Consider the following 142,262-nt stretch of genomic DNA (forward strand, 5'->3'; position numbering starts at 1 on the left):
CAATATAGTAAATGGCTGCAGTATGGGTGTGGAGGTTCTTAAAGAGAGAGACAGAAGTATTGAGATGGAAAGCACAACTTATTAAAAGCAGAAAGGGGAAAAGAGGATTGGGGAGGACAAAAATACACCCAGGAGTCAAGTAAAACTATTAAGACAGACAGTGTTGTCAGATACTCAGAGGCTCAGGGTCTATGGAAAAAGAAAGTGAACTAGTAGCAAAGCAAAATCAGGCTCTGTGGACAGAAAAGGAAAAGGTGGAAAAAGGGGATAAAGAGAAACAGCCTGATGCAGCAGCAGCAGCAGTGGAGGAATAACAACATGCTGCAATAGAGGCTTTAACTTAAAGCTTCAAGATTTAGGTGAAAGGGATCTATGGACAGAAATTGAATATAAAATATTCTCAGTGATGTTTTCACAAGTGTGTTTCATCTAAATTGTACAATAGTTGTTTTCTTTACACTAGAATGGGCCCTTTATATTTTAATACTTTATATTTACATTGGGAGCAGGACCTCTCTACGAAGGCTGCCATGTTTTTTTTACAGTCGTCAAACTGCACAAACTAAACACCTTTTGAGTTTTTATGACAACTGAAGGCTGCCACAGGTTTTCTTTCATGTCTGGAAAAGGAGGGTGAGCCGAGGGGTATTCAGCTGCAACATGTAACTTCACCACTAGATGTCACTTAAATTCTACACACTGAACCTTTAAAGAATAATGGAAAGAAATATGATGAAATGTTTAATCTTAAGTCACGTGCATGAGAAAGGAGAGAGGAGAGAGGAGAGGAAAAGGAAAAGGGGAGGTTTGTGTACTGTGCGTGTTGTAATAGTAGCAAAATGGAAAATAAGCAGATGGATGACACAACAGAAACCCGAGTGGACACAGATGGCAGAGGAAAAATGCTGAATTACTAGTTTACGAGAAACCACTCATCAGGATTACGGTCTTGAGCAATAACATGGGGATGAGGGAATGAAGAATCAAGTCAATAAATAGGAAAAATAAAGCAAGAACAAAATGTACTGATGTGGCCATGCAACCAGTTTACTACACAGTGCATCAGTGATTTGGCATAAAATGGGGCCTGTATGGTTTGTGATTAAAACAATAATAAAATTGTATAACAGCTTCATTCAGCTGTTTGCAGACTGCAAGTGCAACAGGTTCAACCTTAAGAAAGCAACAGAGTATTTCAGGTGTATTATTTGACTGTGGTGTTTTTGTCATTTAATCAATTTTTATTGTTTGCTGGTCTTCTGCCTCTGCATTATTAAACAAAGCATAAAACCTGTATTTAAAGCCACCTCTAGTCTTCATGACAGAAAAAAACGAGTCAACATTAAACCATTTCCTCAGTGTTTTGAAATAGCGAAGATAGTTTTGGATATAGAGTGATAGGCCAGGTGCAGAGATTATTCTAACATCCTAAAGATCAACGTCCCCTCGTGATCTAGTAGAGATGAATTCCATTTACAATATCTGCTTCAGTATCACAACCATTTCCTGCAGCCCCACAGTCTGGAGTGTTGCACTGAGGTGCACAGGCAAACACAGCGTTAAAAAACAAAAGTGTAGGGGAAGCCAGAACACGTTGTGATGCTGAGGAGGTGCTTGGAGCCACAGAGTGAGACAGACAAAAAACATTTTTTTAAAGATACCAGTGAGCCGACAGTGTGTGTGTGTGTGTGTGTGTGTGTGTGTGTGTGTGTGTGTGTGTGTGTGTGTGTGTGTGTGTGTGTGTGTGTGTGTGTGTGTGTGTGTGTGTGTGTGTGTGTGTGTGTGTGTGTGTGTGTGTGGTGGGGGGAAAAAAAGAAAAGATGTGATAATATTACAGCGACAGAGAGGGAGAGATGTGACAGGCTGCAAGAGCTGAAGATAGATGCAAGATGCAGGAGTGAGAAGCTGGGCAGTCAGGGGCGGATTCAACAGCTCCCTGCACCTCCAGGGCCTCTCCGCCGCCTGCACGCTTCCTGGGTTGCTGATGTGGCCGGCGTTGGTTGATCCATTGATCCGGTTAAAAGTCATTAGGTGGCCAGAAGGTCAGCCAGCCGTCTCTGACCCGCCGTTAATCACTCGCTAATTGACGGGAAATGACTCCGATTTAGTTTCCCCTCCACGCTTATAGAGGGGCCCCGCTGCCAGATATGAGCCGCGCTCCACTCATCTCATTAGGCATGTTAACTGCATGTAAATAGCTGCGAGTCAGCCTCAGACAAACGAGCGGTGGCGAGCCCAAAGATTAGAGCCCCACCAGAGATAAGTTGTTGTTGTTGTTGTTGTTGTGGGAGAATCAGAATAAGGGCAGTCGCGCAGACAATTTGCAGCTTGTGAATACTCAAATTTCCCATCATTGATATTCAAATCGAGCTTTTGCATAGAATTTGTTGCTGCACAAACATTGTTATTAAAGCAGAGGGGGGGCGACTGGGATGTTTACTGCCTTTTACTTCAAAAGGCTTCTTTCCCTCCAGAAATAGTGATGACCCTTTACTGTTCTTTATCGTGTATTACAATGCACCATGTTGGAGTTACATCAACCCACCATTTGCATCTTCTTTTTTAAATTTGTTTTTTTAAAAGCAGCTTAACGTGGGAGCCGTGGAAATGTCACCGAGACGAGACGGAGATCTTTTTTTTTTTTTTTGCACTTTAAATACGTCCCGGGTGTATTCACAGATAAATAAGCAGCGTGTTTCAGGGTGGTTTCATCAAACACCTCTGCAGTTACTGCCTCCTGCCACATTACACCTCTCCCCGGCAGGCTCCACAGTATTGTGTCCGTGGATGATAACGTTCAGCAGATGAGCTGCATTACACGATCCGGAATACGACAGGGGCTCCTCTCCTCTGAAATGCCACAAGGTGCCCACCGCTGTGCCACTGAGAGAGGCCTGGATTGGAGGAGGGGGGGCTGCAGATGCAATGTGGTAAATAGATAGCGACCACGGATACTTGGACGCTCAGAGGTAATAAAGACTGTGACCTTTACAGTGGACGGACTGTCACTTCTGGTTTGGGTCCTGGACGCCGCGGCCTGAGACTATACGTGCTCCCACCTGAGCCCGGCTTCTTCCACGGGAAACGCACACACACACACGCACAAACACAGAGATGCACAGATATATGGATCCGCTCCTCTGTTACAGGCGCACACAGTCACTTCTGAGCAGGGAGCGCAGCCTAATCAGGAGGCGATGACAGAGCAGACAGATTCACAGCAGCCTCCCTCGGCCGTCACACCGCTGTCACAACGGAGAGCCGCTCCTGTCCACCTTGATACGTCAGGCAGCTCCTGCATGTGATCGTGTGAAGCGCAGGGGCCTCGAGAAAAACTCTCACTACAGAGTAAAAACATGAAAAAGCACCAAAACCACGACAACAGCGCGAGTCTCGGGTTTGCAAAGTTTCCACTGGGATATATTTTATATTTGGAACATCTATCATGAATAAACCACAGTGAATTAATGGGGAGGAACAATAACAAGCTGTCAGCGTGCCGCTCACACCCTGTATGTAGCGATGCTGTTCACTGGCTTCTGCCCTGAAATGAAGCCAGTGTTTACCCGTTATGACTCTTCACTTTCATCGAGCCTCACCTCGTCCTTTAGAAGGATCTGGAGCAGGGGTTCTTCAACGTGCTTCAGGCCAAGGACCCCCAAACTGGTGGAGCGATGGAGCAGGGACCCCCTACTATATATAGTGTATAACATTGTGTTTTATATTAAACTGGGCCTAGTGCCATGTATAAACATAGCTACCCTGTTATTGTGCATTCAATACTAAGCTATTCAAATATTACACAGGTTCATATATTCATGTTTTTAATTTAAACATGTGCAAGGTACAGGGTGGCCATGCCACTGCCATTTATAAACATACATCTTGCATACAACACTGGGCTATTCAAATAATTCACAGATTCATGTTTTTATTTTAAACATACATGTAGAAGGGACAGTGAATCCTCAAGCCATCTGTGGATGGCACACATACTCCCACATTAGTGAAGATGTCTGACCCTGATGAGTAGCACACAACTTATCTAACCTTGGACGGATGGAGGTTGTCAGGCAGAGGGTCATATCAGCCTCACAATATGTTGGATGCATGTTAATGTGTATTTAAAGACATTTAAATTTGTTGGAAAAAAAAATTTAAATTAAAAAAATATAAAAAATTGTCTAATCAACCAAAAATTGCACGGACCCCCTGTTGAAGACCTCTGATCTGGAGGATCATGACATTTTTTGAGGAGAGGGCAAAAAATCGGTGAGTAAGCTCCACCATCAATTCTGTCCAGTATAAAGATCTCTGTGGCAAATTGGAAACATTAAACCAATTACTCTAATGAACTGATTTGGTTCCTTTGCACTCTTCAGCTCTCTGCTAAAAGAAAAAAGGACCTCATCATTTTGCCTTGTGAGCGTTGTAATATTGTGATTTATTCCAGAGGCACTGAAGACAGCACAAGTAAAACAAATCACTCTGAGAGCTTTCTGGCTCATACACAACAGAGTCATTATTAATGGCCTTCATTTCCTCCTCGGCTCCACTGTCACTGATGAGCATTGATCACCGTTATCTCGGCACAACAAGTTTTTATTTTCAGTGTAGCAGACACGCGCACTCTTGTTCATTTCTACTATCTTTTAAGATATATCTTCACCTTTTATATCTCATATGGTTTAATGGGGAAGAAGGCTGAGGATTTTGAATTTTCCACAGTGGTACTCAGATGCATATTAAAGGCATCAGTGGCCAAACACAAATTATTAAAATTTTTAGCAACAGTCTGCCTCAAATTGCCTCTTCCAGCATGAAATAGAAAACAGCAGTGCCAGTGACTTTGGTGAAAAACGCAGTGACACGGAGAACGTCTGACAGGGAACACCCTGTTCTCTCTGGCTGGTCTAATGATCCCCACCCAGTGGAGAGGCCCGCACAGTGCAGTGCAACAGCTCATTGAGCCACACCGCTGATAGGTCTATTTCCCCCATACATTCACAGGAAGAATATTCAGCCAAAGCTGCAAGATAATAAAGAGGAAATCTAAAATCATCTCAGAAAATTCTAGGGGAAATGTATTGTGAAATATTTCTTTGATTATTTTTCTCCTTCAATTGCAACAGATGCTTACAGAATCTGTAATTCAGGTGCGGTCGGTAGGAAATTGCATCTGTGCTTTGTACATGGCTGGGGGGGGCAACAATGACCTGGCCTGGCCAATGTACTGTAAAACCAGGGCTTAGTGTGGGGTCTGAAATCCCTGCATGACAGCACTGTAATTTCATTTATCATGCCTCGGCACACACTAAATCAGACATGGACGCTCCCCATTCTGCAACTGGTATGCAGGTTGTCAGTGGGGGTTGAGGGTTGGAGGTGGGGGGGAGGGTCAGAGACGCAGCAGCGGTGGGGTTGTGATTTCCAGTGTTGTAGTGGCTCCTCAAGTGGAACAAATTCATCACGCAGGGGCAGGTAGAAGAAGAGGAGTACACAGGGGAGGAGTGAGAGGAGAAGAGGCAACGACAGGTGCAAACTGCAGCCATGCGAGGGGTTTAGTTGGGGGGGGGCAGAACAAACACGTGTTCTTTAACCGAGTGCTGCTGCTACTCTGAAACACAAAGGAATTAACCTCAAATCCCTGGAGATATTCAAGATTTTTGGAGTGTTACAGAGTGTGAGCAGTTCTCTAGTCCCACATTGAGTCCAGTAAACTTTGAATTCAAGTTTGTCACCAAGAAGAACAGGAGCATCTTTTACTTTTTTCACATGGTGTTTTTAATCATACAGTATGAGAACATACTGTTATTCAAACCACAAAATAGGTAGGACCTTATAAGGTTGGAAAGTTGACAGTGTTTTTTTGTATAAGAGATTATTCCTCTCCAGGTCAATTTATAGGACTACAACGATACCAGGAACCAGTTGCACCAGCACTTCTGAAGTCTTTTTTACTTTCTAAATAATTACCGATAAGTGTTCTATTTTAGCATTTCTAAATGAAAATGGCCTTCACCACACAAACGAGACCGTTTGTCTGTCAACAGGATTTGAAAAACTACCCAAGGGATTTCTATGAAACTTGGTGGAGGGATGTGACCTTGGCCAGAAAAGAACCCATTTATTTTTGGTGTTGAGGAAGATCCGAGATTACTCCATTGAACATTTGCGTATTTTTTTTGCTCAGGGTATAATTCATGGATCTTGATGAAGGCACAATTAGGGGACTTATATTATATCAGCGTGACCAATTTGGAGCAGTCTGATTGAATTTAAGGGGACTGTTGGCCCTTGGCGGAGGTATGCTGTTCTACTGAGGTTCAATCTAGTAATCAAATACTTTACAAATTGAAACTGCCAGGTAAATGCATGTTTTACATTTCACGATTTATAACACAATCTAAAATTATAAAATGTATTTGAATAATCAAATATGAGGTAACCTAGCTAGCCTGATGAATCCGTTCCTATAGGTTTCAAAGTAAGGCGTGCCAGGACACTTTAATATCAATTTATCATGAGTAGTTCCTGCTGCAACATGAAACGTCAAATACCTCTGAAAAAAAACAAAAAAAAACAAAACCCTCAGAGGACTGTACGATGACAAGAAATCACTTGGTGGTCTCTGTCGTCTTTGGCCCATCAGCACTGAAAAAGCAGCAGAGGGACACTAGGTGTTGGGACATAATCAAAAGGTACAGAGATTTGATTGAGAGTGGAGGGGAGACCGGGTCAGTGGCAGCATAAAAAAATGACAGCACTGCTGCACTGAGCTCCCAATATGATCCCCTAAACAACTACCCCCCCGACTTCAGGCGGTGCATCAGGAACGTGCTCCGGGACGGCGTCAGTCATTACACAAAAGCTTCACAGTGCCTAAGTGATTTTGTCACGAGTGACAGTTTGTCTGATTCACTGCCAGGATCAGTGTGAGCATGAGGTGTGGGATTGATTTCACTTGTCACAGCATCACTGATAAACTGCCAATAGTATTACCAAACAGAATTTTTTTTTTTTTTTTGCAGTATTTTGGTGGTTTAATTCAGAAGTGACATATTTAGTTTGGATGTAATGAATTCACTGCAGGTAAAACACTGTTAAAAGAGACAATGGACGCAATTTTATGCATTTATTCATGTAGTTATTCCACTCCGATTCAAAGGCTCAAGGCTGGGTCAGCGATTTAATAGCCAAAAATACTCTAGAATTTATGGTTAATGTTCTTTTTTTTTTATCTCCTTCAGGTTTTCTCTTCATTTTTTTGTACCATCCTTCCTTAAAAATGCCACAAAACTTTGAAAAGTGCATTTTTGTGAATATCTCAAACTCCTCAAGTTGTCCATATACCCCCCATAAAAAGGTTCCCCGTCGTCAAGGCTTATGAGGTCACAAATTAGCAACAAGAAACCACCAATATTTTTCCCCAAAGGTTTTATAACCATCCTGTTCAAACAACATTATCTTTTTTCTTTTTACACAACCAGAGAACAAAAAAGATTAAACATAACAAACTCCCAAACCTTTTGTACAGAGAAATCAAACTAAATGAAGAAAACGTCTCTTATATTAGTCCATTATTATCCTCTGAATCCACTCTTGCATTTTGCCATTATCATGAGGCTCTGTGTGTTGTACGCAATGTCAATCGGTTCATTTCACTCGCTGGTTTTATCTGTTTTATATGGAATAGAAACCAGTAAGTCTAGGCCATTCAACAAGTAATCCAGTAATGTCTATGATAGTGTGTGTGTGTGTTTCAAAGGTTATCAGTGTGAATGTGTCAGGAGTAGGCAAATCTAAATCAACTGTCTGTTTGCATGTCTGAGTTTGTTAAGAGTCTCATAGTTTAAGCCAGTCCGAATCCCTCGGAGCATTCCTGAATGGCCAACAGCAGCATATGTCTCAGCTTCTCGTAGCTCTCATAGGCTGGGAGGTCCAGCTGGTTAAAGCTGGAGAAAGAGAAAGGTCAAAAAGAAAATTAAGTTACACCTTCACAATATCGTTCATTTCAGGATGAATAAGATTATTGATTATTATTCTTATCATTGTATTGATAGGTGTGTACCAGGTATGAGCAGATGGCAGGCGGTCAGTGGAGCGATCGTCACGGTGAATCTGGAACTTCTGGATGCCGTTCATGCCCTCCAGAGCAGCAAAACCCTGGAGGGGAACCTTGGAGGTACCAGTGACAAACTGTAGGAACTTAGCCCGGTCCGCCTGGTCAAAGGAACGCAAGGCCCTCCAGAACCACTGGATCTAAAGTTGTAAATAAAGGAATGCATGAGTTATAAATTTGTTCTTATACAGTTTTATCAATTGTTTTTTCTGTAGGATTGACAGTTAAAGGCTAGAAGCTGGAAGACATGAGCAATAACACCTAAATAAAAACAGCTTTACTTGATTTCAAACAATATGAAGATAACTGTCATAAGACGTGGACATAATCATACTCAGTTTCTCACAACATTTAGATGTGGCTTTTCATTTCCATAATAAATGTTTGTGCAAAACTATTCCATACCTGGATGGAGCTGGACTGGTATTTGTGATATTCAGTGTTGGCCTTCAGGTCATCAATGTCAATAGTGGGTAGGCCAGAGATGAGCAGCTCCAGCTCCTGCTCGGTGAAGATGGAGATCAGCCTCTTGGGGATGATCTCGTAGAATCCCTCGAGGAAGGCTGCCAGCTGCTTGCGGATTGCACCTAGAAAACAAGGGTTTAGAATTCACTCAGGGATCTTTCTGTAATACTGAAGATAGGCATGCAACCAACTGTTTTTAATTGAATTTGATGGCAATTCTTTTTCAATTAAGCTGCTGAAAATGTAATACTTTACTGAATAATGTTTTTGAGCAGCAGCTGGAGGGTGTTGGTTATGATAAATCAGCCATCTTACAGACAGAAGCACCACTGGATGGCTGCTGAATATTGATCAGTGCAACATTTAACAGGGCTGCCACCTAGTGCTTTATATGTGCATCTCTGGGAATATCTGCCCTGAACATTTAAGATGACATCTGTACATTTCAAGATATAGATGATTCCATCTGCACTGACTGTTTTCATTACAAATACAATTGTGTATTAACAATAGAGCCTTGCTCCTTGTAGGAAATAATAGATTTGGTGAGTCTTACCTGTCATCTTCATCTGGCAGACCAGGTGCACATACTCTTTTTTGTTTTCCTCTGTGACCAGGATATTGGCTCCATTTGGCTTGAGGTCTCTCACTTCACACACGCCGAACTCCTGGACCTTCACACAGAGAGCAGATGGAAACTTTCAGTGTCACACATCTTACAGAATTTCAGCTTCACATTTTACTGCCAGTTTTTTAATGTCATCCGACACTTTTAGCACAAATTTTACGAGATCATAAAGCATGTGGGAACCAAGCCCTTGAGGCCCAACCACAATTTCAACAGTTAAGAATGACAATCAATTTTCTACTTTAAGTTGATTGGAACATTTAGAGAACAGACACCAACCTCTGTGCTGAACGTCAGCTCATAGCCCAGTGTGGACACATCATTCTCCAGCAAGTAGACCAAACCCTGGAAGAATGGATAGTCCTCACTCTCCATGTCTGTGTACCTGGAAGACCACAGAAATACATTTAGTAACATAGTCAATAGAAAGATATATAGCTTACCAATCATTCAGTATAGTGCTAATCATGGCTTGGTTTGTTGGAAGTTTTGGTGTAGCTGAAACATGTCTTGAACAACTCGGTACTTGACTGTGACTGACAGTAGCTCAAATACCTGACACTCTTGCCCAGGATGTGCTTGTAGAAGCTGCGGGTGAAGTAGCACTCCAATAACCGGTTATCATAGACTGCCTTAGCCACCACACGACCCACGAACTTGAAGTAGCTGAGATGGTTGTGGTTGCAGTGAGATGATGGGTTGATGGTGTATGTGACACGGTCGCCTGGTGAAGTGCGGAACAGGGCGTACATGGGGTTGAACATCTCCCGAGAGATGATCATGTACCATTCCCTCAGCAGGCCACCAGCATCCTGACCCTCCTCTCCTTCAAACACGATGTACCTGTAGCGAAAAGTGAGCAGAGTATTACTCATGTTGAGTGGTTCAGAACTGAGAGGCCCTGCAGGTGGAAAAAGGGGTAATGGCCTTACAGTCGGTTTTTCATGTCCTCAGGGCTCTTGCGATGCAGCTCCCTGTAGGAATCCTCAAACACGTGATCTCTCCTCACATGCACTGCCATGTCCTCCTTCCTCAGGCCTTCATCCAGACGCTCTAACTCCTGGCGGAAGTACCTGCAGATATGGTTAGAAACACCAGAGGGTCAGTAATTTGAAGAGGCTATTAGACAGTGTAGGACAGAAGTGCAAAACAATCCCCCTTACTTTCTCTTCACATCAAAGTCCAGGATTCGAATGTAGTCAACCAATACTGCAAAGGGCCCATCAGCCAGGTGAGTGGTGGACTGGCGCAGGATCTGGTTAAGAACTGTGCGGTGAGTTTCTAAAAAGGAAGAACAACAAGTCTTGTTATACAGTATACTACAAATGCAAACAAAGCTTCATCATTCGCATTAGTGAAGTTGCTCAGGCTCACCGGCAAATCGAAGGAACTTCTGGGTGTCTGGTGGCAGGTTGGATGAGATATGCATGGAGGATGGTTCCCTTGAAAAGAATGGGTCCAGGGATGAAGGTGTGGCAGGTGTAAGCGGGGCTGGTGACAGCGGAAGAGGCTCATCTTTAATGTGAGAGAGCTGACTCTCCCGGGTGTCCCTCACTGGAGGTTTACTCTCTCGCTCAGTGGCGTGCACTAGGAAGAATGCCTCTACAGCAGGCTGGAGAACTGAGGAAACAAAGAAAATTTTCTTTAGGGGAACATATCACGAGCTTCATCTGACATCAATACAATGTAAATCGCACATAGCATAGAGAAATGCGTTCCACCTACCCAGTACAGCATGCTGGTCATGGGACTCCTCCAGCTCTTTCAGGCACTCCCCAAGCATGTCCCATAGCTCATCCAGCAAAAGCTGCTCACTGAGCAGAGGGAGTTCTGGAAGTCTCTCCTCACTCTCTGACGTGCTGTTTCCTTCTTCATCTAGAAAATTAATTTACAATACACACTGAATTAGATCATCACTGTATTAAATGAGAATTGTGCTCAGTGGATGCTGGAGGCATTTACTGAAGAAAACACAAATCACCAGGTGTTTAAATAGTCTTTAGCAGTGTGAACAGTTTGTAATCATACCCAGAGGCGCAGGGTCCTGATCTAGTGGAGAGGGCTGGTCCACATCCATAGGAGAGTCGTCTCTCTGGGCTGCCTGGGCTTCTGACATTGACTGCACCTCAGACTACAGAAAATAATTCAGAAAGGAGCAGATAGAGCAGTGACAGAGGATGAACAACAGGGAGAAAAAACACAGAAGAATTAACAGAGTTCTTTCCACAGTAGTCAATTATGGCCGATAATGCCATGCAAAATGTCACTTTCATGATCCACTACAAAAGGTGCAGGGATTGGACCAAGTAGGGAAGGAGGAGGGGCCAAAAGCGTGAAGCCATGTCAGCCAACAAACACATCAGTGAAACGAAAACCGTTTGAAGCAGGCAGGACATTTACAAACAGATAATTTCAACAGTCGAAAATGTTGTTTAAAAGACACTGGCATATGATGCAGTGGATCTCTGACACATCTGTCCAGTTGAGATAACGTTCACCAGGGCAGAAGTGTAGACACTGTCACTATGAATACACCATTTGAGAAGGGCTCTTGGATGAGTGCACAATGCATTAGTTTATCAAAAAATTCAATGCAATACAATATCAAATGTTAACTACAGCTATTTTTGCAAAATAGTACAGATGTACACGGTAAGTAATGGCTTAGCTCATGAATGTTAAAAATGTACAAAGCCCATAGAGGCAAAAAACTAATTAGATATGTTGCATGTCAGTAGCTTTTAGCCATTTCATAGCATTAAACCTTGATGACCACCACAGTAATTCTGTGATGGGTATACTATGAAGACAATGTTCTTTTTCTGTTGTCCACATTGTCTCCTAAAATAAGTGTGTGCAGTGTGTAAGTAGGAGTATGCCTGCTGTCAGTGTAGCCATGCTAACCGTGGCAGCAGCAGCCGTGCCAGCAGGGGGAGCAGCACCAGTGGGAGCATGGGGGGCTGCCACTGAGGATCCGGCGGCGACAACGGTTGCAGAGGCAGAGGAGGCGGTGGGTAAGGGGGCCTGTTGGAGGCGGCGTGCCCGCTGACCCTCTCTCACCATCTGGATGATGGCATCAGCTTCAGCCTCGAGCTGACGCACAGCAGCCTGGATGCTGCTGGCTGAGCCCAAACTGGTGGAGCCTGGACATTCAGAGAGGGAGGAGAGGGTTTATATCACTCTGTAGATCTTCAGGATAATGGATGTATGCATCAAGAATACTGTAACAACATCTTACCTAATCGCCCTGTCTGTTTGGCTTTCTTGTTGGCACGGCGGGTGTCCTCACGGAGCTGGATAATGACCTGCAGCACTCGCAAGAAAAACTTCTGTGTCGACGTCTTGGAGGTCAGTGAGCTCATACAGGGAAGCTGTAGTTCTCGTCCCCCAAGTGTGCGTTTCTGTGCAGCCACAATGACTACACTCTCCGAACCGTCAAACCTGTGCCCAAGCCAACAAACGCATACGAGGTAAAGGAAATTGTAGTTTTGGGACACTTCATGTAAAAACAGACACTGTCATTATATAATGCAGTATTACTTCGGGAAATCAAAATAGTTCAAATAGAGTCAGTCTGCTAGTCCCTTTTGAAAGCCCAGTGACTGTGAGTTGTGTGTTTGACAACCTAGTGTCACTGGGCAACCAGGGTCATAACTAGCTAACCTGCTTGTCATCTTGCCCTTGAGCCGGCCCGAGAGTGAGGAATCTTCAGGCGGGGCATCTGGGGAGTGTGAATCAGCTTGCGCCCGCCTCTGCTGCTCCAAGTTGTACTCTCTTAGTTCAGCCAGCAATGTGCCTGAGAGAGCGAGAGCGAGAGAAAATGTTCAAATGAACATGTAAAGAAAACTGTATTCGCTTGAATTGGGGGATGATAACTAGCATCAGTGTAGTCTCACAGCACTAACCGATCTGTTTGCATAGAGTGTATCCAAGGTGTCTAGCTCCACTGAGCAGCAGTCTGAGTACAGTGTCTCTGGTGGTACCGTCTCCTCTTGAAAGCTGCAGCAGAATGTTAGCTGCATCCTCCAGACCCTCCTCTGAACATGAGTGAGATGTCAACACCTTGTAAGGAGAAGGGAAAGAGTATTAACAAAAACAGAGGAGGGTGTAACAGAAACAGATCAATTGGCCTCTGTTGAAAACAGTAAATGATTGTTAACATTGTGTTATGAATGTTTATCATGAGAAATTAGCTTTTTGTGTCTGAGACAAAAGGTCTCTGAAGACTGTCAATAAAATTTATACTGGATCACTATTGGACTCTATCATCTGTCTAGCTAGTAAAACAGACTTGTGGCCACTCCAAGGTCAAGGCTTAAAATATTTCTGTTGTTGCGCCTCAAGTCTGAACAACTTCCCAAAGTCTCAGAATTGCCACATTAGTTTTTATGTTTTAAAAAGCAACTTCAAGCCCATTTGTTCTCTGATGGCTTCCCTTTGTATTTTCCTCATGGGTTCAACATTTAATTCTACTTGTTTTTAATATAGCTGAAAGTTGGTTTGTACAACTAACCAGACGGACTGGTCTTTGATTAATGGATGTCACAGTCCAGTCCAAATACTCAGTCCACCCATACAAGTAACGGTGACAAACGTGGACACAATTCATGCCATTCCTGCTCTGCTCATAGTTCCATGAGCAGTAATGGAAATTCACACACATTTCATGACAGCATGGCAGAAACAGTTTTCAACTTTTCCATACCTCCACAGAGAGTTGAAGCTGTTTCTCTGTGAGTCCACTGGAGGCCATCTTGTTGTCACTCTCTGAACTGGTAAGCGTGCTCCTCTGTTTCCCTATTTTTGAACCCCCCAAAACTGTACATCATTATCTACTAAAATCAATTTTACAATGTAATGTTTAAATGAACAGATGACATCGTATTTTGGAATAAATCAACATTACCTGTAGAGGTTGTTCCAGTGGATGTGGGTATACAGATTGTTGTAGAGGATGTTTGGGAGGCTGTTACACTCCCTGAGGATGTACCCTGGGCTGAAGCTCCCACAGAAGCCCCTGGGCCTGCCACAATGGGCTGGGTAGAGCCCACAGATACAGATACAGTGCCCTGTGTTGTGACTGGGGCCGTGGCTCCTAAGTTGGTTGCCACATGGGAAGCCTGTGGGGCGGGGTGTCCAGCGGGCACCTCCGTGGCCTTATTGTCAGGCAGGGCAATGGATATGAGGGAGAGCAGGCGTAGCAGCTTTTCAGTGAGCAAGGAGCTGCGTCTGATCACTGGGTGAGACAGCATGTTCATCAGCTGGCCTAGAGGGGACGTCTCCAAGCTGAACTGGGCCCCCTCAGCCTCTGCACTGCCCCCCAGAGGCACTGTCTTCATAGAGGCCTTGCCCTTGCGGCTGACATTCATGTTGTCCAGCTTGACCAGCAGGTCCCAAAAATCAGTGGAAATGCCCAGGGACTGGGGATTAATAGCAGAGGAGCCAAAGGAGTTCTGTGTGTTGGAGACATTAGAGCCGGGGTTGCTTTGAGACTGCGACCCTGACCTGGAGTTCCCACCTCCACCCAGTCCCCCGGAGGAGCCCAGACAAAGACGTGAGTCCAGGTCAGAAGACGATGCTGACAGATCCTTACACCGCTGCTGGGTGAAGTGGCTGGGGAACACCTGCAGGGGGTACACAGGAAACCAACTTAATCAACTTAGTTAACTATTAGAATTGAATATGTAATAAATTATGTGTCAGAGGTGGATGAAAAAAGCTGGACCGTCACCTTAGCTAGCTGGATAAGTGTGTCCAACACGTGTCGACAGACCACCGGAGCAGCTTGTGGGTGGATGTGAACAGTGGAGCCTCCACCTGCTGCACACGTGACACCTGCAGCAGCACCTGAAAGTCCTCCCAGTGTTCCAGATGCTGCAGAGGCCCCACCTGAGTGACGGTCAGCATGTTTCCTACCCGATACTCGCTGAATCTGGAAAATGTTTGTCCTGCAGCCCAAAGCTGCGTCCATAGAAACAGAGAGCCAGGAAAGCTGGTTGGAGCTGCGAGACTCCACCCTGTTCAGTAACTCTAAGGAGGAGGATGAGGATGATGAAGAAGAGGAGGAAGAGGAGAGGGAGGACGTAGCGGAACCCTTTGCTCCACAGCCTCCCTGGATGCTCCTTTTGCCACGAGAGTCCTCGAGACGCGAGGTCTCCACACACACCTCACTTTCGCTGCTGCGTTGGAGGATGGATAACAGGCTGCGAATGACCCACCCACGTGTCTGAGAGTGGTAGCAGAGATTCCTGAGCACACGGTGCAGACGGCTGGTGTTAAGCTTCGGTTCATCCACAAAAAGCAAAACCAGCAGGCAGGACAAGGCCTCGTGGTCCAGCAGCAACCGACCGCGCAGACGCAACAAGGAGTCTACGCTAGAACTGGAAGGTCTGAGGAAACAAAACCAACACATTCAGATTATCATCTATCAATAATGGTTTATCAAGAACATCTAGAGAAAAAAAAGACGTTTCTTAAGTTTCTAATGCCTACATTTAGTTAGTTTGTTGGGGATCAAACAAAAAATGTGAAAAGCATTTGGATTCTCAAGTGATGAACATCTTCTCTCACCTGTGGTTAGTTCCTCCCCCCATCTGAAATGTGGCTCCTCTCTGCACAGCCAGCCGGGTGTACTGGACGCCACGATTGCTCCCTAACCTACTTGTGAAGGCTGGTGAGCGCAAGATGGCTGATAGGGCTGAAGAAGAGCTATGACCAAACAGCCTCTCATGCATCAGTTGCCTCTGACGTGCCTCTTGCTCCCTACGCAACGCTGCGGCTTCAGCAGCAATATCTGGGGGCATCACAGCCAACACGCTGTCCTCCATATCCTCCAGGACACTACGTCGGAGCTCTGAAGGCAGCGTTTGGATGAAGGTGACTGGATCCAAAGGAGTGTCTCCCTGTGTAGGCTGCTGGGCTAGCTCCCTGCGCTGCTGCTCTGCCCGTTGCTGAGCAAGAACCTAAGATGACCAATGGCATGTTTAATAACAGAACTGCATATCTGAGACTTTTTGAATTATTTTTTATTATCTTTTTGTCCAGCTTGTAGATTTGAAGTTAAGCCTTTAGTCTACTGTGATCTTTCATTATTTCTGAGAAGTGTATCTCACCTCTTCCTGGATGGCAGGTGGCAAGGCCGCCAGGAATTCAGGGCTGACTTCTGTAACCCCTGGTCCTCCCAGTACAGGTGGAGTAGAGGAAGGCAGGCTGGTGGCAACAGGAGGACGGGAGGGTGGTCTGATCCCAAGCTGATTTTGCAGCACCTCTCGGCGGATGTCCTCAGGAAGAGCTGCCAGGAAAGAGGGATCCACACCTTCTGGCAGACTGATGCCTGCCAAGGTAAAAACATCACACATTATGAGATGTCATATTGCTAAAAAATGTAATGAATATAATAAGGGTAGCAATTAATTTTACCTGCAAGTGGGTCCTCCTCTTCATTGCTGGTTGATGGGAGGGGCTCTTCCTGAATGGCCTGAGACTGGCTGTCAGCACTGTCACTCCTGGGCATCATTTCCCCAGGGGATGACACAGAAGTGGAGCTGTAAACATAAAAGAAAAAAAGATTAGCAGTCAGCAAAAGTGTGTGCAATGAAATATTTATGATTATGATTTACACAGTGTTAATGTGCTTACAATCCAGAGGGAAGATTTAACTAAACCATATCATTGTATTATTTTGGTTAAAGGACTAAGTTTTCTTAAAACCATTCAAAAGGGATACAAAAATGTATTTGATGCACAGACTGAAAACAAACTAAAACTGGGCAAAAAGGAAAGTGGATTTTTCCCCAGCTGGAAAAATGAATTTTTACTTTATTTAATTTGTTTTGCATCAGACTAAAGCATGTTCTGCATGTGCTGGCAAAGATAGGGGGTAAGAATCACTACCTGTAACCTTTATTGTTATCTAAGAGATAAAAAGAAAACATGGCATTGATTTTAATGTGCCTTGGGTGAGAAATCATACTACAAACTACTCACCCAGTCTCTGCATCTGTCTGCCTGTCAGTCAGTCCACTCTCCCCACTACCAGAAAGCTCCTGAGAGAGCTGGGTGGACTGGGCAGGGATGGGAGCAGCTTCTTCCTGAGTGGCAGAGGCAGGGCTGCTGGTATCCATGGGAGACCCTTCCAGTTGTGACACACCCACTACTGCAGGCTCTGAGGTCTCCACGATGTCTGGACTTAGGGAGGCTGAGAAAAAGACAATAAAATCATTAAGGGGAAGCGTTAGGAAATAATAACACTAAATGCACTGTAGTAAAGTTCCATGGGTCACTGATTTTTTTTTCAGTGCTCAGAACTTTTTTAGGACAGATCTAGCTTTGACCAAGATCAACAACATTGTTTATATTACAGATGCTTGTCCTCACTGTTGGCCAGTCTGTATAAAGAGAGTTTTCAAAGTTAATCTACCTTCCCTGCCTTCATCCAACGCTCCTCCTCCACCGACTCTCTCACCGATTGTGGGTGCTGGGGACATTTCCATCTGAGATGCCTCCGCTTCACTGTTTGGTCTGTCAGCTGCCGCCAAGGGTGGAAGGCCGGCCCCTGCTAGAGCAGCCAGTGAGCTGGCATGCGACTCAGCCAATAGCAGGTCAGCAATTGGCTGGTGGACCTGCTGACTAATCGCAGTCTCCAAGGAGACTAGAGCCTGCTCATGAGGAGCAGGTGTTGTGGGGGTGACCTCTCCAGATGGGGGAGCAGTGAGGAAACCTTCTGAGACCCTGGGTGGGTCCAGACATGACACTGTGCCACCCTGAGCCTGCTCACCCTCTGTAAGATCCATAGAGAAAACTTGTGTGAAAACAGAAGTACAGTTTTTATACTTTCATGAACTAAAGATTACTGGTTTATAGATTTTCATTCAGAAAATTATGCTAAATAATTGTTGCAAGTGAGTAGCTTTTTTCAGAGGTTATTAATGGCTACTAATATTGAATGTTTAACTGGGCCCTTAAATATTTAACAATTATGAAAACATTTTCACGATGCAAGATAGTAACCAATTGTTAACAGAGCAGAACATTATCTTCACAGAAGGCAATAGCCACTGCTGAGGAAGGCAGTAAGTTGTATAGTTATCTCCTGAACGGGGTGCACAATCCTGATCCCCAACAACAACACAACTTACTACCTCACCACAGCACAGCCAAGTGTAGAATAACAATTACGTACAAGATACATACAAAGCAACGTTGTACACCTGAGATACAATGTCAATATGTGCAGTTGGGTACTTAAGACAGCACTGTAAATTAGATACGAGTTTGATAAATACACACAAGTTTTTTACAAGTTAGTAGGAGTGGATTTCCTTTGTAGCAGATGAAGATGCCGAGCTGGTATGGCGTTGCTATAAGAAAGACAGTAGACTGTATAGTTATCTCCCAGATCTGGTGTGATCCTAAAACTATACAAACTACTACCTCATCCCACAGCACGCTTTGGTGTTAACTTGCCTCCGGGTGCTCATCACTGTGATGTGTCCATTTTAGACAGGCTGGATAATTTGAACATCAAGAAAGATTATACATATATATAAATATTTTTTTTTACAAATGTCAGTACCTGCAGTGTTGTCTGCACCATTAATTGTCCCCAATCCAGAACCCTACAGACAAAAACAAGACCAGACATTAGCAAATAAACTGACCTCAAAGTTGTATGTCTAAAATGTAAATAGAGTCAGATTCCCAGTCAGCAAATGTATTATTTACTAACCTGCAGGCTCTGTTCCCTGGCCTGTTCTGCTCCAGAGGCCCTCCTCTCATTTTGCTTCGACTCCTCTTCCTCCGCCAGCTGCCTCCTCCTCTTTTCTCTACGCTCTTCCAGTTCCTCATCACGCAGACTCTCTAGATGCTGCAGGATAGGCACCTTCACAACTGAAAGCAAACACAGACGTTAGAACTCATCCTTGGCTTGTGCTGTAAATTAAAAAGGTCTGGCTACATCTGTAGGGAAACCCCTGCAATACTGTAGCACATTATAATGATATTTAGTCAAATTCATCTTTACTGAGCTTCTGGTCTTCAACAAACCTACCTGCGACACAGTCGTGCATACTCTCAGCATCGAGCACTTTACACTCATCTGTCCATCTAGTTAAGGCAGTGGGAATACTAGAGAGGGTGCCTAGAGACAAAGAAAAAAAATGGTTACAAATTCGAGCAAATACTTAACACCAAGACCATTGTAATAGGTCAACCTCACCTGCTTGTCCCCCAGTACTACTTTGCTCATGGAAAAAATCATCCAACAACTCATCATCAGAGCGAGCAATGATGTGCACGTCTTCATTTCCAACCAAAAGGCGGGCACGGCCGCGAGACTGCAGAGGCAGAGAGCTGGACAACTGTAAAATGTCTGCTGCAGCACTGGGACCCAACAATCTAAAGAAGGGAGTAGAAGACGAACAGATATTTTTAATAGTAATATTGCTCAAAGCAGATGTTGCAAGACATATTGTTTAACAAAGCCACCAAAATAACATGCTTTCACCTTTGCAAAATGAGTGGTGGGTTGGGCTGGCGATTGCCAGGGTAGTGGACATGGATAGTATGTCCACTGTTGGCAGTGAGCTGGCGGAGTGTCCGCTGACTGCGACCCATGCCCTGAGCTAGGCGGCTGCTTGTGCCTGCCACGCCTAGGGTGAGGGAACCGTGGTCAGCATGGCGCACCATCAGTGGGTGGGAGCTAGGGATGTTCCCTGGGGAAGGAGGGATGTCAGCTGATGGAAAACAGAAAACAGTAGGCAGACATTAGGGGGGCAGAGCCACTTACTATCTGACAGACCTTTTTCAACAGCAGAGATTTTGCCTCGTTAAGCACATGTGTGATTGATAACATTAAAAACAATGGTAATTCATTTAGGTGAGCTAGTTCCAGGGTGGTGTTGGTATTGTGCATGCTGGCTCACCATGCCGGTGAGCCAGTGTGGCTTACTGCAACACTTGCAGCAACTGAGCAATTATTAACAGATTTTCCACTCTGCTCTGACAAGTCAGAATGTCTGCTGTCAAAAAGGCATTTTGTGGTGTGAACCAGACTTAATATAAAAGTATGATGGAATTTTTTTATTGATTCAAATTGAGTTTGTGGGTGAATAATGAATTACAATTCATTTGACATTAGTAATTGTTGGTTCTAAATGATGCTGCATACCGTTGTTGGAGAACATGTTGTCGAACTCTATGATGAGGTCATCGTCTCTGTCAAATCTTTCAAAGCGGATGTGAGGTGCGGCATTGATGTCAGGGAAGTCCTCGTCCAACTCCATCTCTGAACCTTCATCGTCATCATCCTCGTCTCCTTCCTCATCATCCTTGAGAGGGAGAGTAGCAGTAATATCGTCAGTTTTAAGGATGAGCAAGAATTACAAATTGTTTACTTAACCTCAATGCATTAAGTCATACCTGATCCTCCTCCTCCTCCTCTTCTTCCTCCTCCTCCTCATCCTGACTGTCTTCATCATCATTGCTGCCGCTAGAATCTTCCTCCTGAGTGTGTTCCTCATCCTCGGGTTCCAGGATGTTCATAGAGTCTGATGGAAGAGAGAACCACACAGTTGTTAAAGTATATACAGTATATTGAGAAGCTGTCAGTCCCAGTCAAGTCAAATCTTATGTAAGTATAATTATGTAATAATCGGTAAAGCATTACAACCCCCTCAGTCCTTAGATCCTTGAATCTAAGAAAAAAAAACTCTTTAATGGAAAAAAGACAAACAACTGTGCAGTTGTTTGTCTTTAACGTTGTGATGTTTTGATGTCTTACCTTCCCGGTTTGCCTGAAGAGTGGATGCCTGGCTAATATTTGAAGGGGCCTCATCCATCAAAACATCCTCTTGCGATTCATCTTCACCGCTTCGTCCCACTGTTTGACAGAAAAGATGACAATTGTTACACTGTTGAACTACTATTCTTTTTTAACTGTTTAACCATATTAATTGGTCAAAAATGGTTCTGGTTAGTTTACAGTTTATTTAACTCTTCATTATGAACATCCATGATTGTACTTAAATTGTGTTTTTTGTATCAAGCACCTATACCACAGAGGATTTGTGGTTTTGAACCTAACTATTCTAACTTTTTCCATACCATCTAGCTCATCTATAGGTGACTTACCTATAATAGTGCTGTTGACAGTGCCAGCATCTCTTTCCAGCAGCTCATCAATCAGGTCCACCAACTCATTCTCTACCTAAAAGCACAGGGAATGATGCAAAAATACCGTTGGTCATATTTGCTATTATGTTATGGCCAGTAATTACAGAGGTTAAAGATGAAGTGATGTGGTGAGATACAATGAGTATTGTGTGTAATTAAATGTCAATCACCTGCATAGCCTGTGTGCTGAGAACCTCTGGCTGACCAGCGATTACTACAGTGTCTCCCTCCGTCTCTCCATCCATCAGGTCGGTGTCTGTTCCCTGCACCCTGTGGTTGCCCTCTGCTGGCTCTGCCTCACCAGACTCTCCTGGAATACATGTCACACATCAGCAAGACACATTTGCAATGCCTGGATCTAGAGTCTTGAAATACCTCATCTGACTCAATACCTTGGTCCTGAGTGTTGCTGTTGCTGTCCCTGGCAGTGCCCACAGTATCATGTTCAGTCTTGTTCTTGCTGGAGCCTCCTTTGCCCCCAAACAGACTACTGGGCTGGTTCACAATACGGGACAGAGTCTCCAGAGGCTTCAGGGCAGCATTCACTGTGTTGGCCATGTTGGGACTGAATGATATAGAGGAAGAATGTCGAGTCATTTTATACTGATTTTATGTCACAATATAATTTTGGCAAAGCCAACATGATTATGAAACCGAACTACTAAGCCCTCAAGATCAATTGTCATTTTTGCGATGTCTGGCTTAATACATTTCAAAATGGTGATTTGGGAAAGCCAGGGTTAAGAGGCGTGCCATGATGACCTAATCACAGATTAAATTGTGGTATAGAGTCTTTTTCTGAGCGGTTCCACATTTTGTTTATCTCATATACCTGCTGGTGATATGTTACACTGTCCTGCCAATGGTGATACACAACCCTACTGATTTACAGGTGATAATACTATGATAAGATATGCAGTAATGCACCAACAGGCAAGAAGAAAACTATATACTAGTTAACATGGATGGATCATTAGGACATGCACCATAGGGGCCCGTTTAACTTCTTAATCCACAGATCATTTTTTGTAATGCAAGGGCCCCCAGTCTAGTAATTTTATTTAAATGAATATGGTGTAATCATACCTGGACAAATCCAAGCTGTGAGGCACACGGGCTAAGTCGTTAACCAGTCCTTTCTTAAGGAAAAGCCTTATGATGTTGTTCATGCCGTTGTGTTGCGTCTTGGCTGCTGCTGTGCTATAGAAGCTGGATGTGGATGGGCATGATTCCATGATGGTGCTGATGATGCACATCACTGCCTGAAGCCTGTGAAAAAGATGGGGGCAGGTCCGACAGTGAGTGTGGGTTTGTTCACATCGATGGAAATTATTAATCAATCATGGCTTATATTATCAATATGAGGTTGCTTGAAATATTTTTATGTCGTTTACCTGGCGTGTTTTTCAGCGCCTTCTGCCATGGCTAGTGCTCGACTTAGGGCCGCCTTCACCTCATTGACAAGGGCTACCTGGGCATCAGTGCCTGTGCCGGCAGCTGCCAGGCTGGCAAGGAAGAGACGTGCCAGGGCTGGGGTGTCCTTGTCTTCTGAATTCTGGGTGTGGGGCAGCAAGTGGTCCAGTACAAACGCTAGAACACTGCAATCCTGTTAGGATGTAGGGTGGTGAATAAGGGTTAAGATTAAACATAAATTAATGCAATAAAATAGAGATGTGAATGGTTGACAAGATTTTAACTACCCACCTCCTTAATAAGTTCAGACTGTCCAGCAGTGTAGCAGTAGGAGGCAATTAATGTGGCGATGCCAACATAGGAGCGCACCAGTTCAGCCAGCAGTCTGAGGATGGTGGAGGTTGGCATCAGAGGCTTACTTGCCTTTACCTTGGCTGCTTTACCCTCATCTGAGCTTGTGCCTTTCTCTCCCTCCTGTTCCTTCTTCTCCTCCCGCATCTCTTCTGGTGTGGAGGCTGAGAAACAGAATGATAGAGTACACATATCATGTACAGTTCAAATAACAATATGGGGGACGGTCTTGCATTAAAGATAACCCAAATTAAGCAATACTTTAAAATGTATTTTACACATGGTGTGGAGCACATTTTAACTGTTTATTTAGGGCTGAAAATACAAAACTTTAACCATGAATAAAACAGAGCAATATTATGCAGTTTGCTTTGGCACTTTCATCTAATCATTTAATTATTATGTTGGCGAGCTAAAACAGTTGAATTAGCAGAACAACTATTTACTGACAGAGCTCGTCTGCTACACTGTTAACATACACTTTTACCATTCCATATACTGCTTTGCCATAAATGACACTAAGAAAGCTATCAGACTGACAGCTAATCAAACAGTATTAGGAGAGGTAAGAGTATCATACAAGTGCGGTTACTTTAAACTTGCATTGTATTTAAAAAAAACTTTTAGTCTCACCTTCTCCTTGTGGTGTGCCAGACTGAGAAGACTCAGCGACAGCTCCATCAGCAGCAAACACTTGAGTCTGTGACAAAGAGACACGGCTCTATTATTCAATGAGATAATACAAGTCATGTTTTAATATGCAAGATTAACTGGACTACATGTCATTGAGACTCACATTGATATGGAAAGCAGACTGGGAGTCGAAGTCGCTACCCTGCCGGGTGAGTCGGTATTGCTGGTAAACGTCATCTCCAACATCCTGCAATATCTGGCACAGGTCTTGACCACCAGGCACAACTGCTGCACGTTCTTCTGGACGCTCCGCTGTGCCACACACAAAAGCAAACACTTAGCTGGAATGTTCAAATGCCTACTTACATTAAAATTACATATACACTTATCAAATCGGTAGTTGTCAGGATCTTGTTAGCATTCCTTACGTTCTTCGGGCGCGTGGTAGGCAGCCAGAGCATTAAGCATATCATAGATGACCTCCTTGATAGTGTCAGGAATAGCAGGTAAGGGGGAGAGTTTCAGAGGAGTGGTCTTCACCAGCTGCACTGCATTGGGCCCCTTAATTCGAAGGTTCTCAAACTCATCATCAGACGCTGTAGAGAAGAATGCAGTATGTGTTTATAGGCGTTGAAATATCGACACACAATTTAAGAGCTAAATAAATCAGTTGAACCCATTTAAAGTATGACTAAATGTTACAGCTAGCGCCTATTAGCTTGCATACTCACCAGTGCCAGCTCCACGTGGTGCAGGCAGAGCAATGCGGACACAATTGCTGGCGGTTTCAGCAAAGCATTCAGGGTTACGGCAGGCAGCCGGGCCCAGGACGCGAAGAATGTAATTGATTTCTCTGGAACCAAGGCTGCCTGAAACCACACCTGAGGTGGTACTGCCTGCTCCACTGGTCACAGCTGATCTCACAACCTATGCAACAGTGTTGAGGAAGTGTTTTTGTTATTCAACCACTTAAAGCTATTATTCAGAAAATGCCATATTCAGCAAAAACAAATTGCTGATAAAATATTACCAGAAAGCATCTTTAAATACTGAAAAAGTGTGATTAGACTAACCTTTTCCATGGTGTGCCGCAGTGTGGCTGGATCTTCAATGATGTGTCTGAACAGCAGAGTAACGAGTGGGGTGAAGCCATTGAAGCCGGAGCTCTGCGTCAGCCCCAGAATCATCCGCGTGCTCTTTAACTCAGCAAACATCATAGCATAGTGATGATTGCGTGTCAGGCGCAAACACAGGCGCAGTGTGGCGTGGAGGGTGTCTGGGTCCACAGGAACACTAATCATACTGACACAGGCCCGAATAAGAATGGTGGTCATGTCTTCACTCAGGCCTTGTACAACAATATCTGTGCTCTGAGCGTGATCAGACTCTGGGGCAGGTGAGGGACCTGAGGTGGTCTCCTTCACTTGGCTGGAATCATCCTTTGGAGCACTCATCTCCACTGCTGCCCCTGAGTCTAGGTCAGTCTGAGTTTCCTCTGCTTTGCTCTTGTCTGCCTCTTCTCTCTCAGAGTCTGTAATGCTACCAGACTTGGCAGGCTTGGGTATGCGTGGCACTCTCTGGACAGTCAACATCACTGGCCTCCTGTTACCGGTCTCCTCGTTTACCTGTCAAAGGTGTGGAATTATTCATAGCAACTAAAAAATCTCTACTAAAGACAATCAACCATGAAATTAAGCTATTTTTAAAAGTTCTCTATTCTTTGTATTCTCTGGCAGTTGAGAAAGATGATTGTGTTTGTATATACCTGCACCATGGTGTTGAATTGCACAGTGTATCTACGGCGTCCAGCTGTGAAGCGGACACTGCTTTCCCCAGCCCTCCATGCTGAGTCGATGGTACTGTTGTTTGATGCACTGTAACTGCACCAACGGCCAGAGCGATCATCAAACCATCGCCAGTTATTTCCATTGGGCTGGAGATACTAAAAGGTTGAGAGAATTTGAATTTTGTACAAAGAGTTGCATGAGATAACACCTTACAATGACTTAATTTCAGTGAAATATCATATGTGCCACTAAGTACCAACTTACAAAACATATGACAGACTTATTTACTCTATCGCTAAGTAGTTGTCTATGCTTGTAACTAGGTCTAAATATTTAGTATAATACTATAGTATAATACTCTGCAACTTAGTACCTTGTTCATTTGTTCTCTGCGCTTTGAAGAGACTGCCATCTTCTCATAGAAGTCAATGATCAACAGTACTGGGGTGATCCACCTGCAAAAAAGGACATGTTAATACATAACACAAAAATTGGATCTCTAATGATGAGATGAGAACAAGAGAAGATTGGTGTGTTGGGTGAAACTCACTTTGGTGTCTGGATGTCTTTCTGTTCTTTAGCAGCCTGCAGACAGGGCTGCACAACCTCAAGCAGCTTAATCAGCAAATCAAGAATCCCACTGTTCTCCACCACTTTGGCACCCAACAGCTTCAGTTCCTTTCAAGACATAAAACAAATGATAAATAGTGGTTTGTAGATGAACAATGACATAAAATGATTTCATCCTCTAAGAATGACATTACAAGGCTCTAACTTTCTATGGGTGTGTTTCTGTTACCTCAAAGAGCAACGTGAGCAGCAGAATTCGTGTTGCAAGCTTGGACGCCTGGGGCAGTGTGGCCATCTGTCTAGTCCACTCAGACACTGTCTTTGTGTCACTGGTTGTCAGAGGCTCAGCCGCCTTGATCAGCACGTCTGCTGCCTCCCACACCTACACACAACATGAATGCAATTAGACTGGTACAAACAAATTGAAATCAAGATAAGATCAGGTATTTAATTTGAACATTAACTCTTAAATAACTTAATTACAAATACAGACAAATATTAATTGTACGCTGAATGCAAATCTGCATGTTTTACTAGATATTTAAGCTAAGCATGAGTTGTGTGATTGACCAGTGCCTTGCTGAACGAAAAAGAATTAAATGAAACACGTTCAAAAGCCCAACAACTCATTCTCTCTAGATATATATAGTACGATCCAAATAGCAAAAATGATTTTAACATGCATTCATCCTCTCACCTGGTGAACAACCTGACCAAGGATGAGATCTCTGTATTCTGCGCCACTCCTCTTGATGGCAGTCATCAGCAGGTCACAGAGTCTGTAGACTGTGTCAGGCAGCTCATCCAGAAGATGGAAGCAGCCAGGCAGCATGGCGTCAGTGAAGGTATGCAGCTCCTGGGGATCCAGCGGCTCAGCCTCCATGAAGCGTTCTAAGCAGCGGGCCTCTTCCTCTTCTGCCCGCTCCCTTGCTCTCCTGTCCTCTTCCTCACGCCGACGTGCTGCTTCCTAAGGCACAAAAATAACCATAATCTCTCAACTGTTCAATTAGTTATTTTCATTTCATTTAGCAACAGATTAGGGCTGCACTATATTAGGAAAACTTGCGATAACCTTGTTGAATATCGCGATGGCGATATGACTTGTGATAAATAAACATAAACAGTCCCTGACTACGCAGGGACCATGGACAGCTCCACAGCTCCCGAGGAGAAGGTGCACAGCCCGGCCACAGTGCCACTAAGTCCACTTACAGTGTTAATTTAGGCTATTTTCATACACGTTTGGACCGTTACAGTTCTCTGAGTCTATCATTTGCACTGCGCCATCTCCTCTGGCTCTCCATACATTGAGTAACTTTACAAATCCGTAACACACCACATGTCAGCCTGACGTGATGATACATTGGACATATCGTGCAGCCCTACAACAGATGGTTTGTTGCGAAACAGTTCTCCCCAATGTAATTTGCGCAGTGAGAGGGACGCACCTCAGGAGAGTCAGAGCGCTGCTCCATGCTGACCTCTTGCCCAAGTGACATGGCAATGGCCCTCATCATCTGATCCTCCTCAGACATAGTCAGGTCCTAGAAGAGTAAGAGCAAACATGTCAGCTACCTGAGATAACTTGTGAAATTGACGAATGTGCATTTCTGTTCATGAAGTCTTACCCGTACTGCTCCACTAAGAAGTGGAGGGGGGTGTGTAAGTAGGTATTCTGTGGCCTGCTCCATGGTGCTGGTGTTCAGGAGGGCCTCCATGGCATGCTCTCTTGAAAAACCCATATCCATCAACTAAAGCAGAACACAAACGAGGGAGTCATCAATAAAGGGCAAAAAAAAGGGGGCCAGGATATGGATATTTTCTTTCACTCTTTTTCTGAATGAAAGAATTCTACACATAACCTCTCAAACACCTACACAGTTTTCCTTCACAGCTACATTCTGATTTCTCTCCCTCTCCCTGATGGCACCGATACCTGCTGCATCTGCTGCTGGCAGACCTGTGAGCACATCTGTCTCCCTCTATATCTTTCTGTTACATAAACGGTGGCCACCGATTCAGTGCATGGGGTATTTCGGGGGTACGAGATTGTTTAACAGAGAAACCCTGCTTTCGCTTCTTGTTTATATGGCCCACTTGATATGCAATTATGCAGGAAATCTGCGCAATCTTTAATGGCAAAGGAAGCTGAAAATATAGACAAAGCTGCATGAATAAACCATAGCAGGAAAAGCTTCCAGTCAAACTACAAACAATACCAAAAAATGTAATACCAAAATAAAGGATGAAATTACCAATGTATGTTATCTGTCCCCAGTTGTTTTTTGTATACTTTTTTTTTTTCATTTGCAATATTTATGATTATATTTCTTTCTATTAAAAATTAACACTGACAGTCTAGATACATTTCCTACAAACCTGTGTAAGTTGTGCCTGGTTGACCTGGGGTTCACGGCGGGGGGTGGAATTGGTTGAATCATCAGTTGATCCTCCTGCTGGCCCCCCAGTAGTTGGTACAGTCGGTGCTGGTGCCTCTCCAGCTGTTGTAGATGCTCCAGGGGCCCCGGTGGGGGCCAAAGCAGTTGTAGAAGTCCCTTCATCATCCGCACGCACTGTCCCCTCTCTCTCCTTGGCCAGGCGCTCCTGGATAACTGGCTCACCTCTAAGGATGTGACAGAGGATGGCCAGCATGGATTCAGCCATCCTGCCTCCATACACCTTCAGCGGCTTCCTATTCCACAAACTGCGGATGCACGTGAATGCAGCCTTGATGAGGAAGAGAAAGTGTTACTATAATAATAGTATTATTGCACATTGACACACCCTCCCGCAGACTCAGGTCTTCTTCTTCCATCCACCTCACTGTACCACCTGCCCTTTTGACAACCATAGGATTTAGAGCCTTCTGCCGCTCTGCTCCCCACCTCTGGAACTCTCTCCCACCAGACATTCCTAACATTGACTCTCTTTCCATTTTCAAATCCCATCTCAAAACTCATCTTTTTAAAGTGGCATATTCAGTTTAATTGTGTTCCATATGGCTAAACTACATGTTTTATTCACTGTCCATTTTATTTATGTTTTTGGCATTGTTTTTTGTTGTGCCTTGTTAGGTGACCTTGAGTGCTCTGAAAGGCACCTATTAATTAAACTAAAATTAATTAAAATTATATATTCATGGCAAAGCCTCAAATTCTCATAAATGGGAAGTAAAATACTCCAAAGCTCAGAGGCTTGTATAATAATATGCACGTAAGAGTTTGTTCCATTTCAACAGGGCCATGTTAACTATGTTTACAACAGTTTAAATTAACTGATGGATACTGTCCCATTTATATTTATAGATATTTTAAATGTTGCTGAATGCAGTTGCTGAGGTCATGAAAGTTTATCGCTTAACATTGTCTTCATGGTATAAAAAAAGGATTGCAGCAAAGGAAAAAAAACTCTTTCTGAAAAGAGAGCAAGGAGCAATCTTACAGTGTCCATCTTTCCTGTCCATGTCTGCCAGTAAAACCACTAGACTGCCATGTATTATATATGATGACTTCCAATGTTGAAAACAAACTCGCAAGTTCTACTTGCTAGCAGCATAACACTCATTTGAATACCATATGGCAGGTTGATGCTGACCTTCTGGGTGACTATGAGGAACCGAAGGGCGCTGAACTGGGGCATAGTGGGTGTGACTCCGGGCATTTTAGCTGGTAGGGAGTGGGGTGAGTCCAGTACAGTGCTTGGGTTCACCATCTTCTCCACCAGCATTAACCAGGCATCAAGGAACTCTCCTGTCCCATCTGGTAGATCAGTATGCTCCAGACCCTCAGACACAGGCACCTTCCCACCCATTGACAGGGCCCAGTTAAATGTCCTGTACAAAAGCAAACCAACAAATAAATGAGAATATTTTGGATATCACCGAACAACATTTGATGTTTTGACATGTCACCACACATAGTGGGACTTACTCAAATAAGGCATCATGCCCCCCAGAGCAAAAGAACTTTTGCAGCATGAGGTGGTAGGGGTACTTTCTCTCATCAAACAGCATGGGAGATGTGAAGCCCACTGAGCAGATGAAGAATGTCAGCCTGCCAGAAAAAAAAAAGCACACTTCATGTAACCAGTGTACAGTGCACGTTGGTGAAAAATGGCATGTAGGTGTTAGGGATAGTCTGTTTTTACCTAAAGCGAGGGGTGGGTGTGTAGGGTGGGGGCTGCCAGCTCAGACCCTTGGTGAGGAGCTTGGTCAGAGCAGAGGCAGTGGCCCGTGCAGCAGGTGTGGGGGTAGTGCCAGTGCTTGTGGCATGGTGGGAACGGCGTTGGCGGACTGGAGAGCCCACACACAGCTTCACCAGCAAGCCAAAGAGCTCAGCCAGAGCCCTACCAAGTCGAGATGAAGCTGGAAATGTCACAAGAAGGCAAGTTAGACAATTAATTCTTGGTTTTGAATAATCAGTTACAATATGAAGACATAAAAATGTGTGTTATGAATATTATCTCACCAGAGAGTAGCGGTTTAATCTGCTTGATGCGGGTGGCCATAGCTGGGGTAAGTTTGGATTTGGCCTTAGGGTCAGTTGCAGTGGGTTCGTCTGTCTCCATGGGAGCTAAGGTGTCCCCATCTAGGCCCATGCCTTCCAACAGTCCACCAGCAGATGCATCCACAGACGTTGTCTCAGAATCTGCTAGATAAAGGTAGGAGATTTAGGTATGGATGTTCCAGAAACATAGTATGACACCGATGTATTTAGTTTAAGTTCAAGTTATCTTACCAGTTCGTCTGGAGCCAGAGGCAGTAGTTGCTGCAGTGCTGCTAGATGGCTTCTCTTCTTTGGGCACCAGTTTCTGCATGTCAGCCTGGCCAAATTCACATCCTGGTGGCAGGCTGTTGGAGAAGGGCAAGAGGTGTTAAGACGGTAAGATTTGGCTCTGCAGTTAAAATAAAGGGGATAGGAAAAAAGGTTCACCTGTTTGGTGTGCAGAGGGAAAGCAGCACAGTGCTCTCCCACACCAGAGAGCAGTAAAGCTGACTGAGCTTGTTGAGAACACTCAATCCAAGCTGGGAGCCCCATTGGTTGACTGAGATGGCCCTGATCTCACTCTGTTCAAAAAAAGAAAAATGTAACATTCAGAGCTGCTGAACCTATAATGATCACAAATTAAAAGACCCCATCACAGCTTGACAAAGAAAATACAATTATCATTAATTCTCAGAAACTGGTTCTTAATTGTAACTTGTACACAACTGACCATTCATCACAATCAAGGGATAAGAAGAATAGATTAAATCCTAGAGATAAACACTTGCTAGAAAAAGGGTAATTCTTACAAATACAAGGCCTATAAATACGTGATTACTACAAATTGATATAAATTAAGTACAAATAAATAACACCAGATAATTGGCTGCATAGATATTTGTTCCCTTTACACGATTACTGACGTAGCCCGTTTTGTTTACAAATCACATTATTAGATGGGCGGCAATCAACTTGTGTAATCAAGTGATTATATGTTATTACAAAAAGGTGAGGGGTTGTCAATTCAGTTTGGTAAGAAAATACATTCATATTTACCTGTCCTACTCTGCAAGTATGGACAAACATGAGGATGTAGGCATGTGCTGCGGTAAGTGCATGAAGAAGAGGTGTTGCACGGGCTGATAACGTGGCGTCGGTGACATGGCCCGCGTTAGCCAGTTCTCTGAGAAGCACAGACCCACCAGGCACCTCGATAGGTCGGTGAAGTGGCTCTAGAGACGTCAGAATACTGTCCAGTTGGCACAGGCCTTCCTGAAGTACCTTAGGCTCATGAGAAAGAGTCTAACAGAGAATTTAGAGGGGGGAAAAAAGTTTCAGTCTAAATTCAGCAAACTTATAACTCTTTATAACTTAACTGCCCAGGGGAATGCAGATTGAAATTAGTTACTTAGCTAAAGTTTTGCACTCAAAATGGCAATTATGTGTGTCATTTGAGATAAAGAAATACAATGCAGAAAAAAAATCACAACAGTGAGCTTTCTGGTGTGCTTACCAATATGGACTTGCAGACACCAGCCACTGCTTGGCAGGCAGCAGAGGTGGGGAAGTCTATGGGCAAGTTAGGTAAACCCAGAATAGAGACCAGAGGCAGCAGCCCCTTCTGGTTGACAAACTCCTGACAGTGGTCGTCTGTGGTGTTGTTGCTTAGAATAGACTCCACAAACTTCATCTGGAAAGCATCACAAAACAATGACTGTAATGCAAAACACTGCTTGTACAACTTCACAACATACCCAATCCAATGCTTAAACTGTCAAACAATCAACACTCACCACATTCAGAATATAATCCATGAGAGGAATGGGTATTCGCTCCTCAGTGCCCACCACCCTGCAAGAATCAACACATCATCAAAATGACAACTACCGATTTAATATTTACAACTGACTTGTGTGAAAAAATTTTTTAAGTTTGTAAAGAGTTGTTGCTCTATTCTATTGTGTTATGAACTCATCGTCATACAGTTCAAGTGGCACTGACTGTCTGTTGCTCTCTGGTTCCCCCTGCTGCTGGCTGAACGTATGGAGGGCGTCCTCTTCCTCTTCATCCTCACTCGAAGCTTCTTCAGCAGCGTGACTGGAGCGTGCTGGTGGCACTGCTACAGTGCCATCTGCTTTCTGGATCGACGGTTTCTGGCAGATGTACTCAGGGGCCCGACCTAAGTTGCATATCTCCTCCAGTAACTGTAACACCAAACTACCTTTAATTATTTTGCCAAATCACGTCGTGATATTTTTAAGAGTGCTTCTTATATGAAAGGGTACATTACCTTAATAATGGCAGTGGTAGCATCAGTCTTCAAAGTTGGTTGGTGTCTCATGAGCTCATCCACAGCACTGCCCAAGTTGGATGCAGTGTCACCTGAAGCCAAACACAGAACATGTCATTCACTCCAGCAGGTTGCACAGAGGAATATCGGAATAACACAGCCCAATCAGTCCAACTCACCCAAAGGGTCAGAGCTGCGTCGCCGTCGCATAGCAGGCAGGTAGTCAGGGGACAAAAGCACTTTGAAGAGGCGCTCAAATGGCTGGCACTGAACGAAGGAGTGCAGGCCACTTGCATTCAGGCACAGAGCACTGAACACATTGGGGAGAGATCCCAACACCTCACGAGTAGCAGGAACCTGCAAAGAAAAACAATGACAGGATGCTTACACATCATGCCAGACTCTGACTTGGGTCGGTCAGTGGTTCACAGAAACCACAGGTCGACTTGCACATTATATAAGCATTTTCTTATTTTCAAAACTGAACCAAAGCTGAATAACCCAAAGCATTAAACTACACATGTCCTGAACTAGTATTAAAAGTCATACATGAATATATATGGATACTGCAACAAGATGGGCAGCATGAGGACATGGAGGTTCTCACCAATTATTAAAATGCAATGGCTAATGCGTGTCTGCTACATTACAACAAATGTTTTGTAGCATTTATAGCACAGCAATGTAATTTTAATCTATCAAGTCAACCAACTTTAAAACTAAAGTGTAAATGAGGAAATCTGAAGAAGTGCAGCTCTGAAAACTCACATCTTTGATGAGAAGGGCATGCAGCATGACATCAGTGAGACCATTATCCTGCAGAGAGGAGAGCAGGGATGGCTCCTGGAACACAAACACTGTCACAACCTCCGTCGCTAAAGACAGAGACAAGAGCGGGGGGAAAAAAGAGAAATGAAAATCATAACCAAAACTAATTTTGTAAACAGTAATGCAGACAGTGAAATGTCATCACATTCAATTCTTTTTTTTCTTGGGGGTTTTCTGAGGTGCTACTGTGTACTCACCTAAGAGGAAGAGTGAAGGGCCATAATATTCTGCATTACTGATGATGTGCTTGAGTGAGGTAGGCAGGGACCCATCCATTACTTGAGACAAAAATAGGATGCAGGCACACAGTCAATATTTACATAATGAAAAGAATACATCTAGGAGGAAACACCGTCAGATAAAATCTAAATGCATATAATCAATATGACTTTAATGCTCTTGTTATTGAATTCATCTACAGAATAAGTGAGAAGATGCCAATGACTCACCGTGTCGGATACCATCGGAAAAGGCAGGGTCCTGGATGGCTTTCTTCAAGAAATTTAGCATCGACTTTAGTAGAGCTGCCCTCTGGGGGATACACTGCATTCCTATAGAGACATTGTGTCATTGTGATGATAGAATCCAATAGTGACACGTTTTTGTTTCTTGTGTGTATGCTGTGTGTACCTGCACGAGGCGTGTTAGCGCCGCTGCTCTGTGATCGTTGATCTGCCTCTGGTTTGGAGCCCGTTGATGTTGAAGGTCCGGGGCTGCTTTCCATGGCAACTTCTGACACTGACAATACATAATGTGGGAGATTAATACAATAATAAAGAGATTATGTATAACTCTGCAATATCCATGGAAAGCATAGAGTTTAATTATGACCTCAATTTATAGATTTGTCATTTCTGATGGTGTGGATCCCTTCATGGGTCTTAGTAATAGCGACTTACTCTCCATGTCGGTGTCCATGTCCTCGGAATCCACAGTTGCGCTAGGCCTCTGAATCTTTGGCTTGATGACAAAAGGGCACTCTTTCCTTGACAGGTCCACCTCATGCTAAGTACACAAAGTGATGAAAGGAGCGATGAACAGATAAATTAGTCCGGAAGTGTGATAGAGGTTTCAGTGAGTCTGTTGCTTAAGGCTGACTAGTTCTGAATAGACATGCCCAGTGCAGAACCAACCTCTAGCCTGCAGATGAAAATGGAAAGGCCGCTGTGGGACTGAAAGGCAGCCATGTCCAGGTTGGTGATGAGGTCCACGACCCGTACTGCTCGAGTCACAAAGGTGATCTGGTCTTGCTCATCACCCAGGAACTTGATCACCTACAAAGCAAAAGATAGCAAAATGGTTAATATCTTTTTGAAAAGAAAATTCAACTGGTGAATGACATTAGAATCAAGATATACCTTCAGGAGTGCTTCCATCATACCACATGAGACAAGGGCTTCCCCTCCAGCATCATAGCTAGCCAAATGGTAGAGGAATGAAAAGAGTGCAGTGGCAAACTGGTGTGGGTAGGGTTCCATCAGAGGATCTGAGAAACAGAACCAAAGGGTTAACCAGCAAACTTCCAATTCATACTTGTCTTGTGCTTCATATACATAACTGCTACACAAAAGGTTGAGGCTGAACTCTCACCAATCATAGCTTGTATACAGTTGCGCACCAACACAGGCAAGAAGCCATGGTAGGAGGCAGTGCCGGTGCAGTCGATGATGTTGGAAAGTTTGGGTGTCCTCTCCAGATGGACAATTGAGGTTAAAGTGCGCAAAGATGCTGCCTTGATATCCTGAAGAAAATAGATCAAATTTAGTTATTCAGTATCCTGAAATTTAAACGGTCCTTGACAATGCTGCTGCATTGATCGTGGAGAATACACATGTTAAAATGATATAAAAAAGGTAATCTTGGTCTGATAAAGCAGCAAAAGATATCGCATACCAGTTAATACATACAGAGCAACTGCTAATTTGGATTTCAGGGTAGTAGCAGAAAAGTCAAACTGCTTCTTACCACAAGCTGTTTGTCTGTAATCTGCAATACATCCACCAGCTCCTCTATCAAGCCATTATACAGAATACTGTTGGCTGACTCTTGAAGTGCATTTGAATACACTGAAAAGAAACAGAAAATGTCAGCAGTTAAAACTTGTGGCAAAATCGTTGTCATTTTATCTTAAAGAAGGCAGCTTCTACTCACCTAGTATAGAGATAGCATGCAGTCGGGCCTGCACAGCCTGCAACCTCTTCTTGTGATTAGAAAAACCATGGGCTAGTCGAATGTGTGTGAACAGCAGGGTCTGTTTGTCCTTAGGGATGTTGTACATCACTGTCAGCGACTCCATGATCTCAGATGGGCTCTCTGCAATCTGGGAAACAAAATGACACCATGTGTTAACTGAAGAAGCCTTGGTATTATTTTTCCAATGTTATAGACATATAATAAATCCGACTACCTTGTCAAGCTGCTCGATGTGAATATAGTGTAGTGTGTTACTACTTGTCTGCAGGGAAAATTAAGAGTTCAGAAAGGATTAGTAAATTGAGCCATCAAAACAAGTAATCACAGATTATTAAGTTTTATAATTATTTTATAATGTCTTTACCTTCCTCTCTACTTTGACCTCAGGGCCTGGTTCAGCATAAAACTCAAAATGCAGAGTGGTTGCACTCGGAGGGTACTTCTGCTCATGGACCAAAGGGGGGCAACATAGTAATGGAAGATAGTTTATAAATAGTGGTTAATTAATATAATTTGACAGACCTTAATTATAACATAACTAGTAGTGCTATAGCTGTAAATAGTTGACAGACAGTTACTGAACACTTGCAATTGATGCATAAAATTCTTACTGTCATAGGCAGATCCCTGCAGCACTCAGCCAGACCAAAACCATTTTCCTTTCCTCCCCAGCTCTACAAAAGAGAATAAAGAGACTAAACAATGCAGTTCTTTCTCTTGACAGCTGGAATTATGGCAAGACGAAAACAATAGCATTCACTAGACCTCAGCCAGGTGTTGCAGACGAGCCAGTAGAGGCGTCCTTTTGTCAGATCCTAGTCTTGTGATGTAGTTTGAGCGCTTACTGAACACATAGAGCAGGTTCAGCACAGACAGTACCACCTGCATGTCACATGACGCTAACAAGGTGGTTAAGTGCTGTAAAGGGAATGAGAGTGGTAGATAAAAGAAGGTTACAGTTAGTATGCCATTTTACCTTTTCCTCTGACATAGACACAGTCCACAAAGGCAGAGCCGTGGTTGAGAGTGTACAAAGTGCAAGCCTACCTCTATGGAGCTGTAGAGGTGCCTAGAAAAGCTATACTCAATGAGCAGAGCTGTGAAGTTGAGTACTGCCAAAAGCAATGCTTTGAGCTGTCCATTGTCAGGACGGTCACACACCAGCAGCCATGACATGTTCTCCACCGTCTGGCCTGCGTCGCACAGGATGCCATCGAAGCGATCCAGCAGATCCACCCAATGGTACAGCTCACACTGTTGAACAAAGTATTTTCAGTGATCAGTCAAATCAATGTTCAGCATCCAGTGCTTCCGTTAAGATGTGGCCAGCCAGCAGTATGTTGTAGTATACCTGATGCACATATCAATAGGTAATAATAAAATCAGATTTAATGTTTATGTTAGCTGATTAAATCTACCTTTCTCTTGCTACTTTCTTTTTCTCTTCTTTCGCTCTGTCCCTCTTGTCTTGGACAGCTTGAACTTGCTCACCTCAGCCCAGTGTTTGACACTTGACCACACATCCTGTTTACCTTTCAAATTAAAAGCTCTCAGCAGAATCACGTAATTGTGATTTTGTCACATCATAGTGACAGGCCACTGCTGCAAATTATATTTAGTGGCAACACTGGTATCTCAGATCTTTTTATTTTCCCAAAAACATGGGGATATTTTTTTTGACCACGAGAAGGTTTTACAGACTTAAGACTGCAAGTCCAAATCAAACATACGACCCTTAGGTTGATAGATGATAATAATAATAATAATATATTTCTTAGTTGGATGGTTTTTCTCCATTTTGCTCATGCACACTATAGACGTTATAGCCATTTTATAATTGGGACAAATGTACCAGCAGTGAACAAATTAAATGGAAAACCACCATCTTGAATAACCACTATCACTCCATTAATATTCAGGATTATATCAACAATTGCATTCCATATCTCTGCATTCACTTTCTACTAATCAGTGTTCCATACATTGACTTAATATGATCAGGTATATTAACAGTCACCAAAATATATTTTACAAAGTATATTTGGGGGACACACTTAAGCATTTTTTTTTTTACATGTATTTTTGTTTCAATGAACTAGTGAACAATCTTGTTCTGTCCCTGTTCAATCTGCTATCATGAGAAACATATACATCACTTATGCTCTGAAGAGATACACATTCTAGAGTGACTTGTAGAGATATTTTAAAGCACAGCAGGTAAGACAAAACTGAAATCAGTGTTGTCCTTGGGTCTTACCTTGCCAATATTCCAGGTCTTGATGTGCTGCAGTTCAACAAGTAGTTGCTCATCACTACATGCCTTGAGCTTCTCTATAAGTATCCTGCAGTCGGCAGGCTGTTGATGCAGAAGGAGCAAAAGTTAGTCAAGCAGATAGCACAGACAACCTGAGCCACACCAAGGCAATTTCCTGTATATGTAAATATACTTGGCAATAAAAAGAATTCTGATTCTGATTTACCAACCTAAGCCTCTGCTGACACAGAATAGTGTAGTATAACAGTTTAGTGACAATGTGACATGAAAAGACAAATTTCCTCTGTAAAAATCACACTAGAGGGAAACACCATGATGACCCACAATATGTATATCCTATAAATATAAGTCTCAGCAGTTTTGTGATCTGCTGCCCTTTCAGTTAAAAATTGTTGTTACTTACATTAAAAATACATACCACTGCTTTGTCTTACTGTTACAAAAGTTAGCAACTGACTGCTATCAGTGCTGTTTTGGTATGCCATCATCTTGTAAGGAAAGACTGGTAAAAGATGCAACCCCGGCTAGTGCATCTAAGCCTAACTACAGTATGTGGAAATCATGGACTAGTGAGGTTAGGAATGATCAAACAGGAATTATTATGGATACTTACAGCTTCCGTAGGAGTTTTCTTTAACTTGCTTCTGTCGACCTTCATTGTCAATTTTTCTGTTTGCTGTTCCTGTTGAGAAATGTTATGTATATCAAACACATGATGCTGAATTTCAAAATGTGTTACAATACACAACTACTTATATCTACAATGTGCAAATGAGCCAAATATTGGACTTAAAAATATACTCTAAAACAAATGATGCCTTTAGATACAGATTCTATAATTCACAGATTGAACTATGAAAATTACTTACAGAAAATAAGTTGGCAATTCCCACTTAACAGCATGTTCCAGTGACGTTACCTGTAAAAATGATGGAAAAAATGTATATAACAATACACCAAAGGAAAAATTATGACTTTTATCCTTCATCCTTTAATACTACATACATAAGATGGTGAATAACTCCATGATAGCAATGATGCACAGAGATGCCACTGCTCATGTAGCAATTTATTGACTACAAGTGTACCAAAGTAGATGGAAATACATCGAAGGAACAACGTTTTAGTAATGGTAGGACCAGACACACTCCATATATATTTATGTTCTCTCTAGGCTGAATAAATGTATTCAGTGTTGTGTTACAAAACAGCAAAGAGAGACGCGCACACATTTTTTTCCAGATGAAAACCAATATATCTGGATAATTAGTGTGGCAACAGAGGCAGATGCCTCAAAAAAAAAAAAAAGGAAGGAACTGCTGCGGCAGGTGCCCTAATGCAGCCTGCCAGCAGTGTGATTTCAAGCTTTAGTTCAATGACACAGAACCTAGACAAAGCATTAACAGCATTTAAGCAGAATCGGTACAAATATGTCAAATAGATCTGCCATATAAACAAGCATGTTTCCAATACAAGTGGAGAAATACAGAGCAAGTATTCTTGGTACTCAGAACAGTAACGCGCTGATAAACATTCAGAAACTACATATTAATCTCAGGGAATACGTCACAAACAGCGCTAGTTGCCCCCTCAAACGGGATGGCAGCAGTGGCAACTGACAGCGGCCTCCAATCGCGGCAACTGCCTTTAAAAATCAGTGGCCGTTTCTGTTGCCACCGGAAGTGCCTCTACGAGCTGCCGCTGCCACGATTTGAGCTTGCTGTCGCTCTATCGACTTGGTGCGTACTTAAACAGCAAGTACACATCCGAGAATCAGCCTTAACTATAGAGTTGTCACACAATACTCCACCAATGGACGAGGGCAGTGTATGAGCAGTTTCATGGTAGATACCAAATGACAGATCATAATCATCGGTCAAATGGTGGTAGCTAAACCAAATGTTATCTAGCCAGGTCTGATAATCACAAAGCAGACCCAGGCAGAGCATTGGCTAGTGTCTGGCTTGCAACATATGACACAAAGTTAATTAAAATGGCTCGTACCACATTTAATGGCCAGCAGCATTGGTCCTACGTTCTGTGTGCTTGAGATTCACACGATATCTAAATGTAAAAAAATCTCTTCCTCGCTGCTTGCCCTTTGTCAACTAAAGCGGATTGACGCTAACAGGTTAAAGTTAAAGCTACCTAGCTGCTAACGTCACCCTTGCTAACAGCATAACGTTATTTGCCCAACGTTAACAAGTCACTATACACATGTAGCACTGCGGTTACTGGTCACAAACGGAACTGGTTTTCCTCGGTGAAAGGGCAACACCACGTCTGACGAACTAAATACACTGGGACGCTTAACGGACAGACATAATAGATCGGTAATGTTTGCTGCGGAGTTGATGTTAGCACCTTACCAGCTAGCACTGAGCTACCGGTAACATTAGCAAGCGATCTTCTCCTGACATACTTCAAAGCATTTGAATACCACCAGATTTTTTGACGTCAGCACAAACAAGCCACATGTGTCATGAACGAAAGACATTTAAAATGCAGCTAACCGCATACCCAGTGCTTCAAGCCCTTGTGCCACAGCTGTCAACCCAAATCTCACAGATTCACCATGCTGTCCTGACCCGACTCTTGACTAATTTAGGTCGGGGTTGCGCAGGCCGCAAAAGAAGCCCGCACTCCCCACTCCTGCACCATCCCCGCTTCGAGTAAAAGGAAGCGGTAAACACCACTCGCTGACCAGCGACAGTCACATCGGTGTGTGTCAAATACCTGGAGCCAGCGAGCGGTACTTTGCCGAGGTCCGGAGTCCCGACCTGATTCCTCTGACACCGCCGTAGCACGCGCTAGCTAGCAAGCTAGCTACCGTTAGTTGAGCAGCAGGCAGAAACGCATAATAAGTCGCTGAATCATTGTCGGACGAGTCTAACGTGACACTGCGAGTGATGTTTCAGTTTTCGTTCAGGCAAATTATCAACCGGCCACCGTCTCGGCGAAGAAGTAGTTCATCCGGTCGTTGTATTAATTCTCAGAGTATCCGCGCTTGTTTTCGTAGCACACAGACACTAGCTGATAGAGTCACCATGACTCTGGGTAGTGTGCAAAAAGTGAACCGTGTAACGCCTGAGCCTCTGTGCACCAATGCAGTCTATAGTAATAAAGGGCAACTGGCCTTCTGTGGGGAAAAGATTAAAGTGATAATGTCATTTAAGGGCCAACAGGTCTCTCAACTAACACCCACAGTATACGACCACACAACAATAAATATGATATTTAAAGCCTTAAAATCAAAAATCTCTCAAGCTCACATCTGTCAAACTCACCATGGGGGGATGCATGTTATGTGCATCCCAAGTAATGTGGGGCACATTGATGCAAAAGCAATAATGCTCAAGTGATAAATGATTGTAACAAAGAACCAAAAGGTTCATATTCCATATTAGTAAAACTGCAACAGATTGTGGCAATTACACTTAATAATGGAACAAAGAGGCACGTATCATCCTAGTTTTTATGCCAGCAGATCAAAGCTCATTAGTGATATCACTGATGAACTTGAATTTTGACAATATTTTCTATATTGGACATGTCCATTGATATTAATATGGGAGCAGTGCTATTTGGTAGACTATAAACTGAAATTGACCCTAAAATTGAAAAAGAAAAAAATATATGTACAGAGATGTGTGATTGTTGTTATGTAGTGTGTTAGACTATGCTAGATTATTAATACTGTTAAATTCAGAAAGCTTTCAGACACAATTACCAGGACAGTGCCTTGCAGTATCTCATAAGAAGCTTCTAAAAATCTATGACAATACTTAGGCGTCTTGACATTTCAGGGATGTCAGGCATGCTGTTTTCTAAATTATAAGATCTGAAGGGATGTGGTCATCATGTAACACATGCCATCTTTATCCATGACTGCCACACCAATCCCTCTTCACTGCTGATAAGGGCAACCTTAGAAAATGAGCATACCCAGAAACACAGCCTATTGCACTTGTTTTTTTAGCCAATGCTACAGGATATGTTCTTTTGATGTGAGTTACTGAGGTTTCGTTTTGGGATTTAAAAATGTAGTTCAATTAAACCTATCGGCGGTAAAATATAGATGATTTAAATATGTATTTAGATGTTTCCTCTAGTACATATTCTATGGAGTTAAATCTCTTCACAAATTATAGAATCGGTTAATTTTTCCACAATAATGTTCTGGTGCTTTGAGCCGCATAATCCCTATGCCAGTGAGCTCCATTTTACAGTGAATTACAGCTGCTAAATCACAGTTAATCTCACCAAAACCAGATAGATGTATAGAGAGGATGACCGGGATGATAACAATAACTAGATGTTATGGATGAAATGACGTGTTTATCATTGAGGAATGTTAAGAACCTAAGCTAGTTTGCGTTGCTGAGCATATTATTTCAGGGAAACTTAATTTCACTGCCAGAGATATCCAACATCTGCTGTACAGAGAAGGGCAGAACATTACTTCCACTGGTTCTTGTTTATTATGTGTGGTTCATGAAGTAATTTGTAAGGTTTTGCCTTAGAAGCACGTGTTGATGGCAAATTACTGTCCTTTATATATTGATGTGTTCCATCATAACAGCTTCAGTCAATGTAGCAAAAAGGTTGGCAGTACATACCAGAAACTGCTTTGGTTCAATAACTCCACCACTGTCATCCTTGGCTTTAGCAGTTTCTTTAAACAATCTGAAAACAAGTAGACAACCATCCAATCAGATATGACAGGTAAAGGAAATTCAGACAACATAATTGATAAAACAAGCAGCCAGATATATACCTACACTTCAGAATAGCTGAACAAGTAGTTGAAATATTATTAAAATCGCAACATGGCCTATTGCAATATCCAAATTGTAAAAGCTCCAAATTCTGATGTAGGTAAAACGTGTTACATACTACCATTATAAATGAAGCTTTGTGGTGCTACAGAGATTCTCTGGCCTGCAAATCACATTCTCTAAACGCAACTGAATTAAATGATATTTGTTTGGTACAGACCCCAGCAAAAATCACATCATTTTTATTATCATTTCATATTGTCTCATAATAGGTTATATTGATTTCAGTGAGGCTAAAATGCAAAAATGGCCCTTCCCACTAAAATCTTAACTCAAACTATAATATCTTTCAAAATAATTGGTACAGGTTTGTTTGCATATTGCTCAGCTCTGGTGAACTGGGTTAATATTTATTGCAAATGTGCAAACAAGTAAATGAAGAAATACTGTGATACAGCTGAACGGTGTGTAATTGGAGAAGCAAAATTATACTAAAATGGCCATTTTAATGTCTTGAGATCAATTACATATTGTTGAATATGAGCATTTTGCTGGTGTTAAAGTTAAAACTTAAAACTCTACTGTAATGAATAAGGTTTCTCTGCCACTGACAGTTAGAATTCCCACCTAAAACCCTCCATCTTTCTAGCTTTGGGGTTAGCATTGTCTCCTTTAAGTGCTAGTGTGGTTATGTATGTAAATGTAAGCTTTACTGTTTGTTTGTTACAAATATGCAGAATTTCTTATCATTTTACAGTCTATAAATATAATTAAAAACAAACTGACTTCTTTGAGGTAATCATAAACATTGTGCATCATCAACTTGCAGGTTATCAAATCTTATTGGTCCAAAAACCCATCACTCCCAACCAAGTTCAACCAATACGTCTGCTCTGGTCAGACCAGCTTTTACTATGCAGGTACAAGCCTCAATCATCAGATGAACTGGAAGGGTCTGCAAGCCTCGTTATGAATAACCAACAAATGTCAGCAGTGCTTTGTTTGACACAACTGAACTTCAGGCCATCTCATGCCATTACAATGGTGACTGACAGAGACTGACAAGGACCAAAGGGTAGCACTGACAGGTACAATAGATCCACTTGATTAGTTTACATAGTAACACGTCTGGCTGGTTGTATTGACAAGCATCACAGGTTGCTATCAAATATCCAAAGCCTATCAGACCGTCTGACGTTACCCATATTAATATATTCAACCTACACCTCTCTGGATAATTATACCCCAAAACACCAACGCAGCATTAGCTCTTATGTTAGCAATCATCTGCATCCAAAAACACCAATGGCCGTAGTTCAAGTAGCATTACTACACTCCCCAAATTGTGTATCACTCCCAAGTTAGCTTGATTAGCTGATGTAACATCTCCTCACGGCGTTTACCAGTATTGAGACGGCTACTTACACAGTAACGACAAAGTCATCGGCTGTGCTACCGTTAGCAAAGTTGAATGCTAGTTGGATGACGGTAGCTAGGTCCACTAGCAGTTTAGGCTAACGTCTGTTACTTCTTGTCCTAAATTCGGCTCAGGTGGCTAACGTTAGCAGATTAGGAAAAGTCACATCTGCAGCGCGACACACATCTCAGCCCTCACCGGTTATTCTCGAGAAGCGCGGGTGGCCATTGAACGAGGATACCGCGTTGACTTGTAGTTGAGCAGTGGCGCACATACCCACACACAGTGAACATGAGTGTGTTTGGGGGGTTTCGCGCGAGCCTAGCTAGCTAGCTAGCTGCGGAGCTCCGCACAATGCTCTATCAGTGGGATCATGGCTAAATTAAAAATGGCGGTTTAACAGCAGAAGATCCGCACTTTACCCTTAAAAAGACACAAGTTCGCGTTCTCGCATTCCAGTGACGGGCACGAATCGTCAGCGGGAGTCTTCAAGGACGATCAATGTGAGCCACCAGCTCGTTGAAACCCATGTCTGTACCCTGGAAGAAGTATTTCGGCTTACCTCGAATGCGTGCTACATATGCTTCTCCATCTTGCACTGGCGACTGGTAGGACAGTTCAGATCTCGCGAGAATACCTGCTGCTGCTGCTGTTGCTGTGTGTACTCAGGACACTCCCTTGTAATTGTTGCAGAAAAACAATACCAGAGCGTTTTCCATCTGGCAACGGGACACAGCCTGTGAACTGGTGTCCAGCCTCATTAAGATGTGCACAGGAAAGCACACAGCAGAATTCTTTATGAAAAATAACTTTATTTGTATAGCACTTATCTAAACGAGGCTACAAAGTGCTCCACACAAAAGTCCATGGCAAAATGAAGAATCCATTGTAATAAAACATATTCTGTTTAATTCGCTTTAATATGAAAGTGCAGCCAATCTCACTGACAAGTAGGAAATGAATATTGGACATTTTAATAACAAATGCTTGTTTAGATGTATTTGGAAGAGCAATGTTTAGATGGTTTACGTGAAAATAATAGAACAGTAATTCATACAAAAAACCCTGAGAAAAACTGTAGTTTGTAACAGCTGTCCTACTTTCAGTGGACAGAATTAACTATAAATGTGTTAAATACAACCCAATAATCTTTATTGTATCTGTATAACCTCCCCATTCATCACGTTTGCAGGAAAGTTGAAAACTGGGTTCTCTAGTAAACTGATGTGTAATATTCATTTGGCCCACAAATCACACTTCTTGTGACTGTGTTCCTAAAATAAAATCAATGAAAAAAGAAAGTTTTGCCCAACGTGTATTTTATCTTTTCCAGGTCGTATTTAAACACATGTTTAAAACACAAAGTACACACCAACACAAGAGTGAACATTAACAATTCATATAAAACTAAATTGATGAAATTTAACAAGGGCATTTTTATCCAGAACACTTCCAATAATATACTAACAAGACATGACAAACTAAGCGTGACAATTACTGCATACAAATATAAAAAATGAACTATTTCAGATATTTTCCAAATACAGCAATGTATCATGTACAAGTTATGTTAAGAAAGATTTCAAACTGTTTGAACTATAAAAGAACTTAAATTACAACATATATTTACATATGAATTGATATTTCGCACCTTCACAATGTTTTCACACAGTTAAATCTACATTTCTGCCAACATTTTATTACTAGTACATTCTGTGGAAAGAAAGCACATTTCTATGTCTGGTCCAAGAATGCTGCCAACACTTGGGGCACAGATTATGGCAACCTGCAGTAGACTAGTCTCTTCAGCTTTTCCAATGTAGCTATATAAATTACAAATATTACAAATATTTACAATGACAACTTAAACTGTAAAAAATTGTAACAAATTCATGACTATATTTTTGTACAGGTATTAAATGGTGGAAAATAACAAAAGTGGGGTCCAAGAAGATGAGGTGGTACAAACATTCGACAGTAAAACAGGCTAGGAGGCGACAAAGCATTGTCTTGATAAATATGATCAGAATAAATAGAACTGTATCACATTGCCGGCTTAATATTTTAAGTGTAGAGCAACAGTGGAGGAAAATTAGTTAGCAAATAACAGTGACCCCATTGAGACCTGGTATTAATGTTTGTAGTGAGTGATCCAATTACAAGTGAACAGCTTTTAGCACAGGTGTGAAAGCAACCACATACAAAACAGATTAAGGACACATTTGAGACCCAGTCATTCAGACCACATTCGAAAGTGGTCTGGGACAATGTGGCCACATTCTTTTAGCTGCGTGAACACAAGTTTGTCCTGGGCCACTTATGAAGTTCAACTACTCAGTTGACATAATCTGACGTGCTGCACTTTAATAAGAACCAAAAGTATTTTTACACTTCTCGTGTTTCCCATACATTGATTTGTTTGTGGCCAGAGTATAAACAGTGACCACCACATGTTTATCTTTTTTTTCAAATGGGTAAAATCTCATAAAAAAAAAATATCTGCCTTCCTGTCTCTGCTCTATCTCTCACTTATGCTGACACACAAACACATCTACAATGAACACGTCAGTACACTCAAGACTGGCTAAAAGCAGCATAGTTTGGTGTTTGTGAATTTAAATTACGTACACATGTATTTGCATACAGAGCACAGAAGTGAGATCTGATCCCAGGTGGTCAAAGGAAAAACAGTTAGGACACACACACACACACTTGTGATTGGATCTCTCATGATCAATGTTAATACCAGGTCTAAGCAGGGCCAGTGAGAAATTTGTAAAATTAATACATTTTCATTTAATCGCAGTTCCATACTGAGTGCTGACCAAGTGCATATTAGGTTTGTTCATTGTTTGTAAAAGGTTGGCATGCTGTGATTACCATACCGCACATGGATTTATGAGGTAAAATTAAGTAAATGTAATATTACAACTGCATGGCTGTCATTGTTTTTGTGGGATTGGGGTAATTTTTACCTGACTAGACAATGTGTTGTTTTTCTTTCCCTTTAAAAAAAAAAAAATTAAGATGGACAGTACAATGTATTTGCATAAATACAGCCTCTAAAAAGGGCAAAAGATATAAGCAAAAGAAACTATTCAGTCTTTATTTATTATGCTAGTTAATCTAGCTAGTTAAATCGCTGTCCACCTGTCATTTTGAAACACTTTTCACAATTTCCTCTTGTCAAATGTGTGAAATTAAAAGTTATTTACCAGAGTGAGTGTATATCTAGGGCATTACAGTGATCTGTTTTAGGTAACAGATATGCCTCTGAAAATATCTTTATGAAGATATTGGTAGGTGAAGTGCCAAAACAGACTGCTAATTGTGCTGAAGACTTGGTGTAGGACAAAATATAGTGGGGTTCAATTAACAGGTGAAAACAGTAAACAAATTTATCTAGAGTAGAAAATATAGATTACTATTTCTATTTCCTTCAGACCTACTTCCACAAAATCATTTCTCTTGATTCCCACATTTCCAACATCTCTCACAAGAGAAGTTTGCCGTTGCGATGAATTTTCAAAATCTTTCCAAGTCTCTGTTTTGCAGTAGCAAGTCCTTTCTTTGGGCGTTTCCCTGAATTAAAGTGGAAAGGAGACATACATTAGAAAACATTCTATCACAGAGATCTGCAACTATGCTGTCAATGTTTTAACTTATTGCTTACCTTGACCAACTCCTGTTGTGCCTTGGCTGGCCGAACCTGCAGGGGACGCACCAGAGTGAGAGCTGCTGTTCTGCGGAGACAGGGAAGGGCGTCGAGATGTGAGGAACACACCAGGGGCCATGGCTCCACTACCTCTAGGGCCTCCAGGGCCAAAAGGTCCTGGTCCTGCTGTGTATTCATGGTCCATCAGACTAGCAGAGTAGTAATCCATTCTCCTTTCTGGGCTGAAGTCTGCTGCAGACTCTGGACCAGGTGATGGGGAGGCTGGGGCTGGCTCAGTCTCAACAGGGAGAGGAGCAACTACTGGAGCAGGAGGACGCTGTTTTTTGCTGTACTTCCTTTTAGCAGGCTTTTTCTGTTCCTGAATAATAATTTAACAAAGAGAAACAAGAGTTATTATCTTTCATTGAAAGATAACTTTGCTCCAAATTATTTATTAGGAAGCGTACACATCTGAGCTGAATACCTGTCACTCAGTAACTGATGGAAGTTGTGGAGGTCTTTGTTCACCAGGACATAGCGAAAGTCAGTAATTAATATCACCTACTCATCTTCTTAGATATTGTTTGTTGTCTGGGAGAGAGGGTGAGCCCTTATTTGTCGACCGATATATTTTGGTCCAATTTGCCTCGTTACTGTATATATTTGTTGTCTCCACAATAAACAATCAAAACAAGGTATGGAACCGTGCTTTTGTTTGGACATATTGTGTTAGACATCCCTTTTACCCTTTTTGACTAATTGTTATCCTACTAACACCAATATGCTTTTTCCTCAACTCACTTGTTGTGCCAGCTTGGCAGCAGCAGCGGCAAGACCAGTTTCTACAGATGCAACTCTAGCCCCTTCCCTGGCTGGCCGATCCTGTTTGGGAAGGGTGGGCATCACTCTGGCTATAAATGAGAAGAAATGAAAAGATCAACCTTTGGAAAGCTAAAAGGCAAATCGGTCTTCCTTATATGTTTAAGCCAGGTACCTTTAGGGCTCCAAGGTGTATCATCCCAGTTTTTCTTGCGCTTTGTCTTAGCCTTGTTGGCACGGTCCTCCTCATCAGACTCCAAGGATGGGTAAACTTAAAAATTTGATCAACAATTAATCAATGGCATGATCAGTGAAAGTTGTAAACTTGAAATGTAAGACACAGTGTATTTCTCACCATAGTCTGAATCTTTAAAACATGTTCCCAGAGTTTCTTGTTCATCTTGACTCTCCTCATCACTAAAGTGACGGGCTGGACGTTTAATTGGCCGTTTCCCAGGCCGCTGGACGACTGGTTTCTTATCAGGAACTCCTGTCTTTTTGACCCCTCCAGTCACCCACACAGCCCTGCCGCCCTTTTCCTTGACCACCCCCAATCCCTCTGTCAGGCCTCCAGAGATGGATAAGGGAGATGAAGAGGAGGAAGATGAGGACGAGGATGGAGGGTTGGCCATGGAGAGCATACCCTGAATGGCATCACGCGTACTTGGAGAGGCTGGGGCTTCCTCACTGAGAAAAGGACAGTCAAGCATCAAGTAATATCTCAAAATAACAAATATGTGAACTATTCAAGTTTCAAAGGTTATTGTATTCATGCAGCAAGTACTTTGAACTATTGCTCTTATCACTAGTTCATCCAAGTGCTTAAATATAACATGACCTTGATGAATGAGAATCTTCACAGACTCTAGTCACTATTGAGAAACGGTTAAATCTAATATCATGAAAATCTAATTAAATGTAATTATCTAAATAAATATATATTCAAAATAGCATCACAGACTCTTCCTGAATTGTCGTGTTGAACAAATTAAGTACTGGTCAATAATGAAATCGAACCTAAGAGATGCAGAGTCCAAGCCTGCTACTTGCTTGCTGGCCTTCAATAAGTCCAGAATGCCCCCTGCTCCACCCTTCACTCCATGAGCAGCCAGTGCCTCTTCATCTGTGGTGTAATCCTCCTGTAGACACATGTACAGACATGCTATAGTTACTACTAGTGTACAACTAGTGTTATAACAATACAATTCTGGGGAATAATGAATGCCAACCAGGGGAGGTGGGGGGGATAATATATTTGACAGAATGCAGAGCCTATGTTGCCACACTTAAAAAAGTATAATACTGCATAGCCATTGCAAAGGGCAAGCAGTTGTTACAAAATCATACATATTTCTGTTATATAGGCTTGCAGACACAAAGTTCCTAATACAAACAGACAATCAAATCAGCAATTACGTATTTTGGGGAAAGTTTTGTTGAAGGAAATGTGGGTAGAGTAGGGATATGACATATAGTAAAGGATCCAGTGTACACCCTACCCATTTGTCTAGAGGTCCCCCTGATTGTAAGATTTATTTTGAACTAGTCTGATCACACTGAAACATATATTTATCACTGTGGCAAAATAAGTTTGATGAAGCAACAAATGTAATCTGGTTCAGCTGAGGAAATAAAGCAACTACAACTTTATTATCCCCACCGGTGATAATTTATGACCTGTTAAACTTGGTATGTTTGATATGGAAAGCATAATATTGGTGATTACTGATCTCACCTCAATGTCAAAGTCTACTTCTCCAGGCTCTCTGATGCGATTGGGGTCAGAGCACGGTTTGGCTCTGGGCAGCTTTCTAGGAAGACCTGAAGGCACATTTTAAACACACGTTATAGTAGCAAAGGGGCTTTGACACTATACGAGGATCGACATTAAACCAGCAGTCCTAGCTATTTATGAGGACTACTCAATTAATTTATGCATTCATAACACAACAGCTTAAAGTCAAATTCTAACCGCTTAGTTTCTTTTTCTTGTTGGGTCCTGCAGGTTTGCGACGTGGAGGTGGAGTCTCATCAATCTGCAGCTCGTCCTCAGACTCGAGGTCAGACAGACTGGATCCCTCCGTGGCAAGATGTTTGAACTTTGCAGCACCTCCTGCACCATTACTGCCATCCTTCTTACTACAAGCAGAACAAAAAGGCAAGTATGAACCCCAACCTTTTGACCATCAGATCCCAAAAGTAATAGGAAAACACCATAGAGCTGCAAAGCTTACCCTTGGATTTTTCCATTAGTCAGCACAAGTTTTAGTTTGCTTTTATTTAGCTTCCCTTCAAGTTCTTCTAATGGCAAATCCAACTGGAAAGACAGATAAGAATTGTAAGCAAAAATAAAGATAAAACATTCAGACACAAACAAAATGTGGATAAACATTCCCAATGTAACTGTAAATGTTCACAAATCCCATACCTTGTTCTTGTTTTTGGACTTGCCAGTGTGGAACTTCTTGAGTGTATGTTTGGTGTGGATCTCAATGAGGTCAAGTTCTCCTGCTTCTGCCTTAAGCAGCCCCTTTTGACTCTTCTTCTTGGTTCCTGGGGGTGCAATGCCCCCAATCACTTCTTTAGGCTTGGGTGCTTTCTTTTTTCCTGGGGGGCGTCCTGAATTCTGAGAGGGGGTCAGGGGAGCTTTCGAGACTGGTGAACCAGGAAACTGAGGTCCAGTGCGACCAATGTTTTGCTGGAAGATATCCTATCAAAAGAGACCAAACAGATGGGTCAGTAAAACAGGAAGGAGGAAGGGTATAAAAAATATTATTTTTTCATTAACACTTTAAAAGTTACTATAAAGCTCAAAACATCCCCTTATTTTCCATTAATCTACCATTTACCTCAACCAGACGAATCTCCTTGGCCAGGTCCTTCACTAGCGTCTGAGTGTTGATGGTTTCTGGAATCTCAACCTCATGACCTGCTAAAGTCTGGGTGTACAGCAATAACTATTACTCATTTCAGGCAACATTGTTTTAGCTTAGCACGATGACAGCAGACAGGGATACAAGGCAATGGGGATTCAGAGAGGCAGTGGGTCTGTGCAATCCCTTTTTTCCAAAACCATTTAGTTTTAAGGAATTTTGACAAGATGCATTGGACGAATGTATTCGAATACTTTAATCCTTTAGACACAAATGTGATTTTATGTAATTAGAATAATTTACATATTGCTGCTCTGCTCAATTTTTTGGAATCCGACAATTGTCTGGTGCAAAATCTAACAAATTCTAACACGCAAATGTAATAAAACCAGAAGGAAAGAAGGGAAAGAATGACAATAAGTAATCAAATAAGATTTTACCTCTTTTCGGGTCCAGCCGCGGAAGGCATTGTTCAGGGCCTTAGCTCCATGAACCAGATATGTGGCTGGGTGTCTGCGATTTTCTCTCAAGCCTGTGAGACAGAATAGCAAAACATTAATAATATTACAATGATTAAAAGCACAAACAACCCAAATTGAAATGAATATCATGAAATTCATTGAAATCACTCACCTCTGAAGGTATCAAGAAGATGTTTTCCCACATACCAGCACACAGTCTCAAAGTTGGGAAATCGGAACAAATCTGCTGTGCTTAATCTCTTTTCTATTTCATATGCTCTAAAATGAAAATACAAACAAAGACATATGATCAAAAAAAGAATGGCAGCAGCTGTCTATGACCAAATACCAGAGGAACTTAAAGCAGAGAAGTGAAAAACTACAGGTAATTCAGATAAAAAAAAATTTTATGTTTGAGTTTTGACTATGAATTTCTGTCTCCAAAGTAACAAGAGCTGCCAGATCTCCCCCCCATGTAACACATTGGAAACATTTATTATTGAGTAATATTATGTTTCAATTTAATTTTCCACCACCCCAACCTCACTTTGTATAACTATTATAGATTAGTGGCAGAGTCAAGTTCACATTAGAAGAATATATCTTTCAGGAAGGGCTATAATAAGATGACATGAACAGTCTTGAAGAAAACTAACCGGAGCTGCATGTCAATGTTAAGACTATGCAAGAAGTTTCCTCCAAAGGCCAGGCAGTCCACTGGAGTCAGGACAGAATGTATCCACCCTGGAAGACAAACAAATGACAAACGTGTAAAGATGATTGGATTCAGACTAATAATTACAAGACTGTTAAAATAATTTTATATGACTAATGAAACCAGCAGAAATATTTCAGCTTACCTGTTGGTATGAACAAGGTGTTTCCTTGTTTAACCGAACACTTATAGCACATATCAACCTGGTCTCCAAAGAACATCTCATTCTGGTTAGATGACGAACTCCACCGCTCAAAAAGCGCTAGGTTGGCAGGAGTGGGGGAAATTAGGTAGAAGATTTTCTCGCCCTGAACACACACAGAGAGGCAAGCTCTTAATATCATACCAATGTATTCAAAGAAATCAAGCAGAAATTAAAGAAAGCTCTTACCCTGAGGACATGGTACCATACTGAGGTTCCCCCAAAGTCAATGTGGAAGTCTGTGTAGCTATCTTTCACTCCCATTAGGCAGTACTTCTGCACATTGGGGCGTTCAAACACAGACTCCTCAGGCCAGAGGTTTTCCACCCACGACAGTTTCCTCACAATCTTTGGAGTCTCCACCAAGTTTGAGAGCCTAAAACAAGAACCAACACCGAACTTTAGTGTGCAAAACATCACATCATGAGCAAGATAGCTTGATTAAAAAGATGAAGTACTCATTTTTTTTAAATTTTTTTTTTGAGAGAAGAAACATTAAACTCAAGTAACAAGACACTGGGTCATCATTTTGAACTGAACAGTGCCTGAGAAGAATATTTTTGCATACCTGGTCTCAGAGAACTCCAGGCTGATGACATTTAGCACTCTCTCTCTGTTGGGGCTGTTGTAATATTCAGCGAATTCTCCCAACCTCATCTTCAGGTCACATTGTCGTGACACATCTATCACATCAATCTCTTTGTCTGCTCCTGCAGTTAAAACAAAATGAATGAGCTTAAGAAAGGTGTAGATGACTTGGTTAACATGTCCAACACAACAAAGAAAACTAATGTTAAATTCCCCCATATACATTAGCCTAAACATCTTAAAGAGCATCATTATCTGAATGTAGCACTAAATAAGTCGCAACTTTACCGATGTAGTGCTCTACATCACTGACGCCGAATGCCGCTGGGGGAAGGGTCATGCCTAGGCCATCCCGTCTCAGCACCATGACAGGAACACTGAATGAATGCTCTTCTAGAAATTCCACTGTCAGCTGGGCCCCAGTAGGCTTTAGCAAGACTTCATCCGCACTGTCATAGAAAAAGAACCAAATGCACAAAATGACTTAAGACTAAGCCGACCAAAGAGATTGTTACATATGTATTATAATGAGAAAACAAAACTTTTCTCTTTACAGGACAAAGGGGAAAGACTTACTTTGGGAAGGTGCGGCTCCGTAGCTCCCTAACAAACTGTGGACTGCCTGTCTTAACGGGCCGACTTGGATCTCTCCCTCCAGTAGCACCACTCTCTGTCTGCTTGTTGCCTCCACGGCGTTTGCGCACTAAGGAGAGGGAGAGACAAAAATCCACAGATGCATTAAGCCAATAAGATCAGAACATTTTCAGAAAAGCTTGTTTAGGAAACGCTAACTTACTGACAGACGGCCCATGGCTGACCTGACAGTTGGGACAGTGATACAGGTCAATCTCAGCTGCTTTGTCCTCCTCAACCCCAACACAGCTACACAAAACACATTGTTACTCATCAGACAGCATATGTGCAGAATGGACAGCTAAATAAACTGCAGTGGGTCCTATCGAGAGCTCACTCAGGAACCATGCAATTAAGAAAACAGACACAGATTACAAATGAATGAACAGTTTTGCCTCTGAGAGTAACTTACCTTCCATGGAACCAGTCTTGACAAATGTCACACTCGATCATGAAGCGTGTCACATCGTATGGCAGGCGACACAAGCAGTACACTGGCACTGATGCCATATCGAGTGTGTGTGTGTGTGTGTGTGTGAGAGAACTAACAATCAATTATTATTTCTGAGGATTTCAAACTCTAATTAAGAGAGTAACGGCTGTTTAACAATTTAAAGACTTAATTCATAATGAATGGTAATGTTGCTGTAGATCTGAACTATGAGCCGGCCACTTCAGCTGCAGATTCCTGATTTAACTGCACATGTCCACCAGGATTCACCGGGAAACCTGTTGAAATATAGAAACAAAACGAAACTTACACACATGACCATGAAGCACCTGCATCTGAAAGCTAATTAATACATACGGTGAACAATGAGGAAGACTTCACACAGCAAACAGCTAAACCAGCTCCACTTATAACGCACACCGAATAATTCTGCAAACTGAAGTTCAGTAAACAAGCTAGGTAAGTAAATTAGCCTGTGTTTTGTTTTGATAGCATAACATTACCCGACGGTTATTAAACTGGGTCATACTCTTTAAACTGGATAAGTAACAACAATCCAATAACCATCGCAGAGTTCAAATAAGAAATAGTTTTGCTTCTGTGAACAAGTTGTAAACAACACACCGGCAGGATGTAACGTTAGCTCGCTGTTTGTAAACATGCTGCCCGTGTGTTAGCCGTGCTAGCTAACGAGCTAACCACAGCATTTACGAAGACTTGCACAAGGGAAATAATGCTGCGAAATGAGCTTTCAAACCGAACACTCTGCGTTCACTTGACACAGCTAAACAATATAAACCGAGTAGAAACGCGCTGTTTGATGGTTTAATAGATATTTTATCGCTAGAAACTCACCGACATCGAGCTGCGGCAGGGCCAAGCATCCAAAAGCCGTTGTAATCCCTACGCAAGCCCGGGGTTAGCTGCGGCCTTATTATGCAACGTCAATTATTGACAATTTGCTTCACCACATTTTTTGTTTATCAACTCTGTAATAGCCGAGTATAAAGGCCAGAGCCAAAGGTTCACACTGGAGCAGGAACCCACCACCTGACGCGACCTACACGAGCTCAACAACGACAAGTAACGGCGCTATTTGACTGCACCGACGCCATTTCAAAGGCTGCAGCGTCAGAACCGTTGTTCGTCGCTGTCCGCTGTCGAAAAAACAATAAAGTTGCAGCGAGTCAACTATGGAGCTGCGATCAGGACAAACCGCTGCTGCTGCTGAGGGGAAACAATGACAGAGTCAGGCTCCACTCTGACTTTCTACAGAGAAACTCCTAAATGACCAATGTAAATAGAAGATAAGTCTGGCCTGGTCTTATTTTTTTATGTTTTTTTTCTAAACAAAGAAAAAATATTTTGTGTAAAACCAAAAAATTGTTTAGATTATAAAGTTTTTCTAGAGGAAAGTTGGACAGCAATCAGGCTGTAATTGTCATGTTTAGAATGTTTCAATAGAAGAGAACTATAAATGTTGTTGTTTTATAATATGTCAGATATTTTTTAAGTACATCAAATAAATTGGACCATCTCAACTTAATTGTCTTTATAATATTACAAACTGTAGGAAATTGGTAAATAAAAAATGTTTTAAAACTAACAACACTATTGAGTTAAATTGATAAGTGATGCTTTTTTACATCCTTCGATATATAAACTGCTTTCTGTTTCTTTCAGTATTGTAAATTGTTCTACTGGATTTTTCAGTGTGATGTTATTATTACTTCTTCTGGCAATTTGCTTTCCTTTTATAGCTTATGTAATTGGAACCTGGGTTGAATACATTGTTTTTCAGTGCAACAAGGTTTTAGTAGTGAATAATATATACATGAATACAAAAATTCAGCTGTTGATTATCACATCAGTAAAATGTACAAATATTTGCAAATGTGTAAATGATTTAATCACACAATCTGATTTTGTCTCTTAAAACCAACATTTATTTGCTTGCAGCAAGATTTATTTCCTGTCTCTGTACAAAGAAAATCAGTATCAACTCGATATATGAAGATGGACAACATGAATGCTCTCCAGAAGCCAAAACATCGTCCTCGCTCTCTCTTGGTTGGCTGCAGTATAGGTCTTAAACCCTACCTCCTCCATGTTAGCAGATGGGATATGTACTAAACTTAAAATTGAAAGTACGAGTTATATACATTTTTCTAAAAGATAATTTCTGTAATTTTATGTCTATCTTATTACACAGATGTTGGTTGGGCAGATGTAATGGTACGTCATTTTGGGAGTGGAGGAACTGTATACAGCCCTTGGTGTGGACACACATGGAGGTAAACTGCTATTTGAGTAGTCGGCAGAGACAGACAACATTAAGGCAGAATTCTAGTTGCATATTTATGTCTTTAAATTAGTCCTGCATTCAATAAATAACATTCAAAGTACAATGTAGAGCCTGAAATTAATCATTCAATTTTATTTGAATGCTATAATCAGCCTGCTAACGATGTTTCATATTTCTAATCTATCTAATTGAAAATGTTAACTCATTTAAATACCTAATTTCATACCATTTTGTGTTAATGTGGTGCAGAATTTGTACATCAACCTGCTCTTTTACTGCATTTGTTAGAGCCATTTTGTGTTAATTGAAGTGCTGGACAATATTGAGATAATAACTCACCTTCAATAAAAGCAAAAGCAGACATGACGTTGTGACTTAAAGTATACAGGAACATGTAAGTGGTTCATAAATGTACAACCGAATGGCTCCGATTGGCCTTCACGTTGGTCTTGTTTCAAAGTCTGACGTGTGACCTCAAACCTCCACTTTAAACCACTGTGGTTTGTGGGAGTACTTGATGTGAAATTATGGCATAATGAAAATACAATTTGATGTTTGACATCATTTATTTTGATTAGTTACAAAACATAAATAAAATCAACAGTTGAATTAGTTACAATTTACAGAGGCTAAATCACCAGAAACTTACTTTATTTTCTAGGTTTCTTTGCCCAAAAAGGTTTTAATGATTGGTTCTCAGTCATGCCATTTGGGACTCCCCAGGTGTTTGTTGCATTAATTTGGAGTTTATTTTATATTTAACCTAAATCCAAGTAGCTCATGTCATTCTGCTGTGTATCCTCCAGGTTTCAATGGTTCAAAACTAAAATAAGAAGTTAAAAATGGACCAAAATTCTCTGAATATGACCTTAATGACCCTGGCCTGTCAGAGAGGTATATCAAAGGAAGGGGAGTCCCATGTAAACAGCGATGAAAACCAGTGTTTTCTACAGTTTTACAATTTGTACAACCCCAGTTCAAAATACAAAAATAATCTTTATCTTTTAGATAACATTTTGGTAACACTTCAAGGACAAAGCCAGCTCCACATCATAAGTCATGATCGTTGAGCTGTAGCTTGCGGTCAACATGTTAGTATCAGACATGACAGCACAGTATCTCACCTTCACTAATAATGGACTACATCGCTGTGAAAATGTGGGTTGTCTTGGAAAGCGACAAATACAGAAAACCATTGTTAAACTCTAGATAATGCAATTGCAGTTTCTGAACAACCGTACCCTTCAGCATAGAGTAGTCCTTAACCATCCATGTTTTTAATTTCTTTGACTCACATGTAGCAGTCTTTTACAACCTGTACAATGTCCTGTTTCTGTGGCACACGATCTCGCTATCATTAATAAAACAGAAATGCTACTTTGACTACAGGCTACTTATTAAGCCAAAAAAATATTAATGGCTGACTATCAATGGTCATGTGTGAATGGCTAAGCACACTGATAACCCAATAAAATGTACAGAAATATATCCGCTCCTGATATATTACTCTGTTTATTCCTGCGGCTACAAATGAATTGAGTTTGGAAATAGAGGAATGGAACATTTTGACTTGAGTAAACCTTCTGCAGTGCGTAAAGCACAATTATGGCCCGCAGTTGCACTTCTGACAGATGTGGTTGAAGACTAGTTTTGAAGGTAGTTTACAATTGAAATAAGGAAAATGTACGACGCCAAACAAAGTTGACAAATAGGCAAGTGAGGATCCCACAACAGTGTTGGACATTAAGCTTACAACTGGCAAATGGTCTAAAGTCTCACTTGTTTTGTTTGTTGAGGAAACAAGCCCAAGACATAGGCAAAGTAAACATCTTCATTTGGGTACGGGGACATTTGAGAGGCCGCTTTGAATAAAAGTAACAGGGGTGCAGTCTATATTGCAATGTACCATGAGACTACCACAAAGCTTTGTCACACAACAAATAAACACTCACACACTCACAAAAATGCAGTCATTTTAAAAGGCAGTATGGGAATAACCCACATGGTCTCCCCAGTCTTTATTAACGTGGCAGTTCTCTCTTTTTTTAGTTCTCTACCTCAGAATGACAATGTGATATACTGTGATATGTGGAGCCACAACTGAAAACTAGAAAGTCAAATGTGAAAGCAGGTCATCCTGAATGCAAGTTTACTCATGACTGATTATTTTTCTCAGTGGGCTGCAAACAGTAAATGTGAGATTCATGAATATAGCAAGTGCAAGCAGTTTGCACTTAGGCAAGTCAAGTTAGTCATAAGGTCATGTAGTCTTTCAATTTCAAATTGCCATCATATTAAGAATCAATCAGACTTTATATCATATCACTCACGGTTATTCAGTCTGCATCTATGTTACAAACACAAAGATAAGCACATGCTGTACAGTGCACAACACTGTCACAATGTATTTGGTCGTATTGTGGTAACGATGGTAGCCAGATAACTTAACCGTGCTCTTTTGTGTAACATGCTGCTGTTTAGTTTAGTCGTTTGTTGCCCATTTAAACACCTTGTGCTCAAGGCCTAAAGTTTTAAAAGATCATGTAAAGATCATGGAAAAATGCTCTATGCGTCTGCTCTTCTTTAATGTGCTTTTACAAAAATATTTTATGCCTTACAGACAAATCAATACAACACATGCTGATCAATTTCGATGACCATTACTAATTGCACTTTTAAAATTGATAGTCCTTTTACTGTAAGCATTGATAAGAAAAACAATGAATGTCAACACACTGTCAAACAGCTTGACCCTCTTGTCTCTGCTCCGGGAGAATTCAGGTCCAACTGAGTTGGTTTTAAAACAAAAAAATGAACATAATTTATGCCAAAGGACATCAGGGATATGTACTTAGATAATCCACATACACTCACCCACACTCATAAAAGCACACACTCATACATTAAAGAATTTTTACATCTCAACACCCAAACATACCGTGAACCATAAACCCCAGCTTCTGTGTTCCCCTCATTACCGTCTGTTTTGTACATACTAGAATCTATCATCCCTCACATACACTGGTATCCATAAATTCATTGCAGTCACACCTCGCTCATGTATACACAGAAGTAACACTCCACGTGGATCTGTTTACATCCTGACCAACTTCGTACTTCAATCTCTTGCACCTTCATATTGACCTCACACTTCACCTTGGTTTCATTTCTGTCCCAGAGGAAGAGTCGAGGTTGGGGGTGTTGGGTGAATTTTGGCACTGGAAGGTAGAGCAGCAGTAGAGCAAGAGGAGGAACAGGTGGAAGAGGATGAGGAGCAGGAGCAAAATGTCCCCCCAGTAGCAGCAGTACTATCTGTGGGTGCAGTGGTCCCACTGCCGGGCAGCAGAGATACGGCCGTGGACACTGGAGATGTGGGCATTGGAGAAGGCAGCAGTGGCTGGCTTTGAGGTGGTGAGTTGGGCAGCTGGGTAATGGGCTGCGTCTGTGGTAAAGACTGAGACTGCACGGGAGTTTGCATCCGGGGCTGCGGTATCTGCTGGCGAACCGGTGACGGCTGATAGGTCATCTGCTGGAGGGGGAGAGACTGATGCAGGTGTAAACTTGGCTGCATCTGGGGCGCATGAGCCACGTGCGTTTGTGGCGGAGGTCCTGGTGAGGGCAGGGTGGACAGGCTCCCTCCACCTGTGTAATGGGAAGGGGCCGCCACAGGCAAGCTGGCGGGGGTCGGGGATGCCTGGGGGTTCAGAGGTGCCACAGGAAACCAACCCGGTGGAGCCACCTGTATGGAATATAGTAATAAGTATCGAGTGAATAATACAAAAACAATGCTCTGACACAAATGAGTCAAAACAACAAAACCTTTCATCAAATACCAATGAACACTGTCTGGTGTCTTTAATCATCTTTTATGAGGAAGATCAAGTGATCTTGTAATAACACAAAAGCACAAGCATGACATTTATGATAAAAAGAGAACAACACGTCTGACAATATATTAAAGCAATAATCTGAGATTTGTCGAATACACTTATTTGTTTTCTTGTTGAAAATGAGATTAGCAGCATGATACAGATGCAGGCAGCCAGTTATCTTTGATAAGAATGAAGACTGGAAACAGGGGGAACAGTGTGAAAAATAACAAGTTGCTGTTTTATGAGAGTTATATGCTGTTCCTTGTATAGTAGGCAATTTTTGTTTACCTTAGAGATATGATAGCCAGCTGTTTCCCCCTATTTCCATTCTTTATACTCAGCTAAACTAACCTGCTGCTGACTGAAGTCTTGTATCAAATTTAGAGATATGCAAGGGACATAGATTCCGACCTTATTATGGTCAAGAAGGTGAATTCAGCACGTATTTCTTTTAAATTTGTGTAAAAACTGGGTACATATTTTAGTGCACAGTCCTACCTCAGTCGACTGGCTCCAGCCTCCCAACTCCTGCACCTGCTGAATCTGCTTGATCTGATTCAGGGAAGGTTTTGGTGGGATGGCGCCCACCGTCTCCTTCGTCCAATTATCAACAAGTTTGTGCAGTTCATCTGTGAATGTGCTTTTTCTCAGAGGACTCTGATCTGTGGAAAAATGAAGGGGGGATGCAACATCATACCACATACTGTTACTAAATGAATTGATCAACATTATAACAAACCGTACCTCTTTTAACAGGCAGTGATGGGGGCTGCTCGGGGTTGCAGTATAGGGGCAGTCTATTCTGTTCGCCACCTGAGAAACTACTTGACTGCTGAATCCCTAAACAAGAGATAAACAAATATTTACACATACATCATGCAATACAAAGAGAAAATGAGGGAGAAAGAAAAAAACCTACCAGAGTGCGTAACTCCGTTGTTATCCATGTGAGAGTGAGGCCGGGGCCGGAGTTTGATTTTGCCTGGCCTGGGCCTGCGAGGAGAGAGGAGAGGAGCCACCGTGGGAAGAGAAGGGGTTCGGCAAAGGGAGGCAGGCAGACTCTGCCGTTGGTCTTTGAATGAACGAAGATGTTTGTAAAGGTCCTGCAACTCTCTGTTCTGCTGAGTTTGAAGGGAAACCACTTCTTTGATGTGCCTATAGAGGAGGAGATAAAAAATGGTGGAAATGTTTGTAGAAAAGAGAATAAATCAAGAAACAAATGTCTTGTAACCACACAAAATAATGGAGCTAAACATCTCCCCTCACTTCTCTCTGAGCTTGTGTAGCTCTTTTCTCAGGTCTTCCTCCTCCAGCTCACTCTCATCCTCATCATCGCTGCTGCCCAGCGGTGAGTGGCTGTGTCCATGACCCCGAGGCGGATGGGCCATCGCTGGGGTCTTCTTATTTTCATCTTTCTCTCCTTCCTTTGCCCGAGATCTCTTCCTCTCCCTCTCCATGTGTGAAGACAGCGGGGAGCTAACAGTCTGCACATCCTCTTTCTTAGTCTCAGTCTGGGTTACAGAGAAGCGTCCCACTTTCCTGTGAGTGCTACCATGACCCGATGGCACCTCCTTAGGGGGAGAGGTCTGGAGCACTGGAGTCACCTGGTTGCAGAGGGGGTGAGAGACATTGGCTGCTTGTCCACACTGCTCTGAAGAGTCAGACTAATGAGTGGTGAAAAGTTGGGTTAAAATCTGTACTTCTTGTCCTACCTGAAATCGTCCTTTGCGTGACTGAGGTGAATTCATGGCTGGTGCCTCCTTCTCCTCTCGAAGTGCTTGACGGGTAGAACGGCCTTCTAATAAAGAGATGGGGATGAAAAAGAAAAAGGGAGACACAGACCCAGAGACAAAAAGACAAACACACAGAAATAAACAACACATAAATGACAAAGTGGACACACGCAAAAAACAACAGACATATAAAATACATGACAGAGAGACATATAGATGCACATGGACGGACACGGGGCACGGACAAAAAGGCAGTGTTAGAAATCCTCACAAATGTCACACATCATCAACTCATTCACTCAGGTGGCATGCATTCATGTCTATGAACAATGTTAACATATGCCGACTTCAATGGCAGTAATTTGTCTAAATTATAAATAAAAATATTAATGTAGGCATTTGGGATGTAATAAATACATGCTCAAGAGAAACGTATTATGGCCGTGAGGGAAGGAGTGGTAAATGCATGTGAGCAAAATTATAGTAAGTCATTAATTAAAAAAAAGAGAAAAACACTGTGAAATGGCAGTTGAATGTTAACAAGCATGTCCCCTCACCCACCCAACCACCCACCACTCTCTCTCATTCTCACTGACTCAATATTGTCCCAGTCATATATCAGACAACAAAGCCCAACATCACATTTGAGATCTGTGCTCAGATCCACAGTGATATTGTTGTGTGTGTTTGATATTTGGGCGCACTACATTAGTAAGTGTGTACATGGATAGTCACTGCATAATTCAAGACCAACATAAACAATATGCAGCCTGAAATAGGTGTTACTTACAGATAACGATCCATTATTAGTCACTCGTGTGGAACATAACATACTTGCTCGTGCATGTGCGACGGATCTAAGCAACTGCTACACATGTTACACACATAAAAACAAATGCAAGATGACTGGAAAACCTGAACATTGCGATAAAGCTTAGCCATATGAAAAGCCTACCCATGTGCAACAGAACCTGACTTAAGCAATATGTACTAGAAGTTTCATCTTAATCTGGTTTATTTCATACAGAAAATATATTTTTTTTAATTCATATGCTACAATTACACTATAGAGTTTGGCCTCGTGGAGAAATGCTACGGTGTATGAGCTGACACAGACAGTGCACACATATTAGAGTTAGAGTGACAAGATAGCAACATATTAGCATAGCAACTTAGCATCTGTCTTATCTGTGTTATTTATGGCGTGAGTTGCACGGATCTCGCTACACTGAGCCAGCTGGTGGATGTGAGGAGGTGAGATGGTTGTTGCTGGAAGCGCCCGTGGAACTGGGGTCGGGGAAGGGTGGTGGGGGGGGGGTGTCATATGAGGGGGTATGTCCTGGGCACAATCACAGCTGGGCTTTTCTCCAGGGTTCATCTGCACTGGGATGGGCATCAGATATTTGATGCCGACCTCTTCCTACACTGCGTCAATCTCCCACCCTTCTCTATTCTCCACTGTTCGTGCCCCCTGGGTGAGTAACCCATGCAAAAAGAAAGACTGCCAAGAAAATGAAATTTAGTAAAAAAGCAATTCAGAAACAGTTAAAATAAAAAAACTAAAACAATAATGAATGTAAAGATATCAACAGGTACATTACATGGGGACTGAAGTCACATTAAAAAAATTTTAAAAACAGAAATATTTAGCCGTACACATTAACATCCATTAGCATTAACAGTTATTAATTCCTGATGGTTAAGCAAGTTAATTTACTATGTTAAAACTAGTAGTAGATTAGATTTAGGTCCATGCCCCCACATTTCATTCTCTCTCTCTCTCTCTCTCTCTCTCTCTCTCTCACTTGCTCCCTAAGAGGACGCTACCTTGCTGGACTCTGGGCTTCTTGAACAAGCTGGCGGAGTGGCGCAGTTTGCACGCCCAGTTTTTGAATTTGCGAGTCCAGGATTTCTTGCTAACAGGATTTCTGATACTAGGACATGTCAGGTTTAGGCCAAAATATCCACCTCCTGCATTGTGCTGCTGCTGTCCATGCCGGAGGGGGATCGGCTGCTGATTGGGAGGCCACGATGCGTCTCCAGTCGTACTGGTATCAGATTGTGGGGGTACAGCCTGGAACAGTTAAGACAATTAAGAGTGGCTGCGTGGAGTTGAGACGTTTAAAATGGAGAAACACTCAAACATTCTCACAGACAGCTGAGAAAGAACCAAGCGGAGTCACATTTACACACTGAAACAGTAAAAAGATGTAAATTCAGTACAGTGAAAGACGACATTGATAGAGAATTTGCTCAAAATCTAATCCGTGGAATTCACTCACAAGAATGGTTGGTTCTCCTGGTACAGGCGGGCGCTGGGGCCCAGCGGAGTCATCCTGATTGGGAGGCAGAAGAGAGGTAGGTGGGGTCGATGACGCAGAGGTGGAGGGGAGACATGGCCCGGGCTGCTGCTCCACCGCCCACGGCCCAGCAGACTTGGGCACTTCTGTGGCAGCGTCGTCTTGCCCCCCATCCCTCTCTGGGTCAGGGGAGGTGGAGGAGGAGCGGGAGGTGGTGGAAGAGGTAGTGGAGGATGAGGAGTGTGGGGAAGTATCTGAAGAGGAGTCAGGTGGGGGAAAAGACAAGTGGTGGAGTGACTGGGGCTCAGATGACTCGTCTCCTCCTGCTGATGTGGAGGCAGCTGATGTTGGGCCGGAGGCAACTCCTCCGGTCAACACTGCCCCGCTGCTGTACTCCTGATACAACAGGTTCCTCAGCTTTTCATCCAGAGTCTTTATGCGGTTATCTACAAATTCTATTTTGGGCGGGCCTTCACTGTCTGACTCAGCCACAGAGGAGGGCTGAGCAGGGGATGGTGTCATTGTTAGGGAGAGAGCAGGCAAGGAGGCTTCAGCACTGCCCAGATGGAGAGGCGGCAGAGACGAGTCAGAGGAAGGGTGGAAATGGGCAGAGTAGCTGCCTGTGTCCTCTGTGACACTCGTCTCCCCCGTGGACATCTCTGACTCTGACATCTGTAAAGACGTCTGCTTCTGCAGAGGAAACTGCTGCTGTTTCTGGGGTGTGTCCACAGCTTTAACATCCTGTTGTTGCTCAACATGTTTTGGCTGTGTCTGTGACTGAATACTTTGTTGTGCCAGCTCAGCAGAGATTTGGGTTTGCTGTGGAATCTGCTGTTGCGGTACAAAGCCAACATTTAGTGGCGCCTGTTGTTGAAGAAACTGTTGACTTACTGACAGGGGCAACATTTGGTCTTGATCTGACTTTAAAGCCACAGCACCCATAAACAGCTGATGCTGCTGTAACTGCTGTTGCTGTAATTGTATTGTCTGTTGCAGGTTTAACTGTTGCTGCTGCAGGTGATCAATGTGGGCCTGCTGTTGCGGCACTGCAGCAGCAAGTGGTGCCATGATCTGCTGAGGTAGCTGCTGTAACTGAGGCTGCTGCAGCAGCTGTGGAGCACACTGTGCGGTTTGCTGTTGAAAAAGGGGCTGTTGGGTCTGCTGTTGGGGCCCTGGGGGCAGAAACTGCTGCAGAGGGACAGACTGGTGTAACACCTCTGGGTGACCTGGCTGAGGCAACCCCTGTATCTCAGTCACCTGTTGTTGAAGTGGGATATGTTTCTGTATGAGCTGCTGTTGCTGCAAGTGCTGGAGAGACTGCTGCAGCTGAATTTGTTCTTGATGTTGTGTTTGCTGTTGTGGTGTTGCACGCTGTATCTGCTGTGCCTGCAGTTCAAGCGGCATTGTCTGAAGTTGCTGTGGAACTACTGGTATCTGCTGCTGCAACAGTAGCTGTGGTTGTTGAGGTTGTTGTGGGACTGGTTTGGCCACCTGGGCAAGTGTCTGCTGTTGCTCCGTGCCAGCTTGGCTTCCTGCTGAAGAGGTCAGTGCAGTAGCAGGAGGGGGGGAATTAAAAGAGGTTGAGGACTGGTCCACTGCGGACACACATGACCTTGGAGCGGTTAACACTGCATCCCCTATAATTTGACCCCCAGTGGAACAACCACTGGTTCCAGGAGAAGTGAGGATGTCAGGAAGAAAGGCGGTGGGTGCGTGAGACACAACAGAAGGAGCAGTGGACAAGGTGGGGAGGTTAGAAGCAGCAGGTATTACTATGGATGATGGAGCCCTGGAAATGTGGTCAGCAGAAGCTGAGGGGAGGACTGTCAGTTCGAGACCACCTGAAGCAGTGACAGGGACAGAGGCTTGCAGAATGGAGGCTGGTGCAGAGATGCTTTCAGAGGCAGTGGTGAGGGGAGCATGGGTTGTGGTGACTGGGGGGGATATGGAGGCAGGAGCTGAGACAGTGGAGACTGGTGGGGAGGTAGCAGAAAGGGTGGGGCAGAGGGGAGAGGCCCTTCCAGTCAAGGACTCCAGACTTTGGAATCCTTCACTTTCTGCAGCCACAGAGAGTAACAGACGGTTAGTTTCTGTTATGCTGCTCAGTCATGTTAATAAGCCACGGCACAAAAACCTTGGTGGAGCTCACCTTTCTCTGTTTGAGGAGACAGGGGAAACCTTGTTTCTGTAGTTGACAGTGGTGTGGCTGCTCCTTGGCTGGAAAGGGAGTCTCTATGGCGGATGGTCTGGTTGATAAAAAAGCGCCAGCGGCCCACTGGGGAGGAATGAGGCGCTGAGTCCGCTGAAAAAAAAACAAGGTTAGGTCACTACGTATTACAAGTTGAGCTTTGGTAAGCATAGCATTTCCTTACAGTGTAATTTTTTGGTGGATAGTAAATTTATATAAAATAACTTACTGTTGGGGGGGGTGCCCACATGAAGATGCTCAGTCGATCCAGTCTTAGGAGAAATATAAATTCCCATTCATCAATCAAGTTATCATTATAATTGTTATTGTTGTTGTCAACAGTATTATAATCAATCATAACAGAAATTTTAAAGGAGAGAAGGTGATGGGAATTTTTAAAACAACATACCTGCGAATGTGTTTGAAGAAATTCGTGGGCTTTCTTAACTATTGTTCTAAGCTCCTCAACAAATTGCTCTTTCTCCACATCTTGAACAAAGTCCTCCTCCACCTACGAAGAAAGTAGAAACAAACAAGCACTTACAAGACATTCAATGACACCTGCCACTAACCAACACAGCTTATGGCAGCACATGAGCAGTTCACCATGTAATCTGTTATGTCCTCAGGTGCATCCCCTTCAATGTCAAACTTAAATGTCACCATCTTGTTGCTATGGGTCTCCAACTGGCATTCCACCATATTGTCCCCACTGCTGGACACCTACAGAGGACAAGACAAATGGACATTATAGACTCATCCTTTTCAAACTATATTGGAATACATGAATATGTTTGGCTGTTTGTTGCTGTTTTATCACCTGGAGCATGCTCAGTTGAAACTGATGTGAAACTTTCTCAGGCCTCTGACCGGAAGCTCTTCTCTGAGTTTTCAATTTCTCTAATTTACCATTGGCCAAGAACTGAAGAGTTTCCTCTCCATTAGCTGGAACATACCTGTGGGTGGTAAGGCAGCAGGCCTGTTACATCTTCATGTAAATGACCATTTCTAGATCAAGAAACAGACTAAATACTGTTTTCAAAATCATCTCCTCCTTCCCCTATCTCTGTAAACAAAGAAGTGAATAATCATGGGAGTAAAGTTACAGTTCAGGGCAAATTTTCAGATGAAAGAGTCGCCCTCTATACTTGGAGGAGATCTCAAGCAGATTTTGACAAGTTTGGTACTTTAATCTTTTGGAATCCTGCCCTTGTTTTACACTACTTTTGGCTTGTCTTCAGGTCCCGCATTTTGATTTGTACTTGAAACCAAGTTTTATTACCTAATTTTTGCACTTTTGTAACTCACTTTTTAAAATTATTAATATTATTCTATTCCCTTATAATCCTCACCAATTACTTCACTGTAGTTAAGTTTATCTTTAAAGATCAGCTTCATACATGTGTTTGATTCTGAATTCTTTGCTCTAGGTTCATTATCAATACTGCATTTATTCAGTTACTTAGTAACAATAAGGATAGTTATTTATCATCAAGTCATCTTCTACTACTCAACTACTTCTGATTATACAATTGAGTAATTTAATTTACTGATTAAATAAATAAATTTATTTTCCATCAATACAAGGTATTCAGGCTTATAAAATCTTCTATTAAAATATTATTTTGTCTTGACTGGTGGACATGCTGCATGACTTTTACACACCAACTATTACTGCTGAATAAGAGCAGTAATGGAAGTAATGATATCAGACATACCCTGCAGAAGAATGATGTTCTATACTTGACAGGTATGGGCCATCCTGTAGAATAAAATGAATACACATGAAAGAGTGCACACGTAACACAATAATGTAATTATGGATCTTATGACATTCAAACACAAATAAACTGTTCTATGAATGTACTAATTTTTAAGGTCAAAACTTGTTAGTTTAAATCAAAAAGATCAAATCAAAAGAACTTTCAAATTATTAGATAATTGTATTATCATTAATTCTACCAACATGTTAGCAAAGTTAAATAACTGTTTAAATAGAGTAAACTTTCATTTTTCCTGTACCTGAGCATTGCCCAGCAGGGAAAGGTCACAGTCTTGCAGCGAGGCTTGGGAGAGTTTGGGGGCATTAGAATCAAGCGATTGTAGAGTAGCGGCAGGCGGAGGGGAGGTAGGGATAAAGTCGGCCTGCCTTGGGAAGGTTACCTGAGCCGCTGGCGGAGATGTAGGCAGCTCTGGAGCAGGGGCAGCAGCAGGATAGTGGGATATGAGAGATGGTAGTGTTGTTGGGGGACATGAGGTACGAGAGGGACAGGGGGGCATTTGTTGTGCAGGAAAGACAGCGCTGGGCAGAACAGGTTGTTCAGCGTTACGCATGTCAATGTGTGTCTGAGTGTGAGAATGAGCCTGTATCTGAGTGTGAGAATGAGACTGTATCTGAGTGTGTGTCTGTGTCTGGGAGTGTATTTGGGCCTGGTAGCTGGTTTGTGTGTGTGTGTGAGCTGGCAGCATCTGGTTGGCCTGGTGCTGTGGAGACGAAGTGGCGCTTGTCACTAGATGACTATAGAGGGGAAGGGTCCTGTTCTCAGACTGAGGTTCAGCCACATTACTGGAGACTGTCTGTGCAGGATGATGTGCCACCAAATGTGAGTCAGGTGGACACTGCGGGGGAAGCGGACTCTCGTCACAGGGTACCAAAACCTGCTTCACAGGAACTGGTTGCTGGATAGGGGTAGCAATGGGCTGTGGCAGCAACTGAGATTGTGGAGGAGGTTGAGCAAGGGGTTGATGCACATGAGGAAGCTTCTGCAGCTGTTGCTGGTAATGCTCAGTCAACTGGGGCAGGGCAGGCTGGGAGATGGCCTGAATGACTGAAGGGTCAGTGGTGCCTCCAAGGGTCTGCTGCTGCTGAGCCTGAACAACTTGGCCTGGAAAATAGCCTTGTCCAGCCTGCTGCACAGGATGGGGAGTGGAAGCAAAGTTCGCAGGGTCAACTACGGAACCGAGATCTGTCTTGGTCCCAACAGCGGCTGAGCCAGGAGACAGAATGCTCTGCTGATACTGGAGTACTGGCTGCTGTTGTTGCTGCTGCTGCTGTTGTGTAATATGGGATATATCCTGTTGTGCAGATGGCATGGCTTGGTGGGTAAGCTGAGTGACATACTGAGAGGTCAAAAGGCCAGTGGCAGTCTGAGCATGCACCTGGCCAGCTGGCTGGTCTTGACGTTGTTGCTGGAGCTGGGGCTGCATGAGCCCTGGCATCTGAGCATTTTGCTGAACAAGAGACTCATGTTGGATTTGACTGGGAATTGAAGCAACTGCAGCTGGAGGCTGGACAGCAGCTTGGCTGTGTTGGCCCATCATCTGAGTGTCAACAGTTGGGCCTTGGCCATGTGGCTGCTGGGACTGAGTAATAGTTTGGTGCAAAGGCTGAGTCTGGATTAATGTCAGAGCAGTTACTTGACTCTGTGTGGAAGTGACAGGTCCTGGGTAACTTGTCTGTAAAGGAATTTGCTGGGTCTGGATGATTTGATTCTGTCCCTGGATCATTGCTGCTGGAGGAGGTACATGAGCCTCAGTCATAGCCTGAGCTGCTTGGGCTGCAGACTGGGCTAAGAAGTGGACCGGGACCTGGCCCTGGTTCTGGGGATGAGCCTCGTTTTGTCTTTGTTGGGTAAAGACTTGAGCAACAGCAGTTGTCTGGAGAGGGATCTGCGTAGTCTGGATGGCCATGGGGACCTGGGCCTGTGAGATAGTTTGAGTTTGGTGCTGAATCACCTCAGTGCCGACTGGAATATGAGGTTCCATAACAGAGGGATGGTGCTGCGGCTGGTTAATAAATGCGTTTTGCTGCTGGATCAATACTGCTTGCTGCTGCTGTTGCTCTATCGCATGCTGTGTGAGAGTAGTATGAGGTGTAAACTGAGCGGTGTTCATTTGTGGGATACACGCATGCTGTATATCAGTTGATTGCTGCTGAATCTGCTGCTCGCTGTTACTTTGTGGAAAAGAGACACTCTCTTGTTTCTCAGTTTGCTGAAGCTGAATGATTGCAGCCTGCTGTTGTTGCTGCTGCTCTTGACTTTGTTGTTGTATGAGGGCATGCTGCTGTAATCTCTCTGCCTGTTGTTGTAGCAGGACTTGTTGCTGACGCTGCTGTTCTAACTGTTTCTGCAGCAGAGCTTGCTGCTGCTGCTGCTGCTGCTCTATCTGCTGCTTGAGTTGCACTTGTTGCTGCTCTTGTTGCTGGAGCTGAGCATTCTGTTGTAGCTGCTGCTGTTGTTGTAACATAGCGCTCCTTTGCAAATGCTGCTGTATTAGTGCCTGTTGCTGTTGTTGTTCCATTTGTCGGAGTAAGGCTTGCTGTTGGAGTTGTTGCTCTGTTTGCTGTTGAGTCTGCTGCTGCTGTAATGCAATGTTTTGCTGCTGTTGTCCACTTTGCTGCTGCGTCTCCAGTTCGTTTTGTGTTCCGGCTTGGTGTTGTCCGATTTGCTGATATAATTGCTGCTGCTGCTGCTGCTGCTGCTGCTGCTGCTGCTGCTGCTGCTGCTGCTGCTGCTGCTGCTGCTGCTGCTGCTGCTGCTGCTGCTGCTGCTGCTGCTGCTGCTGCTGCTGCTGCTGCTGCTGATGCTGCTGCTGATGCTGCTGCTGCTGCTGCTGCTGTGCCTGCTGCTGCTGCTGCTGCGGCTGCTGCCGCTGCTGCTGCTGCTGCTGGCTGCGGCTGCTGCTGCGCTGCCGCGCTGCTGCTGTGGAGGAGGCTGCGGCTCTAATTGCTGTTGCAAAAGCGGTTGTTGTGGTTGTTGTTGAAAAAGCTGCTGCTGCTGTAGCAGTGCTTGTTGCTGCTGATCAAGCTGTTGTTGGACATAGAGCTGATGTTGCTCAATCAGTAAAGCTTGTTGCTGATGCTGCTGCTGCTGCTGTAACATAGATTGCTGTTGCTGAAGCTGTTGTTGTAGTTGAGATTGTATCGTGTTCTGATCGTTAGGATCCTCTATTGGTTGCTGTTGAAAAGTCTGAGGTTGCTCTCCTGCCTGCGGTATCGTCATAGCTCGCTGATCCATACCTGTTTGTGTGGGCAACACTTGCTGATGAGGAGCTGGCTGGACAGGTGGAATCGGTTGCTGCGCATAGATCTGCTGCTGAGGCTCCTGTTGATGTACAGTTGTAGCTGCGAGGCTCTGCTGCTGTTCCGTGGGTTGCTGAGGGGCACTGACTTGTTGTTCGAGCACAGTGGCATGGGCCTCCATTTGCTGTTGTGGCTGCTGAAGGGTGGAGGTCTTTGGATCCATCCCAATCTGTTGTTGTTGGACAATGGTCTGCTGAGGGATCATGACAGGTTGCGTTTGCTGGGGTGCTGCCTGGGGAATGATGTCAGTGAACTGCATGGGAGTGGCAGGGGGCTGGGTCTGCTGAGCGAGGGGCACAATGCTCCCTGCTTGTCCAGCAGGATCACTGACGGACATGGGTGTAGTGACAACATTAATGGGTGCTTGTGGGGTAACAGGGGGTATGAATGAGTGTGAGGGGAGTATTGAGCCATGGGGAGTGGCAGTTTGAAATGTCTCTGATGAAAATGTTTGTGACTACTCGGTGGTAATGAAAGATTGATGATTGGTGTTGAAAGGGAAAAGAAAATATTAGAAAACAGGTAAGAATAAGCTTTGGCAAGGGACATAAATTAACAGCGCATTGAATTTAATACAGCAGGGTTTCCCACAGGAGTTTAAAGCAGAGGTAGCGCGCCTCGCCTTAAACACATATGGACAAATTAAACAAACTTTACTTTAATTTACTAGGCAAGACTTTAAACTTCAGGTAAAATGATAATAGGCAGTTAGGCACTATTTCATACAGCAAGACTGTACAATTTATCAGTCACTATTATTGAGTCATAACCTCTGCTACACGATTTCCTGGGGGAAACCCTGTACAGGGCATAATCAGATGGTCAGTTTCAGAGGATAATGAGGATGATTTGTAGTTTGGTAAATAGTTATTCAGGGAAAAGCACAAAATATGACAGAATAGCACAATCGCAGATTTGCTTCCATTTAAAGTTATGTTAAATATTGTAGTCCCAATGCAGACATGTCTTTTTTCATTAAAGTTAGTATTATCACTCCTTTCACCTGAAAATATTGTTGAGGTACACTTGGTGATACCTGTGGAACCATGGTAGTGGGCTGAAGAAAAGTCTGACCAACAGGCCCGCCTCCACTTTGGCCTATGGGCATGGTGGACATACCAACACTCTGACCAAGTGGTACACCGGGAAAGTTTCCACTCTCACCAGTGGGGAGCATCTGAGGGTAAATGAACAATGTGATCCGTCATTACAATGATTTCAAACAATAATCAAATAATCTGCAAGAAACGGTTCATGAAGGAGGTGAAAACAACATGTAGACATACAGATGTTGTAAGGGGGACAGCCGTTTGGGAGTGGGTGTATGATTCCCCTTGCTGAGAGTACGCCTGGCTCTGTCCACTTGCATGCGATTCACAACTGGCAGATCCAATGCTCTCACCTTCTGAGTAGAAGATGATTAAAAAAGAACGAGAAAGAATGTAAAAACTCAAACAACACACACTTATCCAGCTCATAATATTCAGTAAGTATTTTATAGTATTGAGCTTCCACCATGTTTTTTCATAATAATGTCCTATTAATTCACAGTCCACCTTTCAAATAAGCTCCTGGTGTGTGTCACATATAATGGGGGTGCATAATGTACCTGGCAGACTAAGGGTTGTCCCACTGAATATATGCTGCTGTCTGACATGTTGGTCCACTTCAGGCAGCTCCTCTGACTCCTGCCCTCCTCCTCCTCCTCCTCCTCCTCCTGCTCCCCCTCCTGTTTGTCCAGCTGCCCCTGGCCCCAGTGTGGAGGAGCAGGGTGGATGAGAAAAGGTGTGGGAGGTGAGAGTGGAGTCCCTCCTTTCCTCAAAGCCCTGGTTCTGCAGGAGGAGCTGCTGCTGTTGTCGACGCTCCCGTGACTTTTTGATCTGACTCACTCGATCCCTTATGGATTTTCCCACCACTTTGGCATCGCTCTCGTGGAAGAAACCGGACTTCACCTGGAGAGAGATAGTAGGGGGGAGAGATTTAATTCATTCATTCATAAATACCTTGAAATGGCTGATAAATGACCTGAAGGATTTCTCTCACTTGACCTTCTTTTAAGCATTTAAGACACCCATGAAGCCCCATCTTCCCCCTCAGGCATGCACTGTCCTAGCGTCTCACCATCTCTAGAGCCACCTCCTCAGCGCTATCATTCTCCAGGTCATAGCTGAACTCAATGGCCTCATTGTCTTTGTGCTTCCCCTTGAGCTTCTTCGGTTCTTCAACCCAAATCCGGAGAGCCAAACAGTCCTGGGTGCCTGTGTCCTCCTCTGCCAGCTCCACTCGGACCCCTGTGTCCTCCCCGAAGAACGAGTGGTTCAGGAGGTCTCTGACGGACAGTCTGTCAAGTGAAGGTGAAACAGGGATGTTTTAAGAAGACCTGCTCAGGAACTGTACGAAAGACAGTGCAGCACGTGAAGTAATGAAAAGAAAACCTGCTTACCGCTGGCTCTTGTTCTGACGAATGCAGCATTCGATGATATCTTTTATCTCTGGTTCGTTCACTTTATCAAAGCTGGCTGGCTTTATACCCTGTAGAGAAATGGAACGGAAAGTAGTTGTATTCAACAACTTAATCATGTAGTCCGATAATTGGGATCACATTTAAATTATGATAAAAAATATACAAAAGAATTGGGTCTACATGTGTCATTACCACAGATGTGCTGAGTGATTCAGTTAAAGACACTCACGCTTGTGACTTTGCGATAGATCTGAGCTGCGTTTTGGCACTCAGAGTAGGGATACTCTGACGTCGCCATCTCCAGCATGCACATCCCAAAGGCGTAAACATCCACAGACTCATCATAGTGCTCCTCATACATCTCTGGAGCCATGAACTCAGGCGTTCCTGTTCAGATGGTTTTTCACAGTCAATAACAAGCAGAAAAGCTACACACCACTTCACCACCAGGACTGTTTACAATCTGTATTTACTGTCACTGTTCGCAGAGCGGAAATGACCCAAAGTGGATGGATAACTTGGATCTCACTTGACGCTTCCTGTCGGCTGCTCTTGCTTCCTGAGTTAAAACTTTATTGAACTAAATGGAACTTACGGTGCACTGCTTAAGTTGGCTCACAGAGCCAACATCTCATTAGTGGTTTCTGTTTACAGTAAGTGCTACCCACATGGAATTTAGAGTGACTTCTTCTATACTCCCAGGCCCACTGTAAACATCTGTACTGTGCTGAATTCAGAGAAACCTACCTTTATAGGCCCTGACTCTGTTTGCTGATGTAGCGACTTTATGCCTGGCATTGCTCTCCAAAGTGATTGCTTTGCTTATGTCGCCTACCTATGACACTCTTGGCAAAGGAGGTCCTCATCAGAGTGGCCAGTCCGAGGTCACCTATCTTGACTGATCCTGTGGGGCCCGTTATGAAGATGTTGTCACATTTGAGGTCCCGGTGGACGATTGGAGGAGTCCTGGTGTGAAGGAAGTGAAGGCCCTTCAGAATTTGCCTGCACCAACTCCTCAGGACCTTGGGTTTCATCACCTTAAAGCGCTTAAGGTACCTGTGCAGAGAGCAAAAACTGTTAGAATCAAAGAGAATAATGTGATCAACCAATGATAGACAATGCATCATGATAACTGGTCATGGATCTTCACTTTGATTACATTATATTGTACATCATTTACATAATAAATGTCAGTTATTTTTTCGAAATATATTTAATATAACATATCAAAGTGAAAATCTGAAGCCATGTTATTTTCTTTTAGTTTTTTAGGGAGAATAATAATAATAATAATAATGATGTATACCATACCATCAAATATATTTTTTTCCAGTAAAGGTAAATGTTTAGACATGTCTCTTTATTTTAGTTATTTTAAATCCCTCATTAAAGTCACTATACAATTACTATTAACAGTACAGAGCTGCCACCTGTGGGTGACATTTTCCCACTGCGGGTGCTACGATCTGGTAAATACAGAAAGTTAAAGTGTGATTAAAGGAGTTTATATCAGTCAGACACTATGGCTCAAGGGTTCTTTTTAAAACAAATGACAAACCAACTCAATTAAATGATAAAATAATAGTGAGCTGTCAATGAGTGAAGATGAATAAAACTGAGGAGGTGGTGCTTACGTTTTGAGTGTTCCTGAAGTCATGAGTTCAGTGACCAGTACAATGCACTTCTTGCCGCGCAGCACAGACTCCCAGGAATCATAGAAGCGGACAATGTTGGGGTGCTGAAGCCCCTTCAGCATCTCGGCCTCCTCCTTGAAGCGTTGCTGCTCCGCCTTGGTCAGTTTGCGGTCCTGAGGTGAGGGATAAAAACCAGGTTAAATGCCACGTATGTGAACTACCAACATTACAAAACCTCTGCCACATGATTCTGTTCCCCAGAACATCAGCCACCTGACAGCCCACAGCCATGATGGCACTAACACCTGCTGCCACTAGATGGTACTGGCAACATACAGTTAGCAGCAATGCTGAGACAACACCCTAACCATAGCTTTATAAAACACATTTTACTGCATCTGCCACAGATCCCCAGTATGGCGGAAAGAATGGACACAGCAGAAATCCAATTCACCGGCACGAGCGGCATCCCTCAGGAACTGGGAGTGCCATTCAATAATCCCTCTGTTAAACACTGGTGCATAGGTTATTTATAAGAGCTGCACTCATGCATGTTATATATATATATATATATATATATAGGGAAGGCGCTCTGTTGTGTAAAAATAATTCACCTCCTATATTATGTTATTTCTCTGCTATTTTTCAGGGATCTGTTTTCTTAAACCCATAGTGCAATGCTCCCATCAGTAACATATGCTATGCTTAGATAAAAATGTGTCATGTCTTCAAATTAACTGAATATAAAGTCAAGAGGAAACAGAGATTATGAATAAGCATGTGATATGATGGTGATAAGAATAAAACACGATGGAGATAATGAAAGGATCCTACAGTCCTGACTGGCTCATTTAGGTCAGTGTGTATTTTTAGACTTGTCACAAGCAACTGCTTTACCTGCTATTTCCATGTGTACAGAGAACAAAACATCTCAGGTCTGTGCTCTTTCGACCTTTGTTGACCTTGTGACCTGCTATTCGAGGGGAGAATTATTCGATGGTGCTGAAGAGTGTTAAAGACTTTATAGCCAGGGGTCTGTATTTGACATAATTTATCCTTAAGGTAAATATGTGAAATGAAAAATATAAGGAATGGAAAAACAAAACCTGTCTGACTTAATATCTGTCCATATAAGTCCAATGGCAGCCATTGTTGTGTCACAAGCAAAACCTCACTATAAATAGTGTCGTCATAACACTGGCTTTCCATTGATCGATTGCATCGATGTTGAGCCTTTTGCATTGCACGTAACTCCCCAAAGGGAGGTGGTGTACTGCAGACGTTTGTTTGTAGATAAACAGACTTTCATGTAATACATATTCCCTGCAACTGCCTCTATCTACATATATGTGCTATATGTTTTTAATGGTAGCTTTGGCTTTCTGTCTGGGCCTCTGCTTCTCTTCCTCCTTGTGTTTGTGTTTTATCTTCTGCTCTCTGTGTCTATACATGGCTCCGTGTCCTTTTCTGGAAGTACTGGTGGACTATATCTGCACACCTCCCATCTCAACAGGGAGGTAGCGTCAACAGAAAGGCTGCTCGTCCTCCACACGATCATGCCTAAGAATAAGTTGCCCAGTTTCTACCTGCCCTCATACTTTCACCGTAACAAATGTAACACCAACTGCATCAGGTTATTACGTGCATGCATTCTGAGGTTTTTGTATGTGTGTACCTGACCCTGTGCAGGTGTGTCTGTTTGTGCTTATAGTTTAAATGCTGCCTGTCAATCTAGCAAGTGTCCTGATGTGGGTGGTTTTGTCAGGGAGTACTGCCTCTGTCTCACTCCACAGTCGGAGCATCGCTCTGCATCACTGTCTGGCACGGTGTGAGGCAGAGTGCTGCCTCCGTGTCCCTGTCTGCTGCCTTCTCAGCGTCTATTGTGACTCCCACTGCACTGAGTGTCGTATCAGACAGCCTAAGGGGCAGCAAGGGTCACAAAGAGTTCACTTAGTGAGATTGTGTCTAGACAGACTCACCCAAACTTACTCCCCACTGCAAACACACCCAAACGCATGCACATGCACACCCACATTCGCACAAACAACCGGCCCAACAACTGCATCTCTGCCGTCAACAGTCACAGCCCTCTTCCCATTGCCAAGACTACTAAATACACCCAATGCCGTACAATTACTGCTGTTATAGGAGGCTCCGCTCCCTCCGACATCTGTGATTAATGAATACTACTCAATTAACTCTCGGGAATGATGGTAATAAACTGAAGCTGTAAATATATCAGTCCTGTTGGTACAACAGCAAAGACAAAGACACAAATCTGACAAAACAAAATGGGACATAACAACCACAACAGAAAGCAGGACAGAACAGGCACTTATTACGAAGCAAGAAAGGAATAAAAAAAACATGTCTCAGCTCTGATGTGACTTGTCTGGTCTGTCCTCCTTTAAATCAGCCACAGACATTCTGAACTGCTGCAGCTTTAACAAATAATATTTTAAACACAAAGCAGTATAATGAAAGAATAATAATAATAAATTATGCATATAAGTATGTAGATGCAAAAATGATTGTTAGTTATTGTAAATTAGTTACTTGGCTGAATTATGGACTGGCATCCAGACGAATACTATGACTGTACATATGACTCTATATGCACTTGGATCTAGGCAGAGTGGGTGGACAGCTTCCATTAAAATGATAAACAACCAGTGAGGGTTAAGCGCTCACATGCACTTGCTGGATTTGCAATGAACCACTTCCTGTTCAACCACGCAGTTTGAACTAATGTATATATTTTCCTGTCCATGTGAGCCTCTGCAAAGACAAAAATGTAAAGTTTTACGCATTCAACAGAAGTGGAAAATTTGATGCGATCCAAGAAGATGATGATAGATGTTGCTTCAAATATATATCAATTTTTAACACCACCAAGGATGTCTTCACCTCTGCCCTTTTGTTTGTATGTTTTTTTTTTTTTGTTGCAGTATGTGACAGGAAAGAACCCATTATGTTTTGGGGTGGATCTGGATCACTTTCTTTAACATTGCAATTGCATTTTTTAACATGTTTGTGAATTTCTCAGAAAATAGAAATCTTTATGAAAAAATGTATGAAAAAAAACTAGACATGTGTAGAGTGCTAATATCTATGGACAAGTGAAAGTTGGTGTGGATTCTGATGATGATTCGGATTTTGTGAATCAAAGTTACTGTACAGTAACAAATATTCCTTTCAGCTTTATCGGAGAATGGGTTTTGCCTGCAAACAGAAAATGCAATATGGTGACAAAGTGGCCAGTCATCCTCGGGGAGGAGCTTCTGGTTTGTGGAACTGTTGGATGATAATGCATTAAGCTGATTGATTTTATTCTTATTTTAATACAACTACATATCGTGGACTAATTACAAACCCCTCACAGCATCAGAAATCTCATACAAAACAGAAACACCCTTTTGATACAATTCTGAACATTATACATTTTACAGTTTGCATTGTAGGATATTTGTAATTGTTGTAATTGATTACATTATATTTTGGGTGTTCCTGTTATTTTGCCCACAACAGCATATAGTCAGTTTGGTCATGCAATGCTGCTGTTACATGGAAGCCTGTGGAAGGTCTCTTAGTGCTGCAACTTGGTCGACAGAGTTAGAGCTAAGACCTGGTTATGTGCTGTGAGATGTTTTTGGATCTGACATCTGGTAAAGCAGGAGGTCAAGTTGTAGGTTAAGTAGCTTCATAAAACACAGGGGGAAATGGACAGGATATGGCTTACAAAGCACATTTGGTAGATGGTAAGGCTGGGGTCACGAGGACCGAAGCATGTGAGTCCTTAAATGTCTATTCTGGCAAACACACGCATAAGTATCAGATATCATACTAACTCCATAACTGAGTGTGCCTCAGCTGCAGTGGGATAAATAAGGTTGTTTTAGGTCCCTATCAACACGTAGGGGAGGATTATTCTTGCTTTCGATGGATATTTGACCTTCTATGAGGGTGTATGTAGCATGTGTTGCCCTACAGTGTCGGTGTAAGCATGTCAGTGCTTGAAAATCCGAGGTAGCGGGTGGCTAGGATTAGATTACTGTAAGCTACAACAGCTCAGACTAACAAGATAGATCGCTGGAAAAGGGCTGGCCTGCATGTGGGATTAAAACCTCAGGCCAGTGGGCCAAGTTCACCAAACTCTATAGATCCATGTAACCAATGCAATACATAAGCAATTTCTTTTTAGGTGACCACTTGTTAGCAGGAGGTTAAGTGTTGGTGTACGTTTTATAGCTGCGGCGCCTGTGTTGCATGGAGGTCGAGGCAACTTCGCTGCTTTAATGTAGCTGTCAGTCTAAAAAATAAGCTACATCTGAGTTATGGTAGGTCCAAGAAACCATGGAAACCAAGTCAGTAAAAGTCTGAATACAATGTTTTCTACATGGTCACGAATTAGAGGATATCAGTTCCACTTTGCAAATATCCTAAAAGGAGCTTCAGAGGGCCCAGATGATAATCACATCACAAGAGCTCATAATGTATTGAATTTGGATTAGGCTATACAGTAAATGCTCGTGTGTTGTGTGGTCAATGTTTCAAACATTCAATAGCAATTGAATCTCTGTTAGCGGTTGGGTAATGAACATTGTGGTGGGAGTACACAGTCCGAGGGACACTTGCCAACTGTTGGTGCCCTAGTTGAACATGGGTCTAGTCAGTTTGGTTGGATCAATTCCATCCGGGTCTAGGCAGTTCAGCTGTAGGTCCCATTCAATGTGGCCTCTACTAATTGTAGTCAACCATAAATAGTCCACCTCTGCTTTTCCTGGCCTAAGCCAACATTAGGGGAAGTAATCAAGTTAATCCCCCACTCCTCCCTTTACTGATGTTGTTGTTTCAACCAAGGAATTATGACTAGAAAAAAAAAATACTTGTTTAAAGACTCAAAGCAAACAATAAAGTTCTCTAAACATCTATTACTTCTTACATGTGTCAGATGGTTGGCCCAGCCAGAGATTCTGTCCCAATTTTGTGAATGGCTAAATTATCATGTCAGCTGTCAAACTGGGGGTCTCAACTTTATATCGGGAAACAAGTGGTCTCGACTCTGTCAGAGGTGAAATCTAATATTAATACAACTCTCAGCCATGTCAGAGCTCGAGGTTTCAGGTGCGCTTAGTAGGGATCAGTGTTTTCACTGAGAAGCGCTGCATGGTGTTTGTAGCAGTCTGTGTCCTACGCTGACATTTACCTGCAGACAAAAACTAAAAAGCTGGAAGAATATATTTTAAATATTTATGGTGGTAATCGTCATGGCAACCTTCTGCACTTTAGTTATTCAGATCTGAATGCTGCTCTTGTGCTTATAGTCCTGTGAGCGTGGCTGGGCTGAGCCGGCCTGAGCCGGGCTGGGCCGGGAGGGTCTGGGATGACTGGGTTGAACCAGTCTGGTTTCTGCCGCCCGAGTTGTGCTGTCTGTGCAAGGTTTTTGTTCCCGCCTGACAGGCACCCACTGTAATTAACTCCCTGGATCACTCTGCATGCTCACTCACACAGACAAAAAGTGATGGAGGAGAGATGGAGGGAGAGAGGGAGGATGAGTTTGACAGAGAGAGAGAGAGAGAGAGAGAGAGAGAGAGAGAGAGAGAGAGAGAGAGAGAGAGAGAGAGAGAGAGAGAGAGAGGTGGGCATACAGTGTCATGTTGACACAGACGAACAGGGAGCAACACAGAAATATAATACATATACACGAGACATACAAACACATCTACTTTGGGTGACGGATGGTAAGGAACCAGCAGGGGAGATATGGCCCTGCCCTTTTAGGTGTGGAATTCCCAGGTAAAGGGGGAGAAAGGAAGAGAGATGGTGTCCGCAATGTGAACTTTAATTGCCCATTCTTTCAAGCTCTATTTGGACAGCTAATCCCCTGGCTTCCTCTCTATTTGGACACATGAGGAGAGGAACTAGGTGCTCCCAGGCTGCAGTCTCACAGGAGAGTGGGGATAGCGTCAAAAGCATCAAACTGTTAGCTATATGTTGCACATCATCCTATATCATTGTGGAACGTGGACCGGTCCTCTGTGTCTGCAGTTTGAATAATATGACCTGCATTTTTAACTCAACAATTTTTTCAGAATCAAAAGAATTTGAATACAGTTGTATGTCTTTCACAACAATTACAACAAGAATGGCACTTAGAGTACATACCCCCTCCAAATCCCAATACCTTAAATTCAATGAAGCTGCACCGAATTGCACACACATCAGTTCCCTAAATGTGCCTGATCTTTTTCTTTGAGAATCATTAATTGTTTCCTGGGGAAACTGTTGAATAATGGTCTTGCAGTGTTAAATAAAGTGATTTTTAAAAATCCGTCCCGTGATCTGGATTTGCAGCACCAGTTAATGTCTTCTTCCTGACACAAACCACATCCTTCCACCAAGTTTCGTGGAAATCGATAAAGTCGTTTTTGCGTAACCTAGCTCACAAACAAACATACAAAGTAACAAACAAACGAACAGGGGTGAAAACATAACCTCCTCGGTGGAGGTAAAAGATCACCATCCTTAACTGAGATTCGTCCACACTGCACTGGCTTAGAAAAACTGCCCATCATTATAAATTACAAATTAGTGCTTGCATCAATTCTATCATTATTAACACAGCAAGCTAATTATTTCCTATCGTTATTGTTCTGATCACTATTCTCCATCTTATGTAAAAGCTTTGGTAAAGTGGAGTAGGAAGTACAGATCAAGCAACCGGAGTGACAAGATTCCTGCACTGGATCTATCAATAGGTGTGTGACCAAGCCACTTTGCTCTGTCTGTGTGTGTGTGTGTCTGTGTATGTGTGTGCGTGTTTGTTCATGTGTCTTCCCTGCATGTGGTAACTTAGCATTAGCGATACGATTGCTCAGCAGGAGGGATGCCTCGGTAATCTTCTGTTTGGCTCATCGTCTCTCTCTGTGTCTCCCTCACCATCAACCCCTGTGTCTCTTTGCTTTCTCGCACGCCCTTCTTGTTGCTCTTGTCCTGTGTCGTGTGCATTTGTTTTTGGTAGGAAATATAATTACACAATAAAATATGCGCAGAGTTTTACTAATTGACGTCGCGGATTGATTTTCCCATTAATGTCCTCGTGCTCCATGATGGCTAATGTGATAACAAGTCAAAATTGTGGGATTTAGTTTGACCCAATGCATTTGTGGAGAGAAAATTGGATATTGCAGATGCAATATGTGTGCGACAATCAGCTTAAGCCTAATCTCGTTTCACTTTTTACATTTTTTTTTTACCAGCTTAGGTTTGCTCACACTCCTGAGTCAAGGCAAAATACAGCACAGTTGAAAGAGTCTGCTGGGGGATCCTTGGCAATATGAGATACCGTCACCAGAGCCCGACTGCTGATGTGAGGCTGATTCACTACGTGTTGGAGTACAACCAGAAACGGTGTTGGGGACATGCCTGCTGCTTGTTAGTCCAACAGACAGAGGCTGATCTCAAGGATTAGCCAAGGCTCTTGTTTTGGGAATTAGCTCCAAACTAAACACATGACTGACTTTTCTCACACAAAGCCAGCAGTCAAATCAGAGGGCTTAGCATAACACTGCTCTCTATTGTGGGGCCAAGAGTCAGAGGGATGCGTTTCTTCTCTCCTCCACAAGTCTGTCTCCCACCACATGTTGAATCTGCACCATTTAACAATGTTTCCCCTTACGTCCGAGCATAATGAACACGGCAGTGCTCTGGTATGAAACATGCATCATATTGCATTATTTCCCTCCTACTGCAATAATGTGAGGGTTTGTTACATAGATGTTTGCTGTTGTTACACCTACATTTGTTCTTCCCTATTCAAAGCTTCCTTTTCAGATGACTATTTCCATTTCAAACCTCATTACACTGGGCAAGAGTAGGCGGTGACATGTACTGTATATTTTGTTGGAACAATAACTTCTACTTTCAAAACGTGTGCAACTGCTTGATTAATGACACAATATGCTTGTTTAAAAGCTATTTTTTATAAAGTAACCAAGCAAGAACATACGTAAAAACAAGATGTTGATTCTCAAGAGCAATGAGGAGACCCTAATCCTCATTAATGATGAGACCCTTTCCTGGTTTCAAACCCTTCACCTAAAACACAGTGTCAATAATAAGATTCCCTAAAACGAATAATCCCCTTACGTTTTATGAATGAATTCAGGCCATTGCAGGAAATGCTGTATCTAATAGGATATCCTCTTACAACAACAATAAGTGCTCCCAGCCTACAATTCTATTATTTACAACAGCCCTAGAAAAGCTAAGCCTCCATTTTCACTTTGTGTTGTCACTCAACTACAAGCGATGCTCCTCCTTTTCACCCCGGTCTCCACTGAACTGCCATCTCACAGTATGAAAAGCAAACAGACGACGTGCTGAGATTCCCAGATTTTCGAGAGAAAGGGCTCAGGGGACACATCTAATGATATTCACTTCAAAAGCACAACGCTGGGTTTAAAGTTCACACTAATTTGATATATTATTTGTTTACATAGATTTCCATTCACCTCTCACGTTGTCTGGATTCTTTATGTGCATTGATAATTTGAGGCTTATTTCATCTTTCAGTTTATTATACCAGCGAGATCAGAAATCCCAATTAAAGAGTTTTTTCTTACCTGGAGTTCACACCAAGCCACCTCCACCCAGGTCTCGGTGTCCAGGCCTTTATAAACAGTTTTGAAGGCTCCTCTTCCCAGTTCTATGTCAAACTTGAGGAACCTTCCTCCAGGAGAGGTGGCCACAGCCTTCATCTCGGCCTCCTCCTCCAGCTCGCGGTCCCTTTCCTTCCCCCTCTGGATGGCTGTGGACGAAAGAACATCCTTTCCAGGCTCCTGGCTGGAGCTGGCGCAAGATGGGTCGTTGCCGAGAGCAGCGCAGGTCGAATCAGCCCCCTGCTGTTGGGCACTGCTGGTGAAGACCGAGTCGGAGGAACGCAGCTCCAGGTGTGGGGCACTGTGGGTAGCTTCAGGGGTCACCTCCAGGTCATCGTCCTCCTCACAAATCTCAACGCTCTTCCTGAAAAAGCGCTTCTCCCTCCTCAGTTGTTTCTGACCAGTGTCGACTGACAAGGAGCGCGTGGCGAGTGAAATCGGTTTGAGCATGGTCTCCTCCCTCTCCTTGCTGGCTTCCCCTTGTCCTCCTCCTCCTTGGATCCCTCCATCATCTACTCCTGCCGCTCTCCTCCCTGGAGTCTGGGAGGAGGAGAGGTCTGACGGGTTGCTCTGTGTCCTCTCCCACTGTTGGTTGTCCCGGCCCTCCCGCTCCGTGTCCTCTTTCCTCTGTCCATCAGGTTTCTCTGAGGAGTCCTCAGTGCCTGTGGGCTCTCCTGGGTCAGTAGCCATGGGGAAGGGCCTTTCCCACCCCTCCTGGACCTCCTCCTCCGCCTCCTCCAAACCTTTGCTCCTCCGTCAGTCCCCGTCTCTCTCCTTCTGTGGTCACACACTCACCCCTTCTAGTCTCTCAGGCAGTCCTTCCAGTGCTGTAAATGCCGGAAGCCTTCCCCTGGTCAAACTACTGACCCTTCTCCTTTTTCTCTCTCTCCTCTTCTTTGATGATTTACCGTAGAAACAGAAGGGTGAGACCACAGCTGCAGGATAATAGCTTCTGTCCTCACTTTCCTCCTCACCATTTCCTACATTTTCTTCAGAGCCCACTTAGATGCAGCACTAATCAAAGAGAACCACACGTCTCCCAGCTCTTACAAATACACACCCGACCAGGAGTTTTATCTGTTGGGGGAGCTGCAGCGTTTTTTCTTTCAAACTGTTGTGTGAAAATCTTCAAGTGAACCCTGCAAGACATAAACAAAACATTGCATTAATATTCAGACAGTCAGAGGAGAGATGTCAGGTTGGTAATTTGTATTTCCACTCTCTCTATGAGAATGCAAGTCAGACACTGTTTGCATCTAAATAGATCAGAGGGGGCCCTGTAAATGTATTTATTTAGCGGTTCACCCTTCTCGATTACCACTAATAGCACTTTATAGTTTTAAAGTATTGCCTTTTACAAACACACACTCCTTCAGTACATCTATGTGCAGCATTTTCTGTATCACACATCAACCACACAGCTGTCAGGGGCAATTTGGGGTTCAGTGTGTTGCCCAAGCCGGAGACTTCGGCATGTGAAATTGAGAAATCAAGTTGTAACTTCACAAAATAAATCTTCAACACAGGAGCATCGCAGTCGCCAAATGTAAAGTAAATCAAACTGGACCGGAGGACATGAAATGCTGAAACATTCCAGTCGGGAGGAAGAGTTATAACTGATTCAGTAGCTTTTTCTTCTCTGACCAAAACGCTGCTCATGTTTGCAAAGAGAACGCAAAGTTTGAATAGCCTGTAAAACTAATGCAGCAAACTTATCTGTATAGATTTTGAAGTGCTCCATAATCAGTGCAAATATGTCCTGTAATAAGACAAAGGGTTAAAACTTCAGACAATAGAAATGTTTTCAACATCTGATTGTAGGACTGGGCAATAAAACAATATCAATAATTGCCAGAATATAATTTTCCATGGAAAGCAATATGAGGAGGTATATAACAGATAGATATCTGTTCTCTTCTGTTAACAAGTTGAAGTTAAGACCTTTTAAGACCATAATGAATGAAATTTAAGACCTGTGTCAAGTCAGACAGATAAAAAGACACATAATTATTTGTAGGACTTCCCCACAGTTGAAGGTAAGGCGAAGTGGCTTAGTAGAAAATAAACCTCAAAACCCTGCGTGATCTCGCAAACTACAGGCAGAGACATGTAGGTATAGAGTTTCTACAGCAAAGCTGATGAGCCGGGTGTTTGGAGGCTCAGTATATTTACCACGCTGCTCTTGTTTGTAGTTATATTGCACTGTGCTAATATCTGCATGGTTGAGAAAGAACAACAACACATGGAGACATTACAAACTGTGCATGAATCATAACAGTTCTCTAAAAATGAACTCATTCGAAGCTCGAAAGAAGTAGCATTAAATGAGCGTTAAAATAAATAAAACCCAGCTAAAAGTCTGTAAGACCTAAATTCTGATGACTTTTCACAGACAAATTCAGATTATTGCTCAGATTTGTAAAATGTGTTTGCTCTTTATCAGGTGTGAGTCATTCTCTGCTCATTGAAAAGAGCTTAACTCCAAAAACATCACTCAGAGGCATAAATCAAGTCCTTGAACTTTATAACAATAATGTGACATTTACTGAAATAATTATCAATATCGACTATCTTGATTTGATGTGTGTCATATCCCCCAGCCCTCGCTGCTTGCTAAAGTAACCTGAGATAATTATGGACCCTGACAGCCCAACTACTACAGTATGTATATGAATATTTCAAAACTCATATCAGAGAGCAATGATTTACCCTGTTTTTTTCTGCCAAACAAAAGTTTTGCTCTTGTGATCGGCTTAAATCTGAAGTTTAAACCAGAGTCTCCTGAGAATATCGACCGAGCCTGGTCAACACACGCCCTCAGCACGTTCATCAGCGTCTTGTGATTTGAGTTGTGTTCAACAGCTCCATTAGTAACAGAAAGCTGCAGTTTGGAGTACACGATCCCAACCATTAAATATGGATGATGAACTATAGGCCAGTTGAGTGTGAATAATTCATACGCAGGGGGGGGACGGGGGGGGGACTGTCCAACTGTAGTGGAGTGACTGCCACACATCCAGAACAAAGGGCTCAAATACACACACTGTGATTATGATTGTCATCAGAGCGGGCGTCAGCCAACAGTGTAACCCAGTGTGTACCCAGTCAACCATTCAGGCCGGGTGCTAAGAGACCGTTTGGAATTGGTCCTCAGTACCATCCTCTGGCAGCAGCAGGTGAAACCAAACACAGTGACATGGCAATCTCCCTGCAATACTATGACTCATTCACAGTTTGGGTTTGTGTGTGAGAGTGTGTGTGTAGTAGTGAGACATTTCTGACATCTCAATCTTCTCATGTCCTCTATCACTCGCCATATGTTCATACAGGTGTTGTATCTCCTCTGCCTTCTGCTGACAGTGATCTGTGGAGGACCCCAACGAGTCTGAAGTTACTTGGGAGCTTGTACATACAAGACAGGGTTGAAAGATGATTGGCAGAAGCAATAAAGTCGGCATGTATCACGGATCTGAACAGACAGGAAGAGAAGACGCTAATGCATGCCAACAACAAAAAGCTGCACCGAAGGAATGTGGTTGTCCTGGGAGTGAAATGGTGCCGCAAACGAAAAAGTATTTTTACTTTTCGTTTGCAGTCACGTTTGGGCCTTAGGACAATTTGCATATTAATTCACAACTCACCACATATGACTTAACTACTGACCACGTGGGATTGTCAAGAACCACTGCTTTTAGCCCCCCGACTCCTGTCTCGGGTTACGGCACTCTTAGCTATGAAGGTATTCACAAGTACAGTCTTGGCCCCTGAAATGTGCTCCTCCCTGCCAGACAGCCTCAGTCAAAGCTGCAGCATAAAGTCTAGACTTTTTCTTCAATTTTAATGAGCAAAGCCCACCGTGACCACGAGGGGCTCGTCTAGTGGCCCACAGGAGCTATTATCTCCTTTATAACGCCGCAGTCATTAGCACTCACATCAGGCCTGTTGTCTCTCCAGGCTCAAAGCAAAGGAGTCCGACGTGCAATGCTAGTACCTGTCAATCAAATGAATAACACAATTGGGCCGATATGGACCAACTGCTAAGAGGCTCCTGAGGAACAAGAGAGGTTTCTAGTCCGGCAACATTCCCCAGACAAAGACATACGCTCGGAGAAACAACTTTAATTAGGATTAAGCCAATGGCCTCTCATAACACACTCCACACCGCATAACAGTATGTAACAAAACTAATTATGAAATCCACATATGTCACCTGTTACGTTAAACTGTAATTTTAAATCAGAATATCGATATATACTGTGCATAGATGTTAGGTATCTTTCTGTGAATTGTGGTGAGAAACTTATGAATGCATAAATAAAATACGCAAATGGATGGGTGTGTTTTAGCTCATTCAGTAAATCTTATATGTGACAAATCAATACTCATTCACTTGTTCAATATTACCAAACAGCTGTCCTGATGTTAAGGCCCTGAGGGTCTGATACTCTGGAGAGACTTTATATTGAAATTGTACAGTAAAATCTCCAGTTATGGTCTGACTTTGGATCAATCAAATTAGCTGTTAATTAATTGTATATTTCATATTCATTAAAAATACCCGTCAAATTTCCCTGACTTCAATATGATGCAATCAAATAGTTAAACCAACAACTAAAAATGCAATTATATTCAATGTAGGATCAATGAAGGTCATTAAAAGTACAATGTGAAACTTTGGCTGCTCAGGTTGTGAAGCAGTGTAGGATCATAGGAGTTGTTGTCACCACCCGCATTGCCGATGAAGTCTACTTGACGTGACTCAGGCGCAAATAATGTTCACGGATGAGGTAGTGACTATTAAAGTTTCATTCACGTCGGTAAAAGATTGGAATGAAAAAAACGCTCACTGGCTAGCAGTGTGTTTTTCCTTCGTCATACAACACGGGTAAAGCATATGTCGCAATTAAAAGCCGACCAAAATGAAACATCCCGTTGGGGATTTGTATGGATTTGAACATTTTTGGAAACATTTTGGATCAGATCGGTAAACAAGTCAACAAAATAAACAACATAGGTCTGTTTTAGACATTTTTAATGTAGAATTGTTACATATTATATATTTGAACTATCAAAACTGTCCTAATTATAAATCAACCACTCATTTCAGCACTGATAGAGAACAGATCACCGCTCTACTCCATGAACACTTAGCTAAAGGAAAAATAATTTGTGTTAGGGTGACCCAGAGGGGGTGTACTGTAGTGTACAGTGAGACTAAAAAGGTAAAGGCTAACAGGATGTGGTGAGCATAAAAGGGGAAAAAACAACAGGCGATAAAGAGAGGGAAGTTGCCCTTTAAACAGGAGCTTATTTGCCAATGTCCCCAGGGCAAGGAGTTCCCATGAAAGCCACATACCGGACAGAGTTATCACAGTACATCAAACACGTTCAAACCCATCACTGTCTCTCACACCCGCCCAGTCTCCCATTCAAACACAAACTCACACACACACACCCACACACATTCACACACAGATTGTGTGATATCGACACACACAGCAGGTTCGAACAAACTGGGTTTCACTCTTTCTCTCCATCTCACACTTTTTTACACATGGACCAGCACACACATATTAGAAGCAAACCCTCACTGGCACCAGAACAGCATGTCCGCTTTCAATGAAAGAATGCTAAGAGGAATTTCCTGACACCGGCCAAATGACCAAGCAACCGGCCATGTGGGCAAACGTGGGGAATCAAAGTTGTGGATAACAAAAAACCTACGCTGTGGCTGAAAAAGTGACATCTCGCTTCGGCAGCAAAGTGACTCCAGCGAGCGTCAGCCTCACACGTCGCAATGATTCTCTGTTAACTTGTCCATCAGTGCTGTAGTACATGAGAACCGAACATATGACGTGCTGCCCTCTCCCTGCCCTCCAGGCTTCTGTGAGGCTCCTGCACGGTGAGAACACCTGCAGCTGCCTAAGCATTTCTGACATGGGCAGTGAACATCATTGTGACACCTTTGCTTCACGACTGCAAAGGATGTGATTTCTATCAAATTCGGAAAATCCACAGGAGGCCATGTTTGTTTTCGCTGGAACTTTTTTGTGCCCGATAAAGACGAGGAGAGAGAGGCCCAATATACACATTAATCCCGTGGAACCAAACTGCTGCTGCAAAATTAGGCGGGCAGACAAAGGACGAGGCAGGGGACTCTTGTTTGTGTGAGTGTGTGTGTGTGAGTGTGTGTGTGTGTGTGTGTGCACGCAGACAGTGGTATTTTTTTTGCAATTGAGGGGGACATGCAGATGAAAAGAGTGAATAAAAAGTGGCGAGGGGGACAGGAAGGGATTGTAGTCGGTGGGAGCAAGCGTACAGCAGAGTTTCAAAAAGAGAGGGAGAGAGGGAAGGAGAGATGGCGCGAGGGGGGCGAGCAGAAGGGGTGGGAAAAATGTGTGTGTGAAAGAGAACAAGAGGGAGATAAAGAGAGGGGGGTGGCACAGACAAAAAAGGGGGCTGGGTGGGATTTTGCCTGATAAAATATGTGCCAATGTTTGTGTGAATGAAAGCAGTGACTATAGCTAAATTTCTGCCCGAACAAAAGCAGCTACAGTTGTGCAAAGAGAGGAGAGGAGAGGAGAGGAGAGGAGAGGAGAGGAGGAATGCTTTTAGTGGTTGGACAAGGTTGAAAACACGAGGTGATTACATTAGCATAGGAATAGTTTCCGCTGCTGTGTCCAGTGTCACAGATTCGTGTTACAAACACACAAATTGTGTTAATGTGATGTGTTGTGTTCGCTGCTAATGTAACGCGAGTGTCCGCACATGAGAGATTGCCGAAATGTGACGGACATTTTCCGAAAACAGATGGATGAAATGATTCCTCAAAACAATCAGCTGAGTAAATGATGACGAAAAAAAAATCATCGGTCACAGCTCTAGTTTCAAATCCACAAAAAATGCTTTCCAAAGGTAATTTTGAATTTCAGGATTAATCACCTCTGATTGTTTACCTTTCACCCCTAAATGTTTTATTGGTTGGTTTGTTTAAAAGCAAGACACAAAAACAAATGAACAGATTTCCACGAACCTTAGTGTGTCAGGGAAGAACCCATTCAACTCAGGATAAGGGGCAGAACTGGGAATTTTGCCAGGAAATACTTTATGGATATTGATGAAAAGAATCCGGCACATTTAGGGAACTGACATTAACGAGTGGGTGGAATTTGGTGCAGATTGATTGAATTGAAGGGGACTGTTGAGCCACTCTAATGGGTGCCACAATTTAGAGCAGATTTTCTTTTTTTTAAAAACACTTTTCAAAATGTATATGCCTATTACTAATAGTATAAAAGTCGAATTGTAAACCTCAAAGAAGTACAACAGGTCAGCTAGAACTCAGGAGTAAAGTAGAAATAGAACAAGCGTATTATCAGGAAGTATGCATGTAGGATTCTTCATCAACTTCCAGCTTCAGTAGTTTGCATATCATCCCTTTGTTCATCACTCGGTTCATCAGATACACTGACAGATATGAAAGGTCTGCTTGAACTTAGTTGGCTGCTGCTGCTAGAAGTCTAAATCATATTCAAATCAGTGCCTGCCTGTAACTACAACAACCTTCCTCCAGATGATTAATGGGCCACTTTTTTCCAACTCAGTCCCACAGAGCTTTAAAGAAGAGATGGAGGCCGAGGGATGTGGGGCAGAGGTTCCACAGGTTCGGAAATCTGCTGGCCAGAATTCAAACAGGCCCAATGTGAAGCAGCACAGCACTGCCTGTAAAATCCGAGGCTCGGCTGTTGACCAGGTTAAAAAACAAAGACGGCATTTGTTGAGCGAGGCCACGTCGTCCCCAGGACACATAACTGTAAGTGGCAGGTGTGAACCTTCAAAGGACACACTTTCTGTCTGCGCTGTCAGACCAGGACTGTGTGGCACTGTTAAAATGAATGACAAGGTTCAGGACGAGCACTGTGCAACATGCGCATAGCGAGGGGAAGAGAAGGAACCCACAAGTAAACGTTGTAATGAGGAGATTGAAGGGTTCACCTTGAAAAGCATCAACGTGGGTGCACTTGAACAAGAGAGGATAATAACATCAAGCCGGCTCCTTAACTGCTCCCTCCTCTCAACCATCACACGACCTGGTGGAGCACATGCTGCTTCCACCGTGTGTCTTCAGTTTCAACAGCGCTTTTTGGCAATCTGATGAGAAAAAATATCAAACGCTGGACCACTAGAATCAAACACACAACGACTGTTCTCTTCCCATTAGGGGGAACTCAAGGCTGAAAACCACAACGAGGACTTTTGTCCAATCCAGGTCAAGCATGGGAGAGTGGACTGTAGGTAGCACACACGGAGTACTGTTCACTGAGAGAGAAGAGAGAGAGAGAAGAGAGAGAGAGATACAGAGAGCACATGTGTTATCTAACTCCCCCTTTTTTGTTCTCTTTTATTCCCCTCAGTGAGCAGCACCGGCCCCATACCAGAGGATCCCTCTAATCCAGGTGAGGGAGGACGCCACCTTAATCAACCAATAATGAATCAGGATTACATGTTACCAAAGTGGCTTTACTTCTCCTGGAGCTCATATCAACGACTGATCCCCCCCCACCCACCCCCCATTCATTCCCGCAAATGCCGTGTGAACTTTTATGGACGGTGGAGATCAGCAGAGTGTTGATTTTCGCCGTTCAGCGGCTGTCAGCTGTTTTCTGCAGAGGAAGCATCCTCTCTAATGTTTTGAGTAACTCACTATTGCTCTCAGTGGGACTATCAGACACAACGTTTTTATTTATGCATGTATAATATCAATACAGGAGCTGGGGAGGTTATGCTTAGTGTTATGCATAATTTATGGACACCATAAGCAATCGTAAAAAAAGCTATCAATTCATGTGCTTTTGCTACTTACAGGAGACATATCGTGCCAACTGTTTAAGGCGAAGACGCCACGATGGGACCGGTCGTGCAGCCCTATGTGTCTCTGAAGCAAAATGCAATTAATGCACGTTATTTATAGGCTACAGCATGTACAACAGAGCGGTGCCTGGATGTGCGGGCACCGTGAAGTGCAGCTATTGGCTGGCATGCAGCTCAGCTGACTCTATAAACGCGATGCCAACGCTGGAAGACACCGGAGTACAGTCACCGTGCAGGGCGAGGACATTGTGTCTGAGACGGCTGAGACCACCGCCACCACCACAAATCTAAAAAAAATCCCCCCCCCCTCAAACCCACCCACCCACCCTGCCTTGGTCTGCAGGGACCTGAACACGCCGTTCAAGGGATGGGGATGGACGGTGTGGTGTCTGTGGGCCTGTCGGTGAGTCAGCCCACAGCTCTGCACTTGACTGGAGTGATTTCACTTGATTTATTCCACGTTAATAAGCTGCCACAGGAGAAGATAAACACCCAATAAGAGACCGAGTGGACATTAAACTAACGAGGATAATTATGTCTCATGAGGGATCACAGCCTTTGATTCAAAGGCAAAATCAACGGAAAGGACTGTTTACAATCTGTGATAGAAGATAACAACAAACATCACTCACCCCGATGCAACATGGTAGCTGGGCGGTCCGGAGATGTATTTAAAAATTAAAAATTAAAAAAAGCCGGTGAGCGCAGACAGCTACGGACAACTCACTTCTTTATTCCTACAGCTATTTACAAACGTTAGATTTACAGCGAGCGTTCTGTCTACGAAAAGACTCCACACCCGCGGATACGGATAAAAAATACATTTACAAAAATAAACCCGTCGGAGAGAAAAAAAACACCCGTCCGTTTGTTTTCCTCGTTAAATCTCATCCGGGCTTCGCTCTCTCTCTCTCTCTCGCGGTGGAGTCGGTGTGGAGGATCCCCAGCGGAGCCGTCGAGCCTCGGCCGGCGTGCGTGCGGGGAGACGGGCGCGGGGCACTTGGCGGACGTGTGTTCCAGTCCCAGCGACGCTCGGGCCGTTTGCTTCACCGATTTCCAGCCTCGCTGCGCGGCCGGAACATTCACGCGTTGGCCCGAATATATCAGTCAGTAACTTATGTACATAATTTACAACGCACGGCTCCGGCGGCCTTCAGCAGGTTCGCGTGTGGACTGAGCCGCTCCGCCTGTCAGCCCCCACTTGCCACAGGGCTCATCTTCATCATCTTCCTCCTGAATAGAAGCAGCAGTCGGGCCAATCCGCCGCAAGAGGGCAGCAGCGCTACGTGTTTAATCCACAGACCATATGCTGGAGCCTGTAAACCGGCTTCTGATGTGACTGTGGTGCTGCGTTCAAGTGCGTCCGAAGTTACAGATGCCACTGTTGAGATAAGATTAGATAAGATAAGATAAGATAAGATAAGATAAGATAAGATAAGATACGACAAGATATGAATGATACAATAAGATAAGATAAGATACGACAAAATATGAAAGATACAATAAGATAAGATACGACAAGATATGAAAGATACAATAAGATAAGATAAGATACGACAAAATATGAAAGATACAATAAGATAAGATAAGATACGACAAGACAGGACAAGATAAGATAAGATGTGATAAGGGACAATGATATGTGTATGGGAGTATGCTTGATTGTATATACTTGGGCTTATCTGTGTATATGTTTGTTTGTGTGTACGTATTCCTGTATTTGAAACACATTACACGTTTTTTTTTTTAAAACCACCATACAATTAAATCATTATTATAGTTTAATCTAGTAAATTACAGGATGCTATTCATCTTAACCAAATTTTGTATTCAAAGAAAGACATTTTAAAAAGCAACTGGTAATAAAATGTTAAGTAGCAGAAGATAGAAACCCTGAGGTAAATATAATTTTTACTTTCTCCTACTGCTCAGGGTGTGAGTATATGGAAGTGAGTATTTGTATGTATATTTATGACAATAATCTATAAATGAATTCAGTAAACATTTCCAATCAATTATCCGTAAAGGTAGATCCCATATTATGCCAACATTCTTTACTTCCTTTTTTCTGGGAATATTTTTATTGTTTGAACAATTAAGTCTGTAAATTTATTTATCATATCGTTCTCGTTTTGTCGTGACACAAATTCCCAAATGTGAAATAAACAATGTGCATCTTATTTTAAACCTTATTCTTTAATAACAAAATTAAACAGAAAAGGAGTAAAAAAGACAAGCCTTCACTTTAACCAATCATGACAAAGACGTATCATGTAGCCTAACCATGGTCCTTCAGGATAATTGGGGTCATTGGCTAACACGCAACTCGCAATGACGCATTTTTCTAACGACACGTGAAGGCCCCGCACACACATGTCAATGGAAGCACGGAATAGTTTTGTGTTTTATCGTTACACCGCCACAAGTCAGCGGTTCATCGTGATCCGCGCGGTTCTGAGCTGCCACTGACTTCACGGATCAACCGGGACTCCTCCACATTTAGTCCGCAGCGTCGATCCACAGCCTGACATGTGCTGGGTGAAGAACATGCCCCGAGCGGAATGAACCGAGTAACCCCACTGACACTCTGACTAGTGTCGCCCTCTAGTGAATTTCTTCAAGTACCTCAGCTGACTCACGACCACTCCTGCAAAATAAAGACACATACACACTAAATATATGGGCATTTTTTCATTTATTATTATCATTATTCATCCACATTGTCACAATATAGACACAGACCTGGATGCTTTGTTAAAAAAAAACAATGACACTTAGAGGTAATATGACATAATCCAGGAAAAGGCAGTTGAAATGAACTTCTAAACATACATAAATAATCTTTAGTATTTCTATGCGTTGAATATTTCCTTCACGTTCGGCTTGCAAGACGCCAGGTGGATACATTCAAAATCTTAAAAAAAAAAACCGGATCCACAGACACATTTAGGCTGAACCTCTTAAACAAAGCACTCCTTGGAAAAATGCTCGCAGGCCTAAGACTACATTAAAACCATGAGCAGTGTTATAATGAATCCACTCGATCAGTCTGCTGTGTTCTTAATAAAAGTCTTAAAATAAATAGGTTTAATCAAAGGTAAATGAATAATTGCTGTTTAACGAACCTGTAAACGTGGCAAGCAATAAGTCCTACGAACCAGGTTCTTAGGAAACAATGACATCTAACACTATGCATAACAATATCATAGCCTTGTATATACCACGGGACAAAACCATATTTCAACAGATTTAAATATAAAATCTTCACACAGACATGGGCCGTAGTAGAACTTTTAAAAACTACTAGTGGACCTCAGATGTTTGTCTGGTGCTGATGTGGATTAGCTTTCCATTTGCCTTGGTGTGAAACTGGTTCGCCGTCTTTTGCCGCCAACGGTTACAACAGCTCATGATCCTGTCACTCAAGCTCACAATGTTGACACCCCGCAGGCAGACTTGAAGAGAGGAGATGTGTCCATTTTTCTATAATGACTTTGGAAGACCTACTCCAGCTGTATTCATTCACTAGTCACTGTTACTTTTTGGTCATGAAACATACGGCCTCTCAAGTTTCTTTACCAACTCGAAAGTGGCTCACAAACCTTCTAATGCACAAATCTTCCACAACAGGTTCCAGTTATTATAAATATATCAAGTCCGGAGGCAAACTTCTCAGTCAGCGTTCGTTTCTGCCATTAGAAGAAAAATTCAAAAAAAGGTTACGTGGCACAAAATCTCGGGGTTTTTCAGTCGTTCAGCGGCTCCTTTCTAACAGTCATCTGGATCCACTGCTGCTACTGCAGGTGCTAGTGAAGTGAAGGTGAGGGAAGACGTGGCACAGTTATCCTTCCAGCGGTGGTCGAAGAGGAATGCAGCCGTCCATCTCCAGAGACTCAGGCCAACCTTCGTACTTGTTGTTGCTCTTACTGTTCTTCATGCGCTTATGGAAACAAACACAAGACAAACCGAAGCAATTTAAACAAAACCAGGTTCTAACAGGATAGATGCTCATAATAATAATAATAATAATAATAATAATAATAATGTGCACAGTAATAATCAAATGCCTTTCGACTATGCTAAACCTGACAGAGTTTAGACAATGAACAATATTCATTGTGGATAAATAAAAAAGGGACAAATCAGCAACACTGTTTTCCAGTGTATACTCTATACTCACAATTTCCTATAACTTTAAATGGTGAACATCACTACACTACTACTAATAACATTGTCTCTGATACTGGAAGTGTAACCCCTCATCATGTGTTGTCAAATGTAGCACTATTATCCACAGTATTAAACAAAACTACAAAAACTACGAGACTTTCTCTTCTGACACATCATTTAATTATTCTACTGCATTTCATTAATTATGTATCATGACACCATTGTAATTGTATTGATAATATCGGCTGGTGAGAACCTTTTCTGGTAGTAATTGCAACATACCTGCTCAAAAGGACTCTTGTTCTCGATGCCCTTAGCACCTACAAACACCCAGCTGTCTCTGAAGGCCAGCTCCTTCACAGCCGTGCTCCCGAGCTCCTCAAAGAGTCGTCTCGTCTCGTCGTTCATCCTGCCAGGGCAAGATGATTATTTTAGGCTCAAAGGTCAAACATAAGTGCTTCACCTCTGTTACAGTTTATGTTGAAATTAATGTAGTCTTTATAATACGTCGGGTTAGGGTTAGCCTTATGCTCATTTTGTTACAACGAAAGTTATATTAGTGTTGGGTAACTAACGACTCAGCCACCAGATGTCATTTAAATTACATTAAAACTAATTACATTAACATTAAAGCATTCTGACAGCACAACAGCACGCTGTCACCCTCACTGTCACATTATCATTCCTGACTGCAACAAGGATTAATTGACAGGCAGCAGCTGTTGGTTTATTAATCTGGCCGGACACAAGCTCTGCTACTGCTCTGCTATTAAAAAGCTCTTTCTTTCTAGCAAAGCTACATAATCATTTTAGGAGAGATATAATTGCTTGAAATATCTACGTCTAACAATTTGTCGGTGGAATTTTATTTGAGGCGTTTCCAGCACTTGGGGCATAATGCCAGTGCAACGTGTGTGTGACCCATATTATCAGGTCAGAGCAGCAAAACTGCCTGCGTGACACATGCGGTTTACACCTCTGTGCAGCGCTGTGTCATCCTGAGAATTGGCATCTTTCATGTGGGATATCTAACACAGACAGGAAAAACTGTTGAAAGTCATATTGATGTCACACCAGCAACATTACATAAAACCATTCTCTGATTTCAGTTTATAAGCTGTATCCAAATATGTCCCAGACATATTAAACAAAACCACAGAAATATTGTTGTTTTTACCAATTTAGCCATTGCATCTTATTCAAGAAGCTAAGTGGAGGTCACATGTTTACTATAAAGTCAGAGCATTAAGCTAATGTTGACATAACTACATGTCAACATATCTTCCTCTCAACGTGGGTAAACAAAAAAACAAGTGACTGGTGTCTGGTTACAATTGCCCTCTCTTCGGACGGCTTATCAACAATGGATGATTATTAGTACTGACGGCAAATATCAAAAGCAAAGTCAATGTCTGCAGCTGACAATAGCAGGGCCCCAGTCAACATGCAGGTGGTATGAACACAGCAACGCAGCAGTTCAGCGAGGTAGTTGTCACCCACATGCAAAGCCGACAGGGTGTCCCAGGCGTAAGAGAAAAAGGATTCTTACTTTGTGGCAGCATCATCAAAAGAAGCCACGAACACGAGTGTTCCCTCGTGGAGCGGTCGGAGAAACTTCAACAGGTCAGAAACATCTGAGAATGAACATCAAAGCAGCTGTGAACCTTGACTTAAGGGTAGTTACAGTTGAGACATATGTACCAGATGAAATATGTGACACATGTATACTGTGCATGGATTGTATTACCTCCTGCCCACATATCAAAGCTCTTTGTGTCCAAGAGCTCTCCTGTTACCCCTGAAACAAAGAATCATCGTCAACAAACAAAATTAACAAGATCTTTAAATATTTAGAGCACAGAGTCTAGGCTGTCCCTCTTACCATTCACCAAAGCTATGTTCAGTCCTCTGCCAACGTTGTTCTTCACACTGCTCACTAACCTGGGTGACATAAACACGAGATGTTGAAGCAATAACCCAAAGCACGTTAGCAGAACTCCTGTGTTACCCGTACACATGAATCTACACATGTCAACTAGCTACCTGGCACTTAAGAAGAGACAAGCGATATTAAAAGACTACAGACAAAACCAAAGAGGTGACGGACAGACAGACTGAAAGAATACTTGCATTCAGCTCCCCAGACAGATTTGGAAGCCTGGTTATGACAGCACAGAGGAAAAAAGGAACAGAGAATGAAAACAAAACCAAACAAACAAACAAACAAACAAACAAAGGAGACAGCAGGGGGAGGACAAACACAGACTAATGGAGGGAAAGAGGAAAGCGTTCAATCTTACATCTTGTCCTCCAGGCAGATTTTGGGACCGATGACGTTGGCAGCACCGGACACCAGGCGGAAAGCCAAATGTTTCGGGGGACAGGGAGCTGAAAGTCCACATTTATACCTGCGAGGATGGGGTTCGGCTGAAACATGCAAAACATTTGTAAGGAAGATATAAATGCAACATTATCAAAATGATGTGTGACTGGAGAGTCATGCCATACTGCTCCTACTATTTACCTGGAGTTGGCTCCTCACTTGCACCTGAAAAAAAGAAATGAAAAACGTTATAAATAACAGCTTTAGATTCAAAGTGATAATGTATAATTTCAGAATGGTGTTTTATATTATTTCAACACAGATGCTGTCAAAAATGCATCTCAGACCAACACTCCAAACTTGACCTTTGGGTTTTTACTGAAAACTATTGACTTCATCTGGTAGTCTATCACATGTGTCTCAAATCACTGTTTCCCAGAACCCATGGATACATCTTCCAAGTGCTTGATTTGCGTGATCAACATTATAAAAACCATAGCTATTCAATATCCACCCCCCTAAATCCTCACATGCAACTGTTACAACCAGAGAATGTGGCCAATTTTGTTTAATAGCTCAAACAAATGTCCTGTCAATCAATTAATCAATTGATCACTTCTCTTCTATTTAAATATCCATTTCTCTTACCACTGAAGAAATGTCGCACAGTTGAGCTACTATCCTCTCCAAAGAAAGTGCTTGCCAGCAGCCATGTGAGCCCTACCAGCAGCAGCACAGCCACAACTCTCAGGGGCCCTGTCAGAGAAAAACAAGACGTGTCGTTCAGGTCCAACCACACATGGGAACAAAACCAGACAGACTAATTCCCACTGGAATGTGATAATAAAGAAACAAAACCTTAAACCCACCTGTTAACCTCATGATTCACCGTCTCATAGACCTGGGGGAGAAGAAATGATAATGAGAACGAAACTTAAAGTATCAACGTCAGGGTGGCGCAAATGGCAGCCATGTTTGAAGAATTTACAATTTTAGACACCTAATAAGAGTCCAAAAGTCCATTTACAATGACAGATGTTTTAATAAATATGAATAGTTCATCCAACATGTAATAATACTGAACTCTTTATATTACTCTACATTATCCTTTGCTATGCATTTGTTTTTTGTCATTGACTTATCTGCATGTATGTGATTCCATACTCAACTTTGTCACTGTTTGCTTAAAGTTGAGTAAAACATACAAGAGGAAACAAGCGGGTATTACTTTAGAGAACTGCTGTTGACCACAACTTTTCGATATGTGGGATACTTACCTTTAGTAAAAAATACAAGTCTTGCGCAATAGCGGTATAGTACAAGTTTAGTCTAAAATGTACACGTTCAGCAGAGAGTTTCAGCTTCTCTACAGTACAAGATGGCTCTGAAGGGCTGCGGGTCGAAGGGACACGAGCCGACACTAGTCCCAACAACAGAGAAACCCCTCATTGCAACAGACGAACTACTGACAGTGCAGTGAAGCGGACAGACGACAGGTCCTTTACCTGCTGGGAGCACCGCTCTTCCACTTCCGCCTGGTATCGTCTCTTTTCCTTAGCGGGGATGTAATGGACGGTAAAAGCCGCAGAGCTCCTGCCACGCGGGACTTGTTTTATTTCCTCCGCTGTTTCCTCATCGAGCCTCTAATGAGATGAATACACTTTGAGCACGATCAGTGAGACGGTAACGCCGGCGTCACGGTGGATGTTTGCTTTTTTCCCATTTGTCTTCCGGTCAAACTGCAGAACTCCGGTGTGCGGAAACCGAGGCTGCGCGAGCACGGTCACGTGACCAACATTTCTCATGGTGCCGCGTTCACGAACTGTCGGCAGAATAAGACCATTGAAAAAAGGTTTTTTCCGTAATAAATGTAATATTTTTCATCCATAAATGCAAATTATGGTAATAAAATAACCTGGTTTCTTATTTTCAAGACGTTGAACAATATGTAAACCTAACTTCCGAATCATTCAACAAAAAGACTATTAAAACTTCTACAGGATACTTATATGATGTATATGTATATTTAAGCAATATATATGTATATTGAAGCACTTTGTAACCTTGTTAAGATAGGTGTTATACAAACAAGTATACATGTGATTGTGTACAACCCTATGTATACTTAAAAAAAAATTATATTAAAGATTGCAAATAAAAAACGAAGATTGAAAAAACACGAATTTGCCACATTAATTCCAGCTGTATTATTGGCAACATTTAACCAACACCAGCTTAATTTATCCAGTTTTGTTACATATTCTTAAGTGAAATCAGAAAACGAATGTATTTTCATTTTATTTATAGCGGTGTGATGTATTCACTCATTCTGCCAACACCCTGCTGACATGCTTGTAGTGATTTTATCCGAGTATTGAATATAATCACTGAGAGAAATTCTCGCTATCTCCAGAAATACAAAATTAGAGTCTGGCGTGTCTCACTCTCTTCTACTCTTCTGCTCAAATTAAACGCCAGGACGTGAACGCAGCATTAATCCCTGTTATTATTTGTTTTCAATCTTTAAACAAATATGCGTTAAATCTCAACTTTTCTTCTTCCGGTTGTCAAGATCGTCTCATGTCATAAAATAAACGAATAAAAAAAACTATCGCGAGAGGAAAGTACTTCCTCCTTGCAAGCGCGACTGCTGCTGCTGCTGCTGCAGAACCAAGATGGCGTCTCACGGTGCAGTGCTGTCAGTGTCCAGAATGATTTCTCCTTTCTGGGGCGGTCGCCTCGGAAATACGGTCAAAGTAAGAGGGGATGTGTTGTTTATGTCATGTCGGACATGTGTGTTGTTGTGTGGCTCCAATTTAGAGTCGTTAAATGTTCCTAAACACAAGGTCACAGGGGTGGGGGGTATAAACAGTAGGATTGAGCTGGCAGACCTCTAACACCTCTTTTAGATTCCCTTCAGTTACCCAGACTTTAAATCTGACACAACCTGTTTATATAAAGTTAGTCACGAATTATCTTGAATCCTTCTCGCTTCCATTTGTCTTTCAGGTATTTGGACCAACTCTGACAAGTCGCAGGAATCGGACCATGCTCACAGTGAGTGGATCAGAATGTCCCTCTGGGGTTTCCAGGCCTCTCAGAATGAGCAGATGTGATTCTTGAGTGATTTAACAAAACTAATGACGCTGAATACAAATCACTGCAACTCATTGTTATGATTCTTTTCAACCTGTACTTCTTGGGGTTGAACCGTGGCTGGGTACTTATCATATCTGTGTTTGATAAAGTGGCAGTGCTGTGTATCTGGGGTTTTTTCACCCTCTTTGGGGAAAAGTGGTTGTGATTCCTCTGCATTTGCTGCTCTTTGGTTTGGACGTGTTCTTTTACGCAACTGACTTGTCCTTCTGCTTTTCTTGCTGTCCATCTCCAACGACAGGGAGATAACATTGTAAGTAGCTAACCCTGATGTGCTTACCTAGATCACTCCGTAATCTAATGAACCACATCACTCCTCATACTGTACAAGAATCAACATGTTCTGTCTCAATAATACCAGGGCTGGTTAATACTAACACATCAACTAGAGGGATTACCTAAAGCATTGATGAACAGTACTGTGCAAAATGTTTGAGGCACTCAACCCTCCACCCAAGTGTGGAATTCAGAAAAGAAAATAGCTTAAATGAAAACATTTGATGGTGGGGCCACCCTTTACCACCCAGTTGACTCGTGCACACTTTATTGTTGTTCCATGCATCTTGGAGAATTTGCCTCAGTTCTCCTGTGAATTTAGTTTGTCTCAGTGTCTTCTAGTATTTCATGTAATCCCAGATTTGACCTCTGCAGGGATCAAACCATCTGTTGTAGGATTTCTTAATCTTCTAGTTGCTGAAGATAGTTCCTTGTCGCACTATTGGGTCACTGTCATGCTGCAGAATAAATCTGGGGTCTGATCAGACGTCTGCTTGATTCTATTCAATTCAATAATGTGTAAAAATCCAAACATCGAACGTGCCTCACACCCTTTGCACAGTACTCTAAAATCACATTTCATAATGTTAATCACTTTGGCTTGCATGGGATCTCAATCTGGGACTCATTCATCCTTGTGTATCTGCTGTTCTTTAAGTTAATAATGCAGTTAATAACACCTGGAATTCTAATGTCACAGCCGCCTCCTGCAAAGTACGGAGGCAGGCACACTGTGACCCTCATACCCGGAGACGGAATTGGTCCTGAGCTGCTCAATCATGTCAGAGAGGTTTTCAGGTTGGTTAGACTTAAACAAAATCTTCTTCACATGTGTTGACTACAGACGGCCGAGGATTACCTCATCATATTTGTTTGAAATCCCGCTGTAGGTTCAGCTGTGTGCCAGTGGACTTTGAGGTGGTCCATGTCAACTCTGCTATTGAGACTGAGGAAGATATCAATAATGCCATTACTGCCATCCGCCGTAATGGAGTTGCCCTCAAAGGTGAGAAGTCCAATGTTTCACATTCTAAACTATTTTTTTGAACAATTGCTTATGTTTTAAGCAGAGCATGAAAACATGAAAAGCCAAGTACAGCTGTGAGAGGCACATTGTCTATATTAACTGTGACATTTCTAACTCTTCTAAAAGGTAACATAGAAACCAAACATACCATGCCGCCATCTGTCAAGTCCAGGAATAATCTCCTTCGGTAAGATTATAAATACAAATTCAGATCTCTTCATAAAGGCTCTTTTGTGAAATGGGTCATTTTTCTTCCAGAGTTTGGTTCTGTCAGTTGACCCATGGTTTCCCCCCCTTTCTCCTCGCTGTCTTGTTCCATGTCCATCAACAGCACAAGTTTAGACTTGTATGCCAATGTGATGCACTGCCAGTCCCTCCCCGGAGTCCAGACCCGCCACAAGAACATTGACATCATGATCATCAGGGAGAACACGGAGGGAGAATATAGCAGTCTGGAGCACGAGGTCAGACAAAGCTGAACCGCAATCAGTTCTGCCGCTTGCTAAAAACCCATGTTGGCACTTCCCTCCATTAAAGTCCTCACTGTTAGCTAGTGTTAGCTCCCCGCCAGGGACACTCTGATTAAATTAGAACCGACACAGTAATTACTTGACTTCAATGGCTCCGCAAAACTCATATCCAGAGATAATATCTCCTAGACAAACACAAACAGACCAAAGATCAGTGTGAGGCTTTTTTTCAGGCTATCCCTCTTGTAGATGTGATTTATAGATTGTTCCAAAGTCAGCTTAGTCACAACAACCAGAGGCCCAAGAGTCATGGAAACTGTGGTGTATCTGTAATGACTGTTGATATTCACTCATATCACCAGTTATTATCTCTGTTAGTTTTTAACCTAAAATAACACTATTGTTCATATTGTAATAACTCAAATTCCACAAGGACATTTTATTCAACATCTCAAAACAAGTGCAAACAGATAATAATGACCACAGATCCCCTGTTTATCGAATCGATATTGGATCATTCAAATGAAAAAATCACATTTAATCAAAAAAAAAAAAATAAACAAATTCCCTTGCTATAGTGTGTAGTGTTCAGTAATACTGTCTATGGACTTTTGCATCATTGTTTTGTTCACTCTGGTCTATTGTTGTTTCATCTGTCATAATACTGAAGCTTTCGCTTTAGCTGTCATTTATTCGTATTCTCGTCACTGTCGTCTTTCAGAGCGTCTCCGGGGTCGTGGAGTGTCTGAAGATCATCACCAGGAACAATTCCCTCAGGATCGCAGAGTATGCCTTCAGTCTGGCCAGAGAGAAGGGCCGTCGTAGGGTCACCGCCGTACATAAGGCCAACATCATGTGAGTGACTCTGTGGCAAATTTATCCTAGCGGAGCTGTTGGGCCTCACTCATGTTGTGAGTTTCTTCATGCTGGACATTTAGAGTTTTCTGCCTCTCCCCTCCCAATAGGAAGCTCGGTGATGGCTTGTTCCTGCAGTGCTGCAAAGAAGTGGCCTCTGGTTACCCAGACATCACATTTGACAGCATGATTGTGGACAACACCACCATGCAGGTCATGGTCGATAACATTTTGATAAAGCCAAGGAATGTTTGTCGGTGCTGCTAAATCAAAATCATTTACCCGCCACTGTGTTTGTTTTTGTAGCTGGTGTCCAAGCCCGAGCAATTTGACGTGATGGTGATGCCCAATCTGTACGGGAACGTCGTGAGCAATGTGTGTGCAGGCCTGGTGGGAGGGCCCGGCCTGGTGCCTGGAGCCAATTATGGCCGTGACTATGCCGTGTTTGAAACGGTGAGTGTTGAGCAGCTCCTGGCATTAATATCATGTCTTTGATATAGTGCAACTCCAAGCTTCATCTCTTTCTTTGTCTTATTTTTCCTTTATCTCTCAGGCCACAAGGAATACTGGGAAGAGTATTGCATACAAGAACATTGCAAACCCCACTGCCATGCTGCTAGCCAGCTGCATGATGCTGGACCACCTCAAGTGAGCTTTTCCAGACACAAGATACACAAACAGTCCTTCGGTTTCATCTGCGTTGTAATGCTTTGACTGCGCTCTTCCGGCAATGTAAAGAATTCTTTCTAATGTCTCCAGGCTTTACGATCATGCAAGTTCAATCCGGAATGCAGTCCTCACTACCATGAATGAGACCAGGGTAAGTTTTTTCACAACTGACAGGTCCTTCCCCTCAGCTGTCTCACCGGCTGCCATAAGGCTTGTAGAGTATTGTTGTGACATGCGCTCAGAGGCTCAGGTGGCCAGTCTGGCGCGTTTCCTAGAGGACATCACACTACATTGACACAAAGCAGCATTGTGTCCTTTCATTGTCGCAAAGCTTCTTATGAAATGCTTCCTTGAACGTTATCTGATTTTACATTGTGTGGATTGGATAATAATTACAGTCCTGGAGCTTATTTCAAACCTGATCTGCTCATCATCCATAGCAGCAGACTGGTTGCTGGAGAGGAGTGATATGCATTTCATTCTATTTGTGCCAAGGAGGTTATGTTTTCGTCTGCCTTTTGTTTCTTTGTCTGTTAGTTAGCAGGATTACATAAACACTACTCGAGAACTTACCATGAAATTTGGTGGAAAGATGTGATATGGGTCAGGAAAGGATCCATTAAATTTTGCTTTGGATCCAGATAAGAGGCGAATCAAGTTTTATTTTTTTTTACTTTCTTCACCAACATGAGATATAGCTTTTCAACATTTTCCTTGATTCCTCAGAAAAATATTAAAGGATCTTGATGGAGAAAAAATGGGTGGTATAGGGGGCTATTTACAGTTTACTGCTCACAAACTTTACACAAAAAGCCCCAATACAAATACAAAATGTGGCAGGAGACTCATTCCACTTTTACATTTTAATGGCATCTGGTAATGTGTTAAAATACTTAAATACTTTGGTTTTTTTCTTGCAGTTGCACACGGCTGATATCGGGGGTCAGGGCACCACTTCCGAGGTGGTCCAGTCTGTCATGAGGGTCATCCAGAGTAAAGGGCAGCTCACATCAGAGCTCTAAACCACCAGCGAGGATTCCACATTCACACACACTCACGCTTTCTTCAGAGGTGTGAGCTTGAACAGGTGTGGACATGTGGGACAGGTGTACAGTACAAGAGAAGGATATCCATGATTGTCTATTTCTATAGATTATCGCTGACCTCACAATGGTTTCCCCCCTTTTCCCTCTTCACGCTGCTAACTGACCACTTTACTGTACAAACGGCCTTTTGTCAACACCTGCAGGTTTCACACATAACAATGTCCTCCACTCGGCTTCTTCTAAAATGTTAACTATGGATAGAATTTCATTATTTCTCCTATTAGATGGTGGATGGATTATATTTCCCGAGGTCAATAGATTCATTGAGTTGAAAATCTGGGTCCTGACCCATGATGCTGTCAGAAATATCTTGAGACGATTGTCTTTGAAATAACTGTCAATGTGGACCATTATTTATTTTACAACTCAAGACAAAGTTACAGCCGTAATGTTCGCTGAACGCCTGAACTTCATTTCTGTCATTTAGTCAACTCAAGTCTTATATACTGTACTGCACTGTACTGTCTGTATATTCACATCATTTTAACTGTACTTGTGCTGGTGTTGTGGCTTTTTAATTCACACTGTAGCATCAGAGGAGGTGAGTTACACCAAGCAACTTCTGTCAAAGTTGAGCTTTTATGCTTCATTGGTTTTTTCAGTGTGGATCATATTGGGTATAACTGTAACCAGGCAACAGCTCTTACTGTGTGATATGAAAAGAATGTCTTTCTCATTTATCATCTGGAGGTTTGGAATTATATACTGTGTAACTTAAATATTATCAATAAAGAAGTGATCTATCTTGCATCGATTCTTTTTGGACAGAAGTTTGGATTTGAGATCTTTCTCAAATAAAGACACTAAGCTGTCGGTTTATTAGGTGTTTATCTGAAACAAGGATAAATTATGGGTTCATGAAGGTGTAAATGTTCAGAAGTGTTGATTTAACTGGCCTGCGTTTTAAGTGGGCTCAATAATGAAAACAAAAACTATAATACCACAGATTAATAGTATTAACTATATTCTCCAAAATGATCAACTAAAACTACATTATAACCTTTATGAGAATAGGATTTATTATAGCACTATTGTATTATATTGCATTAGTTTTAATTTAGTGTAACTGAGTGTATTAGTCGAGCATAAAACATGAGCTTCTTACTGTCAAGATCCTTTGAAATAAATCTTGAGTCTTTGCGTGTGCTTCAAAGAAAATCTCCACTCGGGCCTCCTGCTCGGGATAAAGATTATTTTGCTACGAATAAGAAAAACCTCTCTGATCCTTGTGTTTGTTTTACAATTTCACACTCCATCAGTGTCTCACAACACTGGAGGACAGGTTGCTGTTTTCACGTTTCATCAGTAGAGGGCAACACCTCTTCCTGAAACTGCTCATAACCAACTTGGAGCACAAAGTGCACAGCTGCATGTACGTGTGCTCAGTCCGACCACTAAATGTAGAATAATGTAACCACTCTGGATCACCATGTGTGCACGTTTTTACTGCACTCAGAAATAAGCAGCAGGGTAATTAGGGTTGCTAGAATCTCAGAGTCATGCATCTTCTTTCCAAATGATTCAGAACATTAAGAAAATTCTTATTTAATGTGATTTCTATGAATAAATCTCTTGGCCACATGTTTCTACATCACACGTGAACGATTCCAGCTTCGCTCTTTGTTTAAATCATCCTAATGTAGCATAAAACCAACCCATTTATTACAGTGTCACCTGGTAAAGCCTAAGTGTTTGTTATTTTCTGCTATATATGTTTTTAGAATACCCAGACCACACAGTCAAATTGAGGAAAAAGTGGTCCTCTGAGCCAGCAGATGCAGGAGGGGGGGGCAGCAGTTAGATGTTATAATGGCACATCATTCAGCGGTGACCTCCTGTTCACAGACATTGTACAAATAATCCCAGCAGGGGCACATCTCATAGTAGTGGCACTGGCCAATTTACCATGTGTCCAGTTGTGTGGGAAAGTTACAGGCTGCTCTGCTCTGTTCGAGCATTTGCATATCGAGCAGAGAAATCATTTCTGAACAGAATTGATCGTCGTTTTCTTCCCCCATTTGATCCGTTTTTAGATGACGTTGTCCCCAGGAAATCAGCAATCGCACACAATCACTTGATGTGCAGTGTGTGACATGTGCAGGGAATTACGATGTGTGTACCTTGGCCACTGCCAGTTGGCATGGATCACTGTACTCCCTCTCCATTCATGTCAGTTGCTCACTCTACAGAGACGGAGCTGGCTTGTAAAAGGTCTTCAGCTCTATTTAATTTAGTATCAGTCTATTTTGTTACCCTTTCTGTAAGAGATTCGTCCTTCAGGGCAGCTTTTTCTCATCAGCTCAATCCACTTGGACTGTTTACCTCATCTTACCTCACACCATTGTAGATGGAGCCGCATGCTCTTTTCCCCCCCGTGACCCTCATCGCCTCTCGACTCGCCTCTCCCACTCGAGCTGCTCTTGTCCCCCCCCCCTTTGAGCCTCTGCTGGAGCTCTGCCATCAGGCAGATGGATAGATGCTTGCGGAGAGAGGGAGATGTTGCAACAAATCAGCGGCCACTTGACCCTAATGGACCACCATTTTCTGTGTTCATTACTTTGAAGGGGCACAACCTGCTGTGTAAGATCAGCGTTCAAACGATGGGCTCACCCGAATTACAATAAAAATGTTTTCTCACCAGATTCTTTTGGTTTCATGTGCCATTCATGTGGTTTCAGATATTTGTATCTGAGATTTGTACGGTCACCCCAATACAAACTGAATTGCACTGAGTAGACTGCTCTACCAAGGGCCAACAGTCCCCTTATGAAACCATATTTAAATTCACAAGATCCAGATTTTTATTTATATTTGCACAAAATTGCACACACATAAATGAGTCCCCTAAACATGTCTAATTGTTTTCATCTGGATCCATTAATCCTATTAATACTTCTCTGAGAAATAAACAAAAGTGTTTAAAAATAGGCCTCATCTTGCCCTGTTAAAGAAAATAAAACAAATTATTTAATTCCCCCCCGGATTTGCATCCAGACCAAAAAGTAATGGGTTCTTTCTTGGGTCATGCCCCACCCTGCCACAAAACTTCATGCAAATTGGTCGTGAGATTTCTGAGTAATCCTGACAACAAACAAACAAATACATGCATGTGAAAACATGACCTTCACCAGGCCAAGTACAATATGGATTCTGTTGCTCACATGGATTACATTTGGACAATTCAACACCTACTTGTCAGTAACTTTCATTATCTGGAGTGCCTGAATAGAGATTCTGTTTTTGAAAATGGCATTTGATAACTCCACCAAAGAGTGTATGTTTGAACCCTTCTCTGTTTGATTGTTGGTTGGTTTGTAATTCTTTACGTTTAAGCAAGATTACACAAAAACAACAGGACGGATTTCCACGGAATGGGTTCTATGGGTCGGGAAAGAACACATTAAATTTTGGTGCAGATCCGGATCAGAGGGGGGGTATCCAGAAATCATTTTATCACTTTCTTTAACATTGCGAGACAGAGCGTGTTTCATCATTTTCACTGTTTCCAGGGGGAATAATTCATGGATCTTGATGAAAATCATCTGGTACATTTCAGGGACTGATTTCTAGGAGTGTGTGAAAATGTGGTGCAGCTTGATTGAATTTAAGGCGACTGTTGGGTCTTGGCAGCGGGATGTGCTCTGCTGAGTGCCTGTGAGCATCACAAACAAAATACGACTAATCTTGATTTGTGGGGTTGAAGCTGACACAGACAGAGTCCAAACCTTAAATCTGAACCTTCTGAAAAGATGTTTGTCCATTAAACACATGACGACACTTGACCGATCAGTCTGAGGAATGGAAATTCTCTTTCTTTGTTTTCCCTCTATACCCACCTGTGTCTTCTCCCTCCTCCATTCCTCACTCTCGTGTCTTGGAAACACCTCTTTAAACAATTTTTTTAAGTCTTTCTAAATTTAATGCCGAGTCCAACCACAAGACATGACGCTGATATAAAAACAGCTCATTGTTTTTCTCCATAATTCAGCTCCTGATCATTTCCAGCAGTCCTCCCTCTCTCCTTCTTTGTCTCTGTGTCACTCTTTCACACACTCTCTCTTAGTGCAACCCGAGAGCTGACAGGTAATTTCCACAACACATGAACATGCTCCCCTCTCTCATGATCATCGGCCCCGCTGTGCAAAGCGATGCAGTGCAGGTGATCATAATCAATCAACTTGCTTCTGATCGGCCTCTGCCAAGCACAGCTGCATCCAGTCCGCCTGCTCTGGTCTCTGTTAATGGGGCTTTTTTCCAGCCCACAGCTATGGCTAAGCTACATTAAGCTACATCATCAGTCAGAAATTCTCCATCAGTTTGGCCTGGCTCTGTGTGTTTTGGGCTCTCGCTTTCGGACGTCTCTGCTCCACTTTGTTTTCTCAGAGATTTCCAGTATCTTCCTCGGCAGTGACGGACCGAATCAGAGGGGAATTGTGAACGGGCGAGTAGGGAGAAGTGGGTGATGATGTCGGCTTGGCAGAAACGGGTGTAGGAAATGTAGAAAAAGTTCAGTAGTACGGCCGTGGCTGGAGGCAACGGTGGAGCTACGATTTTTCTATGTTCGGGGGCCATAAAGGGGCCACAGTTTACACAGAGGAGCCAATGATATGTCCATCATCTGTGCTCAATTCCCGATTCAATAAGGTCCCCTGTTAGTCATTCAGCCACACATCGTTGAGTGTATTTTGAAATTTGTTCCAGTTCAAGCACATCTTAGAAAAAGCTTAGAAAAATAAAATTCTTTACAAATTATCACATTTATTGTTGGAAAGTGAGTAGCTTTTTCTTTTCTTTTTTATAGACCAATTACAGGAGAGGGGTATTTCAGGGGTCAATCCCATTTCAGCTAGGGTGAGTGCCCCCCCCTCCCTTAGATGGAGGATAAAGGGGGACAACCAAGGTAACGGGCGGATCGAGGCTGGGATGGGCTGGTGAGGCTCGGTTGGGGGTGGGGAGGAAGAACAGAATGAGGTATACACAGCTGCTACAGTTTGATAACCCGGGAGTTCATGGCACAGTTTGCTGATGAAACACTTCATCAGCACCGTATCTTTCAAAAAGACAGGAGCCAATAAACCACCCGACTCCTGTCTGCCTCTTTATCAGGAGCTGCACACATTTTATTTCACCGAGTTGGTTTTTTAACACCCGAGGGATACCACCTAGTGTGATCGTGAGATGCTTATCATTGCTCCACTAAAAGTGAAGTGATCCCCATCAGAAAATGTTTACTTTTCCCTAATCTGTTTTGGTTGCTCAACCGTTCCCGTTTGAGGACTGATTTATAGTCCACCTGCAGAGCGCTGAGCCCGTCCAACTTCTGCTGCACTGACTTGCACAAGGAAATCTCCACTGAGTGTGTGCAGGCCAACATGGTGCTTGAACCTGGGTCCTGCATTTAAACGGTGTCTCTGACTGGACTGGCCACCCTGAGAGGGCTGTAAATCCTTCCATAGATACAAGGGGCTCCCCGCCCTGAGCTCACAGTCAAAACATATCTGCTTATGTGTGCAGAAACACGCTTACTTTAGTATGTTGATGCCTTGTAAAGTTCACAGTGCTTTCTGTTTTATCCCCATAAGCTTCAGCCATAACTGTTTGTATTAAATGTATGTGTCACTGGAATGTATATGATGATTACATGTATGCTCCTATGTGCACATCTGCATATATATTTACTGCCCCCATGTTCCTAGCTCCAGGCAGGGAAACTGATTCCACCTGTGTTACACGAGCCATCCCTGGTATTCTTGCCTGTCAGTGGTCCAGGGAGTTTAAATGTTGCATGGATGGGGGTTTAGCGTGTGTATGGGGTGCTTTACTGCATTGTGTCTAAATAGGAACCTGTCCGTCTTGCTCACCTTTCCTCCTATACCTCCCACAGTTTTTTTTTTTTCCACCACTGAAAGCCCCCCTGGCAATGCGAGAGCTAGGGGAGCCTGAGAGCTATTTCTGTTTGGTTTTATGTTTATGATGAATTAGTGGGGCTTGAGCTGCTCGCCGGGTTTCCTGAGAACGCTGACATGTTGTCTCTCATCAGAGGAAACAGCTCGGATCATTGCAGCACTTTGGCCGCATGCACGCCAGAGAGAGAGCGGGGACATAAAAACAGTGATTGATTAGGTATTGATGTGCTATATTTTCCATCTGAAACCTGTCTTCGTCTCTTGCCAGTATTTCCCCTCTCTCCTTTTTCAGTCTCTTTTTTACTGTCTTTCCCTTTTGATCTCTCTATCTGTAATGCTATTTAATGTTTTCCCCCGTCTGTGCCCATGCATGCAGTGAGTTTAGTGGGTACTTCCAGGCTTGCATTACATCAAGGCAAGCATGCTGCGCTCATGACAACCTGCATTACACTGCACTGATGTCATCACAACTCTGCGCCCCCCTGAAATTGGAGCGTCTTGGCACTTTGACAACTCAGCAACACCCCCACTCTCCAGCTCTGTGGTCACCAGTTCAAAAACAATGTGTTTCCCTCGGTTGCCAAAACAAAGCATATGTCCCAGCGACACTTGCGTAGTTTAATCTAATAAATCTCCTGCACATCCAGTCAGTCAGCTCTGTGCGCACAGCGAGCCATCGTCTCCCCAACGTGGCCGGCACCATCTCCCACCTGTTGCCAGACAAGTGAAGGAATATATCTCAACAAGAATTCCCTTAATGACAGATGTGACATTTACATTTTTTTTTTTTTTTCACGACTCTAGATCCAAGTTCTTTCCACCCACTGTCCATAACTTTTACTTCACAGTAGCTGTTAAAATAAATTTCACTCAAGTCCCCCCTCTTTCTGCTGTCTCATAAAATCTGGTGCTATTTCCTGATTTGTATCTACCCTGATCCCCTCCCTTGTCTTGAATGTCTGCACCACTCTCCCCCGCCCTCGTCCTGTGAAGCATCTCTAAAGAGTTTTGATGAAAACAGATTTCTGCAAATCCACCAAAAAAAACACAGATTTGATTATATCTGTCCATTCACCGCAAGAGCTTGGCACGAACCTCGTCTGTGGTGCTTTTCATAAACGCTGACTGGTTCCTGAATGAAACCTGGGAGGGGAGACGTGTCATTGTTCTGACAAAATCTCAAGTGGGTGTCTGAGGTCCTGTGGCAGATTGTGCTCATGTTGTGCGAGGCCATAATGGGAGAAGCGAGCCTGCTGGCTTTCCACTGCCGCACAGATGTATCTGGTGAATTTGTGTCACATTCAATCCAGGTGAATCCGCTGCAGACAGGAAGCCCAATGAGGTTTTTATCTACAGCAGCGAGAACCCATCTGGCCTCAGGGCCGGCTAATCACTGACATACCTGATGTGGCCCGATGCAAAGCCGCCTGAGACACAGAAGATTTGAAAAGATGACCCAGCCTCCATCTTCTCTTTTATCTCTCCGTGTTTGAATAAGCCCAGTTAACCCGGTCTTTAGGTGAAGCCAGAGGCGTCTAAACACTAAACATCCTGTCTCTCCGACTTTAATGTTCTCAACCAAAACGCTGCTATTAGGTTCCATCACTGAGGACATACATCTCTGCTGCAGCCGCGATGTTACAATGGAATCAGAGTTCTGCTTTTATTTCAGACTTCCGCGCTGCTTTTGATGTAATGTTATCGAACCGCTGGGAGAATCTTGAAGGAATGAAGATGTAATAAAGGCCACAAGAGGGGATGATGACATGCATTATTTTGCCATTATATGTCTTTTACAAAGCAATAAACAGACGGGCTTTTGAAATATATGATATTCAACAGTCATATCCTCAAGAAAAACACTGTTGTTATTGGCTCGGCGGGTTACGGTTTGGCACTTCTAGCGCACTTTTTTTCTCACATTCTTTCGCTGCTGCTGACCCGATGTTTCTTTCAGCAGCCCTTCAAGTGCACATACCTGCCCGGCCCCTTCCCTTTTCCCACTTCAAAAGGCTCCTCCATCAGCCTTATCCATGGCTTCCTATCATCCTATTCCCTAATCTTAGAAAAACACACCGCAGCAGAGCCCAGGGGAAGATAAGCTATACGTTCAACACATGGCTTCATTTTCCAGATTTTTCTATGACCTCATTCTGTAACTTCACCGAGCGATTTCTATATGTCGCAGAGTGTAGTCACTGCACACTTATCTGTTTTGCTCAATTTCATCTCCGCGCTAACTTTAGCAGAATAAGTTGCGCGGATTCTGCATCACACTTAAAGTGTGGCGCTCTGGCTCATTTCAGCTAACTACAAGCCAACAGGCATTTCATCAACACTCGTCTTGTGTGTCAGCCGTAAAATATCAACTGTTAAATGATTACGCCAAATTGTCGAAAGAATCATCAGACAGGTTATTTCTGTTTATGTGTCTCATCCCCCAAAGGTGTTTTTATGATTTTGGTAAAGGGGAGACAGCACAGCGGAAAAAAACCAAGAGGGAGCTCCTCCAGCAGGAAGGTGGGATTCAAATACTGGAAGGAAACTGTGCAGTGACACTAAATGGCAGCAAGTCAGGACAATCATAAAAACCCAAGCTCTGACGCCTTTCGTTCCCTGTCAACTTCCTGCATCACTTGTTTATTTTCCAGGCAATGTAATACAGAAACAGCCCTCATCCCTTCTCTGTTCCAGTGAGCAACTTAAAGCAGACGCACAAAGAATGCATCCTAAAATATAACTATTGATTTTTCACCTCTATGAAAAGTTAATCAAGACCATTGGTTTTACTTGGACATCGCTCTCTGCTTCAGGATGTTTTCATCTTGAGAAAATGTTTCAACATCTGCAATGGCTTGGTTTGTATTAATATATGTGGAGTTTACTCAGGCTAATTGCCTCTATGATGGCTAACATATGACCCTATGAGCCAGGCTGGGTTGTTTATGTTACTCTCTATGCTGCATGACCTATTGTACTGAGGACATCCGCCAAAGAGCTAGGAAGAACAGGGGCCTCCCACGGGTGGGTTACTTTGTACTGAGGGCCTCACCCCATTCTCAAACATTTATAGGTTCTATTGTAATATTCTGCAGTTACTTGCAAAAGGTGTCACCTGGCACGCCTCAAAAGGACGACAGTGACTGCCCCATGGGACTATGTGACCGTCAACTCAGGGAGAGGCACACCTAATCCACTGTCAGTCTCTGAAACTCGTCATCCATCCCTGTTGGCGAGTTGATGAGTGTCATTACCGCCCTGTCACAGCCCTGTCACCATAAACGCAGGAGCCCAGACTCAGCAGCAACAGATGGAGAAGGAGACAGCGTTCCCACTGCCATGTTGGTCTGCCAGAACCCTCTACTTATGCAATACACTGCATGAGTTGGGCTGTTGCGCCGCTCGGCAGGACACGTTTGTTCTAGCATCCCAAACTCCAGAATCAATGCAACATCTCTGTCCCACTAGAAAAGGAGCAGAAAACCTGACCTTCTCATGGCATGAATGGTCAAACTGTTGCCAGGGTTTCCACAGCCTGTTCAGGCTCCTCTCGTTGGGAACTGTCAGGTCGTGCTCCTCAAGAAGCCACATGGGAAAAGGGCCACAGTGACATTATAGTAGCCTATACTTTCCACAGGCTCCTTCACACTAAAGTTGATCATCATGTTACACAAGCATAAGACATATTTCCACATCTGTGTGTCTAGACACATGATCTAACTGAGTTACTCTATCACATTAACACCTTTAGTCACGGTCACACCCACACGTCTAATCAGGTGTTAAGACTCATTTTACATGATAGGGCTTCCTTAAACAAACAGAAATAGGTATAGGTATAGGTATAGGTGCACGTGCACGTGCACACACACACACACACACACACACACACACACACACACACACACACACACACACATACACATAATCCGTAAACCACCAAGCGAGATGGGCCTTTATGTAAAGGGAAAAAACCTGACACCTCACAAATACACTATGGAGACTGACATACTTAATGTTTCATTGGCTGTAACAGGAGATGAGTATAATCTCCCTAAACACCTTGTTTTATGTATGCATGCTTGTTTGTGTATGTCACAGTCTGTGTTTGTGTGCATCTGTCTGCCTCCTTTTTTTTATCACCCTCATCACCTTATATCACCTATAATTCCTGCCTCATGTTATCATGTCAAATTTTCCACTACGTGACCAAACAATTTACTCCTTAAGGCGCGAAAAACAAAACAAAAAAACAGACCATTCTGCGATCGCCATCATTCTCTTTGGCTCTTTCCATCCTCCTTGAATCCCTTCATCCCTGACACTCTCTTCTCCCCCTGTTCTTCCCCCTCTCTTGTTGAATAATGAGAACCAGCCTGATTTAAGCAGCTCCTCAGCAACTTTAAACTCAGGAAGCACTCAGATGTGCGCTGAGGTCTCACTTCAATTGTTCCCACATTATTGAAGCACGCTTCAAAGCCGAGCAGAGGGTCCCTGCACGGTGATGACTTCTTTCCTGATAACACATACTCGTATCACCACGTATGGATTGATTATGGCAGGAAAACATATACACAAACCCCAGTTGGGTAAATACAGTCGTGGAGTTATTACCTGTGGCTACTTATTTCCATTAAGCACGTCACGTTTGCCTCATTCTCTTATGAAATAACCCTCCACTGGTGTCTCTCTCAGACAAGCTTAGCTTTACACTGCCCACCACATGGAGCTGGTTTGTAGGTTTATGTCATTATAAATCACAGTGGTGGAATAACTAGGAGCAATCCCCTCAGCACAAACCCCTCTCTTAGAATAGGCCAGACATCACTTATGGTGTTTCAAGAGTTACTAAATGAAATTACATGCGGTAACGTATCGTGACGTGACAGGACATGATGGACAGACTTAGGTCTCAGTGTGGGGGAAGCCTGGGTGATTCCCTGTGGAAACCCACTCAGTGACACGTGCACGCAAACACACAGATTCGATCGATCAAGCACAGACTAGGAGCAACACTGACATGTAAACACACCACAAGAGGCTCTCTCTTTTCTCTCTCTCTCTCTCTCCCCACACAGGGAACTATTCACCCTTCTTCTTCCCCCCCGCTCTCCCTCTTCCTCGCTCCCTCTCTCTTCCTGACTCGCACGCCGCTCTCCGCTGCCCCTCACACTGCACTCATTCAACCGCCATCTACCTTTTTCCACCTCCACAGATAAATAAACACCATCACTATAATCATCATTAGGCACTATGACGTCAGTGTGTATGGAGAATTGTGCATGATAAGTGCGTACGTATGTAGAAAGCATGCACACCTTGGATTGGAGCTTTTCCCCAGTGAGGCTCTGGTTTCTTGATACGACATAAACAAATGGTCATTTTGATAGAAAGCAAAGCACCTTTAAGTACCATGAATGTGTGTTTTGTGTGTGTGTGTGTGTGTGTGTGTTCACATGTTGGCCACGCTCCATCCTCCACCTCCAGTCCTCATTCGATGAAACATGTACACATGATTTCCAACCTGGCTTTACTTTGCCATGACACTGTTTATGTTGCGTCCGTTCACCATAACACTTGGTTTGGAAGGTTTGTTTTTCTCCTCAGGCTTTTCTCTTGGTCTGACTCCTTGTACTCACTAAGTAAAATTGATACGCCTCCATTGTCTGTGTGTTTTTTTTTCTTCCTTTCTTTCCAGCCGAAGCATCCTTCTCTTCCAGTTTTTAACACGCTGTCCATCTTTTGGGGTTTATGGAGGGAATGCTCCAGTGTTCAGGGGAGGTTTGTTTAAACAAATAGCTGCAGGTCGTAAATCTACCTCTCTGTCATCCTTCTCTTTACTCACTGCTGTTTGTGAACGCTAAACACCTGCACTGCATCCAGACGTGCACGTACAAACGGCCAGACTAACCTGCTATAGGCGACCTCACAGCAGCATTGAGCTAATCGCCGCCCTGTTACCCCCTTCTCCTGTGTATATACCCTCCCTTTCACCTCCAAGTATCAATCAAGTGGAGAGCACACAGCCGACTACACATGGCAGCTTAATTATATTTTGCCTCGAGCACCAGAAACCAACTATTACTCCTTTGCTGGAATATCACCTGACCCTGACCTGTTTCTTGTGTGTTTGTGGTAATTCGATCAAAGACGAATTTATTTGGGAATATGCACCGCATGAAACCCAATATCAATTTAACTTCAAGCTTGATTTTGATGCAGGTTACCGCCGCAGAACAAGCCATTCAAATTAGGCTGTAATGAAACAATGTATACATAACATACATGTAAAAGCAGACACAAAGGCAAGAGGGGGTTCACAGTCATGCCAGTGGCTCTGCAAGGCTGCGCCCAGTACAGCTGGGGCTGATGGAAACGTCTTCAGTTTGGCAGGTAGGTTATTTGGTCGTAAACCAGTGAGTTAGGTAATATTTGACCTGATGATGGCCCAAGATAAGAAATGAAAGGATGATCCACGATGTTACAAGTCATCCTGAGGGGCACGTGAATGTCATGACAATCCATCAAATAGTACTCAAGACATTTCAGCAGTACGTAAAAGAAAAGTTAAAAGAAAACACATGATTCATCATCTGGGGACCATAAATGTATCTGTATATGTTTATTCCTATGCATATGTACATGCATGCGAAGGATGAGGACATTTTATAGAGCGAAACACACACAAGACAACTCCACTTTGCTCCTCCATTAACACAGTAATGCAGTAATAACTAGAATAGCATTCAGAGGGTAGAGATGTTTGTGGTTCGATCCCTGGCTCCTCCAGTTTGAATTCCAAAGTGTCCTGAGGTAAGATACTTTCCCCCAAATTGCCTCTTTGCAGTTTGGTGTGCGATAGAAAAAAGTACTGGGTATAAAAGCACTGTACAGTATGACTGTGTGCATGAGAGGGCAAATGAAACTTGTTCTGTGAAGTGCTTTGAGCGGTCAATAACCATTTGCCATTACCTTTTACCACACATTCAAATCTACAAGATCTATACCACATTGGACACACTCATAGATTTCAGTCCCTTACATATGCTTATTTTCTAAACAAGATGAGTCAATTATTATCTCACAAAGCTGAAGAAAGTCAAAAAAAGATCCTGAATCCACCCCTGTGACCGAATTCACGCCAACATTTAATGGGTTCTCTCTCAGCCCATCCCTCCAACAAGTAACATGGAGATCTCTTCAGTAGCTTTTAAAAAACAACCAAAAAATATACTAATGGAAACAAACAAACTAGCGAACAGGGGAGAAAAACACAATAGTCTCAGCGGCAGTAAAAATGTCACCAGAACCTTCATCATTACATAAAAAAGTGTTCAATGGACACACCAGTCGAGACAACGTACCAGCAGCTGTCTGAGCCCCTAAAGAGCCAGCAGCCTGACAAATGTGTTCATTCATTTAAACACATTCAGAGAAACAGATCCACCATAAAGATGAAATACGTGGTCACGGTTCTACATCCTCTGTGGGACACACACACACACACACACACACACACACACACACACACACACACACACACACACACACACACACACACACACACACACACACACACACACACACACTTTGCAGGTTGCGAGCCCAGATGCCGTAGGAGTTGTTGGCTGACTTGGCTGAGAAATTGGAAGAAGTGCAGAGGGCAAAAATGTGTCGGTGCTGCCAGTTTATCCCAGAGACCCCCGAAGAGCACAGAGTGCTATTCACCACATCTGCATCTCCATCTGCATGCTCACGTCTCACACTCACACTATTCTAAACAAACTTCCAGGAAAACATGCGCCGCGCTGCTCACTCGTGTACACACTCTGTGTACACACACACACACACATGACCACACTGCCTCCCACATCCATCACGTTGTGCGTACGGTTTGTTTTTTCTGGACGACCACGTTCAAGGCACCACAGGCACAATGCTCCTGATCCGTGCACTTTATTCCATTGTGATGTCACTGTCGTCAATCAATTCTTGTTTTCTCTCTCACCAAAAACTGACAGACACGCCGCCCCCTCCAAAATGTACCTTTTCCCCCTTTCCTCCGTTTCCTCCTATAATCCCTCTAATACTTTCTCCTCATGGTGTCTGTTTTTCTTTCTCCAGGATGTATATACAGTATCTTCATTCCACTGACGCACATTTATCTTTTATTCTTGATTTAGAGCCTACCCTGTTTTTCCTGTTCTCAAAAACTTTGTTTGCTACCGAGGAGATGCAGGATCTCTCAGGCTGGATGGATAGGTAGTGTGTGTGTGTGCAGAGGAGAGGAGGGAGGCAAACACTCAGGCGGAAAGCTTTCAAAGTTAGTTTTTGCTTCAGCCCCCCCCTTATAGATGGTTCAAATGGCACATCCTTGAACGCAACTCTCATTAGTGGATCGTAACTAAACATCTTTCAAAGCAGCTTCATGTTAAAGTTAAAACCGTGAAAAACCCTCAATTGTTTAACTGGTTTGTCGTTTTCGCTGATTTTCAGTTATTCTCTTCTTTATGTTTTTTTGTCTCCTCCTTTCTGTCAATATATTTATTTTGTTGTTTATGCCTCTCTTATCTGTACCTTTGCAGTGTTTGCCGTGCACACATAGAATACATCAGCCATCTGTCAGAGCCCCTTTATAGCAGTAAGGGGGCTCTGATGGATGAGCAGAAAAAGAAAAGGGAAATAAAATCAGTGAGGGGCCACAGAGAGAAGAAGAAACAGATCGGTTTTCTTTCCTTTTTGGTTTTTACAGCTACACGATAAAGCAGTTTTGATATATTTGACTGCTTATTGCACCTGCATTAAGAAAATATATATCCTACACCAAAGTTTTCCGATAACACTCTCTTACGGTATTTCATTATAAGTCTGTGAGGGATGAGGGTCTGGGCCGTGGATGTTTGTGCAGGAATGTTTTGAAACTGAAAACTGAAAAAGACATAAGTGGAATCACGTTGGAAAACAGCACAACATGTGATGCTCTCAACGATCTGTGTTTCTGAAATGGTTCGAATATTTTGAAGGAGATCGATTTTGACGGCCGACATGTGCAGAGCAAAAAAAAAGAACAGCCTCAGACATACAGCCTGGGTAGCAAGTATTCGTAGCAAGTAATCCATTCAAAATGCTTGGATCCCTCCAATCCCCAGTCCTGCTGTCTGGCTCCGACATATCACGTGCATACTTGCATACTTTTGTTCTGTCTGCGTTTTTCATGGTGTAACTGCTCCTGCATGCCCACAAAAATATGCAGTTGGTTGTAGCTGGCCAAAGGTTTGGATCACGTTCACGCGGCGCTGCTCAGTGAAGCTTTTATCCTCTTTTCAACCACCTGAAAACCTCATGTGATCCATCTGTGTGCGTGAAGGCCGGCGGATCAGATTTGTCTTCGCAAGCTTCCATTAACATCCAACTTGGCAGCGAGAATCACACGTCTGCCATTCAGCTTATTCATCTACGTCCTCCTCAACTATTAGAATGACAGAGCACTCACAGATAAGTGCTCCTCCATGAAAAGTGGCCGCGGCTATCGCACCGTGACCATATGCAGAGATTGCCACGATATGATGAATTAACTCACTCGCTCCACGCTTAACGCTTTGAAAATTCGTAAACAGATTACGTTACGGACAATCTGTCTTTTGAAACCAGCGAAAGGTAAACAACACACATACTCATAACGCCTGCGCTCTCGAGCGGCCGGGACTTTTTGTTTACAGAGATCATCTTGTCGCTGAAAGGCCACAAACTCGATCCTAAGCACAGCTCTGCGTCCTGCCAAAGTGCTTCATTAATAAACATATCTGCACTGCCCCACATTCATCAACACCTGTAGTAAGCTACATTGGAGACATTTGATCAGCTCTTATAGTTTAGTCTAGCCAACGCTGCACTTTTACTTTGAAAGGGAGTGAAAACACAAGAACTTTAAAAGGCAATGTTGACATTTAAAATTCAATAGAACACACATTTACAGTCAGTGCTCCTTCAAATAAAGGAAGCGAATTGAATTATGCTTGTGATTCTCACAACATTAAAAATCTGATTCATTGAACTAATAGTTAATTAATGGTGTCACAGCGCAGTGCAACAGCTCTCTGTTAACGAACAATGAAAGCTGTTTACATCATGTAGCCAGTGTGACAGCAAACTGCTTCTGCAGAGAAATGAATTCCACTTTCATCGTAATGGACTGGAGGCAGAGAAGAAAAGATATATATCGCACGTGAAAGTTTTATGAATGAAACTAAACATGTAGGCTACTGCACCACTCAAGGTAAGGGAGAAAATAGACGTATTAAAAGTAATTTGGGTTCAAACTAAGCACTGTGGTACAGAAACTTTCATTCAATTCAAGAATGTTTCATCTCTGTGGCTTCGTGTTATTATTACCTTTACACCCCAAATCAAGTGGAATGTCTATTTTTCACAGTCAGCGATGGGTTTGCAAACATGAGTCATGCCTGCAGCCTCTCATGGAAAACGTCTCCGAGAATTATGACAGTAATGGGGCCTTTGATAGAAATAAAACAGCACTTTATTGGCAAAGTAATCTCCCACTGTATCTTTTCCTGGTTATTACGGATTCACACAAAGTTGAAATCCCAAATTCTTCATCTGTCTGTTATTCACGGTTCGACTGATAGTTAATGTTTCTCTCAGATGTTCCTTAACTTCTCATTGCCAGTTTTGTCCGACCAGGTGTTGCTCTGTGCTCGGTGCGTTTTTAGCCCGAGGTCTGACCCAGTTCAAGTTGTCCCGCAGGAAGACAAATGGCTGTCTGACTTTTTGTTCCTTTTGAGTGAAAATTCAGTTAAGCCTCGTCCATCCCCTTCGAGGCCGATGGTAGCCATGTTTACCGACATGAAAAGTGAGCTTGATTGAGTTACTGCTTTTGGATTCGGTGCGGTGTGTTCCAGGACACTCTCCATCTTTCTCTTCTCCAGGCCGAGGAGTGCAGCGCTTTGTTGTTGTTTTTTTAATTGCCGGTGCCACAGTTCCACGAGACATACATCTCTGAGGAGAGCCTCTGAAAGGTCTTTGCAGATGAGATGCTCCCTCTCGAAGGAAAACAGCTGTCATTTTTATTTCTGGCACAATACGAGGAGCTAGAAATAAGCCCCAACATGTGGGAGAATGTCCGGCAAGAAACCTCCGGGGAAAAGAAAGGTTGTCATAGATTGAGATATTTTAAGTCTCTGCATTCCTTTCAGGCCTTGGTGTTGCTCTGTGACCTAACATGACATGCAAGATATTAGCTACCTGATAAAAAAAAGGTTTGTTGTCCTGAAGAACATATTTCATACCAAGTGACTACTTCTACCAGGTTTTGTTCCATAACCTCAAAACCTAAGGTCATTTTTATTGTCCTGCCTTTCCTCTTAGTTGCACCTACAGTCTCCCTTCCTCTTCACTTGCACATCGGTTGTCAGACCTAAGCTGTAAAACGAACAATGTGGATTAATTTTGCTGCTTTACTGCTTTGTGTGACAAAATGTCCTCCACGACCAGAGGACTCAGGATAATCATATTAGAGTGATTCTCAGGGAGCTTATGGCCCCACCTCCTCAGCTGGGGGACGAAATGGCTCGACTGATCTGATGAGAACCTGGCGGCGCCACGGGAGGTGTCGGCCAGGTTTGCTGACATCATGGGACAACTCCGTCTCCGCCAGGGATCAATGGCTTTGGGCTAGACAAACAGAGAGCGGCCCATGGGTGCAGCACGTTTTCAGTGTTTGTGTGTGTCGGTGCTGCAGGGGTGGGGGGCAATGCATGTACATGTAATGTACTTAAAATGTACTTAGAATGTAGAACTACAGCTTCCTTGTTGGCTGCTGCCTGTAGGGAAAAAGTAAGAGGCTGCTGCAATTTACTTGTCAAAATAAATTTGGGCATATCATCGCTATTTACTTGCGTGTTTGGCTGGATTTTTGTCAGTGTGTCTTCAAGGTTTGTGCGTGTGTGTGTGTGTGTGTGCATGAATTTATGAATTCACTCATTGTGTGTGCACCTGGGAGTGTTTGCGTGCATGCCATCTGTATTTTCTTACCATCACGTGTGTCTGTGTGTGAGAGTCTTGACATTAAACCCAGAAGACGCATGTGTGTCTTTTTTTTTCTTTCTTACACTAACCTCTGCTCTGTGTGTAGCCAAGGGCGTGACCTGCAGTCGTCCTGCTGACTCAGCCAATCGGCATTCCTGGATAGGTGGAAGTGCAGCAGCCCTTGTTCATCGGTAACAAAGGAGATGGAAGGAGGAGAGAGCAAAACAGGGGAAAGCTTTGAATAAAAACACGAGTTGTGTGTATCAATGACTTACACAAGGCATAATCATTACAGGGAGGGGACGTGCTTCTCTGTCTCTCTTACTCTCTCTCTCTCACACACACACACACACACACACACACACACACACACACACACACACACACACACACACGTGCATAAACTTCAAAACAAGTTTCCACATACATATGGACATGCACACACACAATACTTTCTCTCTACCTATCTCTCTACCTATCTCTCTGTCTCTCTCTCTCTCTCTCTCTCTCTCTCTCTCTCTCTCTCTCTCTCTCTCTCTCTCTCTCTCTGTTTCACTCACACACACACACACACACACACACACACACACACACACACACACACACACACACACACTTCATAGGTATGTATAACACCCTGCCTTCCCTCCTGGCTTCACGCTCCACCCTCAGCCCTAGAGGACAGGCTGGTTGCCCCAGGAGGAGGAGATAGAGGGGAAGGGAGGGAGGGGAGTAAGGTGGGAGGTAAGAGCAGACGGAGCTCAAATTCATTTCTGCTGGTGTTGGGGGCACAGCACGTTGCAAGAGCCTAACGTGACGCACAGGGAGCCGGGACAAACACACACACGCCGGACGGCTATCAAATGGATTACCCCCCTGACACAGGCCTTTGAACTGTAACCCAGCCAGAACAATACAGTCAGCAGATGCACTGAGGAGCTGTACCAAACCCTTCAGAACTTCTCTGACACTTTGACCAAAAGAGGGGAAAAGTAGCTTTGATTAAGTAGCTTGTTTTTTTTTTTTACGAGTCTTGCCTGATTCATTCAGATTCACTGAGCAGAGGGACTTGGACTGGCAGAGCTGATAATGGGAATATTTGTTCTGGGTTAACATTGGACATCACCTGTCACTCTGCTGTGCCACTGGAGTGGATCAGACGTAAGTAAACACTTTTTATTGACACTGTGGTCATTGTTTCATTTGATGACAAACACCAGTTTCTGCTAATACATAACCCTTCTGATTACAAGTATCCTCTCATCACTGAAAACACTTTGTTGGTTCTGTAGGAGCGTTGTGCGTCAACAGCTTTGTTTGCTGATCAATCTGAGTCATCTGTGTGTTTGTACAGTATCTCATGTCCACATTAGTAAAACAATTATCCAATCAAAATCAAATAAAAATTGTATTTGTCACATACACCAACCACACACAGAACGACGTGCAGTGAAATGCTTCCCATATCCCATAATCCCATATCCTTTCTATCATATTCATTACATTACTGAATCAGGGAGAACAGTCCATTATTTGGGTGGATGAGATCTTTCAACATCTACAGTACCTGGCTTCTGTGTATGACACTCAAAGTCTGTTTTCAGCATTTTATTCGTTCTTTTACCTGTTTATTTATAGGCTGCATAATTGTTTCTACTGAATCCATTCATAATCAGAAAAACATTGCGATAATTAATCACCATTCATCAATTAATTCATGAATGGCATATCTTTTTATCTCATTTAGAAATTAATATAAGTGTGTAATTGTCTTGTTTTTTATTTTTCAATGATGGTGAAATGGAGACAAAACTTTTTTTGTATTTCGGACTCTATGAGCAAACTTGTTTTGTAAAGAGGAACTTTGATAAATGAAAAATAATGTGTTGTTTGTAAATTGTTGAATAAGTGTTAGGATTAAAAAAAATGATTAGATTATTTTATCATCTGTTGAGCTTAAATAATTAAATGGCAACTTTAGTTTATTTTTGTGAATGACAGACGTAACACTTTAGATTCAGTACAGATACTGACAGTGTCCTAACCATGCCTGTCCATCCTGATCTCAACATATAGAGGCTCAAATATGTTAACATATACAGCGTGTCTGGCTCAGACTGCACGGTGCTTTACTGGAACTGTTTCATGGTGCAGCCTGATCGAAAATGCATGCTCTGAGGTTTCTCTTTTGGATTAAAAACATTAAGCAGAGGTGGAGCTGTCAGGTTGTTAATGTGATCTGCTGTAGCGTGTAATGTTAATGGACCCGGCTGGTGACAGCTCTTAATGCTTTGTCCCACAGTCACCAAGAGGAGAAGCAAAACACGACCACGAGAGTTAAGGACACGTGTGAGAAAGCTTACCATGCACTGAGAACAAGGTGAGAGGAGACAGGGGCAGAAACACTATACTCACTTGGGGGTGCTCTTATTTTAAATGCATGTGTGTGTGTGTGTGTGTGTGTGTGTGTGTGTGTGTGTGTGTGTGTGTGTGTGTGTGTGTGTGTGTGTGTGTGTGTGTGAATGTGTGTTTATGTGTGCGCGTATGTTTCTTTGGCCATGATATTTGTGGTCCCTGCAGGCCGGGTGTGTTTTTATCGTACACACACGTCTTTATCTTCAAAGCTCACTGATTTATTGCGTGACTTTTAAAATATTTGTATGACACAGCAACTCGTTCTTTAGCATATAAGCAGAGATAAATAGAGGCAGCCTAACAGCGAAGCCATGGGGCCGAGTTGAGCGGAAGCCTGAAACTCGAGCATCGCGGCAGCTTGTCCGGACAGTTCCTGCCAACGTATCCGCAATGAAACGATTAAATAAACTCACCAGGTGGACAGTTGAGTCAACAAATCTCCGTTTGGCACAATCAGGTTTTTGGTGATTGAGAACACAAAGCTGTTTGTCTCACAGAGTGCTTTAAATGAGTTTTCCATTAATCATACAATTCTTCTTTTTTGTTTTTTCTTCTTGGTGAGCTTTTGGCAGCGTCCACAACACGCTCAAAATGACTTCCTTGATTGTAGCCCCCATCAGGAAAATCATCATCATCATTGCTATTATTTTCATGGTCAATTTAGCCTGGTCTCTAACAATCATTTCACCGGGTCCATTTCCTCATGTGGCACGGATCTGAACATACTGGCTCCGAACCTCCGGGCCTGTTCTGGCTGGGGCGGGGACACAGTTTCCAGCCGTCAGGAGGAATACTCTGAGCTTTGTGTCAGACGTGTGAAGACGAGGAGGACGACGAAGAAGCAGTATGGCCTGTTTTGTTTGGGGCAGATTCTTATGGGCAGTGTGCTGGTTAATGATACATAACCAGAAAAACAGTCACTGGTCTCCTAAACAGGCTTTATCAGTGCTGATAAGGGGACTTGGACCTTCTTCCACACCAGAGTGTCCAGTGGCTGATGTATTATGGAAATAAACTGACGGTGGTATTTGTGAACATAACATTCAAAAAGCGCTGCAGCACACACAACGGAAATGTTGGCAAGTAATGACTGTATTAGTTTGTGCAATGAGGTGTGGTCCCACATGATTAACATTTAATGGGTTGTTTGGACAGTAATAGAACAGAGTGTTTACTCTTATTGCTCATGGGGGGTGCAGTCTGCGCTGAAGGCCAGGACCCGAAGTGACACACACTGAGAGAGAGGCGAATAAATCATGGATCCAGCGCTGTGAATCAGATTTTTTAATGAGTACAGCAGGTGCCATCACAAATTTAAAAGCGTTAATATATATCCGGTATCCACCTGTCATTGAAATGACTCATTCAGATGGTGAATTTATGTAGTGGTGCAAATGGGGGATCTAATTTACCGACATATGGGCTTTGAAGAGGAAAGTGTGGTCGTATCTGCTTTATCATGCAGTCGCAATGTTGCATGGTCCAGCATGCACCAGCACATGACTCACATAGACCCTTATTGTGCAAGAATCCATTGATTGGTATGTAAATAAAGTCTTTTTGCTGTGCAAAGTGAAAAGAGCTCATATAAATCCCATTGTGCAGATCTATTGTTTGAGTCATATTGTCATTCAGCTTAGATGCCAATTGGGCCAAATTGAATTATCACAACCTGCTTAATGAGGATGAACATTAAAACCAAACTAAAATAATAAGCGTGTCAGAAGCAGTTGCCCAAGAGGTTTTCATTCTTAGCGACAGAGGGGGTGGATTATTTGTTACAGGACAAAGAGAGGGTTGGAGTGGGTGGATGAGAAAGAGGAAGAAGAGCAGTTTACGGGGATAAATTAGTGACAGGTTTTGTGAGTGCGGTGTACACAGGGCTGCTAATGAGGACAGAGAGGTCCTCATTAATCAGATTGGCTCAAATCTGCTCAAAGGGAACTAATCAAAGCACTGACGTGAACAAAGAGACGGAGAGGGAAGTGCTAAGACTGACAAACACACTGATAAGGTCCTGTTTTTGTTGCCTATAGAGCGACATTTAAGTTCAGGATTCTTTAACCTGAACTCATCCACAACATTCCCCAAATGATGAACAAGTTAAGTCTCAGTCCTCTGGAATTTTCACCTGGATAATAAACCTAGATTATGAGAAAAATCTCACATGACGTGGTTTGTCGAAGTTAATGACCACATGTACGAACACTGAGAAGAGAGGGGCCTGACATGTTGACAGATGTGAATGGTTGGAAGCTGAAGTTTTCCAGCATACTTTTAACTACATGTTTTGTCCCCCTGAGGCTCTGTGGCCCTGTGTGTGCGGGGAAGAGCCGCGCAGGATGGAGAGGACATGAAGGATGGTTGAGGTTTGCTTCTGGAGAGGAGAGCGAGGGGAGGGATCGACTCTGTCATTAATCAGAGTGAAAGCTTTAAAGTAAAGAGAGGAAGCAGCATACTGCACCAACTACTAAAAGCAGTATGTCCACAATCCGTCCGGCGCGGAGAGATGGAATAATTTGTGCTTTACATTAAGTCGATCAGACAGACGGGAACGTCATGTTGTGCTTGTGTTATTAAGATGAGAGCAAGGCAGAATATATTTTACGGGAAGTTACGGGAATATAAAGAGATACATTAGACTTCAGCAGACTCCTGCAGACAATATTGACCTCTTCTATGTATCCTTGGTTTCAGGAATTTCAGGAGCCGCCAGTGCCAGTAAGTTTCGGGCTACCCTCGGGTCTCCTGTAGTTGAGCCACTGAGCAATTTAAAGATAATCCATGTTGATTTCTTGGATGCAGGCCCCATGCTAATGAGACATGAGCATATTTGGAGTAAATACCTCATGAGCTTAATGAGGTTCAGGCAAACAGAAGAGACAGAGGAGTGATGGATGACAAGAACAGTCCTTTAGAAATCTCGCACTCTTTCCCATGTGAGCAGATAAGTCACAACTGAAAGTTCCTCCTGCCAGTTAATAATCCTCTTATTACTTTCTATTGAACAGCATTTAGAGACATCATCTCAGCTTTACTGTAACGATGCATATTATTTTCTTTGAGGAGGCCGTATTATAGCACCTTCCTAAGTCATTGTACTTAATCTGTTCTGAGAAACACTGGAAAGGGGGATTTCACATCAAAAATTTGTCACATGGGCATATATACATAATGAGATTATGTGGAAAGTATAAAGGACGGCAGCAGCACAAAGAATCCTCTCATGATTTATGCTGTAATTACAGAGAGGGGCACAAGGCTCCTCAGGACTCAACAAAGACAGGCCAGGAGATTCCTTGGTGGTAAAAGACCCCGTTGTCTAAAACTCTAATTAAATAAAACTTGAAAATATAAAAAACAAGAAACAGATACTAAGAAAAAAAAGTATTAGCTTTGATCCGAAGGACCATCGGACATGGCCGAGGGGGAGGATTCTAAAAACTCAGTAAAAGTAATAAAGGTTTGATTCGGTTCATCCATTTACTGTACGGCTGCGTTGTGGTCGCCTGGTGTGGCAGCGGAGACTCACTCAAACAAAACGAGTGTTTTTCTGTCCTCTGAGAAACGGTTCTGCTCAGATTCACCTCCTTTCTCTCAGGGATATACCTTCATGCTTGATGCAGAGGTCCAGCTGGCTCGGCCTGTCATGCATTCATCTGAATACATTCCTCTGGCAAAGCCAGCTTGTAACGCCTGACAATGTGTTCAGCTGTGTTATCTCACGCGCCCAGCAGCGAGTACACTATTACCAGCAAATTGACTGTTGGGTCTCAGCAGAGCACAACCTTGTAATATCCTGTTAGTCCCACTCAATTGCTCAATACTATCACTAGAGCTTTACTCCTATTTTTAGACGTGGACATTTTCCAAGAAGTCATTCAGTGTAAAACTTGTGTACCTAAGCACTCCTTGTACATTAGTCATTATTATATACGAATATGGTGTCAATCACCACACACTCCTAGAACTAACCGAACAAAGGCCTCTTCAGAGCTATATAAGGGCCACCTCCTTATCTTATCTTGCTTTTTATTCTTTTACCTTTTCTGGCAGTTTTTTTCTTCTCCTGCCCTTTTTCCATACTGCCTTCATCCCTCTTCTTTCATCTTCATCCATTGTCTTCCTCTTCTACGTGCAGTGTATTTGACCTGGGCTGCCCACAGCATCCCACGACTCGGCTCCTTAAATTGTCATCTGAACTTTCTCTCTTCTTTTAAACCATTTATTTATAAGCATAGAAAAACAAACACAAAATTTATTGAGATTGACAGTGAGTGTGACTGAGAGAAAAGAAAAAGAGAAGAATGCCTGGATGCATGAGAGAAAGATGGAGAAGGGGGGGGAACAAAAACAGGGGGAAACAGGAATGTATGGGGGTAAGCTTGGGATGAGAGTGATTATGAGAACGGAGGTGAAGGAATAAGAGGGGTGGGCTCGAGGGGAGAAGCTGTCAAATCAACCTTGACAAAATATGGCAAAGGAAATAAACCACGTTGGTTTTTGCGTCAAACGGAGCTGGAAGATTTGGGAGACGGACAAACAGGCACACTGACGGCTTGATAAACCACCGAAAACACAACAACATTCACATTGCAGCAGGATTGATAGAGAGTGGTTTTTTAGGGCTTTCTATGTTTTGGCAGTTTCCCAGTAGAACCCTGTTTTCACTCATGAGTCCTCTGCGGTTGTTACTTTACAAAGCGACCGCTATGGCCTTAGCCGACCTTTCCACTTTGCTGCCATCCGATCTCTAGGCAGACCGACTAAAGAGTTTTTATTTTCATGTTGCACAGAACATCATTTGCCAGCGCCTGAACCACAGCTGGTGCATTAGTTCATCGGAACGGCATCACAAGGTAATCATAATGTGCTCCGACTGTTAAAAGCCTGTCTTCCACTCGTCCTCCTCCATTATTCTCACCAGATCGTAAACATCTAAATACTGACTCAGAAAGTCTAAAAGCTGAAGTTACAAGAGGGACGGGGTACCGGTTCTTGGCGGTATAATGTTGTTGAGTCCCCGATAGTCAATGCAGGGCACGATTTGTCTTAGTTGTCCACCAAAAAGAAATTGGTTTCTGCAGGTGAAGAGGAAAGGAGGATACATTTCAGCTATCAAGGAGGCTCAGGTGTATTTGTCAATTGCCTCCCTCTAAGGGGAAGTTAGGTAGGAGAGATGACCTCTAGAGAGAGAAGCACCAGGGTGTAGGTCTACAGTCGTATTTGTAATGAGGTGACAGGGAGGTAGCAGAAGACCTCCTGAAGAATGAGGTAAAAGAGAACAAGGCAGAGGACTCAAAAGTGAATTTAAAAAAAAAAGAAATCACTCAACGACAGGGCTCTAAAAATTTGTTGTCGATTCCCAGGAAGTCGAATAACCCACAGGCCAACAACGGGATGAGACAGAAGTGAGGTCAAAAAACATGTCAAAAGCAAAAGAGTATGGCACTTAGAGCAAATACCTCAGCCAAGGCCCAACAGCCCCTTTAAATTCAATCAAACTGCATCAAATTTCACACACTTATAAATATCAGTCATTTAATTTTGCTAGAGTTTTTTTCCTTTAAGATCCATTTATTAGTCTCTGAGAAATCAGTGAAAATGTCAAAAAGAAAGCTTGCGGCGATAAAGAAAGTGAAAAAACAATTCTCGGTGCAGCCCCTAATCCGGATCCACACCAAACATTTGTGGTTTCCTCCCTTCCATACCACATCCTTCCACCAAGTGTCATGGTAATCTGTGCAGTTATTTTTGTGTCATCTTGCTTACAACAAACAAAGAAACGGACAGAGGTGAAAACATATAGTATAAACTCTTTGAATAATGTTTGCTAAGTTAGTGGCACTGGAACCATAAGACAAAATGGCACAGAGAGATGAGACTAAATTAACCAGGGGAGGGGAGACAATGAGACACAGGTGGAATATATAAGATCAGAAAACACATCAGGGCAGGAAAGTGGGATCTGAAATGAGGGGAAATGTCAATGGCACCACAATAAAACAGGATAAAGATAGAGAGAATAATACTGCCAGCAACGGAAATAAATGAAAACATGACCTGCATGGGAGACAGACCGGGACATAGCACAGTGTCTGGCTCTCACTGCTTTCGCTCAGATTTAATGAAATTGCGTAACAGAAGCTATTTATAATATTTGCCGTGAAGATGTGACAGATGCACTGAAAACAAAGAGGTTCTGTGATTAATCCCTTCGACAACACACGTCCTAAAAGGCCCGATGTGTTTGGTTTGTATTCTCAGTGGTACGCTAAAAAGCAAAAGGGCTCAGCTGACACGCCTGAGGGCGAATGGAGGGAGGCAATAAAAGGGTCAGACTGATATCGTGATTATTCAGAACAAGTAAATTGCTTGTTGATTCAATCTGTGCTGAAAAAAACCTGAAGCATTGACGGTCTCATGATCCTGCACCCCGTTTGAGTCCTGCTGACTATTTGGCAAAGAACATCATGTTAACAAACCACAAAAAAACAGATTTTATTGGGTTGCAACTGTAACAAATTAACTGTTTGTGTTTCAGGAATGGAAAGCATCAGCGTGGAAACAGACTGGGATGGGTTAGCTCTCTCCTCTCTGGTCACCACGGGAAGGAGCAGCCTCTCCTCCTCGCCCCTGCTCGTCTCCGAGCTGAACTCGGTCAACGGCTCTCACAGCGGGGGGTCCTTCTTCGGGATATTCCCTGATAATGGCTCCATCACCACACCTCACACCCTGCCCCCGCCCAGGACCAGGGACGAGGGCCTGGCCAGGGCGGAGATCGCGGTGCTTGGGGTGGTGCTGGCTTTCGCCACCCTGGGGAACAGCTTTGTGCTGTGGGTGCTGCTGAGGAGGAGGAAGCACAATGCACCCATGCACGTGTTCATGGTCAATCTGTGTGTGGCTGACCTGGTGGTGGCGTTCTTTCAGGTCAGTTCACAAAGTATTATACGAAAAATTATACGAAATTTTTTTATTCTGACAGAATAAGCACATTATAACTTTACCCGTTGATGACAAATATAAAACTTTTGAAGTTTAAAAATTGTGTTAAACTGTATTAAAATGTAACATACACCGCAAAAAGACAATTCAAAACAACTTTAAAAAGTACTTCAATTGGCAACACAATTGTCACTGTACAGACAATTTCATGTGTTAAACGTGCTCAGCCATTTTCCTGAAATGCTGAGAGGTGTATTTTTTTTTAATCTAAAAACAGATTTTTGTTTGGGACTATTTTCAGTGGATTAATACAAATTAGATGATGTAGTGCAGATTTACGGTATCAGGATGATGTAAGATTGAGTCAAAATAAACTGCACTGCCAATGTTTATGGTAATTATAAGGAATGTGTTGCTTAGTACAACAGTGCGCCTCATTTATGTGTTTTTGGACAACAGTGGCGGTCGACGGCACAAAGGAATATGCTAAAATCAGTCGAAACGTTCTACTTGGAGAAATTTACTGTTGGTTTTACTCTTTTCCTGATTTGATAAAAATCTTTTCTTCATTTTTATGCGCCAAAACAGGAAAAATGCTCTGCTATGTCAAGATCCACTTAATTATTATTGTATCATAACTGTCTTTGATCTGTGTGTTCAGGTTCTTCCTCAGCTGATATGGGACATCACGGAGAGGTTTCAGGGACCAGACGTGCTTTGCCGGGCCATCAAGTACTTGCAGATAGTGGGCATGTTTGCTTCGTCTTATATGATAGTTGCCATGACAGTAGACCGGCACCATGCCATCTGCTGCCCGTTGCAGGCCTACAGAGGGGGAGAAATGTCCCGCTGGAACACCCCTGTCATGGTGGCCTGGGCTCTGGCACTTGTCCTCAGCATACCGCAGGTAGGGAGGGGGGTCAACGCACAAACACGTATGTTCACATGCACACATGGTGGAATAGGAAATGAGATCTCGGTGGGCGTTCACACCCGGGTTTCTACAGTAGAACTCAAGATGTGGGTCTGTTTTTAGCTGTATGAGGTCACTGAAGTTCAGCTCATAGGAGGAGGATGCTGACAGTTGTGCCTGTGGCCATGCTGACCGCACTGCTTTTGTTCGGCCTGTCAGGTGTTCATCTTCTCCCGCTCGGAATTGACTTCGGGAGACTTCGAGTGCTGGGGTAAGTTCGCTGAGCCGTGGGGGCTGAAGGCCTACATCACCTGGATGGCTGTGGCTGTCTTCATCCTGCCCGCCCTCATCATTACCATCTGTCAGGTAATACTGGTTGTGTTGGGCGGACTCTCTGCGCCATCCACAAAGACCACTGACCAGGATTGCAGACTGTGACCAACATTATACAATAAAGGAACGCGTGGCATGAATGAAATGTGTTTTTTTTTTTTATGGAGGGTGCATTTGGCATTGTTTGATAACCCGTGGGGGAGTGGGGTCGGTGTTATGTAGCATCCCATGGCGCAGACGGATTCTGGGCGGCCTCCCATCAGCCCTGCTGGTCTATTTGGGGAAAGATATTTCCAGGGTCCAGCTATTTCCCCTAATTAACACAGCACTTGGAGGACCACTGCTGAGACGGGTGCTCAGAAAATCTGCCCACTCAGAAGCTACTGCCAGGAAGTGGAATGTACAAGATCCCTGCCAAACATAGAATACTGACCTTTTTTAAATGATCAGATTTCAAGTCAAGACGACTCTTTGTCTGAAGTATCTACATACGGAAACCATTTAGATTGTATTTACTTTACTTGGATATACTCGATGGAGTGAGAGTGGAGCGTTTAATCAAACCGCACTCTCATGAAGCTGTTTTTAAAAGCAAAAAGTGGCAGAAGAGCAATGTTTGGCAAAAAAAACTAAAAAAACAACAGAGGAAAAATTTTGTAGAAAGAATCACCTATTATTACTTGATTTCAAATTATTGTTTTAGTTGCTCAGGAGACCGTGAAGAATTGTTTGGCTGCAATATAACTTTATGGCAGCCATTCATAATATAGCAGAGTAGTTGAATATTTATGTTTAATAATGTTGTGTATAAATATCTGACTGGTTTATGGCTGATAGTAAAGACCAACACACACTCTCTACTTCGTACCAAATTTCCTGTCGCTGTTGCAGCTGAAACACAAAAAAAAGATTGTCTGCAAAAGCAAAGGCAGGCATCTGAGTCTGGGACACGCCAGTCGTAAAACTCAATCATCAGGCCCTCAGCGTTTTGATTCACTCCTATTGCACCGTGTAATTCACGATTATGTCCTTTTCTTCCAGATAAGGATCTTTAGAGAGATTCACAACAACATCTACCTGAAGTCGGAGAGGACGGTGATGGCCGAGATGAAGAAGAGCAAAATCCTCTTCCGCTTCCGCAGCTTCAAGAAGGATGACGAGCGGGCGAAAGAGAGAGGAAGACGAGCATCTGGAGGGGCGGGCAGGGACGGGCGAGGGCCGCAGCCCTTGAAGGGTGTGAATACCAGCCCTCACAATAACATGCTCAACAGCCAAGCGGGAGAGTGTTACGATTATGCACCGGCTGCCATCCAGTACAACAGTTGTCGTGGTGAACATGCGCCAACAGCAACAACACAACAGCAGCAGCAAACAGTGAACAGCCCAGATTGCCAGGACTCCTACACGTCCTACGTGCTGATGTCAGGCTCGCCCCGCTGCTCCCTTGACTACGTCCCCCCTCCCCGACCATCCACTCCCCCTCCGAGCATCACTAAAGCCATGTCCAAGACCGTGAGGATGACTCTGGTCATTGTGCTGGTCTACACTATCTGCTGGTCCCCATTCTTCATCGTTCAGCTGTGGGCAGCCTGGGACCCCAACCCTCCTGACCAAGGTCAGTCACAAACAGGCTTCATCCATGTTACCAGCCTGATTCTTCTTTGGTCCATCTTTGCAACATTCCTGGTGCACATACTCACCCTGAAAAAACAGCATAAACAGACATCTGTGTTCTGAGCCCTGCAAGTGAGTTTATTACTTCTGATAAGGAGGACAGGGATCACCCCTGTCTGAGTGTTGGTTGATTGGTTTGTTTGTTTTTGTAGCAAGATTACACAAAACCAACTGGACGGATTTCCATGAAACTTGGTGGAAGGATGTGTTATGGGTCAGGGAAGATCCCATTCAATTTTTGTGCAGATCTTGATCAGAGGCTGATCCATGAATCTTTTAACTTTCTTTATCATTTTTCCAGAGAATACGTCTTGGATCTTGATAAAAAAAAGGCACAAATTGACACAGACAGATGAAGTCGTACCTTGTTAGACCACCTGACTACTTGTAATTTGTGAATATCGGCTATACAAATAAAATTGTATTGATTGACTGATATTTAGGGAACTGATATTTATGACTGTGTGTAATTTGGTGTTGCGTGATTGAATTTAAGGAAACTGTTGGGCCATGGCGCAGGTATTCACACTGTCCCATTCCAGTGTTTGTTGTTTTTCCCCAGATGTATCCAAAGTCCAGTTTCAACATGTAACTGCTCTAAATGTGCGAACCTTGTCTGTTTTGACCATCCAAAAACAACAGCTAAAGGATCCGTAACAACAGCCTCTGATCAATGCTGTTCTCCATTTATGTGGGTTTGAATACAATGCGCGTCTTTATTTCAAAGCACAAGCCCCAGGTCGGATGGTGGGAACAGTGAGTGAAATAGAAGGTCAGAAAAGCATGGGTTGTTTTAACTCACAGCGAGGAACCTCCTGATGATATCCTTTGACTCTGTACATTTTGGCACACACACAGCATCTGATGATGTCTTTACTGGCAACCAGGGATCGAGCTCGTGAGGCGAGTGTATCCTCAAGTGGTGGTTGATAGTAGGGACCATGTGGGCGTCCTAGATCTGAAGCTAAAGATAAACACCCAGGGCCACTGAATAACCTGTTTATATCCCCTGATGGTTTTTGCAACGTGGCCAGATGTTGACAATTCATCAACAATGATTTGTGCCAGCAGCCTGCACACATCAAAAAAAATCACAAGCAGACAAACACAGAGCGAGCCACGTACACTCGCATGGACACGGAGACACACCCGCACACACACACACACACACACACACACACACACACACACACACACACACACACACACACACACACACACACATCACAATCACAATCACACCAAGAGGGAGACAGAGAAGCAGGGAGAGTTGATTATAATCAACGTTGTATTCCAAAAAGCTGTCTGTCCTTTTCTATTGTCCTCTACTTGCCGCAGAGAAATAATCATGTTTTAGTTAGGACATAAAAGACTTATTATTAGCCCCAAAAAAAGAAAACAGAAAAATGAAGTATGTAGGATTTTGTCCCCCTGAGATATTTGCAGTCCTGTTGCCGCTGTCAAAGGAAATACAATGAAAAACAATCATAGTGAATAGTTTATCTTCAAACTGAATAGTCGTGTATATTTAGGTTTGTTTAATAGGAGGGGAGAGAACAATGTGGTGTATAATGTTATGTGCTGGAAGACGGTTCCCCTATAGCTGCATGTGAAAATTCACATTTTAAATGCATATGCCTGCCCCTGCATTTAAATGTACTTATCATCTCTTGTGTGTTCACTGCAGGAGTGGCCTTCACCCTCCTGATGCTGCTGGCCAATCTGAACTCATGCACAAACCCATGGATCTACACAGCCTTCTCCAGCAGCGTGTCCCGAGAGCTGCAGAACCTGCTGCACTGCTGGTCGCGACCCGGCCGCCGGGGCTCCCTGCCGGACGACTCCACCACAACACACACCTCCACCAAGGACAGCCTGTACTGACAGAGGCTGATGAGACAGCAACATGACATGTTTGAAAAGACACGCATGGCTGCACGTGTGCTCGTAGCAAGGACGCCACACCAACACCACCTCCAGCATCTCAGCCCTGACAGCGGAGAGTGCTGACCTCCACCAGATGTTTCCAGCAACAAAGGACAGCTGTACTGTCAACAAGATCTCTGCCTTTAATCACCTGTCCTCTTCCCCCCCAGTAAAGAAGGGTGTCATTGAACATGTCAACACCATTTTATGAGGTCATATCCAGTGGAAGTCAGCATCAGACAGCACCTGCAATACAAAATGCCCTTGACAGTAAAGACAGGTTCAACTGTAGCTGCTTAGTATAGAGCCCTTTGCATTGATCCACACCCTCGCCCTGTTCAGACAGAGCAGAGCAGCAGGAATGCAGAGGGTGGATCGCTGCATTAATGGCCTTACGGCACGCCTAATGTACAAAGCTGTGGGTGTAGAGAAAACAAAGCGGCGGGCTGAAGGAAAAAAGAGAGAGAGAGAGAGAGACAGAGACAGACAGAAGGGAAGACTGCTGTTGGACTGAGAACTGACAGGGGATGACATGGATGTTTCAGCTGCAGGAGTGGTCCTGAGAAAGCTGTGGTCGAAATCTAATAATGTGAACAAACTTTGTTAAATCAAAGAAAGCGGATTAGAGACGGATGCTTGAGGCTGAATTCATATTCGCTCAGGAGGAATCGGGTTACGAAGAACAATAGTGATTTATGAGAGAGACGGACGGAGATTCACTCGTGAGAACAGTGTCCCCCCTCCCCCTCCCTTCTCCCCCATGTGAGGAACTGGAGAACTGTGGATTAATGCAAAACACACACGCACACACACTCCCTCTCAAAGTAACAGACAGTGAGGGTTAAGCTCCTGGACATTTCAGGTTTCCACAACCAACCAGGACAACAATTATGTGATTGTATTTCATACAAACACAACAATGAGGTACATAAAATTACCATCCTGTCGGGCTCTCCTGACAGCACGAGTCAAGAACACCAACGTAACGCAGGAGACGCAGCATGGAAACAAACAACAATGATTCAGCAGCATTCCAGTGATGAACAATGTACAGTATATTTATTGAAAATGTAAGGCACATTAGATTATATGACATTTTGAGTTGAAAAGTTGAAATGTTGAATCATTCAGTTGTTATGGTCCGACATGTGTAAGAGAAAAAACCATTTAAGGAGACGTCAAACCAAAGTTTTTGTTTTGTAAAGCTGTACTGTAGAATCTTTTCAGGTCTTAAAAGTAGAGCTAATTCAAAGCTTCAACAGATATGCACGGACATTTCAAGGTCAAAGTGAAACACATCGTTCAGACTACAAGTCGATTTAAGGAAAAACTTAAACAGTGAAAATACTCCCAGTTAAAGCCAAGTGCCTGTAAATGCCAGTGGACCTTTTTTTTAGAGGGGCCTCCCTCGCTGGATTAATCTTATTCTGAGACGAAGTAACCGCAGAGCAGGGATCACTGACTGTGTTATATTTCACCATGAGCCATGTGTTCTTCTATCTTTTTATTTATTGTTGCATAAATGAAACTACACACATATATCAGTTTCTGTTATTGCCTCACATTCACCGTTATTGTGCATATAGAGTAGTGTGTTATGGCCCTAAACTGCATGACAGATAAAATAGTTATATATAGTTATATTTGTTTTGATAAAAGTGTGATTATATAAGCTACTGCACATACAGTGGGTGTATATATGTATGAAAAGAAATTAGACGTTCCTTTAACACTGAGCCAGTGTAGCACATGTTTTTTTTTCCTTGAGGCAGCAGTGTTATGAGAGTCTGCCGGACAATGCTGGGATGCTTTCAAGGTGTCTCAGGAATACTCGTCTGGTTCGAAGGAGAAGCCGCCTCACCTTTTCCTCTGTGCAGCCCGGGTGTTTGGGCTGTCGGCACGCCACTGCGCATTTGTTCCCCAGACACAAGCTTTTGACTTTGATTCTCCGCCAAATGGAGGATCTGCAGCCACGGCGTCCCTTTTCTCACTTTGTTATATCAGGAAATAGATGAACTTCTCCCAAACCCTGGGGGTGTTCATGAATTTTCATCTTCCTGTCAGGAAGTTGAGAGGTCAGAGGATGATTCTTCTCCGCTCAAAGGGGCCAGACTTTCAGATCCATCCAGCCTTTTCAGCTT

The 142,262-nt window shown here is 43.0% G+C and overlaps 6 protein-coding genes across 25 annotated transcripts in view; 2 read left to right on the forward strand and 4 right to left on the reverse strand.

The window, feature by feature from the left end:
- Positions 1–7,122: 7,122 nt before the first annotated feature.
- Positions 7,123–45,073, reverse strand: huwe1 (HECT, UBA and WWE domain containing E3 ubiquitin protein ligase 1). Of its 16 annotated transcripts, none has more exons than XM_035160426.1 (82): positions 44,968–45,073; positions 42,830–42,896; positions 39,080–39,129; positions 38,824–38,892; positions 38,193–38,291; positions 36,983–37,189; positions 36,701–36,853; positions 36,547–36,609; positions 36,300–36,377; positions 36,150–36,197; positions 35,894–36,062; positions 35,708–35,808; positions 35,333–35,483; positions 35,101–35,228; positions 34,876–35,016; positions 34,642–34,747; positions 34,373–34,480; positions 34,192–34,293; positions 33,940–34,020; positions 33,683–33,789; positions 33,094–33,271; positions 32,915–33,006; positions 32,626–32,828; positions 32,418–32,475; positions 32,138–32,314; positions 31,681–31,926; positions 31,072–31,205; positions 30,877–30,989; positions 30,607–30,786; positions 30,287–30,503; positions 30,070–30,192; positions 29,735–29,972; positions 28,520–28,867; positions 27,769–27,891; positions 27,589–27,684; positions 26,838–27,107; positions 26,370–26,522; positions 26,121–26,248; positions 25,944–26,025; positions 25,549–25,725; positions 24,857–25,408; positions 24,515–24,710; positions 24,212–24,379; positions 23,947–24,095; positions 23,784–23,850; positions 23,091–23,314; positions 22,781–22,992; positions 22,473–22,655; positions 21,779–21,951; positions 21,557–21,696; positions 21,345–21,420; positions 20,995–21,093; positions 20,634–20,761; positions 20,383–20,542; positions 19,720–19,948; positions 19,432–19,610; positions 19,264–19,353; positions 18,943–19,103; positions 18,790–18,832; positions 17,635–17,994; positions 17,202–17,412; positions 16,635–16,759; positions 16,328–16,548; positions 15,786–16,177; positions 14,947–15,604; positions 14,122–14,839; positions 13,921–14,033; positions 13,121–13,277; positions 12,879–13,011; positions 12,454–12,656; positions 12,120–12,358; positions 11,244–11,346; positions 10,941–11,090; positions 10,590–10,835; positions 10,379–10,496; positions 10,148–10,288; positions 9,771–10,058; positions 9,495–9,600; positions 9,144–9,261; positions 8,528–8,709; positions 8,072–8,262; positions 7,123–7,955 (listed from the first exon to the last, which is right to left on the reverse strand). In XM_035160426.1, exons 4-82 carry the CDS (start codon positions 38,866–38,868, stop codon positions 7,853–7,855), a joined length of 13,728 nt encoding a protein of 4,575 aa, XP_035016317.1. In that variant the 5' UTR covers positions 38,869–38,892; positions 39,080–39,129; positions 42,830–42,896; positions 44,968–45,073; the 3' UTR covers positions 7,123–7,852. The 16 variants fall into 16 exon arrangements, with proteins under 16 accessions (XP_035016317.1, XP_035016316.1, XP_035016306.1 ...); XM_035160425.1 differs by having other exon boundaries at positions 30,607–30,789; XM_035160415.1 differs by having other exon boundaries at positions 12,454–12,668; positions 23,784–23,871; positions 30,607–30,789; positions 32,608–32,828.
- A 233-nt stretch (positions 45,074–45,306) lies between these two features.
- On the reverse strand, positions 45,307–54,905 carry phf8 (PHD finger protein 8). Its single transcript, XM_035160429.2, has 21 exons — positions 54,764–54,905; positions 54,515–54,600; positions 54,295–54,421; positions 54,007–54,167; positions 53,699–53,840; positions 53,320–53,506; positions 53,074–53,236; positions 52,870–52,957; positions 52,386–52,492; positions 52,193–52,284; positions 51,729–51,818; positions 51,308–51,589; positions 51,114–51,196; positions 50,852–51,018; positions 50,615–50,700; positions 49,897–50,018; positions 49,235–49,566; positions 49,055–49,150; positions 48,862–48,971; positions 48,079–48,439; positions 45,307–47,987 (listed from the first exon to the last, which is right to left on the reverse strand). The coding sequence occupies exons 1-21, from the start codon at positions 54,859–54,861 to the stop codon at positions 47,899–47,901; spliced, it is 3,069 nt and encodes a 1,022-aa protein (XP_035016320.1). The 5' UTR covers positions 54,862–54,905; the 3' UTR covers positions 45,307–47,898.
- Positions 54,906–57,654: 2,749 nt separating this feature from the next.
- On the reverse strand, positions 57,655–95,123 carry si:dkey-151g10.3 (serine/threonine-protein kinase WNK1). 2 transcript variants are annotated; one of them, XM_035160428.2, is made up of 24 exons: positions 94,545–95,123; positions 85,006–86,180; positions 76,382–76,554; positions 75,583–75,803; positions 74,977–75,134; positions 74,727–74,815; positions 74,405–74,624; positions 73,893–74,235; positions 73,570–73,685; positions 73,287–73,460; positions 68,919–68,962; positions 68,021–68,156; positions 67,807–67,923; positions 67,610–67,711; positions 67,430–67,472; positions 67,162–67,314; positions 64,995–67,069; positions 64,540–64,786; positions 62,692–62,777; positions 62,246–62,583; positions 61,899–62,134; positions 61,724–61,819; positions 61,478–61,641; positions 57,655–60,846 (listed from the first exon to the last, which is right to left on the reverse strand). In XM_035160428.2, the coding sequence occupies exons 2-24, from the start codon at positions 85,729–85,731 to the stop codon at positions 60,271–60,273; spliced, it is 6,633 nt and encodes a 2,210-aa protein (XP_035016319.1). In that variant the 5' UTR covers positions 85,732–86,180; positions 94,545–95,123; the 3' UTR covers positions 57,655–60,270. The 2 variants fall into 2 exon arrangements, with proteins under 2 accessions (XP_035016319.1, XP_035016318.1); XM_035160427.2 differs by having other exon boundaries at positions 73,570–73,688.
- A 1,467-nt stretch (positions 95,124–96,590) lies between these two features.
- On the reverse strand, positions 96,591–102,195 carry fam3a (FAM3 metabolism regulating signaling molecule A). 2 transcript variants are annotated; one of them, XM_035159084.2, is made up of 10 exons: positions 101,911–102,195; positions 101,275–101,306; positions 101,054–101,161; positions 100,607–100,630; positions 100,383–100,509; positions 99,965–100,023; positions 99,830–99,880; positions 99,632–99,716; positions 98,365–98,491; positions 96,591–97,843 (listed from the first exon to the last, which is right to left on the reverse strand). In XM_035159084.2, the coding sequence occupies exons 2-10, from the start codon at positions 101,285–101,287 to the stop codon at positions 97,754–97,756; spliced, it is 684 nt and encodes a 227-aa protein (XP_035014975.1). In that variant the 5' UTR covers positions 101,288–101,306; positions 101,911–102,195; the 3' UTR covers positions 96,591–97,753. The 2 variants fall into 2 exon arrangements, with proteins under 2 accessions (XP_035014975.1, XP_035014974.1); XM_035159083.2 differs by having other exon boundaries at positions 96,591–97,852; positions 101,911–102,192.
- Positions 102,196–103,011: 816 nt separating this feature from the next.
- On the forward strand, positions 103,012–108,712 carry idh3g (isocitrate dehydrogenase (NAD(+)) 3 non-catalytic subunit gamma). 2 transcript variants are annotated; one of them, XM_035159081.2, is made up of 13 exons: positions 103,012–103,161; positions 103,415–103,462; positions 103,803–103,814; positions 104,538–104,635; positions 104,728–104,843; positions 104,991–105,051; positions 105,196–105,328; positions 106,056–106,189; positions 106,300–106,402; positions 106,496–106,642; positions 106,743–106,837; positions 106,949–107,009; positions 107,779–108,712. In XM_035159081.2, the coding sequence occupies exons 1-13, from the start codon at positions 103,081–103,083 to the stop codon at positions 107,878–107,880; spliced, it is 1,191 nt and encodes a 396-aa protein (XP_035014972.1). In that variant the 5' UTR covers positions 103,012–103,080; the 3' UTR covers positions 107,881–108,712. The 2 variants fall into 2 exon arrangements, with proteins under 2 accessions (XP_035014972.1, XP_035014973.1); XM_035159082.2 differs by lacking the exon at positions 103,803–103,814.
- A 17,948-nt stretch (positions 108,713–126,660) lies between these two features.
- The window catches only part of avpr2aa (arginine vasopressin receptor 2a, duplicate a), a 17,762-nt gene continuing 2,160 nt past the window's right edge, over positions 126,661–142,262 (forward strand). Inside the window, exons 1-7 of one of the 2 annotated variants that reach the window (XM_035158178.2) lie at positions 126,661–127,076; positions 128,218–128,295; positions 134,875–135,260; positions 135,937–136,182; positions 136,408–136,554; positions 137,563–138,136; positions 139,883–142,262. The exon at positions 139,883–142,262 is cut by the window's right edge and continues 2,160 nt beyond it. In XM_035158178.2, coding sequence (XP_035014069.2) covers positions 134,877–135,260; positions 135,937–136,182; positions 136,408–136,554; positions 137,563–138,136; positions 139,883–140,079 — 1,548 coding nt within the window. In that variant the 5' untranslated portion in view covers positions 126,661–127,076; positions 128,218–128,295; positions 134,875–134,876 and the 3' untranslated portion in view covers positions 140,080–142,262. The remainder of the gene's footprint in view (positions 127,077–128,217; positions 128,296–134,874; positions 135,261–135,936; positions 136,183–136,407; positions 136,555–137,562; positions 138,137–139,882) is intronic. The other variant, XM_035158179.2, reaches the window with a different exon arrangement.

Source organism: Hippoglossus stenolepis, chromosome 6 (genome assembly GCF_022539355.2).
Source record: "Hippoglossus stenolepis isolate QCI-W04-F060 chromosome 6, HSTE1.2, whole genome shotgun sequence".
Classification (NCBI taxonomy): domain Eukaryota; kingdom Metazoa; phylum Chordata; class Actinopteri; order Pleuronectiformes; family Pleuronectidae; genus Hippoglossus; species Hippoglossus stenolepis.

Bases quoted from the DNA above. Each gene is read 5' to 3' on its own strand.
- huwe1 (XM_035160410.1), bottom strand. From the start codon at position 38,868: ATGAAGGTCGACAGAAGCAAGTTAAAGAAAACTCCTACGGAAGCT. The intron at 25,409-25,548 runs GTATATACAAAC...CACCTTTGACAG, and splicing joins AATTCAACACCATGGTGCAG to GTAAACGAGGAGACCGGTAA. The intron at 21,421-21,556 runs GTGATTGACATT...CTGTGCTTTTAG, and splicing joins TCAGCACACAGGCTATGCAG to GTAGAGAATGAGTTGGTGGA.
- phf8 (XM_035160429.2), bottom strand. From the start codon at position 54,861: ATGGCATCAGTGCCAGTGTACTGCTTGTGTCGCCTGCCATACGATGTG. The intron at 51,197-51,307 runs GTATGGGATTTG...CTGTCTTTCCAG, and splicing joins AGTCCAAAAACAAGAACAAG to TTGGATTTGCCATTAGAAGA. The intron at 50,701-50,851 runs GTTAGAATTTGA...ATGTGCCTTCAG, and splicing joins CAAGAAAAAGAAACTAAGCG to GTCTTCCTAGAAAGCTGCCC.
- si:dkey-151g10.3 (XM_035160427.2), bottom strand. From the start codon at position 85,731: ATGGCTACTGACCCAGGAGAGCCCACAGGCACTGAGGACTCCTCAGAG. The intron at 74,816-74,976 runs GTGAGTGTCTTT...ATTTCTCTACAG, and splicing joins TCTATCGCAAAGTCACAAGC to GGTATAAAGCCAGCCAGCTT. The intron at 62,778-64,539 runs GTAGCGTCCTCT...TCTCTTTATTAG, and splicing joins GAAGCCCAGAGTCCAGCAAG to AAGGCCGTTCTACCCGTCAA.
- fam3a (XM_035159083.2), bottom strand. The intron at 99,717-99,829 runs GTAATACAATCC...GTTCATTCTCAG, and splicing joins CTTTGATATGTGGGCAGGAG to ATGTTTCTGACCTGTTGAAG. The intron at 97,853-98,364 runs GTATGTTGCAAT...TGTTTCCATAAG, and splicing joins ACAAGAGTCCTTTTGAGCAG to CGCATGAAGAACAGTAAGAG.
- idh3g (XM_035159081.2), top strand. From the start codon at position 103,081: ATGGCGTCTCACGGTGCAGTGCTGTCAGTGTCCAGAATGATTTCTCCT. The intron at 103,162-103,414 runs GTAAGAGGGGAT...TTTGTCTTTCAG, and splicing joins GCCTCGGAAATACGGTCAAA to GTATTTGGACCAACTCTGAC. The intron at 106,838-106,948 runs GTGAGCTTTTCC...TAATGTCTCCAG, and splicing joins ATGATGCTGGACCACCTCAA to GCTTTACGATCATGCAAGTT.